This window comes from Rhinolophus sinicus, chromosome 3 (genome assembly GCF_057876585.1).
Source record: "Rhinolophus sinicus isolate RSI-liver-muscle chromosome 3, RSI-T2T, whole genome shotgun sequence".
In the NCBI taxonomy this organism is placed as follows: domain Eukaryota; kingdom Metazoa; phylum Chordata; class Mammalia; order Chiroptera; family Rhinolophidae; genus Rhinolophus; species Rhinolophus sinicus.
In genome coordinates, this window is record NC_142503.1 from 73778120 (window position 1) to 73922298 (window position 144179).

Genomic DNA, 144179 nt, shown 5'->3' on the forward strand with positions numbered 1-144179 from the left:
CTTATTCATTATTATCACCACCGCAGTGCCCTGCATATAGTAAGTGCTCAGTAATTACTCATTTATATTTCTTCTGCCTAAACACGTTCTCTGTGTTTAAAGATTCTGTTTTCCTTCTTTGTGGTATAGCTTGTAGAGGTGTGTGGGTGGGTGGGTGGGGGGGGGAGGGAGATAAAGAAGGGGACCTTCTCCTTAGCTTTTTTGGATTGAGGCAGTTCCCTTGGGGTCTGCTATGGTCTGAATGTTTGTGTGACCCTAACTTTCTGTGTTGAAATCCTAATGCCCCATGTGACGGTATTAGGAGGTGATACTGAGAGGTGATCAGGGCATGAGGGTGGGGGCCTCAAGAATGGAATTAGTGCTCTTATAAAAGAGACCCCAGAGCGCTCCTAGCTTCTTCAAGCCTGTGAAGATGCAGCACAAAGTTAGCAGTCTGCAACCTGGAAGAGCCTTCCCCGGAACCCCGCCATGCTGGTGCCATGACCTTGGGCTCTCAGCCTTCAGAACTGAGAACTAAATATCTGTGGTTCATAAGCCACCCAGTCAGTCTATGGTAATTTTGTTATAGCAGCCTGAGTAAAGTGAGACAGGGTCTTTTCTCTCCATTCAGAAACTTGGTTCCCATTCCTCTGGTGACCCATGATGCAATGTGGTCTTTGTCCATACCCTCAGGGTCTTATAGTAGCATAAGATAATTCACTGTTTCTGGCATGATGTGTGTCACACAAAGGCAGGCAGCTTCCAGTTCTCTGACATAAGTGGCTGTGGATAGACCACATTTTGATAAAATCATCAATAACCTTCACCAAAATGCAAACCAAAGCAATTATTTACATACACAAGATTCAGCCAAGTGCTTTCCAAACTAAAGACTGGCAGAATGCTTTAAGAAACTTTGGAAAGATTCTTGCAATAGGTGTCAGTCTAGTGACAGATCAAACCTGAAGTATCTACTTTATGAGTCCCGTCCACTTTTAATACAGTAAAATGTCCTCCTTTACTGACCTATATCATATTAGAATCCACAAAGCAACCTGACCCAGCTTTGACATTATACCTATAAAAACACGGTGTTCTGGAAAGACTTATAAATGCTTCACTGAGCTTTAGTAGGAAAGTCTTCTCTTGAAAAACAGAAATCAATGTCTAGTATAACATGTAGCTCTTTAAAAATAAGGCAGATTGTATACAAGTGACAGAATTGCACTTGAAACAACAGGCGTGAGTGCATTCAATCCAGCCATTACCGTCACCAATAACACCTGAAGCAGGTTCACAACAGAAAGGACTGGGGATGATAGATCCATCGGTGCAATGAGAATGGTATGTGACATCCTGTCGCACGGGCATCACCATCTAGCAGGTTCTCATGTTAATGTCCAGTGTATTGTCACTAAGGAATTATTGGTAACACTTGGTCTTCTGTGACTGGCAACTTGCACCACTTCTGTTCTGATCTGAGAGTCTCTCTTTTGTTTTCTTTTATTTTAAACTTTTATTTATTTTAAGTGTGTTTTTCCAGGACCCATCAGCTCCACGTCAAGTAGCTTTTTCAATCTAGTTGTGGAGGGTGCAGCTCACAGTGGCCCATGCGGGGATTGAACCAGCAACCCTCGTGTTATGAGCACAGTGCTCTAACCAACTGAGCTAACCGGCCTCCCTACTGGGAGTCTCTTTTAATGTTGTCAAATTCTGCTGCTATTCATCTGTGTGTCACGAATGCTCTTATTATCTACTTCATTCTCAGACTCTACTCATTTGCAGAAAATTCTCAGCTTCTGTGTATGAGTTGTTCAATGTTCACTTTACTACAGAGTCTTTACTTGATTGATTAGAACATGCCACTTTCCATCACTGTACCTGACAACTTGTGGCCACTGGTTACTCACAACCTGATCGGCATCTCTCTATTGCACAGTGGGACCAATGCACTCTGTGTCTGCATGTCCCCATGCAGCTACCAGTGCTGCCGTCACCACAGGGCGCTTTTATTATGCATGCTAGCTTTCAGGTGGGGGGTAAGGAGCATCCAAAGACTACAAAATTTTAAAAATGTATGGGAATCTGAATTCCAAGATGAATTATACCTAGTTCCAGTTTGGAGGATTCAGAATGATTATTTCCCACCTGCGTTTTTCTCTTTGAAAATTAAACCATTGCTTTTTGACACAACTAAATGGTAATGCTGACCAGTATATCCCTTTGGTTCTGTTTTCATAGGTCGGAGCTCAGCTCTCTCAAAAACACACAGAGCTCTGAATTTGGGTCAAATTAATTTATGTCTCTGTAAATGTCTTGCTTGGAGATGACATTTGTTTTTAAAACAATTAAAGGCAGAGCAGATGCAATAGATCTTTAGAGGAAAAAAAAAAGTTCCCAGGATAATGAAAATCAATTGGATAATGTTAATATGGAAATGGCTTTCAGAAAGATTTAGAGTGGTTTATCATATTAGTCACAGACCTCAGAGGACATTAAGAAAATGTTACACATGTATTACCGCACAGGGACTCTTCTCTCAATCGTGTAACTTTAGATGCAGATGACCTGTCCTTTCTCTTGGATTTGTTTAATGGCTCCCGCGCTCAAGAGCCTACTTAATGGTGAGGCTGAAGTTTTTTGAATGTGACAGGGCAGCCAGAATCATTTCCCTGAACTTGTTTTCTGGGTCCCAGCAATAGGTCAAAGGCCAGGCCAGAATCATTTATCATCTCGTATTCAAACCCCAGGCAGGTTCAGGGCCTTGGGCTACTGATGGTTCCCTTCCTCTCCCGAATCACCAACATGTTCCTTGCAACTGGCTCCTTTCCATGAACATTTATCATTCAAACATGACTGAGGCTCTTCTGTCTCCAAATTAAAAGCCTCCTACTGAGCCCTTCTTTGCAGTTGGATTTCTTCCACTTGCTGGTTTTAGTTCCTTGCCTTTCATTCACCCCTCAACCCAAATGCAGCCTGACACGCCACCCCATAAACACTGCTCTTGCCCAGATCACAAATGGCCTCCTTGGCATGGAATCCCGTGGACACCTTTCAGTCTAAATCTCCCTTGATCTCTTGGCCACTTTCGGTGGTGTTGACCTCCACAGGATTCCACTAGGACGGAGCAGAAACTGGCAGGTCGAGGAGGCAGCTACTTGTGATGCTGAGTGAGATTATAAGAGGTAGGGGTTTGCACAGGAAGTGGGAACTAGGAAGATATAAGGGTTCAGAGTCATGGGACACACATCACCCCCTTTACAAATCCGCCCACACTATGTTAGAAATATGATACAGCACCCTGTGCTATTTGCTGTGGGAAGGAGTAACCAAAATTGGTTTTGTATCCTTTATTCACCCCCTCTGCCCCCCCGTCTGCTCCTTAAAAATCCACCCATGAAAGTAAGGATAAAATAACAGTTTCCCAGCAACACATGAAAATAAGGGCCTCATCCTTCTCTGAATTTCTGGTAAGTTTATCAAGCGTAATACGCTAAGCAAACATTGTTTTTTCTAACTGATGGAACGAGGCAAGTTAGCTATCATCTGTGTTTTCCCCTCCTTCTATCCTTAGTCATATGTCATTTCTCCATGTCACCTCACTATCAGCTTCAGGATTTCTGTGAATAGCCATAACTTCTTGATTTACAGACTACGTCTTCAACCTTGTCAACGTATTGGTTTCCACCATGATACTGCAGCCATGACTTTTATCCAAGTAGCTTTCTGTGGTGCCTAGAATGGCAGGCATGAATTTGTTTTCTTTACAGTTTGCTTTTTTTATTTCCTAGATGGAGCTTTCAGCACAGAGATACATGAAGCCACAAATGCTCTTCTTCGTGACCCCCTTCCCATATCCTCCTCAGCACTTAGGTAGCCATTTTACGATTGTACCTTTTTCTGTCTGATGCCTATTGTCAAACAGCTCTCTCTGCTTGAAAGCCCTTCTTCCACAGAGGGGTGCTTAATAAACGTTTTGTTTGAATCCCAAACCTCTCCCCACCTCCAACAACTTTCATTCTTCTTTCCTGGGTCTGCCCTCTGGGGTTACCTAAGAACACCTGTGTGTTTGGCTAGAGCACAGTGTGTTTGCAGTATTGATTTTTCTACATGACAGTCTTTAAAGTGAGTGAAGACGGATGTCATGTGTTCAGTTAGGGCAGGCCACCTCAAAGCACTCCTTATCTATTACAGCAGTGGAAACTGTTTTTTCACTCTGACAAAACAAAAATAATCTCCAAGTCTTTACAACAGCTTATAAGGCAGTATTTCCATGATCACTGGCAGACTCCCTCTTCCTCTCTCCCTCTCACTGCTCTCCAGCCACACGGCCTTCCTGCTGGTCCTCAAACACCCAGGGACTTTCCCGCCTGAGGACTTGGCTCTCTGTTCCTTCTGCTTGCATTGCTCTTCCTGCCCAGTGACTACTGCACTCACGCTTCACCTCCACCAAATTTGCTCAAATATCATCTGAGCCACCGTGACCTGCATACTCTGTCGCAGACGTCCCAATGCCCCCAGTTCTTGGTCTATTCTTTTGTCCATAGCACACGATATAATTTACTTATTTACTATGTTTATTTTTTATTGTCTGCCTCCCCCACACCTTGTCACGAGGGCAGGGATGTTTGTCTCTTCCTGTCTCCTCACTGTGTATCTCACGTGCTGAGAAAATGTCAGTTACATAGTAGGTCCTCAATTTTTTCATTAGTGTAGGAACAATTTAATGCAAAGGAGGTGAATATAAAAAAGTAAAAATGCAGATTTCAATTGGTGGCGTTTTCTTTTCCCAATAAAATATCTCCAGCTCTATTTTACTATCTTGATGCTGTTTCACAGCTCAGTGGAAATTGGCCCTTGGAAAAGGGATTAAAGATGTTCAATTGCCAGAAACCATAATTTCGGTAAAGGATCATATGGGGGTGGGTTTTGAAAGGCATTGGTGGCACCCCAGGTGAATGAGTTAGAGGGGTACCGATTCAGGACATAGTGGAACAGGGGGAAAGCAGCAGAACTGCACACAGATCTACTGATGGCTGCACAAAGGGAGCGACCAATTCAAAATGAACCCATGCTTTCTTGCTGGAAAGGATCCCAAACAGGGAAGTTTGCCATTGCTGCTGCTGCTTCATTTCCTTTGAGTTGTGATGGCCTTTCATCATGCTAGTAGAGCTAGGTCAAGAAGGCCTAGAGACCTTGTGTGCTGTTTAGGTCCAGAGAACCGCCACCTCAGGGAAGATGAGCCTTTCCTAAGGAAACAATAGGAGTGTGTTTGTGATTGCATCAAGGTTGTGTGGCTGCTGACAAATGGGCGCCTCCTGGAGGTGAGCTTCTGTTATAGCATTGACAGTGAACTCATCTAAATAAGAGCAGTCCTCACCCCCTAGCTCTCCCTGGGATAAAACTCCTTATTAGCAAATTCCCCAAACTGGGAACGAGAGCTTTATGAAGACAGCAGACTGAGCCAACCATTCTGGAGCAACTGCTCTGTGCCTGGCCTGTGCCCTGTGGTGTAAGACATGAGGGAATAAGAGTTGCGGTAACTGCCCTCAAGATACTTCTCATCTAGGGAGAAGACAGGTGTGGATCTAGATAAGCAATACAATTTCCATTGAAGATGCTGACACAAAGCCTTTATTGAACCTGAGAGCTGAGACATTGTTTCTATTTGGAAGCATCAGGGAAGCTTTTATAGAGGAGGTAGAGGCTACACCGAAATAGGAGAATATGTAAGATGTTAAGTGAGCACGGGAAGTTCATTCTTGCCAGAGGGGACTGCACGGGAAAAGACGGAGATGTCATGAAGGGAAAATATGGTATATTTCCTATTTAATGAAATATATAGCACACTTCAGGAGCAGTATAGGGACAGAGTGGAAAGTCATGTTCAAACTGGGGAGAACCACAAAGTGCAGTCTCAGGGATGAACTTTATTCTGGCAGCCATGACAAGTCATTGGCTGTTTTTAAATAAGTATTGAAATGGGTCAGAGTGCTGCTTCCCCTTAGATGTTGAGAAGTGAAGACTAAAGGGAACCCATTTGGAAGGAGGCTTCACAGTCTAAATTATTCTCAGGCCCAGCTACCATGATAGACGTTGGACCTCAGAAGGCGAAGTGGAATATCACAGAAGCCCAGAAGTCTGCTCCTTCTGCTCCAAGCTCTGGGTCGTGACGTCCAGGTTTCTCTCTGGACCTCCCTAAGGCAGGTGGCCACAGGCCATAGAGATGAAGAAAGTATATCCAGGTCCAGGAGAAACAGCAGTCATGTATCTGCCATAGAGGCTATCTGAATGGGCTTTCTACCACAAATGATTTCTACCAGCTTGCCAATTTCTTTTTCTGATTTTACATTAAGTGAAAAGACATTTTTAAAATATAGCCTTTAAAAGGCAACACAACAGACAAAATAGACATAGGAACAATGAGCAGAAGGGAGCTGTAAATCCTATTTCTAAAAGTAGTAAAATGAAATAATCACTTCCATTTGAGAATTGTGGTCATAAAGGCATCATCTAATGTCTGATTAGATAGTCCTCTTCAAGGAATAAATATAGACGTTGACAATTTTGTTGCTGCCTATGTATGTCATCATAGCCCTGGCGTCTTCAGAGGTTACAAGGCATGAGCACAAAAATTGCTTTAAAAATAATCCTCTGCCATTTTTCAATTTCCAAACAAAATTGGTTACTTGGCTCCGAAAGTACTGCACAAGAGATAAATCACTTTTAAGAAACACTGAACTGCTATTAAATTTTTTTCTTTATGTGGTAGACATTCTTACTTTAAAAAATAAATATATAGTTTACAAATTTAAGTATAGCAGGGGCATTTGTTCCACCAAAGTTGACAGGAAAACACATTCAAAGGAGCATGCCACCTGTTTCCCTGCCTTATGGTGACATGTCCCTGTTCCTTAATATGTACCTACACACCTCAACGTACATCACGTATTAATAAGAGTGCGACAGCTGCTCCCATTTCTGCTGCTTTTGGAAACATGTCACAGATTACATTTAGTTATTCTATGATTATATGCTGAACAACCACTGTAGACTTACGCTGTCCTGTAAGTAGCCAAAGCAAAGCACCAACCTGTGTCTTTTTATATTACCTGAGGGCACTGGCTACGGAGCTGTATTTTAAAACCAGGTTATTTTAGTCTGTTTGGGCTGCTATAACAACACCATAGACTGGGTGGCTTCTAAACAGTGGAACTTTATTTCTCACAGTTCTGAAACGTGGGAAGTCTGAGATCAGGGCACTGGCAGATTCAGTGTCTAGTTGCAGAGACAGCTATGTGGTTGCTGTGTCCTCACGTGGCAGAAGGAGAAGGGGGGGCTCTGTGGGGTCTTATATAAAAGCACTAATGCCCTCCTGAGGGCTTCAACCTCATGACCTCAGCACCAAATGTCTCCCCTCCAAGTACCATCACACTGAAAATTAGGTTTCAACATATGAATTTGGAGGTGGGGGGTGTACAACCATTCAGTCTATACAAAGGTGTAGCAGCCTGTCTGGCCTCTTCAGATCTCTTTGTTCTCTCTTCTGTAACAGGCAGCACTGCGCTTAATAGTTATCCTGGTTTTTACAATTTCTATATAACTAGATTAACTGCCATGTGTGCAGAAATACTTCCTTCTTAATCTAAAACAAGATAGCGTGTGTGTGTGTGTGTGTGCGCGCGCGCGCGCATGCTGACACACGTGCACACATACTGGGATGTTGAGACCGCATTTTTCCTTAACGTTATTTAGCCCAAGTCCATAGAACCATCCAGTACTTGCGATAAAATCCAGTTTGAGTGTGCCTTCCATCAATCTCCATTTGTCTCAATAACTCAACTCAGTTCTACATACATCTCTGTCTCTCCACCATACACCTTTGGACTGTTCCCACTTAGTTAAAAAGCAATGCTAATCAGCTTTATTATGTTAGTACAGTTACCAGCTAGAAGTAGCATGTATCTGTTGGTGAAAACTTATAAACCTGGTCTGACAACTCTGTCCCTTCACAATGTGTAGGAGATATTTTATAATGTGCTGTTGGATTCAGGCATATGATCCAGCATGAATGCATTCATTAGCTTACATTGAGGGTTCTCTGTCTACATGCCATCATAATTTTATTTTCCCTTTAGTATAAACACCTCTGGTGAACATATTGTGTGCCACAGTTAAGTGTGACATTTCCCTGCTTCTCTTTGACCTTATCTGGCCTTTCACACATTTGCTGAATGCTTTTCTGTTATAGTACTTGACTCCCCTTTCCCATGGCACAATAAATCTAATCAAATGTGTGTCCTGGAGAAGGTGGGACTATTGGTGCTGATGTTCAAAGAGGAACAGTGTGGTTCCAGAAGCTGGAGGGGAGAAGAAGGAATTAAGGAACACAGGCCATCCGGAGGTGAGGCTGTAACTAGGATTATTACCCAAGTAACTTATCTTACAGTCCCAACCCACAAACATGGCCTCCAGGGAACCATACTTCAAACACTTTAACCATCCTGGGCAATGTCCAGAAACTCTACCACATAAAAATGAGGAAACTGCTGAGAAGCTTTCTCTCCTCCCTCCCTCCAGCCACAAACAGAAATGACTAAGGGAAAAAGATGGAGGAAATTGGTCCTGTGTTGCTCCTGAGGACAGACTTAAGATCAAAGTGGGGAAGTCCAAAGGGACCGATTTTAGCATTCTAATAATGGGATGTAACTGTACCTGCACTTGCCACTACTGGAATGAATGGCCTTGGGAACTCAGTGGCACTGCTGTGTCCACAGGGAACCACAGAGGCTCTTTTCTACTGGACAATGAAGTTGGCCCAGATGAGTGGTGCTTGGAGCTGGCTGAACTTTAGAACCACTTGACGAATTTCTTTAAACTAAAGATTCCTGGGCCCTACACCAGACTTACTAACCAGAATATCCAAGGGGAGGCCCTCAATATGTTCTTTTCTGAACTCCCCGGATGGAACCACTTGTAACATATAACTCTAAGAGGCCCTACCAAATCAAACTTCTACTCAAATGTCCACAACAATTGTGAGAGCAATAACAATGATAATACCTTTGTCATCGGGTATCTGTTTCTCTTTCCTGATGAGAAACGCCTAAGCATCGCTTTCCTAGGACTTGGCTTCACTTTTAGCCAGGATCTTTCTAATGGGCGGTAAACTGACAACTAGCACATAGTCCCTTCAGAATAACACTCATTTGCCAATATCTTATATTTCCCATGCTATGAATAGAGGTATGAAACAAAGCAGGAAGGAACTTTTAAGGGCTTTTGTATTGCTAACCTAAAGTGCTATAAAAGTTGATTTGCTTACAGAAGCTGAACAGCTGGTCTCAATTTCTCCAGAGAATTGTACAAGACAAAACAAGTTTGGTTTAGACACAAGGACAAGCACCTTGCCAGTGAAGGTCATCACATCGGCAATATGTTACTGGGGGTACATGCAAACATTCCTTTCCAGGAATTTCTGGAAACTACTTGGGTTCCTACGTACCTGAGAGGACCCAGTTCTGTCTATAGATCAGAGGCTCTTGCCGACCTAAATTCTTTTCTTCTTTGGACATGTCAATGTTGCAAGTGAAAAATATTTTAGTGCTGTTTTCTATAGAAAAAAAGAACTTACCTTGGCCATTTCTAAGATTGTATTTGACAGAGAAAATCTTGTCTTCATGAGAATCTGTTGCAAGAGTAATGAAGATGGTGGCCTGAGAGCCAGGAGAGAGATGGTCTGGGGACACCATTCCACAGGTAACCTGTTCTCCCTGGAACCTACCAAATGGCCTTGACTGTGCCAATTCAGATTATTTTTGGATCCAACATTCTACAACTCACACTTAAACAGGAGACAACGGAGTGAATGCCTTGAATATTTTTTCCCTAGAATTTCTTTTGCCATCCACCAGCTAAACTGACAGACCAAACCTTCTGAATAGTTTTCAATACCCACAGCTGGCAACTCAGAGTAGGAAAAAAACACATGCACAATGTACGCTTAAAATATTTTTAGTTTCTTTCATGAAGTGACATTTTATTTTACTCTTCTTAAAAACATTTAACTGTCAGCAATAGTTCATGTCTGCTAAGTTCTGCAAGCTCTATGAACAAGTTGCTAAGTTCTTCAAGACAATGGACAGCTTTATCCTAATTTGTTTGCCCAAGTCATAGCAAGCTCAAAGCAACTTGGCACACTTGTAAAACAATGGAAATTTACTAAGAGAAGTGGTGGAAACTGTTCTCTAGAACAAATAATGAGTCCAAGTCCTAATCTATAGGAAGATGCATTTTGATCTACCTGACATGATATATAAGTGATGTAGGTATGCTCTTGGAAGGAAATGGCAGATCCAAACTGGGTAAATTGAGGTGAGTTTTAAAAGTGAATAAATGAGCAAATAAAATAGAAATAGACTCAGAGATATAGAAAAAAAACCTGTTGGTTGCTAGATGGGATGGGTGAGGGGATGGGGGAGAAAGGGAAGGGGTTAGAAAGTGCAAATTAGTAAACACAATATAGTCATGGGGATATGAAATACAGAACGTGGAATATAATTAACAGTGTTGTAAAAATTATGTAGGGTGCCAGATGGGCACTGCACTTTTCAAGGGGATCAATTCATAGACTGTATAGATGCCTGACCAATGTGCTGTACAACTGAAGCTGAAGTAGAATAATATTGTATGTCAACAATAATTACATATATGTATTATGTAGTCACGGGATGCAGAGTACAGCATAGGAGATACAGTCAACGGTATTGTAACAGTTATATAAGATGTCAGAGGGGTCGTAGCTTGGGGAAGGGAGGTTACCACTGTGTGAGGGGTGTAAATGTCTATCTTTTACGTTGCTTTGTACACCTGAAACAAACAAACAAACAAACAAACTAATTACAGTGGAGTGGGAAGAGTGTTGGGAATTAGTAAGGAAATTCCCAGGGCTAGCAACAGCAGGGAGTCACCACCTCTAGGCCTTAGCGGGATGGAGCAGTTATAGAAACCCAGAAAGGGCAGCTGTATACAGAGCACGTCCTAGCCCAGACCTCATTGTCTGCCCACCCTCCATTCTCCTGCCAGTGCCTCTCATTGGCCAAATTTGTCAAAAGCCAGATGGCAAGGGAGCCCCCTGATTTAGCCTTTCAGAGCAGAGCAGGATGGAGAAGGGTGGACAATGGATTCCAGGGCAAATGGAAGACATGCAGTAAATGGGATATAGGGAGACAGAGGTGATCAACTAAATGCTCTTCATGTCTTTGTTCATTCTGTCATTCATCAAGCGTGTATTTGTTACACACCTTCACTAAATGAAATTACCTTGGAAAAAACAGATGAAGAATGGTAAGTGGTCCCTTTTCTCAAGGAGTTCTTAACTGAATGGAAGAAACAATACTCAACCACATGGAATGTCCTGAAACAAAAGCTCGCTGAGAGCAGTCGCCGGGCAGAGAGTGTCAGAGTTGGGGGCAGTCCATGTGGGCCCTGAGGGGAAGGTGGGCTCATGGGGAACCATGAGACGATTTTAACAGGCCTTTGGGTTGTGGGGTAGAGATTAGGGGAAGTCCCGAAGCCTTCAGTCCCTACCTCAGCACTTCTATGGAGCGATGGACCAGCCTAATGATTTTTCAATGAATTCTAGGATTGTACAAAAACTAAATATATATCACTTTTTATTGAGTACTTACAACGTGTTAGGAATTTTACATATATATGTAATATCTCACTGAAGCCTTATGATAACATTGCTGAGATGGATGTTATTTTCTGCATTTTATGGATGAGGATAAATGAAACTCCAAGAGGTGGGATGTCTTATCTAAGGTCAGACATCTAGAGGTAAAGGAGCTGGGATTCAAAGCTATGCGTTTCTGACATCAATTTCCAAGCTACTGACCTCCTAAAATAAAGACGATAAAAGACTTAGCAATGGGGCCTGCCTTGGGTTTAAACATTTCTCCTGGTAGTGCCGCATGTGTTCTCAGATGACTGGTAGATAGAACCATTCTTCTATTTTAAGAAGCTACTTGACTTGGAAAATTGGTTATGTTTTCACATGAGCTGCCTACATTTAGGTAAAGCACTGGCATCTGAGGAGGTGTGTACTGGCGTTCTAACTTTGTATAATCCCTACTTAAAACCCTCCAAAGACTTCTCACTGGGCTTAGAATTAATTCCAGGAACTACATGGACACATGATCTGACCTCTTCTACCTCTGATTTGATCTCTTACTATCCTCCATTTGTCTCACTCTACTCCAGCCACACTGGCTTTCTTTCCAGTATGAATAAGTTACGCTCTTCTCACCATGGTTCTTTGCCCTAAGTGTTCCCTCCATCCAGAATCCTCTCCCCACAAATCTTCACACACTGGTTCATGTTGCCATTAAATCTCAACAGAAATGTCAGAGCGTTCTCTCCTGACCATGTCCCACAATGGCTCCCCACTCAATCTCTAAACCATCACCTTATTGCATATTCACTGTAATGTGCATCACTACAGAGTATTTCTTGTTGGTCTTGTGACTCTCTGTCCACGTGAGGACTGGAGACTTTCAGTACCTCATGTTATGCTAGAGATAACCCAGGCCTTCAATAGTGCCCGGTTCCTGAAATGTTTGCAAACGAATAAATGAGTTCCTGGAGATGAACTCTGGTTCAGAAAGAAAAGTAATAACAGCATGGTGTATGTGTTTATTATTTAATAGTCACCTATCATTTCTACTTTTATTTCAAGATGAGAAAAGTGCAGTTCAGAGATGCCCACGGACATGCAAGCAGCAGAGCAGAACTAGAACATACACCTTTTGACTCTAAGTCTATTGAGCTTTCTAATCCCCCATTGCTGCCTGTATGAGTTATGTCTGTGGTTATGAGGTCCCCAAGTACAGGGGCTTAAATAAGATAAACTGATTTTTCTCTCATGAGTTACTACAGAAGTGTCTCTGTCAGGCGGTAGGTGTACCTTCTCTCTGTGGATCCAGGCTGCCTGTTCCAGTTGTTGCCATTTCCAAGCCAGTAGAAATGGGGTGGGGGAAGGGGGGCAGCTTCCATGTGAAGACATCATCAGAAGGTACGTACATCACCGTTACCAGAGCTACAAGAGAAGCTGCTAGGTACAATGGCTACTTTGGAGAATACGTGCCCAGTTAAAACGTGGAGGATTCATTTTCTTGTTTTTTCATTTCCATTAGAATGTTAGTGTCTTGGTTACTGGTTTCTAAGAGCTCATATATGACTAAAGATGTTAGCAATTTGTCATGCAAATAAATGCCACATTTTTTGCAAAAAGCAAACAAACAAACAAACAAAAAACAACCTGAAGAATTCTATTACTAAAAAAGAAGGGAAGACTAGATGCAGTGAACAATAAGCAGGCTTTCAGGCCTTATAACAACCACAATTAGGTAGAGATTAGTATCATCTCCGTTTTATATATGCAGAACTGGGGTTCGAAGAGGTTAAAGATCACACCGTTAGTGAAAGGACAGAACTCAGGACAAGAGTTCATTGTAATTCCCCATTTTGTCATCTCTCGCTCTCTCTCCCTCTCTCTCTCTCTCTCTCTCTCACACACACACACACACACACACACACACACACACACACTCTGGTGTTTCGTGCTTAAATGGGATTTACCCCATTTTCATCCTTGGAATGTCATTCAGCCTTGACCTCTTAAAGAGAATTCAACCAACAAGGACAAGGAAGTAAGTAGACGTTAGTGTCCTGAGGGCTAGGACCCGTCTGACCCTCTAACAGCAGAGTTTGCTTCCTCCTGGGTGTGCTGGCCTCCTGGGAAAGCTGCCTTCAGATGGACAGTGTGCTGATGAGTCAGAAACTAGATCTCAGGTGGAGGGGTTTGAATGTGCACTGGGGACTTTGTAAATAATGAGAGGCAGGGTCCCTAACTCCTGAGCAACAATAACGAACAGGCCATCAGTACGTGCAGTGGCCATACGTTCTTATGTACTGGAATAATCGCTGTTTACAACTGTTGTCCCGGTGTACTTACTAAAAGTATCCTTGTCAACACTGCCCCACTTTGGATGATAAAGTATATGGTCACCCTACCAATGGCCCTATGTTACCATTGTTACTGAGCTTTAAAAATGTTGGGGCAAAAACTGAAGATGTTAAACAGCTAGCTAAGCAAGAGAGATGCCTAAAAATGCGTCCCTGAATTTGACTGTCATTATAAAAGTCCCAATAAGAAATTGATCAACAGTTCAAATTAACAGTAATTCCATTCTGCTGTATAAACCCAAGCAATCTAGTTATAAAGGTTAATTTTATAATTCACTCTTAGATTGCCAAACAGAATAAAAATGTCTTGGAGGATGTTTTACACTGTAGTGTCAATAATGATTAAAATGTCTGAGAACAAAAGCATACATAGTTACAAATTATTCAAACCACATAAAACTTTACAAAATTCTATCTATGAGAGGCATTCAATAAATAACCCAGAATTCATCTATTTCACGTCCTCGCCGGTTGGTTTCAATGACACTCTCGTTTTTCATAACAATATTGAGTTACACTGCACATAGAATTTCAGAAAAGTTCTTCCCAGTTAATCAAAATTTGCTTAATTTGTAGCACAACAATTTTATTCCCCAGATGTCATCATTGACACTCCATATCTGTGAACCTGATTCAAAAAATCCTGGAGGGAAATTTGCAAAATAGCAGTCCTCAGGAACTTTATGATTTCGAATCAGAAAGATGTAATTAAAGATCAACACATAAAAGAAGTCTGTCCTTATTGAAGCTAGAATGAACTACAGGACATAGTCATTATCTAAAGATAATGGGTAAAAGAAAAAGGCAGCAATTTAAAATGAGCTTACTTAAAACAGAAACCAAAATTTTATAGTAAATGATAAAAACAAAAGCTCCATAGGAGTTCATGAAATTAAAAACCGCAAATTTTGGTGTAACTTTCCAAAAAAATTGTACTTTAGCGTATACCATATTTCATTTGATGCTTGATTTTTCACAACATGGCCATAAAAAGGATCATTCAGCAACAATGGTCTCCCCAGGGGATCCTTTTAAACCTTTTCATATTCAAATGTTCTCTTTTGGGGTGCTTAGCCAGGCAGCCTCCACGTCCTTTTCTCCCCGCAGCTGTCAGTTAGCTTAACTCCACTCTAGTGCCTCCTTTATCAAAGGCTTAGCATGTGCAATTTTGAGCAATTCTCTGACATCACTGTAATCAACCTCATGAAATCCTGCATCCTTCATAAGATTTTCATTTTCACTTTGCAGTCAATGTGCATTGTATTAACTGTGCATTCTTGGATATTCTAAACAACCGATAATGCTTGAGTCCAAAAAACAAAGACATTGATGTATTATAATTGATAGAAGCTCCACTAACTGGAGAAGAATATTTGAATGGGGAATAACTTTATGACGGTTTGGTCCATTAGATGATATATTCTCTTTAAGCACCCCCAAACTGTGCATAGCAGCAGGGCCTTACATAATAAACTCGGGGGTAGCCAGGACCCCCTTATACTTCAGGCTTAAACTCTAACTCCATCAACTGTTCTATGGTCTTGAGTAAGTCACTTTATCTCAGTGACCCTCCAAGGCCAAGATTCCTTTCTGGGGATTAGAGGAGTTCTGCATATGTTTTAATGTGCACATTCTCAGGGAGTACGCTCATAAATTTCCTTAAATTTTCAGAAGAATCCAAACCACCAATCATGAAGTATCTCACATGATCTCTAAAACTGTTTCAAGCACTCATGTTCTCTGATTTCTGATAGACCCTGGGTCAAATTACCTAGGGAATGAAACTGGAGGATTGGATTAGGCTGGGGGAATAAACCTATGAACAGTTACCTGTGATCAGTGTTGAAATGTTGGTAGTGACCCATCTATTCTAATTATCAATCTATCTCCCAGAAACCCCTTGAAACATGTTTTGAAAGACTAAATTAAATATTTTCAACTTTGTTGTTTCAGGGGAGGCAGAATGCTACATAGAAGATTTAATGATGCATGCGCAAATTGTCAGAGAAACACTGGGCACTGAGCTGAAACTATTTCTAAGGATTTAAAACATCACTAAATACCTACAATTCTGTATTAGTAATTAATTGTGACTAAAATCATTGCAAATATTTAAACTAGAAAGATAGAAAATGGCACATAGTATCTGATGTGGGCAAGGAGGTTTTCTGAAAACAGTAGTAACTGGGTAACAATTAGTAGTAACAATGGTCAGCAAACCTACATAGGTTTCAAGTGTACAATTCTGTAATACATCATCTATATACTGCATTGTGTTCACCACCCAGAGTCAGTTCTCCTTCCATCACCATATATTTGACCCTCTTTACCTTCTTCTACTGTACCCACTCCCCGCTTACCCTCTGGTAACCACTAAACTGTTGTCTGTGTCTGTAAGTTTTTGTTTATTTGCTTATCTTGTTCCTTTGTTGCCTTCAGTTTTATATCCCACATATGAATGAAGTCATATGGTTCTTCACGTTTTCTGTCTGACTTATTTCATTTAGCATAATAATCTCAAGATCTATCCATGTTGTCGCAAATGGCAGTATTTCATCTTTTCTTATGGCAGTGTAGTATTCCATTGTATAGCTATACCACATCTTCCTTATCCAATAAGCTATCGAAGACACTTTGGTTGATTCATGTCTTGGCCACCAAAAATAATGCTGCAATGAACATTGAAGTCCATATATCTTTACAGATAAATGTTTTCAGATTTTTGGGGTAGATACCCAGGAGAGGAATTGCTGGGTCACATGGTAATTCTATTCTTAATTTTTTGAGGGCTCTCCATACTGTTTTTCATAGCAGCTCTACCAATTTACATCTCCACCAACAGTGCATGAAGGTTCCTTTTTCTCCACAGCCTCTCCAACACTTGTTATTATTTGTCTTATTGGTGATAACCATTTTAACAGGTGTAAGGTGATATCTCATTGTGATTTTGATCTTCATTTCCCTAATAGCTAGTGATGTTGAGTATGTTTTCATAAATCCATTGGACATTTGTATGTCTTGTTGGGAGAAGTTTCTATTTATGTCCTCTGCCTATTTCTGTCTTATTGTTGTTGAGGTGTATGAGTTCTTTATATATTTTGGATATTAGCCCTTTATCGGAGGCATTGTTTGCAAATATCTACTCTCATCTAGTTAGTTGCTTCTTTGTTTTGTTGATGGTTTCTTTTGTTATGCAGAAGCATTTTAGTTTAATATAGTCCCATTGATTTATGTTAGCTTTTACTTCCCTTGCCTTTGAGGTCAAATTCATAAAATCCTCTTTGAACCCAAGGTCCATAAGTTTAGTACTTATGCTTTCTTCTATGCAGTTTATTGTTTCAGGTCTTATGTTTGGGTCTTTGATCCATTTTGAGTTAATTTTGGTACATGATGACAGTTCTATCTCCATTTTTATGTTTCCTATCTCTTTGTTGAAGTTCTCCCTGAGATCATTGAGCATCCTTACAAACAATGTTTGGAACTCTGTGTCTAGTAAATTGCTTGTCTCCATTTTGTTTAGTTCTTTTTCTAGAGCTTTGTTGTGTTCTTTCATTTGGCCCACATTTATTTGTCTCCTCATTTTGGTTGTCTCTTTATATTTGTTTCTATGTATTAGGTACAGCTGCTATGTCTCCTGGTCTTTGTAGACTGGCCTTATGTAGTAGGTGTCCTGCGGGTCCCAATGGTGCAGGCTCCCTGGTCACCTGAGCTGAGTACTCCAGGTGTGTCCCTTTTGTGTGTTTTGTGTGCACTCCTATTGTAGTTGAGCCTTGATTGCTGTTGGCTCATCAATAGGAGGGACTGACCCACAGCTAATTGGTTGTGAGGACTGGCGATGACTCCATACTGTTTTTCATAGCAGCTCTACAGCGGAGGAGGTGTTGCACAGGGGCTGACCCTATGGAGCAGGATTCACTTTAGTGGGACTCTGGTGCCTGTTGAGTCTGCCCTTTGCGTGTGTCATTTGTGGAGGTGGTTGGGTAGTACTCTGGTGTGGTCTGTAGCTGCCACTGGATGTGTAATTCTCAGTCCTCTTGGGAGGTTCTCTGGTGCAGGCCAAGGTCAGCTGTTGCCAGTGCCCTGCCCAGGGTCACTTGGTACGAGCTACAATGATCAGCAGATGGTTGCCACTTCTGTTGGGCTTGGAGGTGCCTGATAGAGGCTAAGCTTCAAACTAAGCTATCACTAGTGCCTAATCACTTGGGGCTGCTTAGCAAGAGATATGGGATATACTGTGGCCAGATGCTGCTTGTTAGGGGTTTGTGAGCCTTTTAGGAAAGTTGGAAGCATGAGACAAGGCTGGCTATTTGTATGGAAAACCAGTAGAAGTGCTTTGGATGGGTCTACAAACCATCCAGACCCATGAGGTGGAGTCTCCGGGAATCACCAAGGCATGGTGACCTGTGTTAGCCAGGTTGATGAAGACTCAAATATGGTGGCTGCCTGCACGTACACGCTGGGTGGGGATAGGGCTTAACTAACTAACAATGGCTTTTGCCAGCACTTCTATCTGGGAAAAAGCTGTCCCTCCAGACTTCCCCATGATGCCAGATAATTCATCTATTTACCAGAAATGAGAGGGAGTGGGGATGGGGAAATCTGGTATGACATTATTGCATTACCATGTTTCCCCGAAAATAAGACCTAGCCAGACTATCAGCTCAAATGCGTCTTTTGGAGCAAAAATTAATATAAGACCCAGTCTTATATTAGAGTGGGTATAATATAATATAATACAATATAATGTAATATAATACCTGGTCTTATATAATACATAAGACCAGGTCTTATATTAATTTTTGCTCCAAAAGATGCATTAAAGCTGATGGTCCAACTAGGTCTTATTTTGGGGGAAACATGGTAGTGTAGGCCTGAACTCATGAAATCTTGAACGACAATATTCAACAGTGAATAGACTAAAGCCCCAGACTTTAGGAAAATAGTTTATATTTTTTATTAAGCATTCATAGGCAAATAGAGTCTATCCCTCTATCAGTGTAGGGTTTGAGAAATTTATGGGGAAACTTGAAGCGGGCTATAGAGACTGAGTTAATTCAAATATAATCAGAGGCTACGATACTGATTAAAGTGATTTACTGATGGTCTTACTCAACCATAGAGACTTTTTGATTTTCTAAGGGCTCTGAGAGACCAAACTGGTTGGACTCCTGATCAGACCAGGCTTCCTTGCAGACATGAAAAGTCATATGAACAACAGGATTGAACTCGTTTGGGAAAACCAAGGGTATATCTTACTAATTCAAGACTAAGCCAGGATTTAGATTCAAATTGGATAGAAATGTTGAGAAACTGACAATAGAAGGAATTATTTTCTATTGCCAAATGGCCATGAGCTTATTAAAATCACAGATTTTACAAAGCTGTACCATGGTGAAAGATAATTCATAGTTTCAGAAGTTTTATAGGTTTTTAGGACCATCTAGCAGTGGACATACATTTGAGGACATTTGCCTTCCCAGCATTCATTTCCTCTTCTTTCTTGTAGTAACCCCTATTGTTCACTGGGACCTACCCCTTCCCCACTCTCAGTGCACAGGTCTGTGGGACTCCATCCAAGGCTGTAGGAGTAGGCATTGTGCTCAAATATGTGACTCAGGCCTGACCAAAAACAGCACCACTTCTTTTTGGTCACAGTGACTGGAAGATTGATTGGTATAACCAAAGTGGTTGTAATAATATTGAATCTCTGGACTGTCAGGGAAGTGACTCATTTTTGAGACTCAAACCTCGCAGGGTATGTAAGGATGTAGCTGCTGTGGCAACTTTGTCAGGCACCCTCTTGAGAAGCCCGAGAATGATCTATTACTGTCATCAAAGCCTCAGACCTCACTGTAGTTTAGGCAAAAAGGTCCAGTTCTGAATCATGCATTGCATTTAATTATCATATCTCTGAGGTCCCCTTTAGTCTGGAACAGTTTCTTAGTTTTTCTCTGACTTTCCTGCCCGTGAATCTTGTGATGATTACAGATGACTTACCTTTGGAGTGTTCCTTAACTTTGGGTCTTCTGATGTTTATTCATAGTTAGGTTCATGTTATGTGTCTTTGGTGAGAATATCACAGAATTTCTTCTAAAGGCCTCCTATCAGGTGGCACAGAATTTCAATTTGTCTCATTATTGATGATGTTTGCTCAATTTGGCAACTTGAATAAGGTGATGTCTGCCAGAATGCAATGTTACCATTTCCCCCTTTGCAATTAATAAGTTTTTGTGGAAAAGTACTTTGAAATTATGTAAATGTATCGTTTTTATCAAACTTTCATTTATTTATTTATATCTGAATGAATTCCTCATTTCGTATTTAATGGGTTATAGTTTTTCTTGATTATTATTTATTTTGACACACAAATTGATCCCATTTTGGCCAGTGAGAGCCCCTTCCGGCCTGCTTTTCGAATCTGTGTGACCAGGCTCTATAATTCTCTGATCACTTTTGTTTTGGGCTCAAGGTATACGAGGTGTGACAATTAACTTCGTGAACTTGTTGCAATGAAGTTGCTAAACTTTTTTGATATCAGAGGGTTATTCATTATGAATTTGTACCAACTGAACAAACAGTTAACCAAGTTTACTATTTGGAAGTGCTGAAAACACTGTGTGAAAAAGTTAGACAACCTGAACTTTTCACCAACAATTCATGGCTCCTGCATCACGACAATGCACCAGCTCACAGGGAACTGTCTATGAAGGAGTTTTTAGCCAGTAAACAAATAACTGTATAGGAACACCCTCCCTACTCACCTGATCTGGCCCCCAATGACTTCTTTCTTTACCCGAAGATAAAGGAAATATTGAAAGGAAGACATTTTGATGACATTCAGGACATCAAGGGTAATACAATGACAGCTCTGATGGCCATTCCAGAAAAAAAGTTGCAAAATTGCTTTGAAGGGTGGACTAGGTGCTGACATCAGTGCATGGCTTCCCAAGGGGATTACTTCAAAGGTGACCATAGGGATAGTTAGCAATGAGCTATGTAGCACTTTTTCTAGGATGAGTTTGCAAAACTTAATTGTCCGATCTCGTATAAGGCTCATCTTGTACTTTTCCCTCCCTGGAATCAGACGTCTCACCAGTTGAGTATGGTTCCTATTAGTGGAAGATGGGTTTTAGAGACCAAGATCTGGGTATTAGGATTATCACTACTCCTCAGCATCTCAATGTACAGAGTTAGGCAATGTGTGTTTGTAAACACATCCACACCCACACACATTTATATCTATATTTCTCTAACTATGGACACTGAAAACCATGACTTCACACTGACATATCCAATTCCAATCAACACCACAGGGTTTATTCTCGTTTTCTTTTCCACATTTCTAACTCCCTTTGCTGACACTGACAAATCTGGATGCCAATCATTAATGTATTTATTTATTTGATTAGTCTCCCTGGATGTAACTGATCTCCTGTCTCTACCACCACTATGAACACTCCTGTACTCATCTCACTCAGGTTGTGGTTCTCTGCACTGGGTGGTCCTTACCTGGATGCCATCCTTACCCAGCTTGGATTTGATGCTTTCCATTAGACAGCCCCACACATGTCCCCATCCCCAGCACATGAATACCTTCATCTTGGGATCTGATCACCCTGCTGACCATTCTCTGCAGGGACACTCTCTACGCTTGTTGGGTTCCAGTACCCCCTCCATGGGACCTGAACATGCCATTCAGAGCAGCCTCTCTATGGAGATGCCTCCTCAGCCTGCTCAGACGCTGATACCCACTCTGAGCCTTGTGGTTTCCTTTGCCCCAGCACCCATACCTTCTTCACGCTGCCTTACCTAATGGTTTCAGCTCTGAACTATTTAGGAAGGGAAGAGGAACAGGTAGGCTTTGGGATTTTTTTACATAAATGTTTAGTGTTTTAAAAAAACAGCTTTGGTGCTTAAAATGAATCATTCTTTTGATTGGAAAGAAAGAAAGAGAAGGAAATTTTGAGAGTTTCCAGGCAGTGGTCTGGTCCCCTCTTATGCTTGCTGGTCAAGGCAATGGATGAAAGGATTATGGATATCTTTAAAGGAGCAGTTCCCAGCATAGTGGAAGTGTTTTTCCCTTTAGTGGGCAAGGGAGACAATAGGCCTGGGAAATGACCACTGCTGGCCTAGCCTTAGGAGTTCATCAACTTGATTTCTCAATACCAGTTGCATCCTATAGTGGATAACTGCACACATACTGCAGAGGGACTACAGGCTCATGGGTCTTGCCTCCTAGGCTGCTACCAAAAATTCAAGGTAGAATTAATACCATTCCTTCTCAAATTCTTCCAAAAAATAGAAGAGAAGGGAACACTTCAAAACTCATTTTAAGAGGATAGCATTACTCTGATACCAAAACCAGATGAGAACACCACAGAAAAAAAGAAAAATTACAGGCCACTATCACTGATAAACATAGATGCAAAAATGCTCAACAAAATATTAGTAAACCAGATTCAATAATACAAAAATGGAACTTATACCATGTTCAAGTGGGACATATTTCAGGGATGCAGGGATGATTCAACATTAACAAATAGATCAACATGATACAGCATATTAACAATATGCAAGGTAAAAATCATATAATTATAGATTCCAAAAATTTTACAAAATTCAACACCCGTTTATGATTTTTAAAAAAGCTTTCAATGAAAAGGGCATAGAGGAAACATACCTCAACATAATAAGGGTCATATATGAAAAACCCACTGCTAACATCATACTCAACTGTGAAAATCTGAACGCTTTTTCTCTAAGATCAGGAACAAGACACTTTTATTCAATGCAATATTGGAAGTCCTAGCCACAGCAATTAAGCAAGACAAAGAAATAAAAGACATCCCAATTGGAAAGGAAGAAGTAAAACTGTTACTCTTTGCAGATGACCTTATATGATACACTGAAAACCCTAAAGACTCTATCAGTAAACTGTTAGAATTAATCAATGAATTCAGTAAAGTTGCAGGATATAAAATCAACATGCAATAAACTGTTGTGTTTCTATACATTAACAAACTTCCATATTTCCCTGAAAATGAGACCTAGCTGGACAATCAGCTCTAATGCGTCTTTTGGAGCAAAAATTAATGTAAGACGTGGTATTATATTATATGGTATATGATATTATATTATATTTTACCTAGTCTTATAGTATAGTAAAATAAGACCAGGTGTTGTATTAATTTTTGCTCCAAAAGGCGCATTAGAGCTGATTGTCCCACTACGTCTTATTTTCAAGGAAACATGGTATCAGAAAAAGAATTTAAGACAACAATCCCATTTATATTTGCATCAAAAACAATAAAATACCTAGGAATAAATTTAACCAAGGAGTTGAAAGACCTGTACACTGAAAACTATATAACAATGCCAAAATAGAAAAAGACAAAAAACTGGAAAGATATTCCATGCTCACTGATTAGAATTAATATTGTTAAAATGCCCATAATACCCAAAGCAATCTATAGATTCAATGCAATCCCTATCAAAACTCCAATGGCATTTTTGACAAAAGTGAACAAACAATCCTAAAATTTATATGGAACCACAAAACACCCCAAGTAGCCACAGCAATCTTGAGAAAGAAGAACAAAGTGGGAGGCATCATGCACCCTGATTTCAAACTATGTTACAAAGCTCTTATAATCAAAAAAGTATGGTACTGACATAAAAAGAGACACACAGCTCAATGGTGATACTAGAGCCCAGGCAAAATAAACACACACACAGAGGGTGCCAAAAAAGATACACATTTTAAGAAAGGAAAAGACTATTAAAATTGTAACACTCAATATATACCGATAACAAAAGATGAACGCAAGTCATGTTTGACTTCTGCAATTACAAGAGGTACTCAAAATGGTTACCATCAGCATCCAGACACTTCTGATTATGGTGAACTGCTGCTTGAGCAACGTTGACCAAAGTGTCCACTTGCATAAATTTTTTTGGCACCCCTGGTATATCAACAACTCAACAACAAGCAATCCAATTAAAAAATGGGCAGAGGATCTGAATGATCATTTTTAGAAAGAAGACATGGACAACCAACAGGTACATGAAATGATACTCAACATCACTAATCATCAGGGAAATGCAAATCAAAACCTTGAGATATCAACTCGCACCTGTTAGAATGGCTATTATCAAAAAGACAAGACATGACAAGTGTTGTTGAGGATGTGGAGAAAAGAACACTTGTGCAAGTTAGGTGAGAATGTAAATTGGTGCAGCCACTATGGAAAACAATGTGGAGATTACTCAAAAAATTAAAAACAGAACTACTATATGATCCAGCAATTCCACTTCTGGGTATTTAACTGAAGAAAATGAAAATGTTAATTCAGAAAGATATATGCATCCCCATGTTCATTGTAGCATTATTTATAATAGCCATGATATGGAAACAACCTAAGTGTCCCTTGATGGATGAATGAAGAAATTGTGGTAGATACATAACATGGAATACTATTGAGCCATAAAAAAGAAGGAAATCTTGCCATTTGTGACAAGATAGGTGGACTTTGAGGAACTATGCTAAGTGAAATAAATCAAGAGAAAGACAAATACTGTATGATCTCACTGATGTGTGGAATCTAAACAAATAACCAAGCTCACAGATACGGAGAACAGATTGGTAGTTGCCACAGCGGGGGGTGGGGTGGTGGTAGGCAAAATGGGAGAAGGTAGTCAAAACGTACAAACTTTCAGTTATAAAATAAGTAAGTCCTGGAGATGTAATGTACAACATGGTGACTATAGTTAATACTGTATCATATAGTTGCTAAGAGAGTAGATCTTAGAGAGTCCTCATCACAAGGAAAAAAAAACGTAACTATGTATGGTAATAGATATTAAGTGGATTCAATGTGGTGATTATTTCCCAGTATATACAAATATTGATTCATTATGTCGTACATCTGAAACTAATATGTCAATTATATCTCAATTTAAAAAATGCAACCTGAGTGCTTAAAAATTGATAATAGCTAACTTTTGCTGAGTGCTCACTACTAGGGACTTTGAGAAGGTTTGAATAAATAGCACTTCTCTTTCCTGATTAAATTCCAAACAAACTGAGGAATAAGACAAAAGAGTGGCAGATAGTGACCAAAATACAGAAACTGCCGTACACCAGAAGCAATGTGTGAAACAGAGCGTTGTCATGATGGAGGATGATTTACGGCACACTTTAAAACACACCTTCTCTCAACCGTAGCTGACTGACTGCATCGAACAAGTTGAAACTTGTCACACACTACTGCTAAGATTCAACGCGCCGCTTCCCATATTGAAGATCCCTGGAGGGCACTTGGCAGCAGTATTCACCATATTTTGTGATCAAAACAGAAAGGCTCCGTGTCACACATTGCCTCTGGCATGGCAATTTCTGTCAAATAGAAACATTACAGTGTGTCCTCAACTACCTTTCTCATCGGATCTGGCACCGTGAGACTTCTGGCTCTTCTCCAAAGTCAAAATGACCATGAAAGGTAAACGTTTTAAATCGATTCAGGACGTTGAGGCAGCCAGGGCAGCGTAACTAAAGATACTCATGAAAGAGGAGTTCCAGAACTGCTTCAGAAAGTGGCAAGAGTAATGGGATACATATGTTGGAAGTGAGGGGGAGTATTTTGAGGGGCATTAATGGCAATGTGTCTTTTACTGTACTATTTTTTTTATTATTTAAACATTCACTGTATCTTTTGATCACACCTCGTAGCACCTTTGTTACTGATAAAAGCTGAGATGAGGGAAATTTCTATGGGTAAATGCTTTTCTTCAGGGACACCCCTGTGCAAGGGTGTGCAAGGCTCTGGGAAATATTTCTGTTGGGCCCTTGTCTATATAAACAATTTGATTTAAAATATATTATAAAACTCATGGGCCCATGTGAGGTATTGTGATTTATCAATCAAGATTTAGAACAAATAATGAGTAAAGAAGATATACTTACATATTTGTTTATGGCTCCATCAGTGCATGTGAAGATTTTTCATACCATCCAGGCAGCATTTCTTCCTGTCCAGGTCCAGGAACCTTTATTCATGTTCCTTATTGGCACATAGTAGACGACGGTCCTGGGTAATTTCCTGTCTCCCACAGTGAGGACATGACAGCAACAGCATTATTATTCATGATGCCACGGCCCTTCAGAACCTGTTTGTACTGAAAGAACACAGGTCTTCTTGCCTCTGCAGTTCTGTAACTCCATTTATTTAATGCTGGCTACAGCATCACTCCTGAGGAGACATCACTCGAAGTATGGCCTGAGTACCGGCTTCCAATGACCCTACCAAAGACTGTTATTGTGCTTCATTGATGATGACCACATATGCAAGTCTCATCCGGAGTATGCAAGAAAACACAAACACTCAATCGTTTTCTAGATGTTAAGTATAGGGTTCTGAATGTTATCGCATAAGCAGAACAGTATGTCTTCCAACTACATCCTCTTTTGAACTTCTTAGGCTGTAATCACTGCATTCCTAGAATGTGATCTCAATCCACTGGAACAGAGCCCCTGCCTTCCACAGACCATCCGCAGGGAGGAAGGGGGTTGAGTGAAGGGAGGACAGTTCCTTTTGCACAAGAAATGCCATTCCCTTATCCAACACAGTTTAAAACCCACCTGTGAGAGCATGATGTCACCACAACCGGAGGCAGCAGAGGACAAGGATGGAAAGGGCCTGCTGGTGCTGTGGAGCGATGGTCTCAAGTGTCTCAGAGGAGATGGCATAGCCATCCTGGAGGCCGCCTGCTGGGGGTGGGCCAGTGCCCTGGGTACTAATGGTGGGGGTCGAACAGGGAAAAGAACACACACCTGCTGGCCCCCACCTTGAGTGCCACAGATGAGGTGGCACTTCAGTGACATGTCCAGCCAGTCCCAGGCTCTGGAGGGGAGCTTGGAACTGCAAGGTGCAGGACCTCTGCTTGAGGGGAAGGGCTCGGGCAGGTACAAGGGCTGTGCTGCTTTTCTTAATAGTGAACTCGGAATTAGCCTGACCACGCTGTCGTTACAGCACTGGGCCAGAGCCGGTCTCATAGGAGGCTACCCTTGGAAAAGCAGAGGCAACTGCTCACTTTGAAGAGAGGAAAAGAAATGGAGACAAGCATGCGCCGGTTTACTCACCCTAATTCTAAGGGATCAAGCCACTCCCACGAATGAGGGTGGAGAGAGGCCAGGAGTGTCTCAGCAGTGGAGTTCCCTCTACCTGGAAGGAAACATGGTGAATGGGGAAAAAATGTTCCCACTTACACCTTACTACGAGCCGGAGAGGATTCTAAGAACTTCATGTGTATTAACTCACTCAATCCTCATAATAACCCTATAAGAGAAATACCACCTGTCCATGTTTTATGGATGAGGCAGCATGGAGTTCAAATCAGCTGCTCAAGATTTCACAGTGGTACATGGTCAGATTTAGGATTTAAACTCAGCCAGTCTGGTTGATGAAGGAAAGAACGAGCAAAGGAAGGAAGGAAAGGCTGTAGGCGAGGAGGGAATAAGAGACAGAGAAGCATAAGAAAAGGTTAGTGCCTGTCACCTCTGGGGTAACTAGCAGGATTGAGGGTTTTTTCTTCCCTTATAACTTGGAGTGTGTCAAGATTGCCTCAGCTTCCCTCTTTCCAGGCTCAAGACAGTCTGCACATAACAACCCTAAATTTATATTTTCATTTGAAAAGAAAAAAGATTCTTGTTGGGTGCAAAGAAGCTTATCTCCACTTTTGTAGACATTATCTCTGATACTGCAGATCACCAGGGAACGCTGTTTATTCAATTTACAAGACAAACGGTTTCTCTCTCTCTCTCTCTTTTAACTCAGCTTTCCTACTTCAGGAGCTTGAAGCAATCACCGGCTCCTAGGGATTATTAATTAGTGTTGTCATTCTTACAAAGTTCAAAATTTCATCCGTATTTTCATTTTAATAAAGGGCCTGCTGCAAAGGAATCTCTCAGAAATTCAAAGCCAGGCTAGACTCCAGTCTAGAAAACATGAAATGCTCCTAAACTCCAAGCCCAGAGCTAAAGAAGCACTGCTTCCCATGAGGTCTTCTGCAGTTTCCAGGGCAAGCTAGAGTGCCAAACAGGCCAGAGGTTAGACAATTGGAATTTTCTGCAGAGTCCAACCAGAGAAGAACTAATTCTTTTCAGACGTGAATTACAGGTGAAGAACACAGTGTGACAAATTTTAGTGACTTGGTAACATGGCATTACAACAATGCATTCTCTTGAAGCCTGCAGGGGAAGTTCATCTGGCCCCTGGGCTGAACAACTGAGATACATCCCACAGCAAACAGAAAGGTGGTGGGGGATGTAGTGAAGGCGGGCTGTGAGCAGGGACAACTTCAGACCCCAACCCTCCCCCTTGCCCCTCAGGTGGACGTGCCTCCCAGTCATGGGACTCTGCTTCTGAGCCTGCGTACTCCCTGCAGCCAACTGATCAAAGACTATGTACATCCTTAACCATAGGAGACCCACATGGTTTTAGGAAGACCTCTCAGAATGAGTCAGGGAATGGAGGCTGAAATAAAAACCATTTTCCTAGGGGACAATGACCTTTTTTGAGGAAAAGGAATAATTACGTACACAAAAATAACTATATACAGGCATTTTTTTTCCAATATAGTAAAATGTTAATAATTCTTAAATTATCCACTGCAAATAGATGATGAGTATATAGAGTTTTTTTAAATATGTTCTTTTAATGCCTTAAACATTTTTGTAATGTTATTAAAATGTTTTCTAAAATATTGACATATCTATTTTAAAATCTCTTAGAAGTTTAATAATTGTGCTCTGCCAGATACGTCTTGAGAAATTCTCAGTTGCTGGAAGCTAAAGAACCACTGACACTGCTTTTATTTTTTATCTCATTCTAGTTCTCCTGCTGTACCACTCTATTCTTCCTCTTTCCTCCTCCCTCCCCACTCCAAGCTCTTCCTAACTGAAAAGTGACCCAAAACGGAAGCAGAAAAATAGGATCAAGGATCTTGATCTGCTAATTTGTCATTATTCCCCCACTTTGCCTGCGGGCAGCTCAGAACCTATGCACAGAGTAGGTTTGTAGGGAAATACAACCTAGTTCTAATCTAAACTAGGCTTCTGCCCAGACTCACCAGAGATTTAGATTGGGCAAGAAAGCAGGAGCATAGCTTTTGGCTTAATGAAAAGAACTGTATAGTCTGAAGACCGGAATTCAAGTCCTAGTTCCCACACTTTCTGGCTGTGTGATCAAGAGCTAGCCGCTGCCTCCTCCTTAAGTGAGGTAGTTCATTGGTGATTTGTTAATTTTTCATAATGCTAAGTACAAAGCAGTCTATGGACAGACATGCATCCTCTGCCAAGCTGCTTTGGCAATGCTCTCCCCGCCTCCTGTGGTATCTGTTCCTGGAGATGAGGCCATGGGTATTTATTAACCGAAAGGATTCGCCGCCTGGGACAGGGGCTAATTAGAAGAGAACAGGACCATGTAGAGCGGATTTAGTGTAATAGTGGGGATTTGACATTCCCTCCTATTCAGTCTCGACCTGCTTCCTGCCCAGGCCTTACCAGTCTGTAGAAAACAACGGGCTCTCTTTGACCACATTGTTGTTCTTGCTTATTTGGAGACGTGGATAGTGGTCATTTGCACTGTGGGTACCACAGGGACTCACAAGAGAAACATGGGAGACAGAATTCTCTCTGTAGTGGATTTGAAAATAACATAAATGTCTGCATCTGCTGAGATCAAATGTTTCAGGTAGGACAATAAATCAAATATATTTAGGTTTCTCTCCTTAGCCTCTTTGGGCTTATTCTCTGATTATTAATACAGGTAATTGCCAACTTCTGAGTAGTTTTTGGTCCAAATGTTGTGTTTTCATCTCCACTGAAACATTATAAAGGGCTATTGAATGTGCAGGTTAGTCTGCAAGAACTATTAGTACTGTAGCTGAAATATACTTCATTTATACATACCTTGAGTGTTGACTCATTCACCTACGCAGGAGGCAACATAACAAAGCAGTTAGGAGCGCTGGCTTGGAATCTCGACTCCCTTATTTACTATTTATGTGATCCTTGGCAATTACTTAACCTTTTGATGCCTTTTGGAGATTTGAATAGTCTAGTTCTAGGAACTTTTGTTAGGATTAACTAAAATAATGCATATAAAACTACCTATAAAAGTTCCCGGCATACAGTATGCACTCAATAAATGTTAGCTAATTTTCTCTATTTTACAGTATCTTTCGGCACCTCTTCTGTTCTTTATAACCAGAGTTAACTAAAAGACTCACTCAAATTTTCTGCAGGAATGGCTTGTGTATGTGCTGCGGTAAAGGAAGGCCATCTTTGCCGTGTGTAGCAGATGGGGATGAAAAGTAAGAAGACGCCTCAGGAAAGGAAGAAGCTGTGTGACTGCTTTATGTTCTGGTGCTCCACCAGCTTCCTTCTCTCCGCCACAGGTGGCATCCTCTTCAACCCAGTCTCATTTTCCACTCGCAGTTTTAAGTTGTTCTCATTTTCTGCTTCATGACATGGCTACTCACAACTTTTTAACATCCTTCCTCATGCAATCCTTTTGCTTCAGCTTCCATTTCCTGTGGGGAATTCTCTATTTCCCAGCATGCATTAGCGAGAGAACCTGGCTGACATGCCTTCCCTCTCACACCTGGACACTAGCTGATCTCTGAATAGATGAGCCTTGAGTCTGCCCATCACCAGTCTCATCAGCTCTGGCTAGGAGTGGAATTCTGTGACCTGCATTGTGCCCCATCCCATTAGCAGGGTTCTGGGTGTTGGGAGACAATTCATGGGTTTCTTGTGTTTCTCATGTCTTCTGAGCAAGAGGCATCGACAGCTGTACTGTCTTTCCAGAGTCTGTAGAAGACAGATGTATTATCCTTCTCTATCCCCAGGTCAGACGACAGGTGTATTTCCTGACCAAGATAACAGATAATACCTAACTCTGGGCCAAAGGTTATGCAGGCCTGCCAGCAGCCCCCTAAGACTGGGTGTCACGTGGGTATCATGCGGGTCTCTGCTCCCGCTCCCCACACAAGAATGCAGGACAGGGTGAGGCCAAAAAGGAACAGCCATGGAGCCACGGATAGGGGAGTCACACCACCATATTCTCGCTGGCGGCTGTGCTGGAGACACAGGAAGCAGGAGTCACACTATCTGCAACCTGCCGTCCCACCTCACTTGCTAACTGCAGGCAAAGTGGGGGAATAATGACAAATTAGCAGATCAAGACATTGCTACTTGTCTTGATTAGCAGATCAAGACATGGCACTTCTCTCTGCCAACCCACCTCACTTGCTAACTGCAATCCGCTCTTGCTAGCTCAGCCACCATCTTCTTGCTAGCCCCCATTTTCTGCTAGCGTAGCCACGGCAGTTATATTAGTGGCCAATGGCTCACTGGTTACAGCTGACGGCCAACTAGCCACAGCTGATGGCCATCCAATCAGTTGATGGCATTTACTACCTGAGCCAGCACCTTTCCACATGAGGCCGAGAGCCTGGAAACTGCACTGCTGGCTCTGTCCCTACACTGGGGTTTCCTAAGCTCAAATTTCAAGAACTGTCATAGCAAGCTCTGTGGTGAAGGCATCTAATGCAGCCTTCTACTCCGCTTCCTCTTTATCAAGTTTCACCTATGTGTGGATCAAGTAAACTCTCAGGGGTTCTCCAGGGCCTTATTCTGGGGAGAAAAATGCATTCTACAGCAGGAGGAGTGGGGAGAGAGACAAGAACCCAAAGGATTGTGCAACACTTCTGCGCTCCCAGCTGTGGCACTTTGCATACCATGGCGCTGCTGCTACGTCAGGCAGGGACTAAGCTAATACCGCTGCTTCTGGGTAGCTTCTGCTGGAAACAGTGTTTTCACATTTGACTCACTCAGCTGCTGTGAGAGTCACAATGTGGCAAATCTGACCATTTGACAGTGGCCCTTACTCTTCGTCAAGCCCTTAATGAGACAATTTTCAGGTTATGTTAGCCCTGGTTCACCAGCACGTTACCAAAACCGTTACAATATTTTGCACCAGAGGCTACATATCCAGGAGCAAAACAATGCTTGGGAATTGCCTGGTTCATTTTCTGGGTGAAAACACACTAGATGCTTACATGTAAATTAGAGTAAAGGGAGTAGAGCACAAGACATAAGGTAAAATATAGCACAAGAGATAAGGTGAAATACTTTTCAGTTTTGCTTCTGTCCATTCTTCTCAGCCCCATTTCTGGAAAATACTCTTTAAACTTTGCTGGTTGTGAGACATCAGTACCTGCTGGGCGTCACAGGTTATGCAACGTCCTAAGAGATCTTTAACATGGAAACAGAGCAACATAGCTACAGACCTGGAAATAGAGCAACATAGCTACAGACCTTTCGGGCTTGCGGGTAGTTGCAGGGAGTCAGTCACCTTGGGGGGCTCAGCACTTGTTACTCCTCCTCCCGGCTTTGGTGGTTTCTAGCTTGGATAACCACAGAAGCGCTCCGAAGGTCCTAGGATCCATGTGTTCCCCAGGCCAAGATGAAACCCTTCCCAGTGAATCCAGCTACTTCGGGGGGAAAACATGCAATAGTTTCCTCACTACAGTAGAGGCTCCAGGAGGCCAAGGAGTTTGGCTTTCTTGTTTACAGTTGTGCCGAAGTAGGCACTTGATAAACATTTGGTAAATGGATAGATTTACTCAGGATATGCAAACAGTTCATTTGTTGGGGTTGATGAGATCCCCCCTCCCCCCGCAGGAGATTCAGGGAGCATGCCAGGCCCGTATGTCCTAATATATGATTTTCACAAGCTCACTCATTTTTACTTAACAAATGTAAACATCTACTTTCATGTGCTACTCATTTAGATATGGGTGTAACCACGGTGTTCAGTGGTGATTCATCACCATCCTGCCTAGGCTAGGGCTTGCTTGCCAGACAAGGGTGATTTTGTAAGCTCCCCAACCCTAGGCTCATCTGCCTTAAGTGTGAATTTAAATTAAATGAAAACTCTGACATTCTGCAATGGCATCAAACCTAGAGTACTTCAATACCAGAGCTGAAGAACCCTGGCTCCAAGCCAAGAGGAGGAATTATTCAGTGAGGTCAAAGGCCCGTCAGTATGTTATGTAGTGAAGCCCGTTGGAACAGTTTGTCTATAATACTTCGGTTCTTTTAACAAGAAAATGGGAATAAAATAGACAAACAGAACTAAGGCATGGCTTCAATGTCTGGAAAGAGTTTAAAATAGCATTTAAGGATTGAAATCAAAAGGAAACCCTGTCAAATGTCTATTCCTATTGATGAAACAATGTGGGGATAGGTTCTCTCCTCTTTGGAGTGATTGCAATTGTGAAGGTAAATGTCCCTGGATTCTGAAGAAAGAAATCCAGGTATTTTTGAAAAGGGTAATGTCACTTATAGACAGGTGTCTGCATTAGTTAGGTCTCCCCTGGCCCCCAACCATTTTTAAAACTCAGACTGTATCTCAAGCAACTTACTCAAATATGAACATCGATTAGATAGGTTGCTCCTGCCTAGGAAGGTGGCATGAACTAGGAAGGACACTCAGGCTCTTGCTTAAGAACCAGGACTCAATCTTTTTATTTGTAAGTTGGGACAATATAACCTAGCTTGCAGATTCATTATGAGTATTAGCTAAAACAGCCTAACACAATGGCTAGTATTTAGCACTTCGTAAATGGGAAACATTATTCTAATGTAAAAATGCATTTTTTCAATGAATCTTATTAAGAAGAAATGCTGTGTTATAATCAAAAGAAATCACAGTGGGTTGCAGAGTTTCTTCTTGACAGTGAATGGATAAGAAGTGGTATCTTTCTAAAAAGATAAAGATCTCTCCCCCCCAGTTTCCACTATAAAAATTGCATCCTAATTATAAACTAGGAATCCAAAAAGAAATAAGGTGCCATATCTAGGCATGTAGCCTTTTAATAAAATTAATGTTAATTAAATTGTACTTATTTTTATTTAATAAAGTTCCCCTGTCAAATTCCTTCATCTCCTGAGAAGTGATTAAGATGCTTTTAAGGTTTTCATCTGAAATGTTCATCAACCCTAAAAAGCCATGCTAAAATTAAACAGTGATGGAAAGCAACCATATTTCCCCATGACTCTGTATTATCAACAAAGAACATTTTTTTCAAACCTTTATCCAACAGTGGATAAACCTGTAATTTAGATTTGTTAGCTTACAGACAAAACAGAAGCAGGAAAATTAAGTGATTTGTCAAAGTCATGTCGCTTCAAAATGCCACATTTTTGAGAGGAAAAAAGCAGATTCCAAAAATCATAGAAATGAGCTTGACATTGATCACTTATCCAATTCTAGGGCAGTTTAATAAACAAATGGCATGTGAACAGTTGGAAAAAAGGAGGTAGTATGGTTTCACTAAGAATGAGGCATTTCCTGCTAACTTCATTTCCTTTCTTGATTTAATATACTAGCAGATTAGACTATTTCCATAGACAGTATAATCTGCTTGTTGGCCAAATATAACGATTCTTATGGTGTCCTTTTAGGAAAGATGAAGAAACATGAGCACATAAATGACTGGTAGTTGCTTCACCAACTACACCCAAAATACTGATTGATGGACCAATCACCTGGAGGGCAGTCTCTAGTAGCATTCTGAAGAGGGTCTGTATTTCTTCCTGTTCTAGTCAATATTTATCAATAACTTGGGTAAAGCCCCTAAATACCAAAGGCATGATTCATTAAAATTGGAACTGACAAAGGCCAAGAGGAAGAATCAGAATTCATAAGGACCTTTACAAGTTCAATTTAGTAAGATGAACACCATCCTTCAATTAGGTTAAAAAGAAATTGTGTAAGTAATGAGGAGTGGACCTGACTTACCAGCAATGCCTGTAAAGTTCAGCAAGAGACAACGTGACATGTTTGCCTAATAATGGAAGGAATGATAATAATATCAACATATACCAGTAATGGGAATCACTCTGAAGTTGGCAAGTGTTTCTGGACCAGGCTCTAGTCAGACCACAGAAGAATTGTGTTTAGTTGAAGAGAGGGATTGAAAGAGCCAATGCCAGGCTGGTCGGGAACAGATATCACATAAGATCCAAGAGAAGTGTGAAGCCTGAAGATATGAAGACGTGGCCACACAGACGAGATGGGACTTTTCTATGTAGTTTCACATGTGTGCTGTTTATAGAAACATTTGGGTGACACTTCTAACAATGAAACCTGTCCCTTGTAGGGATGCTGAGTGGCTCCAACTTTGGAAGCAGTGGCTGGATAAAAATCAAATGACACAATTATAAGTTGATTTTACACTCCAGAAAAGGTGTAGTGTACCACTGCTGTTTCTAGCTCTAAGACTGTATTTTTTCGCACTTGTTTATTCTATGAAGGGAGAATCAGAATTCTAAACTTTGTAAAGCTTATACATAAAAGGATTATAGTTTTCTAACTTAATGTGGGCATAATCTATCATCACTGTTTATCCTTTTGAAATGGGTGAGATTTTTGAACACTTTGGAAACCATGAGGAATCTTCCTAACCAGGTAGATTTCATAACACTCTCCATACCTGATGTGGAGGAAGCCACTGAAGCGAGGCGGGAGTCCGTCCTGGACCTTCGAAGGTTTCTGCAGTCCTGAGTGAGTGTGGAAGGTGGACTCTGCTGGACCTACAGGATTGCTAAGAAGGAGAGAGCAGGGACTACTCCAGAGCCCTTCCAGCAGGAAGTCCTTCAACCACTTCTTAGAGCTGCTCTCTCTGCCCCGGCCTTCCAAGATCACGGTTCAATGACTATAAAACCATGTGTTCTGGAGCCTTTGCTAGACTTCCTTAACAGCTGTATTCTTTACCATTAATACCACGTCCTCCAGGAAGGATTATAGAAGTGATACGACTGCACAATTAAATATTAGAAATGACCACTGAGTATATCCTGTTTATTGTTTATGATTTACATGGAAAATGATGGACTAGGGTTGTGGAACAATAAACCAGTCATTACATTTAGACCTGGGCTTTTGAAAAACTTGCATTCCATTTTAACAGTTCATATATATTTAACAGCTTATATATAAATCCAGATCACAAATAATCTAAAGAGTTAGTAAGCTGAGAGATAAACAATTAAGAAACATAAAATAAAACCACATGAAACTATCTTTAAATACCAGCATTCATATTACACGAAAGAAAATGTATAAAAAAAATACAATTACTAGGCCAAGTCACTTAACATATAATAGAGAAATAAGGGAAACATTTTTATTAATATTTATACGTATTTCTAATTTATCCTCATATATTCTTAACTTTTTCAAAAGGATCCAAGATCTGATCAATACTTTGGTGTCTGAACTTGTTAACCTCAGCTTTCATCAGCTCATTACAATGAAAATCCTAGAACCTTAATTTTCTTTTTAAAAAATTGTATAAGCCAACTCTTATTCAACTTTTCTCCTTCATAGCAGCTGTTTATAGATAGTAGGGAGCCAAGAATGAAGGACAGAAACAGATGGAAAGCAAAAAGTACAACAGCTATCTTAAGTTCAGCTCTCTACACTGCTGGTTGAGTTTGGAACCAAAACCTCTTAACAACTGGCAGATAAGAGCTAAATCATAACAGGCAAAAAAGAAATATTTTCTTTGGGACAGCTGCTATCTAGGAGGAAAAAAAAAACACCAAGGTCCCTTAATACTGACTAAATATAATGTGTGGCTTATTACAGAGAAATCTGTAGCAATGTCAGTTTAACCAGGAAGTGTCACAACTGATCAATATTACTTAAAGGAAACAACAACAAAAAACACACTAGCCACAAATTTCTGGAAAACAAAAACAAAAACAAAAATCACACTAGCCACACATTTTCACAATATACACATGAGAATTAATTTTAATCTGATTTGACCTCTTGACACTAACTGATCATCAATGAAATATAGTATGGAAAGATCACAAAGTAGAAAACAAGCAAAGATTAGTTTATACAACCAAGACTATATACATCAGAAGGAAAACATGCTAGCTAATGCAACATTAAGGCCTGAATGTAAGCATTTCCAAAGTCACAGAAGCCCCAAAGAACCCCTAAGTTACAAATTCACCACATTACATGCATGCAATGTTCAGGTTGTTTTTTTTTTTTTTTTTTTTGCTTTTTTTTAACCCATAAAATGATACACAGTATTTTGCTGTAAATACCAGACACATTTACAATATATGCAAAAATCAGAATGCAAGTGTTATGTTCCTTATATTTAAGCCTCAAATGTGCCAACAGTGAAAATTCATTTAAGAATGAAGAAAGGAGATGGAATATAAATATTCAGAGAAATTACACAAATATAATGTAATTTTGCATTTGGGATGCCATATAAATATTCCTTTTACATGGCCAAATATTAAATTATCAATGTACTACTTGAATGGATGTACACTCACTATGTGCTTTACTATTTTACTTGCTCAAATGGGGTATTCTAACTTCATTCCCTGGTGTTGCTACCAAATCACATCCATAAGTTAAGTATTACCTCAATATCTGTACATAATTGCCAGCTGGGTGTGATCACATAAACAGAAAGCTGTGCAATCTTAACCTAGAGTGACATTATTACAAAGACGACCTTGAGGGTCAAATTTCCCATGAAATAGAATAAGGGAAGCTAATTTGCTCACTTTTGTAGGAGCTTTGGAATAGAACTCTTTTAGAGGGTAAATCTCAGGACAGGATCTTCTTTTCTCTTTTAAACAAAGGAAAATAAGAAAGAAACTGTGTACATATTTAGTTCTGTTCACACAGTCACTGAGCAATCATATAACCTACTTCCTTTTCACCCATGGCTTTGAAACTACCTATTTTCAGTTCCAGGTGAATAATTTTACCAAAATTAGTGCAAAGAAACAAATACTGATAACGTAATATGGATAATCATTGTTCAAGAATACTTTAAATAAATAAATTATAACACAGTAAGGTTTAGATATGTTATAAAAAGGTTATGGCCAAATCTGTCCTATGCCCCATCAATTTTATGCTTTATACAAGTTACACATTTAACCTTTTAGTTTTTTAAGGATTCAGATTTTCCTTTAGGATACAAAAGAATAAGTGTTAAAAACACTGTATGCATGTTTTCCGATTTTCCAAAATATTTCAGAACCAAAATTACCTTAAACTAACTACACCCAATATTTATTAAACAAATGTGCCATGAGTGTTCTGGACCTTCAAGTATAACTTTATCCAAGTAGAAAGGATTTCTGTAAGGCCTTCTAATTCATTTCATTGAACCAAGCACTGAGCACACTAGATTGTTCATATGCTTTACTAACCTTACTTTAAACACATCCAATATAAAATAATAATAATTTATTTTACTACCTTTCCAGGGGATTACATTTATGATTTAAAAATTGTGTGATGCCATAGCCAGAATTATATCCTTTGTTTGACATTCTAAAGAGTCCTAATTTTAAACAAAGATGGAAGAATAGACACCTTCCTAAAAAAAAAACCACTCAGTATCATGAACCAAGAGGTTCTGATGTAGCAAAAGCAAAGGGACCAATGAAAAAGCATGCTTTCGAATTCTTTTTATTTCCAATGAAACCAATTTTTACTACTGTTGTGATCACAGCCTTCACATCTGATGCAAATGGGAGATCTTACTCATAATCACTTAGTGGCAGTACTTCTGAGAAAACCAATAACGTATGCCACATAGATGATTATTTTTTCTGGAGAGAGTTAATTGATAAGCTTGACTTTACAATATCAACATATTCAACTAAAAAAAAAAAAATGGATGTACTGCGTCAACATTCAGCTTGAAAATGTTTAGTACTTCCAGCAAACCTAAATTTAGTTTAGAAAGGTTAATATTCTCTTTCTAAACTATGACATAGACTATATATAGTATTTTAATATATTTATATATAATTATTTGCACATCAGATTTAGAAGGAATTTGCAGATTTACTTTGATAGACTGATCTCATTCAAGTGTTAAGGTTTAGGGGGCTTCTGCAGTGCTGTCACTTGAAGGTGGGGCCTCGTGCTCAGGCTCAGAGGAAGCAGCTGCAGAGGCTTCAATAATTGCAGGTGGGAAATGACGGCGGCACACAGGGCATGTTCCCGACTAGAAGGAGAAAAACACAAGTTCATAGTCAATGGAAAGGTCTTAACTGTCACACAAGTATCTTAATAAAGAAAGAAACAGTATCTTTATCCTAAAAACAAAACAACTTAAAAACAAAAACCAAATGAATTTCAAACACATACAATATAGAGAGGCAAAATTTTGATACTATTAATATTTCCTCTTCATCCCAATCAGACACTAATTTATTTGAGGGTAAACAGTATCTCTTAATCATGTTTACATCTGTGAGATCACTCATCTTTCATTTAGTGAGTATTAATTGAGACTCTACTACACTCCCTGCTCATCATGGCTGCTGAGGGACAGAGTGAGCAAGGAGTCAGGCCATGTCCTCACCTGAACTGATTATTATATTTAATCTACGATGCATATATTAGAGAAACCAGACCTAATTCACTCACACATGTATTACACCAAATCACCCTCCTTAGGGACCTTCTATGTCTATATATTTAAACACACACACACTCACTCATGCATATACACTGAAGCCTGACTTTAGTGTACAGATGGACCACACAGACCTTCTTTATAGGCCATATAATTCCTTTTAAAAAAAGATATGGAGAGTTAGGTATTTTCTAAGTGATAAAATAAATCAACCATACACCTGGGAGGGCAGGTGGGATAGGGAAATAGTTATATTGGTAGTACAACATTTTATGAATGGCAGATTATAGAGATATGTCATCTAGTGACTTTGCAAATCCGGTCTTTTTTCCAAGGAGATCGCCCTGATAGAAAGCAGGATGCAGAAATTACACTGTTAAAGGTGACAAAGATTTGTATCTTGGGAACCTTCTCCTCAGAGGAAAGGCTTCACACTAAGCTGTTTCCTGACTGGAAAGAGACTACAGAGATTGCTACCTTGGGTTATAGCAAAGTCAATGACAATTCATGGTTGTACAACATATATCATGTTCACAATTCAAGACTTTAATTCTATAAACACTTATTGAGCACTTGCCATACAAACTGGGCCTAACAGCAACATTTTACCATCGGATAGATGCGTTCTCCATCAACCACATACTATCTGTGTAACCTTGTATGAGTATCAATTACTGGAAAATGAGAATAAGGATACCAATATGTCCCAGGGTTACTGTGGGGAATAAATGGGAAATTATACAGCAATCATCTAGTGGTGTCTGCAACACTGCAGGAACACAAAACATTAATACTGCTTAAAGATTTGATACTATTGTAGAAGTTTAGAAAAGGTGGAACTGAAGTTGGACGTACCTAGACCATCTAATCTTACAGGTACCGGGGGAGACCATAGCAGGCTAAGCAAACATAGCTATACAGGAGTAAATCTGAAGAGACAGTTTGGGAGCTCGCTCACAGAAGGCCTTAAAAGCCAAGACAGAAACTTTAGATTTTATAAAGGAATAGTGAACATTTCTGCATAGGATTTTAGAAATTTTAAGTAGAGTTTTGACAAAGATGAAGTGGAAAGAAGAGAGGAAGGAGGGAAGAAGGAAGAGGAAAAAACGAAGGGAGTAGTTATAGAGAAGAGAGGCACTATATTCATAAGTAAATAAGCTGGGAAGGTAATTTGGGGATTTATACTGAACTGCATGTAAATATCCTTTACACTAAAATAGAGTTCACAGAGATTCAAGTAAAACTCTTTTTTCTTAAGTAATGCAAATATACTTAAAATTTGGGGGTAAATATTTAAGGACAACATATAAAAATTTGAATAGGAGATACTTGTTAGATTATTAAACATTTCTCATACATTTGCAGAGATATTGATACAGATTAATAGAATATCTGTATATTTTTACAGTATTCTGAGTAGTATCAAAGACTTCTTTGCTTGAGCTATTTTTGAAAACGTCCAATTTCAGGGATGTGATTAAAGATGTTAAGTAGTTTGTGTTATCTATATTATTTTATAGACAATATTAGTAAAGTAAAATAGTCTGACACTATCATTAATCTGTAGTCATTAAAAGGTAACCAATTTTTAAATTAAACTGAATTAAAAAGTACTCCAACTATATAAATAAAATAGGCTTAAAAGACACCACTATCATCATTGACTTGTAGGAAGAACTATTAAAATATTAACTTAAAAAAAGTAATATAAAACTCACCTTCTGTAGCCAAATTGAGACACAAGGTTTGTGAAAGAAATGGTGACAGGGTAACTCTGTTGCTATATCATCCTTAATATACTCACTGCAACAGATTGGACAGCATAGCTCCTGACCAATAGCTGAAAACAACAAATAATTTGATATTTTAATCCCATAAAGTTCAATTTTAATAAAACTGAACACCAACATACAAACTCATAGATGATACCTCTGAAAGATAAAACAGAATTTGAGCAATAAATTGGCAAACATGTTTCTAATACGTGACAATTTGAAATTTAATAAACATTGCTTTTGTAGAAAAGTTGACTAGGAAACATTTGTCCCAGCCTATCACTTGATAAATTAAAAATATTCTTGTACTAGGTGAAAGTTTGTCAGAATCTTGTTTCATAGAAAATATAATGACAGTTAGTATTTTATATTTTCAGTTCATTGATTATATACTTAAACATGCAATGTGTCATTCAATGTTAGAGATCAGCTTTGCCCTTACCAGTGTGATCTTCAAGAACAAGGGTCTCTGGAAGACCATCAATGCTCTCCTTACTAGCTGGTGGATTGGCCACCTCAACATCTACTGCAAGAGACTCTAGATGTGCCAGGGCAGTCTGAAAAAAAAAAAAAAAGGTCATAGTTCTTTGTTAGAAAACATTTTAAGAGAGTAATGCTATCTTCAAAATTATATCCACTATTATTTCCTTCTTGCTAGTTTCTTTTGCTTCAGTCCACTGCCCTGTTTATCTTCCTCCAAAAGAAACCATCATCATTACCATCAAACTAAAACATCAAAAACACATCAAAAAAGCCTACTTTTCACAAGTATAACAAAAATCTATTTGTCTCAATAACCATCTACTTGCCCATTATTTAATATTTTCAGAAGAGTGGTTATCTCTTCCAACTTAAGAGTTCCTGTACGGGATCAATAATATGTGGTGTGTTAATCACTTTATTCAAGTATAAAGGTTAAAAAACAAGAGTATTAAAAATAACTGTAGCTATAATATTTGATAAAGAATATACAGTATAAAAATAGGTAATTTTTCACATCAAAAACATAAAAGAGGAAATAAAATGGTAGAGCTTTTGTATGCAATAGAAGTTAGGTTGTTATCATCGTAACATAGACTGTTAAGATGTTTGATGTACGGCCTACAAGAGAATCACATCAGCTTTAAGGACAGGCTCAAAGTGAAGGGATGGAAAAAGATATCCCAGGCAAGTGGAAACCAAAGGGAGCAGGAATAACTACACTAACATCAGACAAAACAAATTTTAAGCAAAAACAGTAACAAGAGCCAAAAAGGTTATTATATAATTACAAAGGGTGAACTTATCAAGAGGATATAACAATCATAAATAAACATGCACCCAACATCAGAGCACCTAAATATATTAAGCAAATAAAAACAGATCTGAAGTGAGATTAGACAATAATACAATAATACTAGCATAGTTTAATTCCTCACTTTCAACAATGAATAGATCATCCAGATAGAAAATCAAAAAGGAAACATTGGACTTAAACTATACTTTAGAAATAAATCTAACAGACATATAAGAACTTTCCATACAATGGCAGCAGAATACACGTTCTTCTCAAGTACATATGGAATATTCTCCAGGATAGATTATATAATAGGTCACAAAACAAGTCTTAGCAAATTTTGAAAGACTAAAATCTTATCAACACTCTTTTCTGGCCAAAATAGCAAGAAATGAAAAATCAGTAACAGGAAGAAAACTGGACAACTCCCAAATATGTGGAAATTAACCAACACACTCTTGAAAAACCAATGTGTCAAAGAAGAAATCAAAAGATATCTTGAAACAAACAAAAATGGAAACACAACATGCCAAAACTTATATGAGATATAAAGCAGTTCTGAGGAGAAGTTTATAGCAATAAATGCCTACATTAAGAAAAAAGATCTCAGATAAACAACTTAATGTTATATCTCAAGGACTGAAAAAAGGACAACCTAAGCCAAAAGTAAAAGAAAAAAGGAAATAACAAAGATCAGAGCAGAAATAAATGCAGTAGAAACCAGAAAAATAGAAAATATCAACAAAATTAAGAGCTGGGTTTTTTTGTTTTGTTTGTTTTTTTAAGAAAAAGATAAACAAAAATGACAACCTGTAGCTGGACTAAGAAAAAAAAGAGAGACGATTCAAATAAAGTAAAAAAAGAAAGAGGAAACATTACAACTGATACCACAGAAATACAAAGGATCTTAGGGGAGTTAGCATGAGTTATACACCAACAAATTGGACAACCTGAAAGAAATGGGTAAATTCCTAGAAATATACAACTTACCAAGAATGAAGAAATAAAAAATTTGAATGAGTCAGAAAATTGAACCTTAATAAATAAAAATTCTACCAACAAAGAAAAGCCCAGGATCTGAGGGTTTCCCTGGGAAATTCTACAAAACATTGAAAAATTAATGTCAATCCTTCCCAAACTCTTTCAAAAAAGTGAAGAGGAGGAAGATTCCCAAACACATTTTATGATGCTAGCATTACCCCGATACCCAAGGTCAGATTAGTACACTACAAGAAAATCATAGCCCAATAACCCTGACAAACATAAATGCAAAAATCTTAATATACTAGCAAACTGAATTCAACAGCACATTTAAAGTATCATACATTAAGATCAAGTGGGATTTATCCCTGGGATTCAAGGACAGTATAACACATGCGATTCAACATGTAATATACCATATTTACAGAATATTAAGCTAAAAATATTATGATCATCTCAATACTTGCAGAAAAAACATTTGACAAAATACAGCATTCTTTCATAATAAAAACTCCCAACAAATTGGGTATAAAAGGAACATACCTCAACATGATAAAGGCATACATACAAGTATATGACAAACCCACAGCTAACATCACAATCAAGAGTGAAAGGTTGAAAGCTTTCCCTCTAAGATAAAGAACACAAGGGTGCCTATTCTCATCACTCATATTCAACATAGCACTGGATGTCCGAGCCAAAGCAATCAGGCAAGCAAAAGAAAAAAAAGCATCTAAATAGGAATGGAAGAAATAAAATTGTTTTTGTTTGCAGATACCATCTTATATATAGAAAATATTAAACACTCCACCAAAAAACACACAAATAAGCAAACTACATTAGAACTAATCAGTAAATTCAGTAAAGTTACAGTATACAAAATCAACATATGGACATCAAATGTGTTTCTATACATTAACAATAAAATAGTTGAAAAAGAAATAAAGGAAATAATCCCATTCATAATAGTGTCAAAAACAATAAAGTACTAAATAAATACTAATAGAATTATAGTAATCAAAACAGTATGGTACTGGCATAAAAATAGACATATGGATCAATGGAACAGAATCAAGAGCCCAGAAATAAACCCTGGCATATACAGACAACTAATATTTGATAAAGGAGCCAGAAATACTCCATGGGGAAAAGATAATCTTTTCAATAAATGGTGCTGGGAAAAGTGGATAATCACATGAATTAAACTGAACCCCTACCTTATATCACTCACAAAGATTAGCTCAAAATGGATTAAAAACTAAGACCTGAAACAGTGAAACTCCTAGAAGAAAACACTGGAGAAAAGTTCCTTGACGTTGGTCTTGGTGATGATTTTTTGGCTACGACAACAGAAGCACAAGCAACAAAAGCAAAAATAAATGAGACTACATCAAACTAAAAAGCTTATGCATAGTAAAGGAAACAATCAACAAAATGAAAAACGAAATTATAGAAAATATTTGCAAATCATATATCTGATAAACGGTTAATATCCGAAATATATAAGGAACTGATATTACACAATAATAAAAACAAACAACCTAATTAAAAAACTGAGCGGAGGAAATGAATAGACATTTTGCTAAAGAAAAAAAACTGACAGGTACATGAAAAGATGCTGAACATCAGTAATCATCAGGAAAATGCAAATCAAAACCACAAATTGATATCACCTGAAACCTGCTATAATGCTATCACCTAAAAGACAATAACCTGAAACTTAAAAAAAAAAAAAAAAAAAAAAAAAAAAACAAGTAATAAACTTAAAAAAAAAAAAAAAAAAAAAAAGACAAGTAATAACAAGTGTTGGCAAAGCTGTGGGGATAAGGAGACCCTTATGCACTGCTGGTGGGAACGTAAATTGGTATAGCCACTTTGGAAAACAATAGGAAGTTCCTCAAAAAAAAAGAAGAAAAAAAAAGAATTACCATATGATCCAACAATTCCACTTCTGGGAATCTTATTTAAAGGAAATAAAATCAGGATCCTGAAGAGATAGCTGCACCCCTATGTTCACTGCAGCACTATTCACAATAGCGAACATACGGAAGCAACCTAAGTGTTCACCAATGGATGAACGGCTAAAGAGATGTATATATATATACACAATGAAACCTCATTCAACCATGAGAAAGAAGAAAATCCTGCCATTTGTGGCAACATGGATGGATCCTGAGGGCATTATGCCAAATGAAATCAGTTAGACAGAGAAACACAAATAATGTATAACTTATATGTGGAATCTAAAAGAGCTGAACTCATAAAAACAGAGAGTAGACTGGTTGTTACGGGATGAGGAGATGTTGATCAAAGGGTACAAACTTCCAGTTATAAGATGGTCAAGTTAAGAGGATCTATTGTACAGCATAGTGATTATACTTAACAATATTGTATTATATACTTGAAAGTTGCAAAGAGTCTTTGTTATTACCACAAGAAAGAAATGGTAATTACATGAGGTGATGGAGATATTAAGTAACTCTATTATGATAATGACTTCACAATATATAAGTTCATCAAATCAACACATTGCACACCTTAAACTTACACATTATATGAGGTCGGACAATTAAGTTCGCGAACTCATCCTAGAAAAAGTGCTACGTACCTCACTGCTGAATATCACTATGGTCACCTTCAAAGTCCTCCCCTTGGGAAGCTATGCACCGACTCCAGGGCCTACTTCACCTTTCAAAGCAATTCTGGAACTCTTTTTCTCGAATGGCCATCAAAGCTGTCATCGTATTACCCTTGATGTCCTGAATGTCATCAAAATGTCTTCCTTTCAATATTTCCTTTATTTTTGGGTAAAGAAAGAAGTCACTGGGGGCCAGATCAGGTGAGTAGAGAGGGTGTTCCAATACATTTGTTTGTTTACTGGCTAAAAACTCCCTCACAGACAGTGCCGTGTGAGCTGGTGCATTGTTGTGATACAAGAGTCACGAATTGTTGGTGGAAAGTTCAGGTCTAACTTTTTTCTTTTAATTGAAGTTTATTGGGGTGACAATTGTTAGTAAAGTTACATAGATTTCAGGTGTACAATTCTGTGATACATCATCTATATCTCACTTTATGTGTTCACCACCCAGAGTCAGTTCTCCTTCTGTTACCATGACCCCGTTTACCCTCTTCTAGAAAACCCTCCCTCCTTACTCTCGGTAACCACTAAACTATTGTTTATGTCTATGAGTTTTTGTTTCTTCATTTGTTTGTCTTGTTGTCTGTTTCCTGTAGCCTTTTCAGCACTTCCAAATAGTAAACTTGGTTAACTGTTTGTCCAGCTGGTACAAATTCATAATGAATAATCCCTCTGATATCAAAAAAGGTTAGCAACATCATTGTAACAAGTTCGCAAACTTAATTGTCACACCTCGTATGTAAACTGTATCTCAATAAAGCTGGAAAAAATGTGGTATATATTATACATAAAATGAAATATTATTCAGCCTTGAAAAAGAAGGAAATTCTGACATATGCTATAACATGAATGATCCTTACAGGCATTATACTAAGGGAAATAAGTCAGTCACAGAAAGATAAACGTCATATGATTCCACATCATTGAGGCACCTAAGGTAGCAAAAATCAGAGACAGAATGGTAGTTGCCATGGGTTGGGGAGAAAGGGAAGTGGGGAGTTATTGTTTACAATGTATTTAATTCCACTTAGCTATATACTTAAAAATGGGTAGAATGGTAAATTTTATGTGTACGTTACCACAATAAAAACTAAATAAACAAATTGGGCCTCCCAGGTAGGAGGAAGACTCTGCCTAATAGTTATTGTGTTCTCATGGATGGCAAACACAATCTTCTGTATACTTAGGATCTAACCTAGATACTTTATCAACAAATTATGTCTTTCCAAAAAGGATTTGAGATGGCTAACAATAGAGGATAGGGCCAAGGTCAAAGCAAAGTCAGGACTGAAAAATGAGAAAGCAAAAAATGGTTCATCAATGAGAGTTAATATAATTAAAAAAAACTGAACACCAAATTTGACTCTGAATTTGCAGAGATACTGCAATAAGAAAGACAGTGTACCAGTAATTGAATTATTGCCTCTCAGTTCCAAGTTCACCTTTCACTTCTGCTCTGTGAAAACAGATCTGGGACTTTTAAATAGTTTTTCTTTGCTGGTTTACGTGATCTTAGGCTTGAGAGACACATCACAGAAGGAAAAGGGCTCTGCTGCTTGGTTCCAGTGGACTTGCTGGACAGGCCCTTGCAGTGTGTGGCTTCCCTACTGCAGGCTTCTGCAGCACAGATGGCTTTTCCAGCACCAGGCTCCTCTAGTGAGAGCGGCTTCTCCAGCACCTGACAGCTGGAGTATAAGCTGGCCAGCAGCTTCCCCTGCCACCCATCTTGGGTGGTTGTGGTGCACAGTGCTTCTAAGTTAGTCACCTCCCTGTAAGCAGTTTTTCAGCACTCCAGAAGGCAGACTTTTGCCAAGTTCCAGAGGGCAGATTTCCTGGAAGGTGTGCCAGCTCAGCAGCACAAACACTTCTCTAAGAGCCATGGCTGTGTCCTCAGCAACACAGTCTGGATCTCAGTCCCAGAGGGTGGGGGGGTGGAATGTTCCATCTCAGTCTGGAGGTGACCGATTCCTTAAATCTGCTATTCCTGTATTCTTTAGTTCACTTTACTTCCTAGTAGCCAATTCCTCATAACTCTAGTGTCCTGCTATAGTTGATTTTTTATATTAAGCTTACCCTGTTCAAATTACTGTTTTCTCTCTTGAGACTGAGCCCAGACTGACACAGAATTGGTATCAGGCATTAGGCCTTTGGGCTTAAGCTCAGTGCCGAGCTCCTTGCCAACAGGAAAGGGATGCTATTAATCCATGGCCTATAGTGGCCTCACAATTAATCAAACTATCACTGTGGTTGACTGCAATGAAGCGCCAACTAAAGCACGTGTCTTGGGAGCCTAGGCGGCTTCTGCACTTGACCTTATGGCAGTAATGACGACTAGAAAAACTGTGATGTGAGATGGATCCTTTAAGTGCTCTTACACACTTACAAACAGAAAATGACAAATTCAGGCTCATTAATTCTAAGAATGAACCCACAGTAAAATAAACAGTGTTTGTGAAGACCTAAGAAAACCCTCTTATTTCTAAAAATCATATATAAAATTTAGTTGGCAAATTGCTGAATTAAAATGAGAATTTAATTTTCAGTCTTGTTAAGTTTTTCAAAGGTTTTATCATTGATTGGTTAAAACATTCTGAAACTTAGAATGGGGACATCTGGTTGTAGTAAGATGAAACTGATTACAGCTGACCCTTGAAGAACGCAGGGGCTGACCCCTGTGCAATTGAAAATCCATGTATAACTTTTGTCTCTTCCAAAAGTACACTACTGTTAGTCTACTGTTAACAGGAACCTTACCGGTAACATAAATAGTCGATTAACACATATTTTGTATGTTATATGAATTATATACTGTATTCTTTCAATAAACCTAAAGAAAATGTTAATATCATAAGGAAAATACTGTATTGTATTTATCAATACATAAGTTTATGCCATCTGTTTACAAGATGAAAAATTTGTGCACATAGGTGGACATACAGTTCAAACCCGTGTTGTTTAAGGGTCAACCGTATTTTGAATCCCCAAGTCATTGAGCATCCTTTTACAAGTAGAAGTAGCTTAACCTCCAAAGACCAGCCTTCCTCTATTTGCAAATTCTATGATAATCTCAACTTATAATGTATACCTCAGTACTTCTGTGCCCCCCAGTAAAATTACCAGAAAACTACAGCAGCCAAAAAAGACTAGACAATTGAGGACACACACTCTTCAGGAATGTAGGTTTGGCTCACTCCACCAAGTAAAGAATCCTAACCAGCTAAGATTTTCGCTGAAGGCAGGAAAAATGTAGAATGGATTATGAAAGAAGGAAACCATAGCTATCAGTTACAGCCCGTGACCAAATACAGAAACAAGGCCAGGTAGCTTTGCATACTTTCTATTTGCTTGTTACATATATTTGCACGTGCTATTTTCTTTTTTCTCTCCTTCCCATTTTTATTTCACATAGAAATTTTATAATTTAATCTTTATATAAAAGAATATTTAGTGTGACTGACTGAATTTGTGGAGTAATTAATATAGCCAGCGATGGATACAACGACTCTTGGGACTATTCATTCTGGGGAAAGGCTGAAAACTTCATTTGTAAAAATAGCTATATCTTGTATTGTAGCAATATAATTGTACTGTTGTTGGACGGGAGTCGAAATGTACATAGAAAGGTGTATATGGTATCCAAGTAGTCAAAGGGATGACTGTTTCAGTTATCCATTATTGCTTCTCAGGTCCAAATTCACCATTTTTGTCAGCTCTGTGAAAAATGGATTTGGGTCATTTAAATATTTTCCCTTCTGACTTGTCATGTTATTTAGGTTTTGTTCATAGAGGATACTAAAGAGGCACTGCAGGAGGAAAAGGGCTTTGCTTCTGATCCCTGTGTGACTACTAGACAGGCTTGTGTGGTACACATGGCTTTCACCAGTACCAAATTCCTGCAATGTGCACGGCTTCCCCAGCACAGAGCTCTTGTAATGAACGCAGCCACAAGCACCTAGTGCCAGGAGCTTCCCCAGAAGCCCCTTGGACAGCTCTGTGGAGAGTGCTTCCAGTTCGACGTCTCCCTAGGAACCATTCGCCCTAGCACCCATCAGGGCTCCTGTCCACCAAGTTCTGCCAAGGCAGCACCACAGTGACTTCTCTGCCATATTATGCCATGACTGTGTCATCTCCATCAAGGTGAGGACACCAGCCCTGGAGGGGAACGGTGACTTCCTTAGGTGATCTTAGCCCTACAGGTGGTGGTTGTTCCCTTCATGTACTTTTTCTATATTCTTTAGAATTATCTTTATTCCTTCCTAAGCAAGACCCCCTTACCCTAATCCCGTTATAGTTAATAATTCTTTATATTAAACATTCCTATCAAGAGAGAAAATGGAAAGTAAGAGCCTGGTATGTGTCCCTTCTTTCTCACGTAACTATAAACATGAATAAACATGAATCTCCTCCAATTCCTTATATACTTCTCAAGACAGACAGACTCTGCAAGAACTCATCTGTGTTACACATAAAACGAAGGGATGCTATTTATAGTAAGTTCCATTTGGGCGGTTATTCCAGGCTAACTATACTTTGATACATGTTTGTCTCAGTGGGCTTACTATTCCTTTCTGATGATTATCTGCACATTTGCAGGGCTAATAAATACCTGGAATTTCATACATGTAAAGTAAAAATAATTTCTTGCCTTGGTACTGACATATACTTAAGGTGACTTGGGATCACTTATAAGCAACAAGAGCAAGAGAGACTATTTTATAGCCATTGCTATGAAAATCTATAAAGATGTAATAATCCATCCATACCTTAGGAAGGACAAAAGATTTTCAAAAGTTAGTCCAAGTGTTAGAAAGAAAACTAAATAGCCTAAATAGCCTAATTGGAAGATATCTAGGTTTAAAGTAACATAATCCTTTGTCAGAACAAAATTTAGCTTCTAAAGAATAAAGAATTGCATTTTTAAAGAATGAAGATTTATAACAAATTATTTAATATTGATTTTGAATGACCACTGAATCCAGATTTACTAGATGATTACCAGTTGATTGACTGCTGATTTGAATATCTTTGAATATAGCCATTTACTGAGAGCTTGCCACTGCATCAACTTTTTGTTAAGTACTTAAACAAAATCTCACAATAATCCATGAAGTAAACTGTACTATTCCCATTTTGTAGACAAGGACCTGAAGCTTAAAGAGGTTAAGGAAACTGTCCAAGGTCACACAGATTAACTCGAAAGCCCATCTCTTACCCGTGTACTACCTTCCTAAGGCCTACAGTCAGTATACAAGGTGCTCTGTAAGCATGTAACGACTTCCCAAGGAGTCCAAAGGCAAGGTGAGTCATAAGAGACTCAATTTCAATTAACTTTATTATGTAATCTTTCTTCAAACTGATGTCCTAAGACTGCATCTGCAGTCAAAGTATCATGCTGGTTCTCTGTTCCCACATTCCTCTTTATATTTTCTCTACTTTATAAATAAAAGCATACTTCTTACCAATTCAAGGGAGCAATCTGAAATACTTGGGTCAAACTGAACTCTAATGACAGAAAAACAAATCTTTGTAGATGGTTTCCAATACTCTGCTTTTAAGAAAATTGAAGGAGGATCTAAAAAAGTTGAGTTGATGTAATGTTGGCAAATATCTCAGAAGAACTGAGTGACAATAAACTTTCATCCCTATCAATTTATTTGTGTGAACCAGGTTTCTCTAGCTTGTATTCATAAAAATGAAAAACAGAAATAAAATTGATGCTGAACTGCATCTCATTCTAGGAATAAATAAAATTAATTAGTAAGGAAAAAGGCTTCCATCTCATTAAGAGATGCATTTTACCAGTAAAATTTTATTTTGCTTAAATAATTATTTGTCAAAATGTATAACAGTTTATACTACTAACAATTTTAACTCAATCTGAACCTATTTTTTTACATTTAAATTCTTGAACATACTTTTATTGTAGAGATGCAGTATTACTTAGAATATATGCTTAAAATTTTTAGATATCAACATAAACATGTGCAAAGGAATACCTTTTTTCCCCAAAAAATTTGGGAGTAACAATCTTTAACACACTGTTTAAAAAAGTTAAAAATCTTAAATATTTTGCCCTATTCTCACCAACAGCCACTACATGAAAAGAAAGATCAATCTAATATTGGAAAAATAACAGAAATTAAAACAACTATTGCTTAAAATGAGTGAGGGTAACTTGAGGGAAAAAACAAGTAAAAGCACTGTTTGTCTTATTATTTGTTTTTGTGTGAGTTAAAGAATGCTGGTGTTAAATCTAAAAGGAAAAATCACAAATCATAAATTATTTCAGCTTCATTTTTCAAAATGATTAAATAGATGCGTACTAGACAGAAAAATAAACATTTCTAGAGAGTGATATGAAGATGAAACTATATCAATTCTCCAGGGGTCAAACATGTCTCAAATTCAAATAAAATAAAGCAGAAAACTAAATTTGAGGAAACTTAAGCTGTAGGGAAGGGAGACTCTTAACACCATTAATCAGATGTATAACAATAACTGAAAGCGGCAGTGCTATTGGGTTCCCTATGAGCAGAAGCCAATAATGTGGGAACTGTACGTTCCCTGGACAAACTACGTTCTTTCAGCCTCGTCTTTGTCCATTCTGCTAGTGCGTGTACCTAGCACGACCTCCATGACCAATCTCTCTGGCTCTTCTTTCAAGATGCCAATCAAAATGTCACATTTCTCATTAGTAACAAATAGTAAAACTTTTAATTCTCCAAACTTGTTTTTTAAGATCTCATTGTTGATCATAAACCACTAGTATAAGAATGGAAAAGACTGAGCACTGTGAAACCAGACTCTAGAACAGATGTATTCCATTGTGGCCCCTTAAAATTTATCTAGCTCAAGGAAGTTAGTGATCCTAAATCTTTATATATTATATCGCTGATGTAAGTTAGCATGCTGTACACTATTTCACACATGTCAGAATCTGGCAAGTTAATCTGGGGAAAGTCCCAAGTGGATCGTGTCTCATGATGTTCTTTCTGAGTTTTCTCCTAGTATGGCATTTTGAGAACACACACCATGACACATAACTGAGAGCACTGATCTCCATAGAAGATTGTACACACACATAAAAAGGTGATGCCAAAGGAGAACTAACTTAAATGCGTGTACATGCCGTGTGTGTGTGTGTGTGTGTGTGTGTGTGTGTGTGTCGGTGTGTGTGTGTATACATAGATAGGTCAGTTTGTCTCTATCTACTTACCTATTATCTAATTTATGAATCTAAACTGGACTTTCTAATCTCAGAAAATTTCAAGACAAAATGCTATTAAATGCTATTAAAGGAAGTGATTTGCAATAAATCCTTAGAGGTCTTCAATTTCATCTCACAAATATACCTGTGCACGTGTGTATAAAATATTCAGATTCACAGACCCACGTCATTCAATAGAGGAAAAGTATAGTTCTAAAGGAAAAACATTTTCCATTTTGGAGTAAAAACTGTGAAATATTGCAATTTTAGGCAAATCGGCAGGATGTCAAGTGTAATGTATATACACATACTGGTGCCAATCACTATTCAGTAATTGTTATTAAATTAATGAGAAAATTATTCACCTTTTCTTAAGAGTAATTAAAAAAATACCTTTGATTTTTATCATTTTGCATCCCACCAATTTATACATGTGCATCAGAGTCACTAAAATACCTCCATAGCCTGGGCTAAGCGTTCTTCCAGAGCCATGTAGGTGAGGAACTGAGGATCCACGTAAGAAATGGCTTCAGCAACTCCTAGTCCATCCGCAAAGCCATCAAACAGACTGAAAAACAAACACAACCATGACTGGGGAAATCTTTACGGTGAAGACATAATTACATTCACATACTGATAAGCCACTAAACATGCAAGTAGAACACCTTAAAATATTTTAATACAAATCTTGTGGACTGAGGGGCAGAAGAACCCAACATAAAAACAGTTTAAGGCTAAACATAAGGAATTAAGATACCACTACCTCTCCCATAGGCTGCCACACTCACGGCACAGAGTTCATAGGAAAATTCTCTTTTTATGTTTCTAGTTCCAAGTCTGGCAACTGCTTACAGCTGGAATAAAGGTAGTAGTACTTTTTCCCTCCTAATTCTTTCCCATATATTTCCCCTTCCGTTTACTTTAGTTTCCAATCTGAATTAGGTGAGAACGTAATAAAGAGAATTGCTGCATTTATTTTAATTCTGTCATTAGTTAAAGCCTTTTTTCTTCTCTTACTTGTACTGTTCAATCACTTTGGACTTAAAAATATTTGATTTTCTTAAGTGCTTCTCATTAATCTCTCTTCTTCCAAGAACTAGGCTTCCTCAATTATTCAGCTTGAAAGATAACTAGCTCCTAACTGCTCCTTTTTATTTATTTTTTCTAAAGGATTCCAAGCCTCTTAAAGAGAAATATTACGTCTTCATGTGGTACGAGTCTCCTCTTCCACACCGAGACATACACAGACTCTTCCTTTTCCTCTAGTCTTTCAAAATTTGGACACTGTTAAGTATCTCCTCAGTCCTCTTCTTTCTGATCCTGCTCCCTGGGAAATTACATTCAAGTCCATTTCTTCAGTCGTCTTCTCTGCAGGTAATTCCTAAACCTCCACCTAATGCCAAACCCCCTCTTGATCTCTTGACCTACATTTTTAGTTTTCTGTGGGGGCACCTTACCTCACATCCAAGATCTCCAAAACTAGCTTATTTTGTTTACGTAAAGGCAAACTTCTGTTGACTTTCATGTTCCTATCAGATATCATAGAAACATCCGTAGTTACACAAACTAGCTCACAATAGTTTTGATGTCAACCTTTGTGCCATCATTAGAATTACAAATCTATTGCTAAGAGAAATAGAAGTATTCTTATGAAGACTATACTATAGTTTAGTAGTACCTAGAAATCAACAGATTATCATATGGTACAAAGGAACAGACTTCTCATACAACCACAGATTTTAGAATTAGAATGAAAATTAGAATTAGCGACTTCAAACTCCCTTACAATACTAGACCTACTTTGTCTAGCAGTGAGATGTAGTGCAAAGAGGAAGAGCCCTGGACTGAGTAAGATAGGAATTTAACTTCACATTTAACTAAGTCATAGTTAAACATGTGAAAAATTTAACTGTTATTCTATATCCTCACCTATGAAATAAAAGAGTGGATGCACTCCTGTGCCTAGCACAGAGATGGCACCAGAGTAGGCATTCAGGAAACAGTAGACCCATTCCCTCCATATGGAAAACACGTTGCTTTCTAAGGTGGTACATGCCAGTGGTTTGAAACTTATGTACAGTAAGTGCTCTAGTTCTGCCTGGTGTTGCAACACAAGTATGTCCACTTCCCCTTTGCAGAAAACTCCTTCAAATGGTTAAGAGTCAACTACTTCCCAATAATTCTTTTCTTCTCCAGGCTAAAGAAATCCAGACACTCAAAGCATGATATCTGGTTGTAATTTGTTCACTGCACAATAATCAACTAATATTAAAAATTCTGGTATCATTAATTTTGGCAATCACCATTTGGTAATAACTATTTCAGACAAGAATCGCTTTGGACTTAAATGATGCTAAAAATAGTGGATGGAAGTTTGATAGTTTGAGGAGAAACAGGCTATTTATATAGTCTCAAAGTATGTTCCTACTTGACACCTATTAACTATAAAGGGGAAAATGTCGACTGCACAGTGAAGCAATCTGAAAGACAGTACCTTAACCAAGGGATCAGAATTAACATTACCAGCAATGAGATATTTCATACCATGTGCCTTCTGATATGAACTGAGATGAACAAAACATAACTTCTATGATGCTCCTACTAAAAATTTGTAACTCAAATCTAATGACATCAGACAAATCCATCTTAAGAAACATTCTACAAATTAAGTGGCCTGTACTTTTCAAAAATGTCAAGGAGGAAATGTTCAAGATTAAAAGAAACTAAAGAAACATGGTGTAAACAAATGCAATGGGTAGTCCTGCATTGAACTACAAAAAATTTTCTCTAATGGCATCAGTGGAGCAACTACAGACATTTGAATAAGGTCTGTAGATGAAATACTACTACTGTATCAGTGTTAATCTCCTGGTTTGGACAATTTTACTGTGTTACATAAGAAAATTTTCTTGATTTTAGGAAATTCACTCTAGAGTATTTGTTGGTAAAGTGGCATCATGTCTGCAACTTACTCATAAATGGGTCAGAAAATAATACCACAAATACAGAGAATACAGATATAGAGAAATAAAGGACAAAGAGAATGATAACACAAAAGTGGTAAATGTTAACATTTACAGAATCTTAGTAAAGAATACATGGCAATTCTGTGCATTATTTTTGCAACTTTTCTGTAAGTCTGAAATAATTTCAAACTAGTTTTACATTTTTTATTATCAAACCATGGTTATATTCATACAGAATTAATTTCTCGCAACTTTATTAGGTTAATAATAATAACTCCAATTTCTTACAGGAAGACAGAGTGATTAAGTAGTTATCAAAGAAGAAATAAATGGTACAGTTAGGATTAGTCTAAATCCAAAACCCACGTATTCTCCACATCAATTCCTACCACACCAATCTATGAGATATTCTCTGGGTATTCTACAACACTTCTGTGACTTCACCAAAACAAATAAACTTTAGATGGAGGACTGTTTTCTATTTTCTTTAATCTAAAATAAAGAAACAAAAGCTTAATTTTTTTTCTAAGTAGTTGTGAAACTGGAAAAAAAAAGTCAAATTTTGGTTTTAATGGTAAGAACTGCTGCTGCTTGCCATGGCTTTCCTTTTTAGATGTTATTTTAATATGAAATATGACATGCTATTTTAATATGAAAATCAAACCTTTAGCTATCACCACATAATACATTACCATATGAGCAATTAATGAGATGTTGCCATATCTACATAAAATTTAAAAATTCTGTCTTAAAATCAATGCTAAAATGCTTTCCATATGAAAAAAAAAACTACTTTAAAGTTCCCCCAATTTTTGGACACTTAGCAATGTCTCTAAAATCACAACAGCCATATTCAGAAAGATAGTCAATGAATTAGATAGAACCTAAAATAAATTTTTCAATTTAAATAAATTTTTCGAATTTAAGTTATATTTAATAAAGACCTCAATTATTCCTTCAAATTTTTATGTGGGACAATCCTTTTTGAAAGTTATTTAGAAATATATACCAAGATCTTTAAAAACATATTTCTTAGTAATGTCACCTCTATATATCTGTCCTAAAGAAATAACCTGAAGTACAGAACCTGTTTTATGGGGGGAAATTTCATGCTCTATGCCAATGGGGAAATGATCAATTAAATTTTAGCACATCCATAGGATGGAGCATCTACATAATGGAGTTGTAAAAAATTATTTTTACAAAATTTTGGAAACGTACAATAGAAAAGAATGTCCTCCTATGAAACCATAATTGCCTCCTAACATAAACAGATGATGCTAAATAGATAATTCTGTCATCTGCTGAGTTCTCTGAGGAATGACTTTGTACAACGGAGAGATAAAACATCAGAATAGACAAGGAGTTCAGTAAGAGAGTAATGGGCAGACATAAGGAGAGGGGAAGTGAGGGGAGCATCAAGATCAACAAGACTAGGACTAGGTGAAGCCACCGATTTTCCATAATGTTTGGGAGCCAGAAAATGGGTTTTGGAGAGTGGGAATGTTTAAGATAGAATTACAAATTGTTTGTGCAGCTGTGATAAAACCCCACTTCTACTTCCACAAACTGGTCAATAAAAATCTGCTCTGCACATGTAATTTTTTTTTTCTACCCTAGGAACTGAGAATAGGAAACGGTAAGGAGGATGTATTTCAAGATGTTGAGTTTCTTGTCTGGAACAATTTAGAGAAGCACAAGAAGTAGTCAGACACAAAGAGAAACTAAAGACAAAAGGACGACTTAAAAACAAGAAATCTGCAGAGTTATCAGGGGATATAAATGAGTTTTTCTTAATTTTTCTAAATTTCCTATAATGAAATTTTAACTGGAAAACAAGACAAATTCTTAAAAACATATCTGTGCAGAAATGGAAACAAGGGTTGTACCAACCCATATTTTTTCCAGAAAAAGTAACAAAACAGGATCACTTGGAACAAACGTTCTTTCTTCATCTCATTAATTAGCTACAACAAAACAGTTAAATTCTAACCATTATATCATGAGACCTAACAATTGTATAATCCACTGAATTTATATGCTTTTACTTGAAGGTATTCTTTGTCAGCATAAATTTAATACTTTCAACATCTCTCTGACAGTAAAATTATATATTCTATATTTTGCATATAAGATATATAGAAAAGGAAATCTATATTCTTATGAGTCTTCTGATTCAATCACAGGTTTTGAAACTCTTCCCATAGGATTCAGGACTTTTTCTTTTTTAAAGGATTATACTAAGTGCTGTATTTAACATATAAAGCTAAATTTAAAAGTCGGAAACCTCAATCCATGAGTGTATAATTCACTAGGATGTAAGGTGAGCTTCAAGAGAGCAAAAGATCAAAGAAGGAAGAGGTCACTGACTAGCATAAGTAGGAAGGAGTCCATGGAGGAAGTGACCTCTGAAACGAGCTTTGAAGGAGAGGAAGACTGACAGGCGGGAAAAGCAGAATCCTCCTTAGCTATCAGAGACTCAGTGTTCACAGTTCGGCATCAGAAACCAGTTGTACTCAGTGCACAGTTATGCGTGGCAATGACACTGCTACACACCTCCAGTCCACATCTAAGTCCTCACTCACACTGGAGTCATCCTCAAGGTTATTGTTACCGTCCAACATGAAAGCTTCTGGCTGTGCAAACTCGTTGGCAGGCTCATTGCCCTCATCACTGCTGCTTTCATTGACTTCACTGTACTGTAGCCAAGGAATTTCTCCCTCTTCCAAGGATGTCTGTTCCCTATACAAACATTTTGAGAGAAGAAAAAACATTATTCTAAAACACATCATAAAATTGTGCTTTGAAGAGTTCTATTTAGTCCAAGCAGATTCTTTATCCTTTGAGTTCTAAACTCTTGGTACTTACACGATTTTAAAAATCTGTTTCTTCAACTATAGAATTACTTAAAAGGGAAACAAATTTGTTACAGGGTTACATGTATGCAAAACTAGCTCCTAATTGCATAACCACCTATTTATTTGATACACAAATTATCTAATCTCTTACATTTCCTTTCTTTGCAGGAGAAAAATAAGAAAAATTCATTCTAGACCATTTGAATTTTTAAACACTGCTCTTGAATAGTTTCCCTTCACAGTTAAAATAAAATCCAAATTCCTCAGCCTAGTCTACAAATACCTACATAATACATGCCTTCTCCTCGGCCTCTTCCCCAGCTGTTACCTCTCACCACTCTTCCCCCATTTACTATACTCCTCCCCTTCTTCCTAGTCTTGGAACACTTGAAAATCATCTCCACCTTGGGGCCATTTCCTCCATCTGAAATAGTCTTCCACCAGATGTTCACACAGCTACCCTGCCCTTGACATTCGGGTCCCATAAGGACATGACACCTCCTCAGAAAGGCTTGCCTTGACCACTCATTTTCAGTAACTCTCTAGTCACTGGCTACCAAATCATTCTGTGTCTTTTCATTACAGAACTTACTTCTACTTATCGTGTTCTTATTTATTTATTGTCAATCTTTCTCCCATCAGAAAATAAGCTCACAGGGACAGGGACAGACATATCAATGGTACAGATAGAGAAAATAAGGAAGAGATAAAAGAAGAATCTCAAAACCATAGGGAAAAGGATTATTCAATAAATGATATTGGCACAACTGGGTATCCACTGAGAGGGAGGGAAATGAAATCTCTATGTCATTATTTACCCTTAAATAAATTCCAGATGTACTTTTTAAAAATTCATGTGCACCCCACCATTAAAACAATAAAAGTACTAAAAGAATCATTTAGAGCACTTTTTATAAAAATATGTGTCATTCTAAGCATGATGCAAAACCTTGAAGCCATAGACAGATTGTCAAATTTAACATACACATTAAACAAACAAAGAAAAAAACAAAACAACAACAAACTCAAGGAAAAGTCAAAACACCAAAAATTTGGACACAAAGATCAAATTGAGAAAAATTACTTATAATACATGAGGAAACAAAAAGGATTTCGAAACTGCAATAAACTGAACAAAAGGTATTTCATGAATATATAAATAAGAAAAGCATACTGGTAGGATTTTCTTATTCATTTTATTTAGCAGAAAATCCTTTTAGTATAACTAAAGGAGGTAAAACATTAGAGCATAGCCTTGGCAAAGCTGAATTTCATTTTGGGATTTAAGATGAGAAATAATGCTAAACAACAACCTATATATTTCAACTGTAAGAACAGCTATAATTAGAATTTTATTCACTGTAATGTGAAAATTCAAACTTTGGGGGTAAAAACATTTATGAAAAGTGATGCAGATAATGATCACATACAAAAATCAACACATTCTAAATATACCGAAAGACTATCTCTTTACATACCTAAACTCATAAATGTTTCTTTAATTTCAGATCCTATATTATACTTCAAAATAACAGGTTTATAAGATTCAATCTATTATAATCAGTCTAGAAAAATCAGAGAAATTAGCATAACAAAATATGCTTGTTGTATTAAAGGTTTAATGTCAAATATATAAAGACAATAAATGTTTTCCTTTTGTGCATACTTAGGTCCATTTAAAAATTTTAACCCAAAATGGATTTAAAATACACAATCAAACTGAAAATTCTTAAGCAACAGATCTGTGTTCACAATTTATGATAGTACTCGCCACACTCCACTGTAACCTTACTGGTGACTCTCTTGTCTCCTCCTAGACTGGGAGTTTCTCAAGGGCATACAGTATGGTTTGCCATCATTGTATTCACCTCCTGTAACAAGTGCTTGGCACTTATAGGTACATTATCTCTACATGTGTTGCAAATGTAATAATAAAGCCTTGAAAAACAATCTTTTGAAAAAAACAAATAATTTTAAGAGTAAGCCTGGAATAGAGGTTGGAAATTTTTGTTATTTCTAATGTATTCCCACAAAAAGTACATTTCTTTTTACTAATTATACAGACATCAAAATGACTCAGTTACTCTGTAATTCAGATACATAATATAGTACTCAAACATGTTGGTGAAAATGATTCAGTATAAGAAACATTAATTTATGGGTTTTTTTAATTCAAAGAACAAGAAAACTAAAATAAGAAAGCATTTGAATCTAAACAATTTTTTTTTCTTTAAATTAAAATTTATTGGGGTGACAATTGTTAGTAAATTTACATAGATTTCAGGCGTACAATTCTGTAATACATTATCTATATCTCACATTGTGTGTTCACTACCCAGAGTCAGTTCTCCTTCCATTACTATATATTTGACCCCATTTTACATAGCTGCATGGCTTCCTTTAGCTACTAAATCAGCAAAAGAGTATTCATTATTTGCAGCACAGAATTTTAAATCTTTGGGTTAAAACCACATCATCTTTAAGGGCTAAGGCTTTCATAAAATAATCTAGCTACATTATAAGAAGTATATTTTATAAAATCCTGGAGAGCATAAAAAACATTCCTAATTACCTGGTATTTAACCAAGTGGTTTTTATTTTATAACTCAAGACACATGTAAATTATTGCCAAGCTTTAGGTACAAGCTCTCTTTTAATAATTCTAATTGATTAGCAAATTTTTAATATTTCAAATCCCTATCTTGGAGGTAAAGTACAAAGGAAAGTAACTGAAATTTGAATTAAGAGTCAAAAAAGCCTAAAAGGGAATTACACCTTACAAAATCAAGGGTACCCTGTTCCGTGTCAGCCAGTTGCAAAGATGGAATCCCAGGACTTAAACAATTGTCTTTATTCTCATATATTTAGAACTGATTAATAGGAAAGGCAAAATATGAATACTCAATACTGTCCAGCAATTACTCAACGTTTACCTAATAAGTTTGCTGCCCAGCTCTCTGGAAGCCTATTTCCCACCTTTTCTTCTTTCCTTAAATTTCACAGCCTTCCTGTCCTCCCCAGCTGTCAACATCTAGTAACAATGAGAAGACTGATATCACCAGAGACTCATCTTTTCTTGTCACTGCGCATCTGCAGACTCACCTACACTTGTACCTTCACAGTTACAGGAGAAGTCTCTGCTCCTAAAGGCCCTCTCCTTGAAATCTCAATCTCAGCCCTTCTCATCTTCTCAAGGACTTCACTTTATCGTTCCAATAATTTATCTTCACTTTATCTTTCCGATAATTATCAGTTACTCTCTTCTGGAACATTCTAAAAGCAAACAATCACGCTTATTTTTTGGGGGTGGGGACAACACTTTCTAGGCCCAACATCCAATTGTGGACCCTTTACTTTTGTAAAGAATTGGGTACAGTGACTGCCTGCACTTTCTCACCTTCAATTCCCTTCATTTTTTAATTCATTTTTTCCAATGCAGAATATATGCAATCTATTTACATTATAAAGCATATTATATTGAATATCCATAAACCCGCCACCCAAACCAGGAAATTAGAATATTACCTCTGAAGAGCATACACCTTGTACTCTACACCTATCCTATGCTGTGGGCCTCACCACTGCCCCCTGCATCCCCCCCCGCCCCCGGAAGATAAATACTGACTTGATGCTGCTGTTGTCATTCCATTGCCTTCTGAAAAAAGTTTTTACTATTTTTGTATACTTAAACAAGACATTTACTTCTGTTTGTTTTTAAGCTTTATGAAATAGATTCCAGGAATGGATTTCACTCAGTGTTCTATCTAGATTCATCCACATTTTTGCATATTAACTGTGGCTCATTCATTTCCACTGCTGTATAATACTCCATGTATGAGTATACCACTAACTTTTCTACTATTAATTAACACTTGAGTAATATCCAGTTTTATAGTTTTCAGGAAAAGTACTGCAATGAACATTCTTGTACACACTCCTGGGCCATATGGGAAAGTTTCTCCAGAGCATATACCTAAAAGTTGGAATACTGGGTAGTCTACCTCGCAAATGTTAAAATTACTACATAATTTCAGTGAATGTGATCTACTTCGTACCTCACAAGCAGTGTGTAAGAACTGATTCATATCCTCTGGAACACCTGACATTGTCAAATTTCCTATTTTTTGCTAATCTAATGGATGGGTAAAAAATGGTACTTCCTTGTGATCTTAATGTACACTTATAACTCAAAAACATTCCCAAACCTGTTTCCTTTCCTTCATTCTCACTATCATCTCCTAGTGCAAAAACTAACTCATCTCCCCCCATTTAACTTTAGTCTCTTTCCAATTCAATCTCCAGAAATCGACTAGAGTGGTCTTTTTAAAATATGTGTCAAACCAATTACTTCTCACTGATCGCTGAATAAATTCCAGACGCTATATGTCCTGCATAGTCTGGTTCCTGCACACTTCATCTTTTATCACTCTTCAGTCATTCGCTTCTGCCCCGCTACCTTCATACACGCCAGGCTTTCCTTTTCAATACCTCTGCTCTTAACTTTCCTTTTGCCTAGAAAGCTCTTCCTCAACTGCAATTCTCTTTCAGATCCAAGCTCAAAGTCAAATCCTAAGAAAAGTCCACCCTGCCGGTTCTGATTAATGTAGTTGCTTTCTATCACATCAGTGTTTTATTTCCTTCACAGTAATCATCACAGTTTGTCACTTACCATGTTTGTATCTTGCTATAACCTGCCTCTTGCACCACAATGTGAGCTTCACAAGGAAATCTTATTTATTCTGTTCACTGATATAATCCCAGGATCCAGCACAATGTTTGGCACATATTAAATGCTCAATAAATATTGGTTGAATAAATAAATAATTACTATCACAAATTACATAATAACACTTACTACTAAAATATTACTTAATAAACTAAGTAATAGTGATTAAAGACAATTGAACATAAAATCAGGAAGAGCACAAAACTCCACCTCAACCTACCACTGTCAAAACCAATTATGTTTGTAAATTTCTTTCTTTACAGATTTTCTAATATGTTTTACTCCCAGATTTTCTTACAGAATTAATCTCAAGCTGTAAATGTATATCTTTTGAGAAGTACAAAATGTAATGTTAGTTCAAGGTAAAATACATTTTTTCCTAAGAAAATATATTCACCAAAATAAATCTCATGAGAAGACTAAAAATTAGAATCAACCAATTACCATATAAAAAAATTAAAATTATTAAAGAGCTACTCCCTCACAATAAAACACAAAGTATAAAAGGTTTCACAAACAAATACTAACAACTTTTAAAGAATAAGCTATTTAAACACCAAAGAAATCAAAACCAAAAAAAAGATACATATTGTTTTAGTAAAGCAAGTATCAAACTGTTATTGAGACAGAAAACTAGACAACTCACACTGTGGGTCTCAATATAAAAATGCTATGTAAAATGTTAGCAGACAGAATCCTGCAGCTCACTAAGACAAGAATAAACCATGACTATGTGATCATGTTGGGTTTATTTTAAGAAGCAAGGGCAGTTAAATATTAGGAAATCTACTAACATAATTATTCCTTATGATCATTAGTTAAAAAGTGAAAAATCATTATGATCATTTCCACTGATGCTAAAAAGACTAATAAAATTCATCAAACATTCAGACAATAGTTTAGTGGTTACCAGAGGGTAAGGGGGGTGGGGTGTGGGAGATGAGGGTAAGGGGGATCAAATATATGGTGATGGAAGGAGAACTGACTCTGGGTGGTGAACACACAATGGGATTTATAGATGATGTAATACAGAATTGCACACCTGAAATCTATGTAATTTTACTAACAATTGTCACCCCAATAAATTAAAAAAAAACAAAAAACATTCTTACTAGAAATCTATAAACAAATAATGGGAATATTTCCTTGGTGCGATTTTAAAATGTGTGTGTGTGTGTGTGTGTGTGTGTATGTATGAAATCAACCTAAAAGACAGAATCATTCTTACTGGGGAAATACTAGAGCAAAGGTTTTCCTAGGCTCATAGGTCATTTGTAGCCCGCCACCTGTTTTACTAAATAAAATTTTACTGGAAGACAGCCACACACATTCACTTACATATCTGTCTATGGCTGGCTACTTTTATACTACAATGGCAGAATTGAGTAGCTGCAACAGAGACTAGCACACAAGGCTGAAAATATTTACTATCTGGCCCTTCACAGTATAAATCTGACAACCTCTGAACTAGAGCATTCCCATTAAAATCAGGAAAAGATAAAGATGTTTACCATCAATCACTGACTTCTGGAGATATCATCTAATGTAATTAGACATTCAACTAACATTCAATTTTTGCAAATGCCTCCATTTCTGTGAATATATCACTGATTTCCCGAAAGCTGCCGCTTCTCTCCTGCTGTTATCTCTACTCTACAGCAATGGTAGGTCTAATTCACTCATACCTAACTCAACCAAGGTGATCTTTTAAACGACCATGTTTTCCTTAATAAAGCAAAGTGAAACACATACTGTATTTCAATAGACAATGCTGAAATTACCACTATTTTTATTCTTTGTAAAATACAGAAACATAACAAAAAAATTAGTAAGACCTACTGGTCCTACACAGGGCTTGTAAATGCAATTAGTAGCATCCCCAACATTTACATGTGATACATAGTATTCTGGTACAATACACACAAAAATAATAAATCTCACTGCTACACATACCCTTCCTGAAGAGATAATTCTTGGTTTTCTTCAGGACCACTGCTATCACTCCGTAGTTCAGGTTCATTCTCATCTTTTCCTGGCAGAGTCTCCCAGCTTTCATCACTTGAGGACTGATCTTTTTCTGTACCAGAAAATCGATGAGGCAAAGAAGCAGACCATTCTCCATCACTACATTCTGAACTGAAAATTTAGAACACAAATAAAATAAGCCCTCATTACATGTGCATGTATCATTTGGAGTGTTAACCAGGCATCAGGATACAGAGTGGATTACTGATGTCACGTGTCATCAGGTGTCAATTCAATTTTTTAAACATTTAAAAAATAAACACAGAAATAAATATATTCAGTAGAACATAACTTTTTCAAATGGATATAGCATATGGCAAATAACAAAATTATCAATTTATTGTTTTTTTCACTAAATAATTCCATGGTGTTTATATATAGGTTCTTCACATTTTAGACATTTCTAAATAAAGTTTTCAATATAACTTGGTAATTATAAATTAAACGCTATCTAGAATAAATAATAATAGACTTATTACTCATCTAGCCTGGCAAAAACAACATTCTGATTACAGACAGCTGATGAAATGTCCTATATGAATAAATTTCCACTATTACCATATTTTAAAAATTTAACTATTTATTTTTCTTCCTTTTTCACAAAAGACTTTAAAATAGAGAGAGATTCAAAATCACACAAAGCAGCACTGACAAATCTTTAGAGGAGTCCTTAGTTAGGACTGTGAACACAAAATAAATTTCATTTCAAGAGACTATTTAGATAAGAAAGCAAAAGGTACGATAAAACGGTTTATAAAGAACCTCAGAAAATTACTTTTGGTTATATTTAACTTGATTAATTTGGTTACATTGAACTACTCTTAAAACACTAGTCATCTTATACTACCAAAGTCAAAAATATTACTGGTCAGTGTTGAAAATAAATCTTAAATGCCCCTTTCAACCATATCAACTATTCTGGTCAAGAATCCTGTAACAATTTCCCTTTGTGAATTGATTTTTGAGAAACCAAAAAAAAATAACAAATTTTAGGTTATGTTTTTTAAAGGAAATGAAAATTGATTAGGAAAATTTATTTTCTTTATAATGATGATACATTATTAATATCTAGACTAGTTAGTGAGTTCTTGTTTCTATAGGTAGATGAACCCAAGAGATCAAGATGCTACTAGCAATGAACTCTGAGATGCTAGAAGAAGTAAAAAAACTCCTAAAACTCCCTCTTTCAAGTGCTTTTTTCCAAACCTAGACTTAGCTTGTTAATTGGTGTCCTTAAATTTAATCCCACTCCCTGGACTCACTTAAAAAAAAATGTATTCTGAGTAATCACTATCACTTCAATTTATATCAAATAGTACATTTACAATATTACTTCAGAAATATTACTTCCACAGTTCTTTCCTCCTAAAGCAGTATTTCACAAGCTTAAGGCATGTGCCTGCAGCCTTCACAATTTTTGCTACAACTGTGCATTAATATTGTGTCCTAAGGTGCACAGTAGTTGGGAACACAGGTTCTGGAGTCAGTTTGCCTGCACTTGAATCCAGCAATTGTTAACTGTGAAAAAGTTACTGAACTTCTCTATGCCTTTATCGCTTTACATATCACGTGAATATAATAATAGTATTTAATAGCTCACTGAGTTCATGCTATGAGCAAATTAGTTACTATATACAAAACACTATAAATATTAAAACATAATATTTGCTACATAACTATTTGTAAATATTTTTAACATTTTTTTCACTCAAATGCATTTAGTTATCTCCTAAGCAATAGCCATAAAATTCCAAATTGAAGAGTTAGCTATATTTTTTTCTGATCCCAATAAAAATAAATATATAATGATAAAAATTAATAACACCTGTCTATGCACCACTTACTACTATTTCACCCACTTCGGAAAATTCTGGTCTATAAGAAAAAGTTTAAACTTGAATGGCATTTATGATTTAATACAATCTGATTGCAGTGACTAATACACTTTTACATCCTTTTCTGTTACATGAATACTCTATTCCAAATACGGTCCCAAAAATGTGAACTGTCACCACAACCATTCTTCCCATCATCATCAAAAATGTCTTCACAATCATTTCACCTTTATCCCCTTCCGGCCCAGATCATTACTTTAAGACCCTCACCTAATAAAATTTCTCCTTTTATTTTTCAATTAAGTCATAGATGAGACTTCTTGTTTATTTTGTCAAACTCACTATGGCGCAGCTGCTTAACAGTGCATTTAAAAATACTTTTCGTAAGTGCAAAATCAGTTTCTTTAATAATTACCAGAAAACTGTCCTAGGAGATCAGCCTGAATAGTGAAAAGTACTTGTAAGCTTTTGGAATTTAACTAAGACTGTGCAGTAGCATGACTTTAAATAGAGAACTTTTAGTGATATGATTTTATTTGAAAGGGGCCAACAATTAATCCTCTTTAAAATATGTTCCAAAAATTAATACACATTTATTTGTGATATAAGTGATATAAAGTAATATATGAACAATTTCCTATTAATTTTTCATTCTGAACATTTTCTGTGACAAATTTCCAACAATGTCTATACTAATTTACAGCTCTAAAAGTCCAAATTGACTCACAGGGCTAGTCAGAGGAGAGTATACAACACTGATTAAAATTTTTTACTATAAAAAACAAAAAACCTACCACAGGCAATGTCCTTACTGAAGAAACAAAGTACTGCTTTTATGTATATAACATCAGATGAAAGGTCCATCTATGACAGCCTCTTTTTCACCCCTGGTGTTTAAATGCCACATTGGTAAGAGCAAGCTTTGAAGTCAGTTATATTTGGGTTAGGATCCTGGCTTGGTACTTACTAGTGAATTAAGCCTGGGCATTTAACTTCCCTAAGCTCATTTTTCCTCATCTGTAAAATGAGAATTTTAACATTTACTTTTAGGTCTACAATGATGTTTAAATGAATAATGCAGATAAAATCTTTAGCACAATTTTTTGAAAAACCATTCAATAAAAGAATTACTTCTTTCATTATATAAGCTGTCTGTTTAGACACTTCAATCGGATTTCCTACCAACACAGCACCATTTTCCTCTTCTTTCTACCAAAGAAAATCCAGTCTACTTCCTCTGGTTTGTCTTACTGAATGGCAACATCAGCCATCGGGTTATCTAATTGGCTTTAAAAGTCTTAGTTTCTCTTTATGCCAGAGGTCAGCAAATTATGCCCTGGAGCCAAATTATGTCCAGGAGCCAAAATTGGTCATCAGTCCATTTTTTACAAGCTAGAAGCTAAGAATTTTTTTTTTTAAATGGTTGCATAAGTAGCTACAGAATATCTTCGATTTTATCTTTTATCTTTTGGTCCACAAAGCGTAAAATATTTACTACCTGGTTACCCCTTTAAAAAGTTTGCAGACCCCTGGGGTCCAGTAAGACTTAGCAAAGAAGAAACCAAAATGGGTCAATGGAAGAGAAACTGACACAGGAAAGGGTGAGCAAACAGCTCAATAGTAGCAATGAAGTCAAAGAAAATAGGTACTGAGAAAAGTCAACTGGCTGTGGAAATTAGGTCACTGTTAACATTCAACAATAGACAAATAATACTGAGAATTAGATTTGGAGCCATTTAAGAAAAGTGGATAGTGATAGAAGCAGTGGGTATGTAACATTTATTCTGAAAATTCAACAGTGAAAGAGAAAACATAAACAGGCAAACAGTTAATAGAGGGAGCAAGATCAAGTGAGGCTTCTCCCCAGGATTTAGAAAACTTAGACAATGAGAGGTAGAGGGAAGCAACCTAGGAATAAGGATAATTGATAAAGTAAGGTGTCAGATATGACGGTAGGCACAGACTGAGAAGTTACCTCTCTTTCCTAAAGAAGAAATCAAAAATAGGCACAGATACTAAGATATTCTAAGATGGAGAAAAGGAAAATAAAAAAGTTCACGTTTATCTATTTCAGTATCTCCAGGAAAGCAAGAGACAATGTTATCTACTAAGAGTGGTAAGAGTGCATGAAACTAAAAGCAAAAAGAAAAAGGATTTAAAAACAACTTCTTCAAGAAGAGCAAGCAACAGAACAAATAGGGCACAAAAGAATAGTGGAAAAGAGGACCCATTTGTTCTTGATTATAAAAGTACAGGAGTTAAACATGTTAAATTTCTCAAAGTAAAAACTAAATTGAGTACCACTTTGATTTTCTATGGCCTATCATTAGTATTGTCTCCCACTAGCATTTACAGCTATATTCAAAAGTGACAACTGTAACTTACTCATGCTACTCTCTTTACACATTCAACTGTGCACCAAGAAAACCTTTTTTCATCTATGGAATGAAATTACACGTGATTTCTAGACAATTACGTACAAATCCTAGGTAGAAATGATATCTAGAAGTAATACCAGCCCAAAGCAACCCCTTCTTGACTAAATTCCTTAAAGAACTGGTTTGTCTTCCCTGGTATTTTTCACATCCATAAATACTCAACTATGTAGGAGCCTAGGGGAAAGTGAAATTTTAGGTAATTGTTACCTGACTAGCAGAGGATCAAAATCACTTTTTGAATTTTACTGAAAATACTAGGGATGGAAATTGTGTTACAACATATAATTCTCTCCATTTTCAAAGACAGCACATGAAGATAATCTCAGCAGTGTTGGACATTTCACCACTGAACTTCGTTGTCATACAGTGATACAAATGGAAGTAGTTCAAATCTACAAGCGAGTAAGTCCCAAATGGTTGTTCTTTTTCAATTGTGCCTGCCTTTTACAACTTGCTGGTTCTTTCTCTTAACATCAGAATATTGTAATCTGTAACTCCCAGCATGCCTGAGGAACAAACCAATTTATCCATAATTCATTCCTTGTAAACTTCTATGAACTTGTAAACAAGGTAAAAAAAAGGTTTACTAAAATGTTGGAGCATGTGCTTTAACATCTTTGTTTTGACTGCTCATAGATGTTTTATTTGTTGGGATACAGGGTGATCAGAGGAGCTCTTTCTTCATGGCTCTCAGTTAACATATAGAAGGGGACAGGAGCTTAATTTGGCCTCAAGATAATTATCTGTACATTTTGTCTTCCTCACAAACCTAGTAAACACCAAGGGAACAGGGATCGTTATTATTAGCATTTACCAAGTAACTGAGAACAAAATATGACACTTAGGAGGATTTCAATGAATCTTTTTCCAATACATCAAATTGAAATCAACTAAATGGCTAATATTCTTCTTATTTTGCCAACATCATCAACAACAAAAAGCTCCCCCGACATTTTAGGTAAGGTTTTAAGCAAGGTTAAGGCCTTGGGACAGTAAAACTGAAAGGAACCTCAAGTGCTATAAGAAGTGGTCACGAGATGGCATGCCTCTCTTCAAAACAGTTAGGCCCAAGGTTAAAATGTGCTGGCATGGCTAAAAGGTCCTTTTAAACTCAAGATCTTGTTCTCAAACAGTTATTAAAGTTCTCAGGGAATATTTTGAAAGAGGAGGGTGTTAACCTTAGCTCTTTGGTCTAATTCCAAGTCTGGTAATTATATGCTCCCTATTAAAATTCCACTTGCAGTTCTAATTTAATAAGGTGGTGCTCAGTTCCTGTCAAACAGCTCAGAGCAATGCTACCAGCTGCAAAGCTTATCCCGTAGACTGTAATGTTTCAGATGTGATGAAGTGATCATTTAGAATCTTTCAGGGAAGAAATGGGCCATGCAGTCATTAAAATACTTTTCCACTTACAAAGAATGCATAAACTATGTATTTTTTAAATGGTCAAAATTCCTGTATCTACAAATGACGCAGTACATTTTAGTTATGTTCTTGACAAGGGAGTTCTATTTGTAGCGATTATAATACAAACATGACAAGAAAACTTTTCAAGTATATCATCTTTAAGTTTCACAAAGCAACGAAAACTCAAAAAAAAAAAAAATCGCACAGACTCAAAGCAGAAGTTATTTATACTTTCCTTCTCAGGGTACTTATGGTAAGTAGAGTCACCGTGTTTCCCCAACCTGCTAATATCAGAACCGAGCAGGACTATAGTAAAACAACAGGCAGATGAACAAGTGGCAAGATGAAACTGTATGTGTATGACTACTAAATGACAACCTTTATCTGGCACCATATTAAAAGGCATCTGGAAACTGTGATTCTTTGTAGGGAGTAAAGGTAGGGGAACTAACAACAGTAATATAGAAATAGAAAACCTCCTCAAAATTGTAGAGACTACTGAAATGAGGTCCTAAAATATATTTATGGCTTATAAATGCAAACATAAGTGGAATCTTAGGTAGAAAGATTATCCTTGAGAACTTATTTTGTGAGAAGTCTTTAAAAAAATCCTGAGTGTTTCTGGCATTTCAGTGTGTTTTAAAGAATGCTACAAAATTAGTTTCATCATTTAAGCACACCCACTTACAGGTTCTGTAAGTCAATATATTACTAAAAAGTATAAAGAAAAAAGTTTCTATTACCTATAAGTGCTTTTCTCATCTGTATATTCTGTTTGTACAAAATCTATCATTGTTCAGAATACAGACATTTCACTTAAGGACAAACAATTATAAATAAATATACTACTAAGACAACGTCCTATAACCATTGAAAGTCCAGTCATTCTAGTCACAAGAAAACACTTCTAATATTGACAAAAAGAACTGACTTAAAAACTAAGACACAAAAACTGCCCTTTCTCTTGAGGTTGGCAAACAGTGTAAAGATTTCATCAACTTTATTCGATATTAGGCTTGACTATAAAAAGCAAACAAAGAGGTTTTTATTTTTGATTAGTGTGTCCACAAAAGAAAAGGCACAGTCAAATTAAATGATTTTCTTCAAAACAAGCAAAACTAACTGGAGGAAAATATGCAACAACATTATACTTTCAAAAAGATAAGTTACCTAAGACTATATATATATATATAAATAGTAACCTAGAGGTAGAACAATCCAACCCAAAAATCTTATGATTGAATATGTTCTGGAATTTAGACTTTCCCCCCACCAAGATTTAGAAATACTACCTAACAATGCCCAGTGGGGTCTAAGCCAGAGCCCAGTAATCAAACACTCATATTACTGCAGCAAAATGTATGAATACTTGAAAGAAAAGCCCTCATTTTAGTGCCAATTTCCGTTTTTAGAACTTCATGGATTTTGGATAAAAGATTGTGGACCTAAACTGAAAAAACAGAAATTAAGTCAGGCAAAAGTTCTTAACTATTTTTACCCTTCCTTAACTTCAAAAACAACAGGTTACATAAATATTGTCTGCTAACCCTGAAAGTTTACAAATTTCCAAGATAGCAGTAGAAATTATATTTCAATTGTTTCTACAAGTTACTTATACTATATTATAGAACCTTAATTCATGTCCAAAGAAAACAACATATTTTATTGATTTCATGATATGAAATAAAATACATAAAATTCATTCATATTTTAAAGTATAAATTTCTCCCTTTGTAGTACTTTTTAGTTTTAAAAAAATAACAATTATTTCCACAAGTTAATAAAATCTTGAAAATGCACTGTAATTGAGCATAGTTGGGATTACAACCAGTTTAAAAGAATATCTGAACATTTGGACTCTGGGGTAATGTAAAGTCAGTAGCTAGACAAAGAAATTCTCCACTTCTCTCTTCTTTCCGTTGTCTTACAGTTTGAGAAAAAAATAAATTTATGCTTGTAAGAGGAATCAGAATGCTCATTATAAGAAAAGTTATGTATTCTCTTGAAAACAGTAAATTGTCGTGGTGAAGAAGAGAGTATGGAGTTAGGTAATAAGTAGATATTCAAATTCCACCTCCACCACTTACTAGCTCTGTCACCTTAGAAGTCAGTTAACTCTGTTGTGCCTTAGTTTCCTTATCTATAAATGGGAAATAATAGTACACACCACAAGGAGCTGTTAATGAAAATTAAATGCTAAATTAAAATAAGTAAAAAATAAACTTAGAGATAGGAAAAGCAACATGAAGAATAAAGAAACAGGTGACGTTAATAAATATTGACAAAGTTAACACAATACTATCAATAAAAAATTTATGATTTTAATTACTTTTTAAACCAGACTGGCTTAACAAAGAATTTTTTAAAATACAAAACTGTTTACCTTGCATTTCATTAACTGAAATACCAAGAATTAAAATAATTAGTATCTTTATCCTTTTATAATAATTAATAATCATTATCTGAAGTTATAATTTCTGTAAACTGCTGAAACACCTCAAAGGTTTCTGTAAAACAACAGTAGTTTGCATGTATGATTAACACTTGGTAAATAAGAATATTTGATAAGTTAAAATATCTAATTCCCTGACCACATCAGAGAGTCTATCCATTGAACATCTTGTTACCAGAAATAAACCACTTCGCTCACTACACAATCTGGCAAAGCACTGAATGAAACCTTACCTATCTTCATCTTTATCATACAGCTGGTAATAATCTCCACAGCCGTTCCAAAAGGTGTTATCCACAACTTCTTGCCTTCCTGCTGTGGCTCCACTTTCCGATGTTATCTGGTTATTCTCTGTCTCCCTCTGTGTAACTCTTGAGTAAGGTGGATCCAAGAACATACAGTCATGTTCTCCATCGTAGTCATCACATTTTATTAAGAGGTCATCTGGGCCATTTTCCTCGACTTCCAAAGCTTCCCTCCACCTCTGAACACTTCTTTGTTTAGCCTCATGCCTATTAAATCCTGTTTCTTGGTCCACTTGACTTGAACTTACCAGTTTTCTAACTTTGGGCCTTACTACCTGTTCAGGAGAACATCCCTGGTTGGTGTCCCTACCCCTGGTATTTTGTTCACTGCAAATATGCTCTGGAGCACAGGCTGATTCTTCAGTTGAATTTTCTGTCTGTGACTCCTGGCTAGTATTTTGCTCTTTCTTTCTAATAACTTCATCTTTAGAAGAGGACCTCTGAAATTCCTGATTGTTCTCTTTGACAAACTCAATGTCACCAAGAGGACTTTTCACTAAAGGCGCTGAATCTAACTCTTCAAGCTCATCTCTTATTTCACAGTTAAAAGAGGGAACTGGTGGAGAAAGACCAGTATAAGCCTCCACCTCTCCATTTGCCAACTCAAACATTGTATTGCCCAATGCTTCCTGATATCTACCACCTTCTACAACTTCTGGAGAAAGCTGAAGACGGTCATTATCCTCTCCATGCCTGCCATCTGGATCATAAGAGTCAGTATGAACCAGTGCAATTCCATTTTGGACACTTGAAGCGTTACAAGCTCCTGGAGTATATTCTCCCTCAGAGTGATTATGAAGATTCGTACTGCTTCCTAAGGTCTCCCTGCCTTCCCCACTATGATGTACTGCAGCAAAGGAGGGACTGCTCTCAATGGTTTCATTCAATGCTGTATCACAAATGGGAATTTCTGTTTCACTTTTTTCAAATAAAGGATCGCTGGGTAAAGAAGACTGAGCTTGATCCAATGGACTGGAACCTTCATAGAGAACAAAAGGGAACACATTTGGAAGGATTAATTTAGATAGAATTTGATTTAATAATGATTATTTAAATAGAAATCATACCAACGATGACCTACTTGAGAATGTAAGTGAATTTCTCTGACAGGTGCTTCTATGCTCCCTAAGTTAATTGGGAGGCCAGAACAGTTACCCTCTGAGTTCATTATGCCCTTTCAGTATCATCTCCCTCATATGCCTTTTACATGTTTTTCACCTAAATCCTAATACTTAAAACATTCTGCGAAAGACATTAAAAGGAGAGGCCGTTGAAAGACTACATGATAAGAGGCATAAGTGAAGTCATAGGGTAACCAATCTGCCCCCAGTTATTGGGATGTGCAATTCAAACTTAACTTTTTTTATTACATGCAGGTGAAAAAAACTTCAAAAGTTTTTTATGATAGATATAAGAACAGGTTATAGATCTAACAGAAATGACTATTGTATTTGACGTCAATTCAGATTATCTGCCAGTCTTTAGATTTATAATATTAGATTTCTATCTCCAAAATGGATTGTTGTAATACATCTATAATAATGAGTTAACTTTAGATATGTTACAGCTATGAACGAAAAACAATGAAAAAGTCAATGTTGATTCTCTTTGCAAATTTGTCAGAATCTCAAGGCAAGAGAAAATCCTATCTAGTCTATAAATTACTTTAGCATGCCTATGTTTTATCACTACTAATGTAATAATAAAAATGAAGACATTTGAGATTTCTTGGAACAAAAATTTATAAATTATAAATAACTGAAGAGAAGTCTTCTCATATTACAAAAAGGATCTTTTAACAGAATGACCTTAGCTAATAATTCAGATTCTTATATATAAATGACAGTAAAAGTAAACTAGAATTATCCAGTTTACTCAGGATTAAGAGGAAGATGATATTCTAGTACAAAAATGCATCATTATAATACATGGGTATCTGAAAAATACTTTTTCAAACCACTGAATAATTAAGAAACTTTAATTGAATAAGTATTAATTGACATTTATACTTTATAAAATGATTTTTAAAAATCAAATTAGCCAAGCCAAATTATTTAGAGATACAATTAAAACAACAAGCTATTTAAAAACATAAAGCTATTTAAGCATAATATGCAGGGTAAAATATATTCAGTTCATATTCAAAATGTTTTTTGATTGAAAGATAGAGATTTCCTTTAGCTAAAGGATGTGACGATATAATCACAGTTACTTGTTACCATTGACAGGTATGTATGCCATGCCAGTGTAGTTATATTTTAATGATTGGTCACATTCTATTTTCTTCTATGTTTAAATGTGTATACTATTAAATTCAGTAACAGTTTCAAAATAGAATTTTTTGATAAGAAGTGTAGAGTATTTATACTCACAGACACATATAACCTAACTCACAATTTCAAATACTACACGACCAATTCCTACATGCTTATTACTATATTTCCCCGAAAATAAGACCTAACCAGAAAATAAGCCCTAGCATGATTTTTTTCAGGAAGCTCGTAATATAAGCCTTACCCCAAAAATAAGCCCCAGTTAAGTTCATCAGCCATATGGATGCACTTAGTACATCCATTGCAACACACAATGGACGTATTGAATTATAAAATAATAATATTAACATATAAATATAAATATTATTGATATTGATACTTAAAATAAATGATAATATAAATTATAATTAAGTATTTGTAAATACCCAAGCAGGTGCCTTTGGACAAGAGGTAAACGCCATGTAAACAGAAGAACTCGAGACTTATTGCTGAATGACCAATCAGAGTACAGACACAACGCTTGAATAATGTGCACACATGATAACGAACGGACGTGGTAGTGTCTAATATGAATATTCACAATTCAATACATCATGTGTATGATGGACATACTTAATGCACTCCTGTGAAACAAAGAAATGTTTTCTAAATTTTGGTGCCTGCAATTTTTCTTCTCTTTTGTGTGGGCCATCATTCTTAACTGTCATCATTTTTGTTGCCACTCCCATCTCCTAAGTCTTCAATTAACACTTGATTTAATGGTAGACTCAAAGGGAATAATATTTTAACCCCCAGACAAGATGAGTGCAAAAAGAAAGAGCTATTCCATCAAGTACAAGAAAGGAATTGCGGAGGGCTTCCAGGGCAAGAATCTTACGGCTTTCTTCAACGAGAAGAAGTTGGATCTCCGAATGGTCCAAAAATGGTGAGCAGAGTACCATAACCTCTGTCAACAGGTGGACGAGGGAAATGCTACAAAGCGCTAGTGTGAATCAGGTCAGCAACCATTATTTCCTGAGCAGAAAAACATCATCTGTGAATGGATTGCTGACAGGAGAACAAAGTCTTTGGTTGTGCACAGAGCTGACAGTCAAGCATTTGCCCTTGCAATGTCACCATAGTTAGAAATATCCCCAGAAAAATTCAAAGCATCACAACACTGGTTGGATGGCTTCCTTCAGCAATATGAATTGTCTCTAAGATCGACAACACTGTTCAAGCTGGAAGATACTGAAGTTATTAAACATGCACTTGCATTCAAGTTCTTAGTTGATGGCATCGACTTTTCTAAATACCAACTCTCCAACATGATTGCTGTGGATGAAACTGCAGTGTTTATCGGCCAAGGATCTCAAATGACAATTGGTCAGAGGGGTGCCTCGTCAATCTATGCTCCCTGCACTGGTTATAAAAGTGCACATGTTACCTGTATTTTGGCAATTTGTCTAGATGGAAAGAAAGCTCCACCTCTAATCATCACTAAGGGCAAGAAAGATAAGGTTGAAGGTGTTTTAGGCATTTATGTTCTTGAAACCGAAAAAGCCTGGTGCACACAAGCAGTTATATGGAAGTGGGTCGATTTAATGCTGCCACTTGTTTTGCGAGGTGGCCAAAGACGTCTGCTAGTCTGGGATTCAGCCAGCACTCACAGTGCTAAAGACATGAAGAACTTCCTTGCAGAGAGAAGAATAGATCAAATGACGATTCATGCAGGAATGACTGCCTATCTCCAGACTCTTGATACTGCAATAAACAAGCCATTCAAAGACCATTTGCACATGGAAATCAATGACTACATGGAAAATAGAATGTAGAGAAATCAGGGTGGAAACTTTGTGAAGCCTAGCCTGCAAGAGGTTGTGACTTGGGTGAAGAACTCATGGGATAAAATCACCGACAGCTGTGTTGCCAGTGCACTACGAGCAGGCTACATGGACAAGAAATGCTCATTTAAGGAGAGCTCTATTGCTGGAAATCAGCGATTGTGGCCAATGGTTCTACAGGAAATGGACTCGCAAGGAATTCAAGCCGGAATTTGGGGTTTAGAGAATTGTGACGATGTTCCAGAAGAAGATGACATGACTCTATTGGAATAAATGTAGATTTTTGTACATGAATAAATGAATAAATGTAGATTGCTGTACATGAATAAATGTAGATTGTTCTACATGAAAAAATATGACATCCCCTGAAAATATGCCCTAATGCGTCTTTGGAGCAAAAACTAATATAAGACCGGTCTTATTTTCAGGGAAATACGGTAATACCTCTTAAATAATTCCATGTTGCATACCTGAGGAATTTTCCTTTAGAACATCATCTAGTTCCAACACCTCATAGTCATCACCAGCCCGACCTAAACTTCTTTCATGCCTGGTCATACACGGTTTAAAACTGACATACGCATGTCTTCTTCCATATCTCCTGCCTGTGATTGTCTGATATCCTCCTGCTGGTTTGGGCCAGCCAGCCTTGCTGGATTCTTGATCCATTGCTGAAAAACAGAATTAAAAATAAAAGAGGTATAGTAATGACATTTATTCTGGCAACTAGTGGGGGTAATGTTTCAATATATTTGGTAGTGTTTGCCAAATCACATGCTACTGAACATCAAGTGTACTTTACTAGTACTATAAAATATACTTGAAAAGTAAACATGAAACACTATGTTATGAGTTATGTGGTCTCTTTACTCCAAAAAACATCTTTTGAAGCTTGGTTCCTTTAAGGTGTTTAAGATTTTTATAATGTAACCTACCAAAAAGAGATTTTTCATATGACAAATTACTATAGAGCAAAGTTTATTAAGGATATTTGGAGAATGATCCTCCAAATTATCTAAGTACCTTACGTATAAGTGCTAAATTGTTGAGTGATTTACTAGCACATGATACAATGATGGTTTCAATTACATTAAGAGTGAATACATACTTGTCAAAGGTAACAGGTAACTTCTTTAAATGCTATCTGTACTATCAAAGAATCAACTGAACCACAATAAATACATCCCAAAGATTAGGGTCAGACAAAAATTCTCTGAAAGAGAACAGTGATGAGCTGAGTCAAATGCATGCTACCCCACCTTTCAAAATTACCAATGGTATACATTATGGCAAGAAAAGTCATCAACATTTGAAGAACTCGAACCCTAAGTTCTGATGACTGAGAAATATATAATAGTAAACAGTAGCATCTTTTACTATATATGACATTATTTTACATATATATACATTAGGTATAAGTTTACTTAGTCAATTATATTTTACATATATAATGCAGGAGCTAAACAAAATATTATCTCAGTATATGGCACAGTCACAAAATAGAAAAGTTACATATTTTTATTTTATTGCATTAAAATCAGAAATTGCTTCCAAGCATGAAAGAAAAACAACATGTATTTGTAAGATGTAATATCAAGTGTTATATGATGTTACGTAATCCCTTCAACGACCTAGTGATATAGACACTGTATTTTATTTTAGAGATCAAAATATTAAGATTAAAGTTTTTAAGTAATCTTTCCAATAATCTAATAATATGATTCCAGAATCACTGCCCTTACCAACTCCTCCAAAGAAAGAGTCTCCAAAGTGGAAAGCACAATAGAAGCCAAGGGCATGTGGAAAGAAAATGTAAGATTTCTATTTATACTTATTTTCATATTAAAAATTAGAAATGAAGCTTTATAAATATTCAATATATGGATTGAAACTGGCCTTAAGTAAGACCATGATCAAATGTCACATATGGTATCCGGAGGGAAAAATACAAAGTCCTTATTGTACAGGACTGATAGCAACACCTTGCTTACCTGCTGGCTCTTTTTCAATATACTGTGACATATATGGTAGTTTTCGTGTGCCCAGTTCAGTGGAATTATGGATGTGATTTACTTTTTACTCACACAATCGATAGGCAGCAGGAGATTCCTACAAAGAAACCATGGATTAAACAAAATATTAATACAAGCAAAAAACAAAAAAGGCAAAACTAATGCCTCTCCTTCTAGTGAAATCTTTGTTAGCCACATAATACATAAAAAAATACAATCAAAAACCTCATAACTATAAGATGGCTATTTAAAAACAGATATACATCTCTTGAAAAACCTTACCATAGTATATTTCATCCTTAAGACTGACAATGAGACAATTACTTATAATTTATATTTGAATAAGCAAATATATTTGGAGAAGTGCGATTGGGGTACGTGACCAAACTATTTGGGAGTCTACTACCCTATGCTATCTTCACTTCTCCATTAAACACTATAACCCTGGGATTGTTAAAAGAAGTTCACCCTAACACTCTGGCTACTGTATTGAATAGACTGAAGGGAAATAAGGTCAAAAGTAGGAAACATGGTTACAAAGCTATCTAAATAAGAAAGGCAAGAGATCACAGTGGTTTAGAACAGGGTAAAAACAGGGGTGGTGAGAAATGGTCGTATTATGAAAGCAGAGCCAACAAAATTTCCTGACACAGAAGGTAAAGAGTCAAGTTTTATAGCCTGGACAACTAGAAAAATAGAATTGCCGTTAACTGATGTAGGTAGATTTGTGGAAGAGGCAGGTTTGGAGAACACATCTGGAGTTTGTTTGGGATGTGTTAAACTTGAGATACCTATTAGACATTCAATTAGAAATGGTAAATACGAGCCTGGAGTTGACTGGAGCTGCCAGTATAACTTGGGAGTTATGAACAATGAATATATAGACAACATTAAAAAAGACATGAGCCTATGAACTTGGACAAGATGTCAAAGTGTACTTGGAGAAGGGAAGAAGTTCAAGCAAGGATTGAGCCATGGATGATCCAATATTAAGAGGCCAGGGAAAAAGAAGTATCAGAAAAATGGACAGAGAGGCCAGTGAGAGAAAAGAAAGACCCAGGATTATGGACGTCAAACGAAGCAAGTGCTTCAGACAGAAGAAATGATGCACTGTGCCAAATGTTCCTGACAGGTAAAGTCTGATGAGGATCTACAGCCGGCCACTGCATTTAGCAACATGGAGGACACAAGAGATCCTGACAAGTGCACATTTGGTAGAATGGTGGGTGTAGAGACTGATCAGAATGCTGTTAAAATAGAGTGAGAGGGAAGAACTGGAGAGCAACAGACATCAGGAAAATCACCGTTTTTCAACCATACTTTTCTTTAATGTGATTCCAGTTTCTGCTGATCTAAGTTTAGTTTACTTGTTTTCAAGTTCTGTTACCCACTTACTCTCGGCATGGCTGCCATGCTGTGCTTGACAATATCAAAAGGAATGATACTGGTCTTTTGCTTGTTCAATGTCAGAACAGCTCCTTAGCACATACACTCCACCTATCACCCAGTAGATATTCATTATGTAGCTACTGAATCCGGGAAACTTACTTTTAGAATTTAAATGTAACTAATTTAAATGAAACTTTAGGCACAAGGAGAGAGAAATCAGTTGAACTTCCAGATGAGTTTCAACTAAAAGCTTGGATCTATACTCTGTAACTCATCTGGTGGGAGCCAGAAATAACTCACTTTAAAAAGAAAAAAAAAAAAAAATTGAGGTATGATTGACATATAACATTGTATTAGTTTCAGGTGTACATGATTCAATATTTGTATGTGCAGTCTTTAATTTGTATGTGCAATTAAATTCGCGAACCTGCCACTGTGTGCTTACACTGGCAGCACTGTACAAACAGCTCGGTAAGGTTTCATAACCTTGGTACATCAGTGTCTCGCAGCTGTGTTTGTGTCATTGTGTGGGGATGTCTTGCTGAGTGGTATTCATCGTCATTGCATGTTTTTCTGTGCCATTGCGAGAATGTCTGAGCTTGCATCAGAGCAATGAACATTAAATTTCTTGTTCAACTTGGCAAAAGGGGAAGTGAAATCAGGGCCATGTTAGTTCAAGTTTATGGGACAATGCCATAAAGAAAACAGTGTACAAATGGATTAAACCTTTTTCTGAGGGGAGAGTCACTGATGAAGAGAGGTTAGGGTGGCCAGTAAGGAGCAGAACTGACGAAGACATTGCAAAAATTCATTGAATTGTGCGTCAAAATCGTCAGCTGTCTGTGAGAAGCACAGCAGACCAAGTAAACATCCATGAGAAAGGTGTTTGTAAAAATGGTCCCTAAGAAGCTCTTGCATCACGACAATGTACCACCTCACACAGCACTGTCTGTATTAACCCCTTATCACATATATGATTTGCAAATATTTCTCCCATTCAGTACATTGCCTAGAAATAACTTACTAGAAATAGTGTCTTATCTAGAAATACAAAAGTTAGCTGAGAAACAAATACAATTTGACCTAACTATTCAAAGGGGGAAGTCTTCATTACTCTCCCAAGCCCATTGGAATATTTATTTTATATTCTTCTATATTTAACTTTGCATACATGTCTCCAAAATGCCCAAAAAATATTTCTTAAAATTCCTTTTAAAATAAACTTCTATAATTATCTAGCCTATATTTCCTTTAAAAAAATTATGTAGTCAAAAAAATTTTGGTTAACTGAGCTATAAATTCAGAAATACAAACTTCATGACAAGATGAGTTTATGACAATGACATGCTACAGAAAACTGTTACATATGTTTGAACCAATCATATTTTAACTTAGTTTACTAACATTATTTCATCTATTTTCAGCTGCTAAGGCAAAGTAAATATTCCAAGATTAATAAAGTATTTATTTTAAATAAGAATAAGGTTGTACTTAAATTATTCTCACACTTACATATTCTTTTTAATCTACCTCTAAAATTTTCAAATATTCTATCCATAAGCACAAATGATTGCTTATACATATGTATACACAGCTGCAAAATATTCCAGTAGCTCTAACTAGTAGATACACAATAAAGGACTGAGGTGATACTATTCCTACATATCACTGTAAACAACTAGACACATTACTAAAACTAATTGCAGGAAATCAAGTAACCTACTCTCAACCACTAGATTTTGAAGTTATAGGATGCTACACAAGAAAACTTCCAGGATATGACTACCAAATTCTGCAGATGGACAACTACGGAAATTATAATAATAGCTAAAGCAGAGAGAAAATTTTAAAGTACAAATTAAAATGTAAACTTCTAAGATGAAATGGGTTTGCTATCCCTGGCAATATCCAGAGGTAATCTGATGAAAGGCTAAACTTGCTTAAAAACTACTCTTCTCTGAAAACTTATATAAATTACTGTAAAAGAGTAACAATAAAACTGAGCATTGATATAGTGAAAATTACATTAAAAATATCAAACGTAAGATATATGTAATCAGAGACAGATCTTTGGATAATATCCAAATTGTATATTTAAGTAATCAAAAAATGTATTTCCAATTTGTTATGGTATAGCCTTTATCTCACCAAATATTTATAAATTGTTATTCTGTTTTTAAAAAGTGTTACAAAATACTGTTTTTAAAGACTATATAGAGAAATCTCTGAAGAAAAAAACCGAATGAGCATATATCCAACATACTAGAAAAATAGTTTCTATGGTTTAATGGAGGTACAATTGGCTAAAGAAGAAAAAAATTTAAAGGGGAGTCAAAGACAAACTGAGGTGAAAGAATAAAGTATCAATCCATTAAAAAAACAGGATGAATATTCCTAAAATTTATCTCCTTAGCAGGAACATCTCTGATTCAGATGTGTCACAAATTAAGACGAGTTCTGCTCAACCCACCCTCCATTTGAGACCAGTTCAGAATAAAGCAACAGCAGAGATTTATTTTCGCATTGAAGCCAGGAAAACAATAAATAAGGCTACAGGAAAAAACAAAAATAGAAAATTCAATGTTATGCATACCAAAATGCAGCAAATTTCATTTGATGATAAAAGTCACAATATGTGCTCAGAATACATTACTATATCTGATATTTAGACACTTAGATGCATGCTAACAACAAATAAAGAGCATATGTGAGTGGGGATGGGAATAAAAAAAATAAGCAAGGTAAAATGTTGAAACAAGATGATGTATATTGGGGGTTCCTTGTAACTATAGAAATTTGTCTGGAAACTTTCATGGTAAAAACTTTTAAAGTATTTTCCTTTTCTCTGCAAACATCTGTTGAAGAATTGTTTACATGTAATAAAGTACAAACTCAGGCACACATTGTAGTTCAATGAATTTTTATATATGTATACATCTGAGTAACACCCACCTAGACCAGGATAGAAAACATTACCATAACTTCAGGAAGTTCTCACTTGCACCGTCCAAGTCATTAACTGCTCCCAACCCAGAGGCAACCACTTTCCTGACTTCTATTACCCTAAATTAATTTTTCCTGTTTTAAACTTCATACGAGTGAAATCATACAGTATAAATTCTTTTATGTGTTTACTTTTGCTCAACAAAATAGTTCTGAGATTCATTCATGTTGTAAACATCCTTGTACATGTTTTGTTTTGTTTTACCTTTCTTCATACATATGACCTAGAATCACAGTAGAGGGCTGTTTAACTGTAACAAGTAACTGTCAGTTTTCGAAAGCAGCTGAAACAATTTGCATTCCCACCAGCAATATAGAAGAATGTCAGTTGTTTCATATCCTTGGCAACGCCCGTATTGTCAGTCTCTGATTTCGGCCATTCTGGCCGGAGAGTGATGGTGCCCGTGTGACACTTCCTGATGAGTGACAACTTCCAGCACCTTCACCTATCCATACTGACCTTTTGGGTATCTTCTTTTGTAAACAACCTGCTCACTTTTTTGCATATTTTAAAAACTGGATTGTTTGCCTTTTCCTTTTTGATTTGTAAGATTTACTTATATTTTCTGGATACAAGTCCTTCACCAGATTTATTTAATGTGGATATTTTTCTGCAGTATATAGCTTGACTTTTTTCTATGTGAATGATAGCCTGATAAATAGAAATTCTTAATTTTCTGTAGTCTTTTAACTTATCAATTTTATGTTCTAAGAAATTTTTGCCTACACTAAGGTGATGAAGATACTCTCCTAGGTTTTCTTCTAGAAGTTTCACAATTTTAGCTTTTACACCTAGATCTATTATCCAACTCAAATGAACTTTTGAACAGAGTATCAGGTAAAAGTCAAGCTTCTTTTTTATTCACGTAGATATCCAGTTTACCTAACACAGTTTATTAAAAATAGATGCTTTCTTGTAACTTCAGCAGAGGTTTTGTTATAAACCAAGAATGCACATGTGAAGGTCTACATTTCCTAGGTACTCTATTCTTCCATCAGTCTTTTTGTCTACCTTATTCTAATACCAACTGTCTTAATTACTGTAACTTCCTACCAAGTCTTGACATTTGAGACATTTACATTTTGATAGAAATTCTGGAATCCATTTGACCAAAAATAAAAAATAAAATTCTGGGATTTTTATTGAACCTATAGCTCAACTGGGGAAAAACTGGTATTTTAACAATATTGAGTTTCCTACTGCATAAAGATGGAATGTTTCTCCATTTCCTTAAGTATTTTAAAATGTTTCTTAACACTGTTTTGTAATTTTCAGTGTAAAGATTTTACCCAAGTTTCATTAGATTTAGTCTTCGGTATCTTACATACTTTGATGCTATTCTAAATATACTTTTCCAATTTTATTTTATACTTTTTTGGTTGTGTTCAAGTCAAAACCAAACAGAGACCAGACCTGAAAATTCCCTGAACAGACAAAAACCAGTCTAGTCATATGAACAAAGCTTAAGTTAGCTTATTTTACAAGGCTAAATTGACCCGGATCATTTCTTGCTTATGTCTCTAAAAATCATAAGCGAAACTTGAACTGATTCCCAAGATTCATATGAGGTAACTACTGACCAATTCCCTATCATTTAAGAAAATTCTAATACAAATGGTCCCTGACTTATAACGGTTTGACTTACAATTTATCGACTTTATGATGGGGTGAAAGCAATATGCATACAGTAGAAACCATACTTCAAATTTTGAACTTTTCTCAGGCTAATATGTGGTACGATACTCTGGTGGTGCTGGGTAGCAGCAGTGAGGTGCAGCTCCCAGTCAGGCACAAGATCATGAGGATAAACCACCTATATACTCTCCAGTGTACTGTGTTGTGTTTTTTGGATATTGTGTTCAATAAATTACATGAGATATTCAACATTTGATTAATAAGTAGTCTTTATATTAGAAGATTTCGTCCAACTGTAGGTTAATGTAAGTGTTCTGAATGTGTTTAAGATAGGCTAGGCTAAGCTATGATGTTCAATAGATTAGGTGTATTAAATGCTTTTTCGACTTACATTTTCAACTCATGATGGGTTTATCACGACATAACCTAATTGTAAGTCAAGGACCATCTGTATAGCAACCAGAAACTGTGAATAATAAAGTCACTGCTTTCTCACTACATAAAGTGCCTTTTAACAATATAGCCCTGAGCCTCATTCCGTATTTTGTTTTGAGTGCTCCTGGTTTACTAATTTTGTTTTGGTGTGTACACAAGGAACTTTCACTAATTACTACTTCAGTGAGTCACTGGTTTTACTTCTGTTATTTTTGAACCTTTGACAGTTCATGGCATCAGAAGTGGGCCCCAAGAAAACCCCCCATTCCCCCTGACTCCAAGGCCAGTGAGCAAACAGGTGCTGGTACCCACAGACCTCCCTGAGCTCACTACTTTCTCACCAACCGTGGAGTCCGAGACTGTCTTTCTTGGATCCAAGCTCCATTCTCTGCATTTTGAAGTCTCCAACTTTATTGTGAATACCTGTATTTTGTTTGTTGAAGCTTCTTGGTAAGTCACCCCATTGTGTTCAGAAGGAGAGAAAACATGATTCCCTGTGTTTTGGAACAGGTATTGGAAAACAGGGTCCTTCATAGTACAGACATCTTAGGAAATCTAAAGGCAAAAATGGGTTACACCTGGTCAATGCACCAAGCTCTTGTGCCTTTTGGAAAAACAGGTGAATTTTTGGAATTGTGGCCACTTTGGGAAACAACTTAGGTAAGTCCACCTTAAGGTGCAATCTTAAAAGAGTGGATTCCAAACTACTCTGAAACAATGAAATACATTCTTTGATTACAAGCTGCTGAAAGACAAAATGACTCTAAAAACAGCTCTAAAAGGATACCTGACAGCATGCAAACAAAAAATCTTTAGCAAAATAACTGGTCATCTGAGCAGGTAACTAACTTAGTCCATCTACCAGAAACACAATTTGTATCCAACCACTCTTTTGAGTTTTATACAAGACATGGCTAAATTTTTTTAAACAAAAGCTGTAAGATCTGTTTATGTCTTTCTGTATGTTTGTGTGTGTCCATATGTTATAGATATGTGGTATTTTTCTACCTCCAAATGATATTGCCAAAATGAATTTGTAAAAAGCTCTCTTTGTCTTTAAAAATTTAAGTATTTATATAATCACGTACGTATAGTCTAAGAAATGTAGAAATTTACCTAAATGTTTTTTAAGTTCACATGATCTAGGACAATAGTTCAAGTTTGTTGGTTTAATAAAAGCAAGAATATCTTCAAAATCTATCAATGAGAAAAATAATTTAAGATAGTGGTTAGTTGTTTAATGTCTAATTCAAGCACATTACTAAAAGCAAGCAATTTAAATAAAAACATAAGTTCATACTGAGTTAAACTAAATAATGGATATTCATTTAAAATCTAAATAATTTCCAAATAAGATAAACATCAAACGCTAAACATAAGTTTACCTTTTGTTTTTTTTAATTTTTTACAGAGAGACAAAAGATATTTGGGTCTATTAACATGTTTTGTGCCAATCTGAAAATACTATGAGGAAGAATATACTCCTAGAAATTATAAAATGTATTTATAAATTTGCTAGCCTACATAATTGCTTACTTCTTAATTTTCAGTAGGAATTAAAGACTCTCAAAAGTTAAGAATTCTAATTAGTATATGTAATTAAAACTACCAGAAATAATAATGGTGAAAGAAAATAACTGTAAATGAAAACTAAGTAAAGAAAATATGGTTTTTGGGATAAGGAAAGATATGAAGGACATGTTTTTTGTTAGTTTTGTTTTGTAAAGGAAAAAAGTAATTTTGTCCTAAAGCAAAATGACTGTTACAGTTTGGAAAAAAACAAAAAAAGATACGATAACAGCTAAATGGATACAGAAACTTGCAGAAGGTTTGTAGAAAATGAATATTGAAAAAGAATTCCATGTGTATTCATGCTAAGACTGGAATGAATTTATTTAAAGAAAAGAGAGTTTTAATATCCAAAGTATCCTGGTGCAAAATTAGAATTTGGTTTTCTCTTTCTTGAAAGAACAGGGTTTTTTAGATTATTGGCCTGCTCTTAGTAAGAAATCATAAACAAAGGTTTTTTTTCTTAACCTTTAATGTAATCTGCATAGGAAACAAAGATTCTGTGTCTTATGAAAATATTTCCTGTGCTTCACGTTATCATGATCAAGTATTTGATTACTTAAAAAAACAACTGAGTCTTCTCTACTAAAAGAGCTAAAGTTCTTTTATAACTGTGTAACTTTCTGTATTTGCCTTTTAAATGCTGTCACTTTGGTTGAATGGATAAGTCAATTGCACGGAGAGCTCGCGTGTGCGTGTGTGTGTGTGTGTGTGTGTGACCAACCATGGTCATTTTCGAGTCTTTTGTCATTTACAATTACTGTTTTTACTCTGATGCTTTTGTAAAAGTGTTCCTGTAATAGTCCTTCATCTTCAAAGAAATTCATGGAAAAGACCCTGATAAGTACTCTAAAATGCAGATTTCTGGTAACTTTAAGATCAAAATATTGAACTGAGGTTATATATAATTTTAAAACTTTAATGGAAAATTGATTGATTCATAAAGCTGCTAACCCAAGATGAAGCAAAACAATTATATAACAGCGAATAAACAATAAAGATGATTATAATTTTTATGACTTCATTTAAAACATTGTTAGTTCTTTAATGTTTTGCTTGCAGATTTAAAGGATCCCCTTTCTCCTATTATGCCATCTATAAGTTAGAGGAATATGATAAAGTGTATCTTTTGCAACAAAGGTTTAAAAAATTATATTTTTCTCTCTACCTGATCCCTCCAGAATTCAGAAACTACTATTACACATCTACTTTTATGACAATGTATGTCTTTACATAAGTTCAGTAACAATCTGTTCTCCTTGTAACAGGGCACAATTGAAGAAGTCCTTAGCTTGGCTTCTAGCCTGGAGAAGCTTTTGTAAGCCCAATTTGATATTCCTTATGAAAAGTTCCAGCAAAGCAGACTTAAAAGAGCCTATATGGTCAATCACTCTTCTTTCTGCATGTGTAAATAATTAGACCAAATTTATTGAAACTAGACTTAATCTGCACACAACTAATGTCTTAATGTAGTTATCTTTGATAGAAAGGGGGATGATAATAGAGATAAAAATGATATTTCAGCAATACACCTTTGTGGATATCAGATTCTGCTGCTGTTATCTTTGAGGTTGTTTTATACCTGTACCTGGACTGGATCCTGAATTCTTCTAGTTTCGTCCAGTATTTGGCTAGAACTTTCACTCACTGAGTATGGTATTAGCTGTGGGTTTTTCTGTTTATACTTTTTACAAAATTAATGTTTCCTTCTCCTAGTTTGATGAGAATTTTTAACAAAACAGATGTTGAATTTTGTCAAATAACTTCTCTATCTACAGAAATGATCCTATGGTTATTCTACATTGTTCTGTTAAAGAAGTAGATTACACTGATTGACTTAAAAACATTAAAACCAACCTCGCTTTCCTGGAACAAATCTGGGACATACTATCCTTTTTATTATACATATCACTGGATTATTTCCATTATCTATGTTCAAGAGAAATCTTGACCTAAAATTTCTTTCCTTTGTAACGGTCTTATCAGGTTTCACTATCAGGATTTTGCTAAAATTATAAAATACCCTGGGAGTTTCCTCCCTCCTACCTTCCCTCCTTTTCTTTCTTTTTGTTAACTCTCAGAAGAGTCCATGTAAAACTGACATCAGACCTTACTTAAATGTTTGGAAGATTTACCAGTTGTAGCCATCTAGGCCTAGGGTTTTCTCGTAGGAAAGTTTTTGATAAATTCAATTTGTTTAATAGACGTTGGACAACTGTATTTTTCATTTCTTCACATGTCAATTTTGATTGTGTTTTTCAAGGATTAAGAGCTTTCATTCAAGTTATCAAATGTATTAATATAAAGTTGTTCATATTGCTCTTTATTAACAATTTAATATCTATAGAATCTGTAGTGGTGCCTCCTCTTTCATTCCTGGTATTGGTAATTTGTGTTTTCTCCCATTTTTTTGTTGACCACTTCATCACACATTTATTATTTTTAAAAAGTCCTCTCAACAAACTGACTGTAAAACTTTTCTGTCACTGGATTCTACTTTTATATTTATTATTTCCTTCTTTCGATTTTATTTGGGTTTGATATTTTTCTCCCTTTAGTTGCGAGATTATACTACTGACTTTTAACCTTTCGCCTGTATTCACATATGCATATAAAAATATAAAGTTCTCTCAAAGCACTTCTTCAGTTGTATTAAACAAGTCTATTGAATTTTATTGTATTTCAGATCAAAATGTTCCCCAATTTCCATTATGACTTTGTTTCTGATTATTGTACAACTTAGAAATGTCTTGTTTAATTTCTAACATTTGGAGATTTTCTAGTTATTTTTCTGTTATTGAGTTGTAATAATTCCCCAGTGGTCAAAAAAAATGCACTGTACAATTTCAATCCTTTGAAATCTGATGATACTTTAAAGACCAGAATATTTTGGCAAATGTTCCATGTGCATTTTAAAAAATGTGTAGTCTTCAGTTGTTAAATACAATATTCTACAAATGTCAATTATGTCAAGTTGAATAATCATGTCAAATTTTCTATTCCCTTACTGATAGTTTTGTATAAATGTTCTATCAGTTACTTTAAATGTATATTTAATATCTCTAGCTACAAATGCTTATCTATAATTCCTGTTAGTTATATTAACTTTTATATTCAGACACTACGAGATGTGATCAAAAAATACGGTCTTTAGATGAAAAAATGTATTACAATAAAAGACACATTGGCATTAATATCCCTCAAAATATGCCCCCCTCTCTCCGAACACACTTATCTTATCATTCTTGCCACTTTCTGAAGCATTCCTGGAATGCTTTTAATTGCGCTGTTGTGGCTGCCTCAGTGTCCTGAATCAATTCAAAATGTTTACCTGAAAGTAAAGGTCATTTTTGACTTTGGGGAAGAGTCAGAAGTCACACGGTGCCAGATCCAGTGAATAAAGTGGATGAGGACACACCATAATGTTTATTTGATAGAAACTGCCGTAGGAGAAGCGATGTGTGACAAAAAGCCTTTCCCTTGTGATCAGAAAACATGGCGAATGCAGCTGCTGAGTGCCATCCAAAGGAAAGGCAGGGATCTTCAATACAGGAAGCGGCACATCAAACCTTAGTAACAGTGTGTGACAAGTTTCAACTTGTTTGGTGCAGTCAGTCGGGTGTGAGCTCCGAGAGAAGGTGTATTTGAAAGTGTGCCGTAAACCAACCTCCATCATGACAACGCTCCGTGTCACACATCACTTCTGGTCAAGCAATTTCTGTCAAACAAAAACATTACGGTGTGTCCTCATCCACCTTATTCACTGGATATGACACCGTGTGACTTCTAGCTCTTCCCCAAAGTCACAATGATTCAGGACATGGAGGCAGCCATGACAGCACAATTAAAGACACTCAAGAAAGAGGACTTCTAGAATTGCTTCAGAAAGTGGCAAGAGCGATGGGATAAGTGTGTTCGAAGTGAGGGGGAGTATTTTGAGGGAGATTAATGGCAATGTGTCCTTTACTGTAATAGATTCTTTTTCATTTAAACATTTACCATATTGTTTGATCACACCTTATATATTATTAGGTGAATACACACTGGGGATTATTATGTCTTCTTGATGAACTGATCCACTTATATTTTTGTCCTCATCCCTTAAAAAGGTCTTGCCTTAAGCCTATTTTGTACATTGTTAATATAGCCACATCAGCTTTCTTTTGGTGAGTGTTTACAGACAATACTTCTTCCTCCTTTTTACTTTATTCTATCTGAGCCTTTACACGGAAATTTTTTGCACAGAATATAGTTGGGTCATGCTTATTTATAAAGCCTAACAATATCTGTATTTCCACTTAAGTGTTTTATCCATTTAAATTTAACAATAAATTACCACTATAGACGGGTTTAAGTAACATTTTGCTATTCTTTTCATTTTCCTCATTTGTTGTTTCTCTATTCTTCCTTCCTTGACTTCTTTGGTACTGATCTTTGTTGTTTTTTTTTTCACTATTCCATTTTATGTCAAGAACTAGCTTATTTGATATTCCTGTCAGTATCGTTCTTTTAATAGTTCCCCTAGAAATTACAAAATACATCCTTCCTGTATGTTGAATGTTGTTTTCTAGGGTTTCTGGATAACTCACTTCCCTCTAAAGAGAGTTTAAGTTTCCTTCCTTGGGTAATTATGTCGCAGGTAAAGACAAAGTGTAGGTTTGACAGAGAGTACAGAATCTATGAGAATTGTAGAAACAAAGAAATTTGGCAGTCACTCACAGGCCCTTATTCCTGGATCTGTACTGGGTACTGAAAAGGCTAGAAACAGGCTGAGAGATTAAAGAGGCCATTTTTCAGTGGTGGAAGAAAGGGAGCAACTGCCAAGGAAGGGAAGGAAGGAAACCCTACCTAAACCCCAACCCCTAGAGAACAAAGACTCAAACTACTGGGACGAGGATAGCAATCACTGGGGATGGGCGAGGGATGGGTAACAGAAAAGGCCTTTACTCCTGGGGTAGGATTAGGAAACAAACTAAGGATTTTAGGAATGAAAATGCAAGAAATAAAAAACACATTAACAGAGATGAAGAATGTATTTTATGGGCTCAGAAAAAGACTAGTTGGGGAAAGTATAAACGAGCTTCAAGACAGGTCAGGAGAAATTATCCAAAATGAGATAAAAAGTAATTTTTTTAAAATGCAGGGGATGGAAACATAACAGAGCCTCCAAGAATGCTGGGACTCTATCAAATGAACTACTGGAATCCCACAAAGAAGAAAGTGAGTGGTACAGAAGAACTATTAGAAGAAAAATGCTGAGAAGTATCCAAATATGATTTAAGAGATCAAACCATAAACCTAGACTCAGTGGACCACAAAAATCAGGATAAATACAAAACATACACACACACCAAAGACAAATCTTATTCAACCAACTATAAAACCCAACAATAAAGGAAACATTTTTGATGCAGATAGAGGAATGAAGAATTACAACTAACTTCTTGTCAGAACCTATGCAAGCCAAAAGAATATATAAAGGCAACCTTAAAGTGATACAAGAAAAACACGAAACAAGAATTCTGTACCCAGCAAAATATCTTTCAAAAGGTAAAACACAGTATGTTTAAGCCAATCCAAGAGATATTGTTACCAGTAGATGTGGACTGCAAGAAATGTGAAATGAAGTTCTTCAGGCAGAAAGAATATAAGAAAGACACTTGATTCTACAAAGTATAGAACTCTGAAAATAATTAAAGGAAAATGTAAAATATTTTTTTCTTATTTTTTAGTCACTTCAAAAGAGAACTATGAGAAGTAGCACTGTGTGATAGAACTTTGTGATATGACAGAAATATCTTACACAGTTCAATGTTAAAGCTAAAAGCTACACGTGGCTACTAAATACTTGAAAAATAGCTAGCAAAGGAGAGAAAATTAATTACAACCTAATTAAATACTAACTACTCTAAATTCAAAGTTAGATAGTAACACTGGCCAGCGAATAACATACTGGGTAATGCAGGTCTGAAAAAAAAAAAAAATAGGAAGATATTATGAATTTGTGGCATAAGTAAAAGTAAAATGTATGACAACAATAGTGCAAAAGATAGTAAGGAGAAAGTGAAAATATATTATTGTAGGGCTGACACTATATAAATAGTGGTTTTATAGTGCTTGAATATAGGCTGAAATTAAAGATGTGTAAGGTAAATCATAGAGAAACCAGTATAACTTTTTTAAAGAGGCAAACTAAGTGTAAGTAGCAAGCCAATAGGGATAAAACAGACTCAAAAGTAGGGAATATAGAACAGATGGGTTAAACAGAAAACAACTGGTAGATTTAAATCCAATTGCATCAATAATTACATTAAAAATAAATTATGTAAATCATCTAATTAAAAAGCTAGATTGCCAGTTAAAAAGCAGGTTGTCTACAGCAAACTCCCTTTAAATATTAAGGCATAAATTCAAAGTAAAAGAACATAACGTGCAAATACTAATTAAAAGAAACATGTAGTGGCGATATTAATATCAGATAAAGTAGACCGTAGAGAAGAAACACTACCCAAGATAAAGAGGAATATTATACAATGATAAAGGAGTCAATTTACCAAGACAACAATCCTAACTGTATATGAACCTAACAATAGAAGTTCAAAATACACGAAGCAAAACTTGTAAGAACAAAAAGGAGAAATAGACAAATCTATAATTATACTTGGAGACTTCAACTCTTCTTGCAGTGATCAGCAAAATAAGTAGACAGAAGATCAGTAAGAAAATAGAAAACCTAAGAAGCACCATCAATCAGCTTGACCTGACAATTAGACTATTCAATATAAAATATAGACATTAATATTTACTATAGAATATAGAACTTACACAATACTCCAACCAAAAGCAGAATACCTATTATTTGGAAATGCACATGGAACATTTACCAAGTCTGACCATATTCTGGGCCAAAAAAAAAAAACCTTCAAAGAGCTTAAAAGAAATTATACAATGTATGTTATCCATCTACAACAATATTAAACATAGAAATCAATTACAGAAAAAGTTAGGCAAAATCACCACATATCTGGAAATTAAACAACATACTTCTAAAAAACCCATGGGTCAAAGTAAAAGTCACATAAGTACTTATAATACAAAACATCATTATAACAAAATCTGTGGGAACATTTTACACCTTAGGAAATCAGAATAGAGTGGATTTAAACCCAAGACATACAGAAAAAAAAAAAAATGAAAGGAAAAAAAGAGCAGAAGTCAATGAAATTGAAAACATATATTAAAAAGCAATAAAATAAAAGGCTGGATCTTTGGAAAAATAAAAATTTGGATAAACCTGGAAACAAACAAAGGCAAAAAAGAGGACACACTGACAATATCAGTAATGAAAGGAAAAAAAAAAAGAAGACATCACTACAGATGCAACAGACATTACAAGGACAATAAATAAACAACTTTATGGCAATGAATAAATGAAATAGACAAATTCCTTGAAAGACACAAACTACTAAAGCTCACATACTGAGTAAAGGTGACTCAAATAGTCAAAGACTGAAAGTTTTTAAGGAGAAATAACCATAATCATCCTATACCTATTTAAGTGATTAAATTTATCCTTTCAAACCTTTCAACAAAGAAAATTCTAGTCCCAGATGGGTTAGCTTGCAAACTCTAACAAACATTAATTCTATCTAGATTTGTTTTTCAGAAAACATAAAAAGAAACACTTTCCAACCCTATGAGGCCAGCATTACTCTGATTAAAAAACTATATATGTATATATGTGTATATGTATATACACATATATACATATATATGTATATATACATATATATATGAAAAAGCATCCTTCATGAACATAGATACAAAAAATTACCCAATAAAAAAGTACTCAAAAAAAGTATACAAATCTAATTCACGAATGTATGGAAACGATAATACACCACATCCAAGGGAGTATATCTAGAGAATGCAAGGTTGATTCAACATCTGAAAATAAATCAATGTAATTCATCTTATTAACAGACCAAAGATAAACCATATGTTCATCTCAATAAATATAGCAAGAAAATTTGAAAGAACTCAATCTCAACTCATGATAAATATTCTCAGCAATCTAGGAACAGAATAGGAACAATATAGAAAGCTTTCCTTTTAAGATTAGGAATAAGACAAGGATATCCTCTCTCATCACTCCTGTTCAGTAGCATGCAAGAGGGTAATAGGCAGTGAAATAAGGGGGAAAAAAGGGAGGAGGTTGTACACACAAATTGAAAACAAAGAAATAAAACTGTTCTACAAGTGTATATTGCAAATTACATAATTATTTACATAGGAAAATGCCAAAGACTCTACAAAAAAAAAAAATTTGCTAGATTAAGTGAATTTAACAAGATTGCTGGATTCACGGTATATGAAAACAAACCATTTCTACATGCTATCAATGAACAATTGCATACTACATTTTAAAAAAACTATCATTTACAATGAAAGCAGAAGTGATAAAATACTTTGATATAAGTCTAACAAAACATGAGCAATATCTGTATGCTGAAATTACAAAATGCTGATGAAAGAAATTAAAAAAGATTTAAATAAATGGAGATACCCTGTGTTCACTGATTGGAAAACTCAATAAGATGTCAATTCTTCCCAAATTGATCAATTGCATTGTATTGAATTACATTCAATACAATCTAAATAAATATCCCCTCAGTACTTCTTGTAAAAATCAACAAATCACTTCTAAAAACATTTATAGAAAAGCAAAGAAACTAGAATAGCCAGAATGATTTCGAAAAAGAATAAAGTTGGAGGACTCACACTACCTGATTTCAAGACTTATTAGAAAGCAACAATAACCATGAGAATGTGGTACCGGCAAAATGCCATGTACAAAGATAAAAAGGATAGCCCAGAAACAGATTCACATATACGGTCAATTCAGTTTTGACTAAGTTAACACAATGAGGGAAGTGTTTCCAACAAATGGTGCTAGAATTGGGAAACTGAGCTTATCCTTATCTCACACCACATAAAATATTAACTCAAATGGATGATACACCTTGACATAAAAGCTGAAACTATAAAACTGGTACAAGAAAACGTAAGAGGAACTCTGCACAACTTTGCACTGAGCAAACTTAAGATTGACAAACTGAATTTAATCAAAATTAAAAGTGCCTCTTTTAAAAAGTTAGAAAAATGAAAATGTAAGCTTCAGACTGCAATGTGTATGTGTCTGTGTGGGTCAAAGGACTTGTATAATAAATGTGTAAAGAACTCTTACAACTCAGTAAGACAAACACACGAATGTTTAAACATGGTGAAATATTTGAACAGATACTGTGCAAAGGAAGACATACAAATGACCCATAAACACATGAGTAAATTCTCGATATCACTTATCATCTGATAAGTGTAAGTTAAAGTTATAATGTGATACTACCACATACCCACTAGAGGGGCAAAAAATTAAAAAAACTGAAATCACTAAGTGTTGATGAGGACATAGAGGAACTGGAACTGTAAAGTGGGAAACAGTTTGGCAGGTTCTTATATTTAAACATTTACTTACCATGCAACCCAACAATTCAATGTTAAGGTATTTACCCAAGAGAAATGAAAACATATGTTCACATAAAAACTTATGAATGAATGTTCACAACAGTTTTATTAATAATAGCCCCAAACTGGAAATATTCCAAATATCCACAAATAGGTAAAATGGTCAACAAATTGTGGTAAATACCGTATGGATTCAGCAATAAAATGTTGTGAACCAGTTAAGCACAAAAACATGGATGATCCTCGAAGACATCATGTCGAGAGAAAAGGTCAGATGCAAAAGAGTACGTATTACATAATTCCATTTATATGAAATTCTAGAACAAACGAAACCAATTTATAGTGAGAAAAAGAAGACAGATGGTTTCCTGGGGACAATGGTGAAGGTGTGACTTACTACAAAAGAGAAGGGAACTTTTGGGGATGATAGAAATATTCTATATCTTGATTGTAGTAATGAAAATATTCTGCTCTTGATTGTGGTGGTGGTGACAGGGGTGTAAACATTTGTGAAAACACACAGAGCTGTACATTTTAAATATACACATTTTATAGTATGTAAATTAACGTAAATAAATTTTATTCTTTACAAAGGAGCTCTCTTGGGAAAATATTAACCAAAGAATATTAATATTGGTGAAGCCCATACCTAACCACTCAAAAGATACCAAAATATCAAAAAACTTCAATACCCGTTTATGGTTTTTTAAAAATGTCATCAGAAATAAAAAACAATAAAATCATCTTAGAAAGCCAAGAATAGAAGAAAATATTTTAACTTAATATTCTCTATCAGAAAGCTTCAGCAAACATCATAATTGATGCTAAAACATCAGAAGCATTCCCCTTAAAGTCACAAACAACACCAAGTTTTTAACTATTATTGCTATTAGTCAACATTATATAGGACATATAATAGCCAAAGAGCAATGAGGAAAACATATAAATTATAAAAATTTTAAAAAAGCCACAAAACTGAATATTTTCAGGTAATCATCAACTCAATAAAGTGATCAGATACATAATAAACAGGGAAAAAAATTCAAAAGCTTTCCTATTATTAGAGAAAAAGAGAAAATGTTATTGAAAATTTTCACCTACTAGAGCAATCAAATGAAAAGATAGCTAGAAACATTAAGAAGGAATCTCATACACATGGAAAAATAACTAGAACTTTCCCTCAAAATATAAAGCAAGATGTGAATAAAACAGAAAGATACCATACATACATATATTTCTGAGGGGAGAGACTCAATATCATAAAGTTCAGTTCACTCCAAATTAATCTAAAATTTCAATATAACCTTATTCAAAATGCCGAAGGATTTTCTATTTAATTTACAAGTTGAGTCTAAAGTTCAGCTGAGGAAAAAACAAAACACAGTAAAGAATAACTTTGAAAAGAGTAATAAGGAGAAAGAAATGGTTATCAAAATGTAAAATATGCATACCCTTTAACCCAGCAATTCTATTTCTAAGAACCCATGCTCCAGAAACAATCACATACGAGGAAGTTTCGTGAACAGTTGACTCTCAAGATGAAGGCAGGACTAGAAGTGGGAAAAGAATCCTGTTCTTCCATACTGTGTGAATTTTTAAAATTTAGAAAGGCTTACAGTTTGTAATTAAAAACCAATCAATAAATTAAAATGTTGGTTTTAAAGAAAGCATTATTTGTGATGGCAAAAGAAACGAATTCATTTAAACGTCTTTCAGTAAGGAAATGGTTAAATTATAGCCTATTCAAACTAATGAAATATCACTTAACCTTTTAAAAAGTATTAGGGAAACTTATATATAACATGTAAAGATGCCCAAGATATATAATTAAGTAAAAAAAAAAAAAAAAGCAAGTGATATACCAATGTGTTTGGTAACCACCACCCCCCCCCCCAAAACAACTTTACATGTATGTGTTTAAGATGCACAGTAAACTGTTAACTCTCAATACTGAAATGGGACTGGGGGATGAAAAGACATGTTCACATTTTACCTAATAGTCCTTTTTCTATATTGTTGAAATTTACATCAAGCTTGCATGTCTGTATTTAAAAATTAGTTACTGCACACAAAAAAGACATGAGTTCTGTAATAATTAAAAATTGAACAAAATAGTTTAAACGTTTATTTGTGACATCTTAATGTTTACGTACATACTCTTCAAATGATCTGTAATCTTCAGCAGAGGTGACTGCCATTTTAAAGAAATTTAACTGACCAAATAGTTCATGATAAAAATAATGTATAAAGCCTTTTTGAAAATCGTAAACTCTACAGAACCAGCAGATTCCCAGCAGTGTCTATGGGTATGTGTAAAAAAAAAAAAAAAAATTAATTAATGCCTGGAGAGGGAAATCTCCTAGATTATTCTTCCGTACCTCCTCCTCTTTTCTTTAACTTGGTCTGAGCGGCTTTAAACTCACCATTTTGAATGTGCGCAAAATGACTAAAAGCAGTAATCGTAGGGAGGCCACAAATGAAGGTACATCTGCCAGAGGCGTGCTCTGATCTGACATCGTTAGTGGGAAGTACCATTGATGGAATGGTGCTGATAGCAGGAGAAGAACGACTGTTATGGTTTGTACAGGGTGTCTGCGTGCCCGAGCCTCGGTGACAATCAGGAAAAACGCAAACACAGCCCTGAGAGCAACGGCAACTGAAGGTTTTTTGGGAGACGGGGGCTGCAGGCCTATGGCGTAAGATGGATCGGCTCTATGCGGGGTGACTGGGAATGAGCAGAGAAGGTGGGTGGGAGTGTTGTGGGGAGAAGAGTCATACAGTCGCGAGTGTGGGGAGAAGAACAGCGGGGTCCTTGGCCAAGGTACCAAGGACAGCAGAAGAAGCTGCAGGAAAAAGCGACGATGGACACCCCCGAAACCAACCGATGTCATCCGCCGGGGGCAACGGGCGCGGCAGCCACCGACAGGAATGCGGCCCGGGGTCCGGGCTAGACAGGGCCCAGGAGGCGAAGAAGGCCTCTTACAGCCACCAACCCCACCCACCATGGCCGGCGCAGCAGGCCAGGGACAGGCCCCGCTCCCTATCGAGGAGAGAAATTAAGAAACCGAGGAGGTGAAGGCAACAATTTCCTCTCCCCGACCCTCACATACAGGACATCAGAACAAGGCAAATTGTAAAAATCCCCTCACCGAGCTGTGCAGCGGCTCCGGAGCGAGAACGGCGCTCGATCCTCCACCCGCCACCACCGCCTTCTTCTCCGCCTCCGACTCCTCCCCCGCCGAACGCGCAGCGGCAGGTGGCCGCAGCGGCAGCAGCGACAGCGGCGGCGGAAGCAGAGAAGGCGGCGGCGGATCCCGCCCCTTGCGCCGCGGTGGAGGCGAGGGAGGAGGACACACAAGCCCCGCCCCCAAGGCAACAACGACCAATAGACTTTAAGGGTTTCTGCATGAGGGCAGGAGAAATCCACATATCCAATCGGAACCTGAGGAGTGGGCTAACGTCAATGGTTGGGACGTGGCAGAAAAAGAAAAAAAAAAAGACTGTCTCTGCACCCTGGTCTTCCCTTCTGGGTCAGGGAGACTTCACAGATTGGCGCAAGAGCGGAAGGACGAAGCCACACTCTTTCCCACCCTACCCCCTGTCTGGGCCCGCCCCCTTTCCCTGCAGCACTGCGACGTTTGGCGGCTGGGGAGTGGGCGGGGAGGGGGGCGGAGCACGGGGCTGGGCTGGAACTGCACGGCCTTTTGTGGTTTGGGCTGGGAGGAGAGGGCGGGGTCTCGGTCAAAGGGAAGGGGTTGTGCACAACTAAGGGAAACAGTGGCGCAGCTGGACTTTTTCAGGAATTACTACAACAAGCAGAATAGAGGCATTAAAATCAATCTTAATTCCACTGGAAAACTAACAAGGTTAAGATCTCTTGGCATAACGTTCAATCCGTTGCAGTTCAGATGTAAGCAGGACGAGAAAAAAATAGATGAAGGAAGGGCACGACTTCCCACCCTGACTCTGCGCACAGTATAATGCCTTTTCCCCTCCCATCCTGCAGTCATACCTTCACCCCCTCATTTCTGATTCTACTGGGGCGTGGACAGGGTATAAGAAAGGCTTGCGTACCTCTTTATAGCCATGGCCAAGCCAGAGCCTTCCAGTTTTCATCTTGAGGCTGATCAGTTGTCAAGCTGGGAAGTAACCGCTCCCATCATCACATGCAACTAAAATAACAGCTGTAGTCCCTAAACATCTTGCTTAATTTAAACCCGGGTAACAGTTTAGTTAATCATGTCAGTGATACTAAATTGTTTCTTCGTCCCTCACGTATCCTCTCTTTTCATCCTAAACAAGTGGACTTCTCTAATTATTGGCCCACTGTCCTCCCATCTTTGTCTCAACCCCCTTCACTCCCTCCACACACGCTCAGTGCCCAGCACAGATTTATCGCAGCCCCTCCCCCAACAATTAAGAGCCCTCCTTGTGCTGGCCCTGGAAACTGCAAAATCTCCTGCCAGTGAAACCAAACTTTTTTTTTTCAGTGTTGATGAAAATAAATTATCCAATATTTACTATAGAAATTTAAGTTATGAGAGTTTGCTAGACATCTTGTGAAACCAAATATAAGTCCCAGTCCACCCCTGTAGTACATTTCTTACCAAGAAACCATTTCCCACTGATATTTCCCTGCTTTACACATATTGCTCTATACCATATCTGTGTATACTACTCACAGTATTGTTTATAGTTTTCTTTAAATAAATGCTATTTTTTAAATTCCTTTAAGAGAGAAACTTTATAAAAGTACTGAAAATGGAAAACCTCCATCACTTATCCTAAGTTGAAAGTAACTGTAAGAAAATGAACAAAACCCCGTGTTTTTAAATTCTGGCTAGAAACTATTGTCTAATCTCTGAACCTAAAGCCCACTCCCTATAAAAGGGGAGCTTACCAAGCAATAGACACATATTAAAAACCAATCACACAAATGGCATTTTTATCATGTAATCAAAGAGTAGACAAATAGAACCGAAATAGGAATCACTTTTTCACCATGTGAGTCATTGTTTTTAATCCTGCATGCATGTCCCAACTAAAGTCATCTGAGGCATCAGAAATGATCATTGTTACTCTTCAGGATACACTGCTGTGGAGGCTTAAAGCATGTATTCTAGAATCAAACAGACCACATTTTTATACCAGCTCCTGGATTTGGAGTTGTGTACCTCTGGGCAATCTACTTACCTCTCTGGTGACAATTTAAATATGGGGAAAAGAATAATGCGTACCCATAGGAATCAGGATAGGTAGCCTAGGAAATTGACAACCCCCTCTAAGGTACAAGGTGAGGTGCCTCACTGGTTATACAAGTAACAAGTGACTGTATCCCATACCTGCAGCTGGAGAAAAACAACAACCATCAGTTTGGCTGATCCCTATGACTGGGACCTGACTTTTAGCTAATTATATTGTCATTATAATCTCATTTACATTGCGGTTACTATGACTCCCATCACACATCTGATGTCATCACAGTTCCAGTGGAACCAAATAAAGAAGAAAAGGAGGAAACGAGGATCCTGCTCAGGGGGAAGAGATAAATGAATCATGTCAATGGGACGTCACCAGTTCCTTGCCCTGGGAGGGTTAAGAACCCCTGATCAGTGACTTCCTCTTGCAACTCACTCTCTGAGTTCGCCTGCGTTTTCCTCTCAAGTGTGTACTTTCATTTCCAATAAATCACTTTTGCTTTCCTGCGCCTGACTCACTACTGAATTCTTTCTTGCGCGGAAACAAGAACCCAGTCACCGCTGCTCCAGGTTGGGTCCTCTCTTGGACATCCCTGTGAGCCTGCGACAACAATTGTACAGATTAAAATAACCTAATAAACGTGAAGTATATCATACTTAGCATGTAGTAAGTACTAACTACATATTAGCTTATTTGTTGTATTGTGTGTATAGAGAGATAACATGTGCTATTGATTTATATGTATTATTATTATTGTTGATTCTAGAGGTGAGACACACTCCCTAAGGCATTGGGTTTGTCGATGTAAGAAAAGTCCAAACCTGTGGAGAACTTTTTATTTGAGTTTATTTGAGCCAAACTGACGACAATTGCTGGGAAACGAAATCTGAATGGATTAAGAAAATGCTCCAGGAATGGCAGTTTTGCAGTTTATTTTATACATTAGAATCAAAGAGGAAGACATAAGAAGGATTACAGAAAATCCATTGGTGGTAGATTAAGGGAATGGGAGAAAGCAAAGCTAGTAAATCTCTGTGATTGGATAAAAAGTAAAATGGAGAGACTCATACTTCTTTTACATGGGTGGGTGCAGGATAATTAATAATTAACATTTTACAGCATATAGAGATGGTATTCAGGAACAAGATAATGAGGAGTTCTGTAGACTTGTGCTCTGGTGTGGTGGGTAGTGCCCTGAAGGTGTCTGGAAACAGGGATTTCTCAGAGATTCCAAGGGTATGTTATCTTAGATGCAAAAAAGACAATACACAAGCTCACTTAAGGTTAAAGATTGACTTTTGTCAAGGAAGCTGCAGGCCAAGGATGTGACTACAGGCCATGACCTGCTTTTAGTTAAGAATTTTTATATTCATAACATCCTTTGTGGTTAATTTCAGTCTCCGAGTTTGTAGGGCCTGCCATGCTGGTCTCCCCTGAGCTTGTCAGTTTTAGTATGTGACCCCTTTTCTGTCTACAGGTTGAAGATACCACATGGTGTAATGCAGTGGTTGTTAAAGAGTGGTCCCCCAGACCAATAGCACCAGCATTACCTGGAAACTTTTTTAAAAAGCAAATTCTCAGGTAGGTTCAAGCTCAAGCCTGAATTGGGAACTCCAAGTGTGGGGCCCAGCAATCTGTAGTTTAGCAAATCTTCCAGGTGCCTCTAATGCACATAAAGTTATAGATGCATTATAATAGAAGGAGGATTTGTCAAGAAGTGAGAGAACCTGAGCTCTAAATCATAGCCTTAGAATGACATCATCAATATTGGAGGCATACGTGCTTTTGAAAATTTTTTTCTCCACAAAAGCAATGAGAAAACTGGCAAAATTGTCAGAATCAACTTTTCAGAACTCTGGACATTAGCCAAAGGCTTGCAGCAGTCCGGGAAGGATTTATTCAAGAAAAACAGCTAAATCTCGGAGGGAACAGTGAGCTTTGTGATGTTTTGACTTGCTCTAATCCAATTCCCTTGTCTCCAGCTCTGCTATAGCATTGAAAAACAACCCACAATTATGGTGAAAACCAGCAGCCTGGCAGCCATCAGATGAGGCAGAATAAGGTTGGAACTCCTTCAAAGTCTAATTCCAAGAGAATAGTCATTATTTCACCTATCTGGTGGTTCTCTAGAAGATCTCACTTGCCAGGCTGTCTTCATTTGATTTGATTCAGAATCACTCCCAGAGCAAAAAATCCTTTTCCCTAGAAGCATTTGTCAAAAACAATGAGATGGAATTGATTAACTTTGCTGCAGCCTTAGGCAATGCAAACAGGTGGGGCAACAATCGATTAATCAAAAAGCTTAAACAGAAAAGCTGGAGAATGTCTGTCAAACTTTGAAAAGCTCCAACATATTCATGGGAATCCAGAAACCCACATATATACCCAGCGCTGTGCTAAACTGGGAAAGACCTGAGAAGGCCCTAAGCATTCACCTTAAGCTGACCTTGAGACTCGGTATAAGCAAGAAGTGAAGGCTAAGGGAGAGTTGGCAACTGTCTGGCTTAGTGTTAAAGTCATGTCCCAATACACACAGACCCTCAAAAAACACTGAGAGACATAGTAGTTCCAGGCGTTTAAGGAAATCTGTCTGACCATTAGGGAGCACTAAGCTAACCAAGCAGAATCTTCTTCCATGGAAGCACATGAAGAATACAGACTTTATAGAAGTAGCTCAGAAAAGTCACTGAACAAATAAAAAACAACTATAACAAACAACAACAACAAACTCTGGGAAGGTGAAGAATCTGATTTCCAGAGTTTTCACATATTTTTTAAGTGTCTGGTTTTCAACAAAACCAAAAGTTAGTTCTTTAAAAAGATCAACAAAATTGACAGACCTTTAGCTAGATTAAACAAGATAAAGAGAAGACTCAAATTACTAAAATCAGAAATGAAGGAGAAGATATTACTACTAACTTTACAGAAATAAAAAGTAATTATAAGGGGAAACTGAGAACATTCGTATGCTAATTTGTATGCTAACAGGTTAGAAAACCTAGGCAAAATGAACACATTTCTAGAAAGACACAAATCACAAAAACTGATTCAAGAAGAAACAGAAAACTTCATCTTAGCCTCGTCATTTATGAACTGAATGACCTTAGGTTGGTCATTTAATTTTCTTGAGCCTAAGATTCTTGAGGTAGAGAACAGAGATAATAAAATAATACCTATGTTATAGCATTTTAGTGACGTGATAAATATAAAGATTTATAGAGAATAAAACCCTTAAGTCTTAGTAGCACAATACAAGATTACTAAAAGCACATTCAGCAGGAAGGGTGGGGAGCTCTTCTTCACATTCAGAGACCTGAGCTCTATTATCTCCAATACATGGCTTTAGTTATAAGTTTGAGCACCAACATCCAGCCCGTAGAATGGAGGAAGCTTGGAGGGAAAGGATGTGAAGGATTCCTGAGGTTTCTATTGACCTAGCATAGAAATGGCCTCATCGTTAATGATCATGATCTGCCAGCAAGTCACCTTGAACCTATGGATGCTTGGTTCTAGGTTATGTTAGGACTAGTCTATTTCAGTTTTGCTCTTACTGTTAGGATGCAGCGCTTTTTTCTAGGGTGTGGTTCTGAGTCTTAGAGTATCTCCTTTCTGGGGTCTCAACTGAAAGCCTGGAAAACTTACCAAGATCCCTTTCTTGGCAGGACTTCAATTCCTATTTTTGACATCCAGACCAACCAAAAACCTGCTGAATAAAATCTCTACTCAGCAATTCATAATCTCAGTTGCTGTTTTCTGCTGGGTTGCTGGGTGTCTTGGTCTTTGCATGCATCATTTAAGAGTCAGCCAACAACTTAAAGGGAACTTATATGAAGGTTTCAATGTCCCTTCTTTGCAGTTCCCTCCTCTTGCAGATTTTTCTTTCCACTTGAGTTCAGCCATTTTGGCACCTCTGTGCTCTGACCAGCTGTATCCTTTGTGGATGAAGAATACCACATTCTGCTTTAACTCTGGTTCTTGGCACCACATGTTTTGTAAATGCTCTCAGGGCAGAAGCCAGGCTAACGTGAAGCTCACCTTGTGTTTCACTTCTCTCAGGAATCACTGGCTCTCAAGTCTGACCTGTATTGCAAACTCTTCAACGACTTCAAACATTCATTTTATATATTTTCCCAGTTTTCATACTTGCTTTCAACGGCAAGTGTAGTCCAATTGAAGTTAATCCATTGTGATTGCAACCAGAAGTCCACCAGATTGTTGTTTTAAAGTTTGAACAGGGAAATGCAGTTTTAGTCTAGACTCATGGTTCTTTACCCACAGAATTAATTCCTTCCAAATCTTGATAAACTTCTGATATGTTTTCTCCCCGGCAGTTTTTATGAGTCATTAGTCATATCCAGATTTCTTTCCCAGAATTAATTCTCAAGTCTGGTTTAATTCTTTGCTTCCTAACCTCCATGCCTTGCTTTCAATTTTTTAATGATTACTATCTTAAGTCCATCAGGACTTGGTGGGAAAGCCACTAAACTGATTTTTTTTCATAAAGATCAGTCTTAATTAAACCGCATTGATCAAAACCTTTCTCAGTCTTTTCTCTCATAGTTTAGGGTCGAGTGGAAGTCCACTTTTCTAGTCATTTGCAGCCCCAAACTTCTGGAATTTTTCCATTTCATTTCTATTTGCATAAAAACCATTTCTTGTGTGAGCTCATCTCTTTCATCTTATACGTTGCTAAACAGTCAGTAGCCACAATACACATTCAGCTTTCAAATCCTTTTCCTTGAAATTATAGACTCTGCAGGCACTTTATCTGCCTTCCAAATTACCACAGTCATAGCTATTATTTAACCGAATGCTTTGAGACTGCATAGCGTGGATCTCCATCTTTCCTAGCATCTGACATCGGTTGCTTCACCATCCACTGACCAACTGCTAAGTCAGTGCCATGTATTTACAATCTTTGGTTATAAGAAATCTTGTACTAATTAAGCCATATTAGATAATGTAAAACCTCAAATGTATGGAGTAATTTGATAGAAATGTATTTCCTGAAGAGATAGGATCCACATAGCGGTGGAAGTAAAAGGTAATGGGGGAGACACACTTTTTTATACCATAATTCTCTGACTCATGCTCGGAGACGCGAGCCATCTTCAAATATGAAGTCCAAGTTTGTTCTGAGAATCCTCCCCAAATAGTTAAAGAACTTTACCAGCTGAGTCCTGGTTGAGGGTCTCAAAGAGATGAACCTGCATAAGCAGCGTGAACATCACCTAGTAACTTGTAAATGCAAAATTTCAGGTTGTGTCCTAGACTTACTGAATCAGAAACATTGTGGGTGGGGCCCAGCGCTCTGTGTTTAAAGAGCCCACCAGACTCCAATCCTCCAGGCGAGGATTAGAGAACCACTGGATTTTAGGATGTCAACCTTGGGTTGAGAAGTGGGTGTGGTGAGTGATAAGACTTTGGGCCTCTCCTTTCCTGTGAAAGTTTAAGTATGAAAAGAAGAGGATGTGTGGGCTGACCTTTGATGGACAATATTGACTGTCTTCTTCAGGCTTCCATACAATCTTCTAACACATCTTACTATGCTGGAAACCTGGAAGACTAAGAATTCCACTTCTCAGACTCTACTGCTGCTAGGGTTCCAGATATGATTTAGGTTCTGCCAATTAGACGTACCCACATGAGATTGGTAAGGTCAAAGTGAATGTCATAAGTCAAGCACATTTCTAGTGTGTTGGTTATTTCTGCTGCAAGCCCTGGTTGGAGGAACTGGAATTACCTCTCTCAGCTGTGGCAGAGATTCTAGTGTCTGGTCTCTAAGTTCCGTGGCAGTTCAGAGTTAGGGGACAAGACATCCATTTTGTTAATGTGGATTGTGGTGGAGATGATGTGGTGCTGGATCATATACCCGGGTATGTCTTCAGCATTGCCTGGCACAGACCACTAAAAATAGTAGGGATTCATTTAATCTCTAATGAATCTCATCCTTGTCAGATGAAGAGACTATATAGTTATACTGAAAGTGATTCTGTTTCCTTATTGTGGGAACTGTATGAGTTATAGCTGTAATCAAGCAAAACAAATTAATTCCAGAGAAACAGGAAATTATTGAAAAGATATTAGGTAGCTCCCAGAAGTGTAGAAAAGACTGGAGAAGCAAGCTGTGGAAACTGGCAGAAACAAAAGAAGGCTGAGCATGCAGAATCATAGGTTAAGGGGTGCCACATCACCAGGCTGGTGAGGACACTGCTGCCATCCCACAGAGCACGATGATACAGCGTACACCAACACAGGATGGTACTCCTGGCAACTCTGCCACTCAAAATTGGCTACTGTTGTTGCCAAATGAATTCTTCCTTGACCATGCTTCCTTATCACTAGCTCCTGAGTCAAAGTCCCTGGAGGGGGCATTGGGTTACCAGAGCCTAAGTCCTATGCCAGTAAAGGACAGGAAAGTAGGTACTGGCATTTTCTGCTACTATAATGGGAAGTTCTGCCTCCTCTAGAGAATTGTACAGTAGAGAATTCCTCAAGTAGGAAAGAGGTTTAGATTCCAGGCAGCCAAAAAAAATGACAAATGTCCATTGCAGAGCACATAGCCAATTTTCAGAACCAACATTCAGTATAACTTTTAGAAATGTGAATGTTTACATACCTTTAGAAAACATATTCTTCTAATTACAGTAATTGCAAAATGCAGAGATAAATGGCCTCTGAAATCCACAACTCTATATCAGATGGTTAGTGAAAAGATAAAAAATACGAAGATTTAGAAGAAAGTTAAAAGTTTTATTTTAACTGCTCGAGTCAGACCGATATTTGATTCCTGGCTTTGTTTCTTACTAGCTGGGTTACTTCTCTAATTCTGGTTTTCGAATTTAGAAAATGAACATTATGCCCTAAAGAGTTATTGTGAGGTATAAGGAGATAATTAAGTACTTGTATCAGTAACCCACACATAATGAGCATTCAATACATATCAGCGATGATAATGGTGATGATGATGATGATAACAGCATTTCTGAAATTGGAAGTCAGCTGCCATGGAATGATATGCAGAATGATATTGAAGAAAGTACACAGAACTGTTTTGCAATTTCATTTGTAATCTTGATTCTACCTGAATAATTTCATAATCAAAAAAACTTACCATACTATTCTTTTTGCAAAATGAAATATTTGGACTAAATTATAAATTATCCTAACAAGATCCCTTACAGCTCAAATTTCTTCTTCTTTTCTTTTTTTAAATTAAAATTTATTGGGGTGACAATGGTTAGTAAAGTTACAAGTGTACAATTCTATAATACATCATCTGTATATCACATTGTGTGTTTACCACCCAGAGTCAGTTTTCTTTCCATCACCATATATTTGACCCCATTTAGCCTCATCTACCACCCCCCTAACCACTAAACTATTGTCTGTGTCTATGAGTTTTTCTTCCTTTATTGCTTGTTCCTTTGTTGCTTTCAGTTTTATATCCCACATATCAATGAAATCATATCGTTCTCGACTTTTTCTGTGTGACTTATTTCGCTTAGCATAATAATCTCAAGATCCATCCATCTTGTCACAAATGGCACTATTTCATCTTTTCTTATGGTAGAGTAGTATTCCATTGTGTGTATATACCATAGCTTCTTTATCCAATCATCTATCAAAGGACAGCTCTAAATTTCTGAGACTTTACATACACCTTTGACAATTGGTTTTCATGCTGAACATTACCAGTTCGCTATACCTTACGGAACTTGATTAACAGACTCATCAAAGCCTCTGTTAACCTTTCCTCAGTAATGCTTGTCAGTAAGTACTCAGGCTACTTTATTTGTATGCTTGTTTCTTCAGATAACTGAAATTCTTAAAAAATTTCATATTTAAAAAATTGAAAATATAAAGCTGTTTATACAAAACACAACATACAAAGAAGAATATAAAACTGTATACAAAATACAGCAATGCAAAGCTATGAACCATATGGGTTGCATTAATTCTTTATAAAGAGAAAGTACTCTAATTAACAGAAGCAAAAATTATGTTTTATAATGTTTTAAATACAGGTTTCCTATTCCTAGAAATATATTCTACATTAGGTCTATATTTTTGATTTCACTTATCTACAAACTCTCTGAGGGTAAGATATATGTCTATTTTTCATCACTGTATCCCGGTGTTAGCAAAGTATACATACACATGCATACACACACACACATGCACACACGCACGCACGCATGCAGGTGTGCTCACAAAATTGAAAACCTACAACACTAGGGTAATCCTAATTCTGCTTCTAAGCATTACCTCTTCAAATGCTGACCTTTCTTGCTTTTGGGGAATTGTGTTATTTAGAATTTTGAATGGCACTTCAAAAAAAATATGGTGCTATATATTTTCCTAGATTAACTTAATCCAGTCTTTTCAGCCATTACCAAACCCTTGAAAATTCAGTGTTGCCTGGACTTTCTATTGCCAAAAGTTTGGAAATGTTGACTTAGAGGTGGGAATAAATAACCAGAAATTGCTTTTGTAGAATACCCCTTAATTTTGTTTTGAAGAGAGCCTAAGTGTAGATGAGGACACTGAGAAAGAGATTTTGGACAGTAGAACCATCATTATGCAGATAACATTCAGCTTTATTCAGCCACACATTTTCCTTTCCTCTAGCCCAGATGGTAAAATGGCTTATCTATTCCACTGGCTAGCAAAACAAGGGAGGCAGAAGAGAAGCTGTTATATTCTAGATAAAAATGGATGGTGTTTCAGAAGCAAGGGGAAAATATTTCTAGGCAATGGTGGGAGTACATTGATAGTACTTGTTAATACTTTACATTCCTTTTCAGATTCACAGCTTGAGTTTCACATGGCTTTTAGGATTCCCGAGGAGTAGTTCCCGACCAGGAATTCTTTTTATCTTTGTCATGTGCGTAAATTGCAAACATTTTTGACCTTCAAATATCTTACTTTAGTAACATGTCTTTGTGAAGCCGAAACATCAACCTCCAAATGTGTAACTTTTTGAAAATTACTTTCTTTGAAAATCACCTAGTAATTAAAAGTGGAGCATATTCTAGTTAGAAACTTAACTAGGATGAAGGTATAACTACATTCCTAAATAACTGGAAAAATGGCTACTGGATAGGAAGAACAGTGAGATAGATAGTTATGGGGTCTGGTAGAGAGTACGATAAAGATGGTTTTGTGTATGCTTGTTTCTGTGGTTGTCATTCTTGGAGGTTATGCTGAGTCTGTGTATGGGTGTTTTTAGCTATGTCATCACAGAAAAACTTGAATCTTATCTCCTTCCCTAAAGATCTGGAGAAATCATTGATTTCTAGGAAATTAGTCTAGTCTTTCACTAACCAGAAGTTCAGTTTCATATGCAAGAGTGTTTCGAATGAACTAGGTAAGATTTGTTCCTAGCTAGTAGTTCCTAGCATAACTGTATTTCTGAATCTAAACCTATTGCATACACTACCAAATCCATTAACCTTAGCTTCCTTAACTATAGTTCCAATCAGATTATCCTCCAATCTTAAAATATTTGATAGCTGCCTATTCCCTGTGACACTGGGTAAAACATTTCACTTGCATAATCAGGGATAGTTATAAACAACGGAGCCTACTTTCCCATTGTTTTCTTGTGAGGGCTATTTAATGCTTCATGCTAGTCAAACTAAGCTTACGTATAAAATATACAGTTTACTATGATTCCACTACAACGTAGCCAACTCTGTTATTATTACCCCAAATACTTTCCCTGACTACAGACGGAATCTCTTGTTTTACCTGCTTACCATCCATTTCTCCTTCTTCTGGTTTTAGTATCTAGATTTTCCATTGGGGAAGAACCTCCTCTCATTGCCTATGATCTCGAGGAGTTCATCAATCAAGGTATTCACCCAAATTCTGGCCAAGGAGTGGATACATTACTCAAGGCAAACCAGTCAGACTCTATCTCTTCCTGGAATTTGAATGTTGAGCAGCATAAGAATAAAACATAGTTGGAGCCGATTCATCAATATAGTGGTGTCTATTGAAAAGATTGTCAATTATCTCCTACTTTTTAGATATCCACATCTTTTCCAACACAAAATTATTCAGCTTTTCTGTAATTTTATGAGCTAAAACTTTATTGACCTAATAAGTTCCCTATCTGCTTAAGTTAGAGACAATTTCTATTGCTTGTAAACAAAGAATACTGATGGACCCTTTGGTTCCCAAAGGTATCCATGTCCTTATCCCTATCATCTGTGAATGTATTAGACTACATGGCGAGGGGATATTAAGATTGCAGATGAAATAAAATTGCTAATCAGCGGACTTTCAGATAAAGAGATTATCCCAGGTGAGCTCGATGTAATCACATAGTACTTAAGTGGGGAAGAGGGAAACAGAAGAGTCAGAAAGAGAGAGAGAAGCTGTCTTGAAAACGACATGACCCACCATAGCTAGCTTTAAAGATGGAAAATGGACCAGGAGCCAATGAATGTGGGCAGCCTCTAGAGTCTAGGAAGGGTAAGAAAGTGGATTCTCCCCCAGAGCCTCCAGAAGAACACAGCCCTGCTGACATCTTTGTTTTAGTCCAGTGATACCTGTTTTGGACTTCTGACCTTCAAATCTGTAAGGTGATGAATCTATGTTGTTTAAGCCACTACCTTTGTGGTAATTTGTTACAGAAACAATAAGAAACTAATACAGACTGATAAAATATGACTGTTCCTATATATCTGTCAAGGCAAACATCAGTTCTCCACGAAGGCTTTCATTTTTATTTTTCAGTTGTGAAATATTTCAAACATTTATAAAAATTTAGAGAAAATTATTATGAATATCCACGTTAACCACCCAGTTTTGCTAAATTATAAAATGTGCAGTATTTGCTTCAGTATACTTAAAAATAAATAAAATATAATAAAGTCCCTTGAGTGCAGTTTTCTTAATTTCACTTCCCTCCCAACTTCCCTAAATGTATCTCCTAACCTGAATGTATCATTCCTGTGTACACTTATAATTTTATTATTTACATATAGACAATATGTTATTTGCCTTTTCACCTGTTCACACTTATATAAACCTGTATAAATCATTGAACAACTCACATCTTTTCACTGAAAATTGTATTTTTGACTTTTATCCATGATAAAATATATAAACCTAATTAATTTCTTTTAATTTTGGTACCTGGTAAGATATATGCTAAAAATAGCAGTAACAAACCCCCTTAAAATAGAGTGCCTTAAAATTAGATAAAAGTATATTTCTTTCTCACATAATAGTCCAGAGATGGGTGACACAGCCTGTTCTGACATCCTCAACATGTAGTTTCCACCTGTGGGATGAAGATGGTTCTGCTCTGGGTCTTTCCATTTCCCAGACAAAGAGGGAAAGAAAGAGTAAGGTAGTTTCATTGTTTTTCTGGTACAACTAGGAAGTGGCATACATCACTTCAGCTAGCGTCCATTGCCAGAACTTAATCACACAAGTTCACACCCAGCTGTAAAGAAGGTAGAGAATGTCCTAGCTAGGCAGTAAAATGCCCACCTATGATTTGGAAGTTCCGTTACTAAAGGAAGGAGGAGAAACTTCAACACTCCCTACTCCATAAAATAGACCGAGTAGAAAGAAAATCAGCAAGGACAGAGAAAACCCAAATCCTATCAACTGACTGAATATATTTGACATTTATAAAGCATTCCACCCAACAACAGCAGAGTACACATTCTTTTCAAGTGCACATTTACCAAGACAGGTCATATCCTGGGTCATAAAACAACTTTAAACAACTATAAAATAATTGAAGTCATACAAAAAAACATTCTCTGACCATGATAAAATGAAACTAGAAATCAATAAAAGAAAAATGACAGGAAAATCTTTAAAAATATGGACTTTAAAACACTTTTCTAAATCCACCAGTTAAAGATAATCCTAGAAGGGAATGAAAAAAATGAAATTTTTTATTTAGACTAAATAAATAATTTTATTTAGATTAAATAAAATGAAAACACAATTTAGTAAAATCTGTGGGATGATGTTAACGTAGTGCTTAGAAAGAAATTAAATACTTACACAAGAACAGAAGTTTCAAATAATCAGAGCTTCCACCACAAGAAACTGGAAAAGGGAACAAAATAACCCAAAGTAAGCATGAGGAAATAAGTAATAAAGTTAAGACCACAACTTAGATTAAAGGCATGAAAACAAGAGAGAAAAATCAATGAAAATAAAAGCTGTTTCTTTGAAAAGATTAATAAAGTTGATAAATCTTTAGAAAGATTGACAAAGAAAAACAGAGACGATACCAATTACGGGTATCAGGAATTCAAGAGAGGACATTTAAGACTGCAAAAATTAAAAGGATAATAAAAGATCACTATCAAAAAAACCTCTACGCACATTAATAACTTGGACAAAATGAACAAATTTCATAAACCAAAAGATCAGATATATAATGAATAGTCTATAACCACTAAAGAAATTGAATTAGTAGTTTAACACCTTTCATAAATGAAATCTCCGTGTCCAATGGTTTCACTGGCCAAAGCTGGAACAATTTGAACAACAGAATAAAGTAGTATTGGATTATAGCCCAGAGTATATAATAAATATCCATGAGTCCATACTAATATAAATAAATGATTAAATAAAGTAATAAATGAAAGAGAAAAGCTAAATCCATGCAGAAAAATTCCAAGTAATTTATGTAGCTATTTCGCTCTCAAGGAGGGGGAACATGATTCCCCACTCTTTGGGAACCGGCGGTACATATGACTTCCTTTTAAAGAGCACTGTACGGAATGGGCGGAAAAGAGTAACTTTATAGTGGAGAAACCTGACAAACAACACTTCAGCCAGATAATCAAGGTCAACATCAATAGACATAAATAATTTGCTAATAATATGTACCCTTGATATGATGTGATGAAAATGACACTTTACCTCTGTGGTCTTCCTCGTCTGAACCCGTAACCCTAGTCTTATCATGAGCACAATGTAAGACGAGTTCCAATAGTGGGGCAGCCTACAAAATACCTGACCAGTACTTCTAAAATGATCAAGGTCATCCAAAGCAAGTAAAGTCTGAGAAACTGCACAGCCCAGAGGAACCTAAGGAATAGACCATTAAATGTTATGTTGTACCCTGGATGTGATCCTAGAACAGATAAAGGTCATTAGGTAAAAACTAAGGAAATCTACAAAAACTGTGGAGTAAGTTAATAATAACCTATCAGTATTGACTCATTAATTGTAAGAAATGTACCATAGTAATGTAAGATGTTAATAATAGAGAAAACTGGGTATAGGGTATATGGAACTCTCTGTACTATCTCCTCAAGTTTTCTAAAAGTGTTCTGAAACAAAGCCTACTTAAAGTAAGATGAAAAACAGAGAAGAGGATCAAAATCATTAGAAAAATGAGATAAGGAAAAACAAACTCACAAAAAATATATAAAAATTGCCCTTAAATATTTGAAAAGCTGTTCAATTTCACTCATATTTAGAGAAATGCAAATTAAAACATTTCTTGTTTTGTCTTTCTAGAATATCTTTCCCCCTTTTGGAGACTGCACCCCTTTTTGTCTTAAAAAAAGTGTTCTTCCACCCAATTTCATCCCTATGGTTCTAGGTAAAACTGTCAGTCATAACCACTTCATGCATACTAAGCACTCAGTCTTCATTAGCTAATAAATTATCTGGCTTGTGGCAAACCCACACTTGAGAAAATTTCTATTCATGGACGACTTGAAATTGAAAAATAGTCCCTGCCTGGGTCTGGAAGATTGGCAAGAGGGTAAAAGGGTAGCAGTCGCTATAAGTGGCATGCTGGAGGCAGCAGTGAAAGCAGGGAGTTCTAAACATATTGGGACATACATACTCTATTATACGTACTTCAGAATACTCTGTTGGGTCAGCTCCAAGATATAGGATATGCCGCTACACAGGAGGTACCCTGACTGCGCCCCTTTCCTACTCGCATGATCTATAGCTACTCATATCATATTGGCCACCACAATGAAAAGTTTGGGCTGCTATTAGTTTGATTTCTGGGCCAGCCATCAGGAAAATCTATTTAGAGAGTCTCTCTCTCTCTCTCTCTCTCTCTCTCTCTCTCTCTCTCTCTCTCTCTCACACACACACACACACAATTTGTCCACTGTAAAATTAAGAGAGACGCAGGGAAGACTATTCACTTCAAAGGCGGCTTGAGCCATATTCACCTCTGTCTCAGGCTCAGAGAAGTTGCTCACTTGTGGGTTTCAGACCCATCTACACAGAGGTGGGTGTTGAAATTCACCATGTGATGTCAGCCATCCTTGATTCTTTATTCTTTTCTCTTAGTAAACTGTGGTTTCTCCCTTTGTTTATGGACACTTTTTGTTGTTGTTGTTTGTTTGTAATATTGCAGACCCAATGGCCTAGTTTAGGATCCTAGCATAGAAATCCCCAGATAGATCAGCATTTTCAAGTGGGCTCTGGGAGAGGTCAATTTCTAGGAGCCCTGTGACACGGATTGAACCTAAATTGCCTAGGAGATATCAGAATGTGAAGACCCACAGTTAGAATGAAGAGTTTATTCTCTCCTTGTAATCAGGTACGTGTGATTAAAAGGTTATGTGGTGAACATAGAAATTTTAACAACAATCATTATGAAGGTAAAGTATTTGTTACTATCAGGGCTGCTCTGTCCATATCTCCATGGACATAGTCTTGCCACAAAGACCAGGGTACTCAAAATGCAATGCCTAAGAAGCCCTCTCATCAAGAATCTGTTGAGATGAACCCTGCCAGCATTCTCTTCTGTAACTCTCCTTTGTGTGTGCTGGCAAGGATGCCAAACCACTCTCCATGATTCTCCTTTTCTTGGTTTCCTTGACTGACCTCATGGGTGTATATGTAAATATCATCTTTATATTTTAGTTCTGAAGGCTGAGAATATTGTCGCTTTTTTACAGGAGAATTCGCCCATCAAAAATATGGTAATTATGCAATTTTTCAGCTTACGTCTCACAAGTCCATCTATTTTTTTCATTTCTAAGTTCTTTGGGGCCACTTCTAATATATAGCTTTCAGTACACCTCACACCTAGCTTCTACAAGCACAAAATTTTCCTTGCCATATGGAGAAAACCTTGTAAGCAACTGATGGATAATAGTTTTAGAAATTTATCTTTATATTATGAAAATGCAATAAACAGGTGCAAAAATGTTGAGTTGCCAAGTTAAATTAATTATAAAAGATATGTCCATAAAATAATCAAAGCAAAAATTTGTTCTTAGCCTAGATAATATGCAGTTCTTTTGGATCATTCATCATGTTTTCTGTAACTTAATTGGTTTTCAATATTTGATGCATTTTTATCTTAATAACTGTACAGTAAGTGATCAACATCAAATGAGGATAAATTTGTTTCTAGCATGAGTGAATAATGTCCTAAAACTCTTTTTGTGAAGACCATAGCCCCTGTTTGCGTGAAAGACCCAAACATGTTAATAATATCAAAGGAATTATGTTATCTACTAAAAACCATCCAGGTGCTGTGTGCACATTGTTTTTCTTTTCTTAAACTTTTCATGTAAGAAGTAGTGATAAATCTCAACTATTTTTCAATTAGGCAAAGCTTAAAATTATGAAATGTCATCAACTCATTTGCAATTTTGTATTTTGATTATTTGCCAAGTTAATTTCATTTCTCACATAGCCCTTATTTTAGAATTTTTTTTTTCAAAGCTCACAATATGTTAATTATAGGAAATAGCTTGTCTGCTGGGAGAATTCTTGAAAGGAAGACATCCTTCTATCTTGTTTGGTTTATACAGAACAGTATTCTGACTCTGAAGGCTGGAGTAAAACTATCCACTTGGGTCCAATATGGCAATTGGTTCTGTATTTAAGCCCATAATTCCTGGGCAGTCACTCTGGTGGGAGTGGAGGGTAGGGGTGCTCAGGGTGAGGAAGGAGAGAATTGATGCAATGAACTATCTCAAGCTTTTACATAGGAATTCAGTCTAGTGAGGAAACAAGTATGTGACCTAGATGCCTTCCCCAATCACTCTGTCATGTGAAACTTTGGGAAGTCGGCAACTCAAGGGAGGAAGGTCTGGGGTCCCTATTTGGCTGGTGAATATATTGACAAGATCTATAGCTTTTTTGGAGTGGTAGTGGTTGTGTGGTTGAGTTTCTGGACCTGGAGAGGCCTTGTTACCAGCAACATTGCAGCTCCTTAGCACCAGTGCAAACAAAGCACCCAGCATTGGTGGTGGCAGCATTAGTGGTAGTTTCTTTAGACCATGCTGGTTGAAAACTTGGCCCTGAGCATGGTTTTCCAGCCTTTACAACAGTTCTGCAGCCTATAAAGTAGTCTGTTATTCAGCTCCCTTTCTGCTTAACCCTCAGAATCTGTGGTTATATGTCAAATTCTGACTATAATGTAAAAATGTAGACATAAACCTGGAAATTTCATCTGCAGTGACATCAAGATAGTTTGTTTGCAAATGAAATTACAATAGAAGAAAGGATGGATGAGATATCAAGAGTTAGAGATAGATTTGATGAATAAGTTTTGATAAGTTCCTGGATCCAGCTTTGCCTGAAGCTAATGTAAAACAATTTATTTATTGGTTTACATGTCTAATATGTAAGATATATAAGCTGATAAATTTTTTTTTTGCACAAATCATTTTGGGTTGGATTATCTGTCATTGCAATTGAAGGCATTCTGATTCATATATATTATTGATTAATATCTATTTATATCTATATTTATAGCAGGAGTATCAAAGAATTTGTGGGTGTTTGAAAATGAGCACTGTCATAAAGCTGGTCAGTAACAGAGTTGGAATTCAAAAACAAAAGGTCTGAATCTTACCAACTACTCCAAAAGGCATCTATGAGTCAGAATATGATATGTATATGTGTGCCAAAAATTACAGACATTAAAAATGATACAGAGCAGTGATTTTCAACTTTTTCACGGAAGAAATTTTAAAGAAATGAATTTTTAAAAAGTAATGCACATTTTTTAAAAAGCTCCTATGGTTGAAGGTGGGATCTGGGATGGACCTCCATCTACGCAGCCACACTCCAAACCCTGAAAACCTCTCCAGCATCGCAGAGGAAGCTCTAGATCGCCTTATAGTGCTGGTTTAAAATCGATTGTTTATACAAGAAAATCCAGGGATGTGTGAACATGTTCAGTATATAATACTGGTAAGAAAAGCAAATTAAAAGGCAGTATGTGCACTGTGGTCCTATTTTTGTTAAAAAACCACCATCCCCACATATACAAGAAAAAGAATATAAAATAAAAACCACATGAATATATTAATGAACTGGTGGACTTGCAGACAATTTTAATTTAAATTTAATTTTAATTTTTTATCTGAATTTACTAAGATTACCTTTGTATAGAGAAAATTAGGCTTTTTTGTTAAGTTCAACCTTTCTGTGAGATGACTGTTCTATGACACTGAAACCCTAATCTCACGACCTTAAAATAATATGTTGACAAATCTTTGCTGAATCAAATTAAAAGTTATGAGTAAATTGAGAGACATAGTCAATGATGTCTGCGGTCACGCGCTTAGCATATATTTAGCCGCATGCTGACACTCGGGGGCATTTCAGTCCTAAACCAAAATTAGAACGCCTGGTTCTTGCCTTTTATTCTATCGAATAGAAACCCCAAAATTGCTTCATAGCTTTTAAACTAGCCAAGCAATATTTGCCCCTTCCAAAAACATGGTGTTTGCATAGATGCCATGGCTTTTAGATGCAAATAGATAATTTATTTGATACGGAGACTTCATCTCCTTTCTCATCAATGCCCTTTGCAATCTCACTGAGATACATGTCCAGGCATAGTCACTGGATCTGTTCTGGTTCAGTGGTGGACAAAACTAGCCTATATGCAGATAGCATCCTTCCACATTTACACGAAGAAGAGAAAATTGCTATCGGTTCTTTATGAGCACCACTAAAGATTTCGCCTTTCTGAAAAAAACAAACAAACACAACTATATATTTTTAAGTCATTGAAACAGACTTAGAAACTCAAACTCTATTTTATTCTCCAGCCTCCAAGATGTTACATCAGGATTTGTTTATTTAAAGATTGTTATAATGAGAAAAATCATGGTGTGTGGAGTGTTAAGGGATTTTAGAGATCACATAGACATGTTTTGCTGGTAAAGGACAGACACTGAGGTTGTGACTTGTCAGGGTTACATAGCACACAGTGGGGTTTCCAGACTAGACTCCAGCTCTCCTCACTTTGGGGCAGTTCATGTGTAATCATGCTGCACTACTTGTTACGGAGAGCTTCCGGAAAACTTCCAGATGGCCTTGAGCCCTCTGGGATGTCTATATAGAGATTTTTTTTTTTTTTTTTCCCTTATGGGACTATGGAATTATTAGCTCATGATCACTGTTCTTCAGTCAAGTATGCCAGGGTCACCAGACCGTTTTCTGAAAAAGATGCTGCATGTCTGTAGTGAGGCTATGAGGGTAATATCTGTGCATCTTCTGCAGTGAAGCGATAATTGAATTCCTCATTGAGGTCACGGTTTTGCCTTGTGGAAAAATAATAAAAGGTTCAGAATATACCCTTCTTTATGCGGGCGTCCCCCATAGAGACTTGGATAGAAAACTACAGAAAAATTTTTCTGTCATCTACTTCCCAGTTGCCAACTAAGAGACTTGGGGCTCAGACAGATGAAGATTCTCACCTTTAGGCAGAGACCTCGAAGTAATCTAGTTATTGATTGGGAATTCATAGGGAATGAAAGGAATATGAAATGCTCTGTCTATTCGTAGCCTGCTAATTCTTTCTCATTTCTATAAAAAGAAATTTAACCCAAACAGGCGGTAGTAATTCCAAGTTTAGGAGATCCTTACAACAACTGTATGATAGCGTTTTATGATTTAAAAAGCAATTTTATTTTATATAATTCTCTTATTGGTTCTGTGATGGCAGCACAGATGAGGACAATGAGAGAAATGAAGCCACAGGACTTCATCACAGTTCTGGCTTTGCTGGAGGAACCCTCGCACCCTTCCACCATTGTTGATGCAGCTATAGGACTCTTACAGACATGGAATTAATCAGTTCAGAAGAACATAAAGATTAAACGTCAGAAAGTATTCTGTGAAGGGCAAAAATCCTGTGGCCCAGATAATCAAAACACTGTCCTCACAGGGTCGGGATATTCTTCAGCTACATACATGAGGGTGGCTTCTTCTTCTGGCTTTTGGACATGAGTTTGTGACTTTGGCAGACTATTCTATTCTCTCAGCTGGTATAAGAAAACGAAAATGTTTAATTTTTAAATTGTATCCAAAAAAGGAGAAAATGCTTGTCATACCATTTAATGGGTCCTTGGGTGTACATTAGAAAACAACTAGGTTTTGACGTGATTTTATTATGGTTGATTTAAAAAGCAGTACAACTGGAGGCAGAAGTCTTCCACCCTGTGGTACAGTGTACTTTAAAATTCTGCTGCAAAATCTTTAATAGCATCTGGAGACAGGTTCACAGATTGTCAATCTGCAAAGCTGTCTAGATGACCTCCCCACACATTGAGGCGACCTACAGCAGAGTGCTATGTGGCAACAACAAACAGCCTGGGATGCTAGATTGTCAGTTAGGGCATCTGATAGTTTTGACTTCTATTCTACTTCAGATTACTCATAGACCCAGATCGTCGAGGTTTAGTTTAATCTCATTAAGTTTCCATACTTTGCACGGCTGATTTAGCAAAATAATACTTTTTTCCTGGTAAAAATTCCTTTGATATTAATTTTTCATTCATTATTCACAAGAAATATTTACTAAGTTAGACATCGAGCTGATCACTCATTGTGCAAATCTTGTCCCTCTTTTATCTGTCTGTGTGTACGTATACATATATATATGTATGCATATGTATATATATGTATACATACACACATGCACGCAAGTATATATATTCTCTTCCCTCCATCTAGAAATCTCCTTACCCTCTTTCTTTTCTACATAACTCTTGCTTATCCTGCAAACTTATATCTTCTGAAAAGACTTCCTTAGCCCACAAATTACTTCAATGACCATACCTTTACTTATACCCCAATGGGAATTGATGAGATGACTCAATAAGAATATGTCATGTGAAAACAGAAAAATTAGTTTATAAGGGACACACATAGGAAGCAATGTATGTAGGGGAGATGGAGAAGGAATGGCTAGAGAGGTAGGAGGAAAACCAGGAGGAAAGCCAAGGGATGACTGTTTCTATGAGTTGAGCATATTGAGCTCTCTTTACTGCTGCGAGGAAGACTAGTGAGCTAAGAAGTGAAAACCATCATTCGTCTATATTTGTATCTGCTCATATGCATATAGAGTAACTCTGGAATGGTTCATAAAACATCTAAGAACAGTGGTTATCTGCACGGGAGAGTAGGCCCTGGGCAGATGAGAAACATGGAAGGTTGACTTTTATATTTCGCATGCCTTCTAAAGTTTCTGAGTTTTGAATTATGTGAATGTCATACATATTTAATAAATTAAATTAATATTAATTATTAGACTAATTGTAACCCTTATTAATGTTCATATCAAATTAGCAAAATATAGAAATTTCCAAAATCTTTATATAACGTTAAGTTTAATGGGTCAAATGATTTAATCAGCACTTGCATGAAATTTGTGTAGTAAATTCTTGGTAAAAATAATTATTGCATTTGTTAATTACACTGCATTGGAAAACAGAGAATGTTTTCCAATCCATTTGGACTAGGAATCAAAATATTCTGAAATTGTATAAAGCATTTTCTTGATGCCACAAATTTTCCGGAATCCTTTTTATTTTTAAGTAGGTGAAGTGCACCAGAAATACAAGATTTACATATGCCTAATGAGGGATCAAATTTTTATGTTCATCATAGAGTTCATCTAAGAATTAAGAATGATAAAAAGATATCTTTCCATTTGAGGAAATGAAGTACAAGTGTAAATGATAGAATTATTCTGCTTTCCAAGGAATATTTGTCCAAGTGTTAGTGTCCAAAAGATCCCATCAGACAGGCTGAAGATCTCTTTTTCATATGTAGTATATTCTATCATTATGGGTTCTCAGTGCTGCCTATAGGCCTATAGAAATACTTTTCTTTTTTAATGAATTGGTTACATATGGCAATTTCTGTGTTTTAAAGCTTTCAAAATGCTTCTATCTCATTTGTTGTAATCTCTACCTCTCTCTGTATTAAAACTTACTTGTGGAAAAAACAACAACACCTCACTTGTGAGGTCTTGAGATGATACCCAATCTGTCAGATTCTCCTTTCTGGGCTTCTTTGTAGCTAAACAAGAGGTTTTTCATTAATTTTAGTTGAGAAGGCTGACATAAATTCTAATTTATTTTTATTTTTTGGTCAACATCTGGAGTTAGGAAATTCCCTGAAGTTCAGAAAAAGTGATAGTACCTGTTCTTTATATTCTCAAGAAGTATATAAAACGTTAGTTTTATATAATGATATTTCTAAAACTTCCAAAAGGGTTTTCTAAGAACTTAACTGTTTTTAACTTTTTAAAAAAATAATACTTTTTCCAATGGTTAAACTGCACACTTTTACCAAAGAGAAATCCTTAGGATATGTAAATGGATGTATATTTCCATTTAGTAATTTGAAAGAGTGATAAAGGGATATACTCCATTTTTAGAGTAGTTTTGTGAAGCCTAGTAGACATATATGAGTCTTTAGGAAAAAACCATGTCAAAAGCTCAACACTTGATTCATTCTCTATTTTAAGCATAATTACATTGCAATCTACATTTTATTAACTGTATAGTTGATTATTAAAAAATAATTAAAATTTTTTAATAATTTTGTTTTTCTTTTTAAGATAAATTCCCAATCAAATCATTTCCCGCCTCCACTATTTATATTGAAAAGTTGTTTCCCCGATTGGGTTAGGATGGGCTAGGTTATCATACAGTAAGGAAAGTAATCTTGAAATCTCTATGACTTAATACAACAAAGACTTATTTCTTGCTCATAAAAATTCTAATGCAAGAATGATACTGTCACCAATGTAGTGACTCAGGGATTCAGGCACCTTCCATCTTGTGGTTTTTCCATCTCAACAGGTGCCGAGGCTCCTTCAACTCCGTTTACTTACCATTGGCCAAAATTAGTTGCACAGCCACAACTTAACTATAAGGAAAATTGTGAAAAGCTTTATTTTTTTTTCTTGTGTGCAGGAAGAGAAAACAAAACAGGACTAGGTGAACACAAAGCATTGCCTTTTCCAGTTTTAAGTGTGAATCTTTTGAAAGTTCTTTTTTCTAGTACCAAATATCCTTGGAAAAGAAGAACTTCTATGACTGAAACCAAATTAGAGCTGTCACTCATTTCTGATTCCATCAGTTCATGATGGAAAAATGTTTCAACAAGCCATGTACTCACATACAATTGACCATCCAATCATGGGATTTGTGAACATCTCTGGTTTATTATCGCCTTTAAGATTTAATGTCATAATTTGTTTTGATTGGATGTTGCAAGTGAAGAGAGACTGGAGATGCGAGAATGTATTAGTTTATAGTATTGCCAAGCAGAGAGTCTCCTACCGTGATTTAACTTAGCTTTTTAAAATATTACCATATTACCAAATAGTTTGCACGTCTCTGATAATAAATATGGTCTTAAAACTTTTACTGCATTAAGCATTTGATGGAGATGAGAACTGGCGTTAACAGAAATGAAATTATATCCAATAAAAATGCTCAATAAATGTCACAGAGACAAATGAGGTGTTTTCATAACTTAAAATTCTCTTTCTATTGGGAGCATTTTTAACCTAAAATAAGAACCAAAAATTTCCCCAAAGTTTATAGTTTCAGGCTATTTTGAACTGTACCGGAATGAATATTGTTTTAAACAAAAGTTTCCCTTCTAAACTTTAAAGTGTAGTGATAGAACATTGAAATATTTGCTGTTGGTTTGTTTTATTAATGTGAAGACATCCTGGGTACAGAAGAGAATCAATGGCTATATATCTAAATACCTAGACTTTTCTTTGGCACAGAGGGCACTTGGAACGGATCATATAGCTGTCATTTGAGGTCTGTGGGTTGACCTACTGGGTACAACATAAGGGTTATATATGGTAGCTGGCCTGGCAGATATGAGCATTTGTACAATATTTATGAGTTCCAGCTTTGTTCCTGGACTTTTTATAGTCTCATATAAGTAACAGGTGAAATCCCGAAAACAAGAACTTTACTGTTGGAAGAGATGCAAAGTCTTACTTTAGCCGAAATAAATAAATAAACAAAGAAGCAAGAAAATAAAGCTTTTTAAAAAGTTCCGCTAAGAGATTTCTTATTTCACATTGCTATTAATAACATTGATGACAAAAGCTAACTAAGAAGGAATAAAAATGTAGTAAAAAGGACATTTTGAGGTCTTAGCTCCCAATGACTCAGAAATAGTGAGCTGAAAAGATTAAGATTTTTTGCTAATTCCTGCCGTCTTTAGTTGCAAAGTCATAACTGTGGATCAGGGTACCAAGAGCAATTTTTGCATGAAAAAGGAAAAGAGCTCAGAAAAAATAGGTCTCTTCTGTAAGCTATTCTTCCTAGTCTTTCTTCCCAGAAAACACATATCTTTGCCATGTCCTGAAACAGAAGCCACAAGAATCACTAAAACCAGTGCTCAGAGAAGCCAAGAGAGAGTTAGACGTGGGACACTGTGTGGCCAATACCAGTCATGCAACAACACTGGGTAAAGGCTTCCAGTGGCTTCGGTAGCCATTGGAGCCACGCTGGGCAGTATGATAAGAGAGATTTGGGAGAAGTCTGGAAGAGTCCTTAAGCTTAAGGCTTAAAGTGCTAATCATGGACTTTATAGCTGCTGGTCCAAGGTTGTGGACATGGATTTGAAAATCAGGTAGTAGTAGAAGACATACCAGTTTTTTATTTAAAAAAAAAAAGTAAAATGCGATTAAAGTTAATGAGACTTTACCTATAGTAAACATATTAGTTATTTTTATAAATACCCTAGGGAACATGATAATATTCCCTGCTATTACTGTGATATCCTGATAATATTCCATAGTCAGGGATTGTTCCATAATTGACACTCTTAGAGAGAAATGTTTCTCAGTGGTTTCTGAGCAGAGTTTAGGCTTGGCTTTGACTTCTGCAGAGTGTTGTACCTGCAAAGAATGCTTTGGCTGACCAATCTGTGGTGAGTAGGGTAACTGCCACCAGAGAAGGCCTTTTGAAAAGAATGTATTCACCCACCCACCCATTCTTTTACCCATTCAAGAATATCGCCCAAAAGCCTACACTGTATAGGCATTTGTATGAGTAAGAACCACTCCTTGCCTTTCAGACGTTTGCAGCTTAGAAGGAAGATAAATGATTAATGTAAGGCAAATGTGCAAGCAATTTGAAGGAATAAGCAAAGTCAAGATTCAGTTATTGAGAAAACTACAGGTATATTTTGAGAATTCAAGGAAGCAAGGATTGTGAGGTGGGAAGAGTTGTAAAGTCAAAGGGCCCTCTCAAAAAATCTTCAAGGGCTTATCTACCATAATTCCTTTAGTGAACTTTTCCTCCCCAACAGAACTGACCACTTCCAACTCGATCCCCTGTTGTACCATCAACAGCGTTCAGTACAAATACCTTTAATTTTGTTGTTTTATTTTACTTTGTCCTCAAAACTCTGTCTTATTCATCTTTGCATCACCATCACCTAGTGTAGAATCTGTTTTTAATAGGGATTTAGACGACAGATTATTTTATTTGTCCCAGTGGTTGATACTGGACTAGTGGTTATCTGGACTTGGAGAATGTATCAGCTGGGAAAGCAGCTGGAATAATCAGGTTGGTTCCACACAGATTAATGATTACTAGGATACATTTTTTTTTTTTTTGTCTAATTATAGTACTTTGTGCAAAGCTCTGCAAGGATATAGTTTTTGCTCAGTAAATACACAATTACTTCCTATTTAGACAAGCTAAGCCAAGTGCTAATGCTTTCTTTATTTGACAGCTGATGGTTGCTCTTTCAAGTGAATGAAAAAGATGTGAAAAAAGAGTAACAAGAAATATACCATTGGCTCTTAGGTATATAGAAAAATGCTCAATCTCTTTCATAATAAGAAATGTAAGTTAAAACCATACTGAGGTATCATTTTCACCCACCAATTGGCAAAGATCAGAAAACTTAATAACTATATTTTAAAGAACATTCAAGTGTAAAACTTGTACAAACTAGAATAGTAGTTTCTGGAAAGCAATTTGACAATATCTGTCAAAATTGCAAATGTATCTACTCTGTGACTCATTTCTAAGGATCAGTATTCTCATATGTGGAAAATGATAAGTCAGCAAAGTTATTCAGTGCAGCACTGTAAGAGCAAGATATTGAAAACAACCTAAATGTATAGTCAGTAGGTGTCTGTTCCAATAATGACCCTAGGTACTGTGGAATACGATGCAGCCATAAACATAATGGGGATGCTTTCTTTTTTTGTGTTGGTGGAATAATCACTAACATATGCTAAGGAAAGGCAAGAAAGCTACAGAACAGTGTTATAATTATGCTATCCTTTGTGTAAAAGAAGGGAAAAAAGAATGTGTGTGTATATATATATTCGTATATGCAGAAGATATCTCTGGAAGAAGACAGAAGAAATTAGTAACATTATTTGCCCTTGAGGAAGGGAACTGGCTAGTTGAGAGATGGGAATAGGAAGGAAGGTTTTCACTGTGTGTGTGCTCTTTTATATTTTTGAAATGTAAAACCTTATGACTATATGACCTGTACAAAAAATAAATAAAAATAAACACACTATAGCAGATGCTGTGGTTCCTGGCAGGAAGCTGCTGCCGCCATGGTCGCCTGGTGCAGCTGTTACACTGGCGTGGTCACCAATAGTGACATCTGCTGGTTCTTCCCAGCAGCTCTTTTAGGTCAGTGTTTTTCAAACTGTTAGTTTGAAAGTGGGCCATGAAATCAATTTGGTGGGTCCAACTGGCATTAAAAAGAAGAAAAAGAAGAAAGAGAGAGAGAGAGAGAGAGAGAGAGAGAGAGAGAGAGAGAGAGAGAGAGAGAGAGAGAGATAAAGGGAGGGAGGAAGGAAGGAAGGAAGGAAAAGGAAGAGTTTAGAAAAATTCAGAGTATATAACCAGTAGTGAAGTAAGTCCCGCTGTTTGAACTTTTGTTCGATTTTTTTATGTATATATGTTTTATGATATAACATAGCTTTCTTACTACGCTTACAAATGTTAAAAAGCCACCACCCTCAGTGGTGACCTTTCTCAGCCAATCTAGACTTCCACAATTCTCCCTGAGCAATCAATATATTAATAGGAAAGTCTTGACATGCCCATCCTGGTTGGGCTTGGCTTTCAGATCGTGGATGTGGGGTTTCCACCTTTGCAGGCTGGTCCCTCTGCTTATATCTCCATTACCACAGTACATAGTCTCTATTCATGCAGGCTCCAGCTTTGTGTCTCCTCACCTGAAAGCACATCCATTGTCCTTAGGAGAGTACATCCCATCCCATGGAATTCTGTGTAGTCAAGAGGGGCTGTTTGTAGTTTAGAGGCAGTGACAGAGACCAAGACCCAGTCTGGGGTCTTTCAAGACCCAGTCTGTCGGGTCTTTCACCGAGCTTCAGTGACCCTTCTCATACTGACCCAATGCCTTGGATCATGCGGCCACACCATCAGCAATGCCCTTCTCTCCATCTCTGCTTACTCCAGTCTAGCTTCCTTCAAGATCCTGCCCAGTATTACTTCTTCCATGGAACCTTTCCTAATTCCCTCAGCCTAAAGTGATTTCTCATGTAGTTGTCATGCTCTCTTGATGGCAATTGAATGAAACTCAACTCAAACTGGGCTTAACAAAAGAGGTTTGGAATTAGCTCAACTAATTGAGAAATTCAAGGACAGGTTGGATCCAAAGGCTAAAAATATCATCAAGGCTGTCTCCCCCACTCTTTCTTCTCTCTCTCTCTCTCTCTCCCTCTTTCCTCTATACCCTGCTCCCATCCCCTTGCTTTCCTCTGTTTTGGCTTAATTTTTTAATTTACCCTTCTTTCATGGTGGCAAGATATCTTCAGGGAGCTCAATCCAACAATTTGAATTCCAACAGCAAGAGAAGCCTTCAAGGCTTGGAACCTACCAAGGTTCCAAGAATGTGTCTCACTGGACTAACTTGGGACATGTGCCCAACACTAAGTCAATCATTGTAGTCATAAGGACGTTAGAACCCACTGATTGGCCAATCTCAGATCACATACTAACCCCTGGAGACCAGCCAGCCCAGATGTACAGGACAGTTACATGGAATGTGGAAAAGGGATGGTTCCTCAAATATATACTATAACTACTGTCACCTGAAGGAGCAGAATGAAAAAAACAAGCAAAACCCACCACAGTCCTTGTCAAATTGTAATCTGTACAGTGACAATGCCAACTACCTAAGAATGTTTTCTTGTGTTAATACCTTCCCTCTGTGAAAATGAATCATTTAAGATAAAAATGTCACATAGGAAAGTGAGATTAACATTTCAGCTCTTATTGAATTGAATAAGTAACCTGATTCAATTGTTCTACACATTTCAGGCTTTTCCATGATGTGTTCTCCCTCAGGATTCTAACCAGTTCTTATGGGGAACTGAGTAATTTATCAGTTTATGGAATTTATACCAATTATAAAAATAGTGAATTCACTGTTTTGCCCCATTGATTTGGGTCAAATATTTTCATCACAATCAAAATTTAAAATTTATGAAAGAAGACCAAAGTACACTTTGAGGAGCACCTCTCTCACTTCTGTTTTTGCTCATTCTTTCTCAGGAAACAAAAATGTTTTTCAAGAGAAACGTATTAACACATCTGGTGTGATTTTCTAGTTATCCAGTTTAAGCCAAGAAAAAGAAAAATGGGTGGTGGTGGGGGATCATCTGTTTTTCTTTTATACGTTTTGAAACATGAGTCTCCAAAAGCTAGTTCCTAACATATGTCAATGTAACATCTGGTAGTTCCTAACTGATAGCCAGAAACAGCCAAGTTGGCAGCCCCTGCAGTAGTGCCAAAGCATTTCCCATTAGAACTGTCTTCACTCTGGAGTTGTCAGTACTATTTTTACTCTAGGGGAAGGTAACCTATTTCCCCAACTTGAAGTAGACACATGAATTGGAAACACAGAGCAGGAGGAATAAATAGGATGATGTATTTACAGTTATGTGGAAGTATAGCAAAGAAAGGCTTCAAAAAGTAGTGCATTTGACCCTTGAACAACACTGGTTTGAACTGCGCAGGTCCAGTTATACGCGGAATATTTTCAATAAGTACTTAAATGTATTTTCTCTTCCCTATGATTTTTTAAACAACATTTTCTTTTTTCTAACTTACTTCGCTGTAAGAATACAGTATATAATACATAGCCTACAAAATATGAGTTAATTGATGTGTTATTGGTAAGGCTTCCTGTCAACAGCAGGCTATTAGTAGTTCAGTTTCTGAGGAGTCAAGTTAATGCAGATTTCAACTCAGTGGGGGTTGGCGCCCCTCACCTCCACATTGTTCAAAGGTCAACTGTATCAGATAACAACGTGCATGTCATAGGTCACAGATTAAACTGCTTCTCTTGGCAAAGCACGCTTTGCTGTACCACATCTTAATTTGTCATTGTTATTCAGAATCAAGAGTGTTTGCAAGCAGAATTAAGATGTATTAACCATATCTAAGGGTACCCAACCATGTCCAAAGCTTCTCTTACATGCTTCTCATTTTCGATCCTTCGATCGAATTTAAAGTGCATCAGTGAGCTTCAATTTCTATCTGGGAATTCATAACAGAATGATATTTTGACGTTTATTTTGAAAGAGGGAGCTAAAGTGTTGGTCTCGGAAGAGATCAATATTTTTATCTGTCCTAAAATAATCTGGTGTTAAATTTAGCAGTTCAACAACTTTCAGACCTACCAATTTGGGGTCTCTAAACGATTAGTGTCATTTGTTCCCTTTAATATGTTCTCTCTACCCCAATAATGTTATTGCCTTTTGTTTCATTGAACTGTAAAGAAGAGGTATCACTGTGGGCTCAAGGTAAAGGCTATCTGCATGTCTTTATCACTATATCCTCAATGTCAAACCCAGTGCTTGACACACAGTCAGTATGGAATGAGTGAATCAATCCTGTCCTGAATTTCTAAGATCTAAGATTTGCTCTTAGAGTCCTCAAATTTCGGTATCTTGACTAGTCTTACGTAAGTTATAAAACCATCAAATTGACTTTGATAGAGAAAAAAGAAGTAAGTTGTTTCTTGAAAATTGAACTTTTATTCGAAAAAATAAAAATAAAAGTTCTAGGGGTCGGATTTCCATAGGAGAATTTTAATGGTAGTTCGCTCTAAATAAATTTGGGAACTCACATATATTCTACAGCAAATTCCATTTATGGCAATGGCCACTCGGTAACTTTTCACTGAAGATGGTGGTTTTGAAGACAAGTGTAGAGGTTCTGGAAAGAGAAGGAGTTTTGGAGACTGATGATCTGGAGTTGAAACCCTGGATCCTTACAAAGTTATTTAACCTCTACTTCCTTATTTTCAAAACAGGCATCACAATACCACCATACAGGGCTGTTGTCATAGCTGAGTACAATAATAAAAAGAAGCTTAGCCAAGTCCCTGGTACTTGTGGTTACTCACCAAGTGGTAGTTATTACGATCCTTATTATAACCACTCCTGATATCAGCTGTTCTGATATTATGCAGCACAAAGAAAAGACTCAGTTACACACACTCAAACCCTTATAAATTAAAGCCAAACTACCGTGCTGTGTTAGTCACTGTAGCAGAATGGCAGACAGTGTTCCTTTTTCGTTACATCTTAAGCAGCAGATTTAGCAAGAGCTAGATTTTTGGCACGCTATTAGGAGGTGGCCCTAATAAAAGTCATGCCAAGGGGCCTGTGAGGCAGACCCAGAGAGCATTAATGATAGTGAGAGATGAGACACCCTTAGTATTTCAATCCAGGTTCCCCCTATTGGAATGACATCCTTCCAATCTATGAGCTATTACGCCACAGATACAAGTGCATATCACAGCCAGAGGCTGAACAGAAGAATCTCACGTTAATTCTTAATGTGATGGAAAAGCAGGTTTTTAGGGGAGTCCTCCCTGCCTCCCTCCCTTCGTCCGTCCTTTTTTCCTAAGGTGTGCCAGGTACTGTGCATACAAAGAATATTTACAGTTGATGGGATAGCAGATGAAAAGGATTCCAATATTTTTTTCTATTTTGACCTATTCTGAAAAAGGTGAAAGCCATTCCTTGAAAAGTGAAGTGCTGTTAAAATACATTGACTCTTGGTTCACTAGAGAAATGCTTTGAGTTATGTCCTTTAAAACTTTTTGACACATGAAAAGATTAAATATAAATAATTCCAGTTTCAACTTTAGAGTCTATTGACTGAAATCTTTAAAAAAAAAATAAAAATAGTTGCCATAATCCTCCTTAACAAAGTGGATGGAGTGCAAAACGTAAACCTTCCATACTAAATACGGGCTGATGAAAGTCGTTTCTTGGAAATTATTTGACAGAATGAGCTATAAGTAAGGGTGAAAGTTAGAGTTCTACCCAGCTATTTAGCTTCATGTTTTTCCAGCAATTGCTTATCTCCAAAGTTATTGATTAAAGTGACAAATTACTTAGGAGTTCACCTACTTTTAGAGTTCACCTACTTTTAGAGGGAAAGAAAGAGGCCTGCAGTTTTCATATGGCTACTTCTTGTGACCAAGCAGAGCATTTAAATGCAATGTACTTGTCGGCATAATTCCAGCCAACACCTTTCAATGTATCTCGCTTATTTATAGACAATATATATTGATTTCTCTGAAATATAAGAATCCTCTCTTGAGACTCATTTTTGGGATTATACATTCTCCTAAAAAGGACCTCCGCAGGACACTGTTTAGATTGTACAAAATCTGAAAGCCCCTTCACACCTACCAGAGATGAAGAGAAAGCTAAAGCAGTTTTGAATGTTTCTATTTCATGAATTTTCAGATAATTTGTTTTCCAGGAAGAAGTGAAGACCAGTATTGATCTGATTCATTATCTGCACAATTCACATCCTATAAAAGCTAATTATAATATATTATCCAGTCAAATTACTTAATAATGTTCTATTATTATTTTCTTAAAATCTTCCTCTTCCTGTCATGTATTTTTTTTAAATAAACTTGCAGTTCTTTCTAGATTTAACTGGATTTTATAGAGGTAGTAGTGATACCATGGCTAATAAAATGAAATCCAAATTATAATTTTCAATGGTCCCCAGCAGTACCCTTTATACACCCAAGTTTTCCCACACTATTCTAATCAAATGTTCTATCTTCATCCCTTTTCTTTGCTATCTCTCCTGGAAAAAGTATTATCCTCCTGTTTATCCAGGCTTGAAACATCAAATTAGTTTTTCTTTTCTGCCTTTCTCCCCTTTCCAGGTAGCTACTGCTGCATAACAAGTTGCCCTAAAACTTGTTAGCTCAAAACAACAAACAATCATTTACTAATATTTTATTAATTGCTCAAAAATCTGCAATTTGGGTGGGCCCAGCAGGGACAGCTTTTCTCTGCTCTACCTGGTATCATCTGATATGGCTCAAGATGGTTCATTCCCATCTGGCAAGATGGTGCTGGTTGTCAACTGAGAGTTTTGCTGGCTGTCAGTTGGGGGGCCTCTGTTCCTCTCCACATGGACCTCCCCACAGGGTTTCTTGGGCTTCTTCACAGCACAGAGCTGAGTAACATAAACAAGTGTTCCAAGAGGCCCAAGAGGAAGCTGCAAGCGTTCTTATAACCTAGCCTCACAAGGCTCAGCATGCAAACTTTGCCCCACTGATCAAGCAAGTCACTAAGATCACTGAGGAGTCTGTAGATGGAAGACGTAGCAAAGAATTTAAAGACATTTTTAATCTATCAGATCCTGTCTTTATTGAAGTTCTGCTGAATAATACTATATCATCATGATATCTCTCAAATCCATTCCTCATGTTTTCATCCACCCATTCATTTCTTGTGCAGAGCAGGCAAAGAAAACTGCATTGGGCAATGACAACCGATCAGTGAAGGAAATGATTAAGACTCCGGTAGCAATGTGCTCGTTGACCCCAGAACAGCCACAGAGACAGCTTTTAATGAGTTGAGGCACTGGGAGAGCTTAAAGGGAAAAGATACTTTAAACTGAGTTCCCACTTGTCATTATCATCTTTTTTTTCTGATGATCATCTTTAAAATCACCCACTAAACTCTCTTTTCTATTCTGCAGAGGGATTTTGGTGACTGTATACAGATGTTTATAAAGAAAAGAAAAAGAGGAGATGCATTTGTGGATTTCTTGGGTTCATTTCAAAAATCATCTGGGCCAACAAAAACAAGGTAGCCTCCCATTTGAAATTCTAAAAAGGAACAAAAAATTAATGCTGATTGAACTTATTAAATTCATTCATGGTCAATATATTATATCTGAATTTGATATTTTTTGTGCTATAGATTCATTTGCCTATCGTGTATCAATGTAGATGGAAACCCCATGCCCACTTTATAAGATGCAGAATATGATTTTTACCATTTAAGTTATTATAGATGTATCTCATTATAGGATCTTTGTTTTTATGGCAAGTTAGCCAGAAAGAGCTATAGTACATTTGTTTTTGTGTGTCTTATTTAGGACTATGATCCTCAGTTAAGACATTAGTTTTAAGGGGGATCTATGTTACTACAGATCCCTATGAGACGTGATTTCCAGGAATGCATTGTGGATGTAAACAAGGATGACCTGTGCTATTCCAGGAAGGGGAAAGTATACAAATCAGCATTTGAGTGAACACTGAAATGCACGTTGTAACCAACCACTGGATCAGGTACAAAACGAGTAATGATTTTAATGGAACTTGGGGAAAACACTAAATGGAATTTAATATATTGCTCCCTAACTTATCTTTGTTTCTGACTCTATAGGGGGCTAATTGTTTTCCTCAATCCTATGACAAAAAAAAAAAAAAAAGGGGCAGGAAGGGCTCTCAGTGAATTCTCAAGAAATGATTGTTGAACTGCGTTGAGACCAATTTAATAGTTTAAAACTTAATACAATGTTATTTAGACAAATTATTTTTGAGGAGTATTTTCAAACCTGAATTGGGTAGATAATTCCTCAAACTGATCAACCTATACCCAACTATTCCAGTAAAGCATGACTGGAGCATGCTTATTCACTTTATTTAAAATTTTATTTTGGGGGTATATTTTTCAAATATGAAAACTTTAACTTTTATTTAATATGCTGTGTCTATAAAACAATGCTAAGTGAAAACATTATAACTATGTTTTCCAAATTTTCTATAACAACCAGAAAAATATTTAATTTTATTTAGGTTAACATTTTCCCATAATGATGTTTTCCACCAAGTCTCTATTTTCTGATTTTGGGGATACCATGATTGGTTTTTTTTGTTCCTTGGATTTATATTTTGTTTCATTGGGCAAGTAAGGTGAGTTACCCCCCTATTGTTTTTCTTTAAATTGAACAGACTATTTTAAGTCGTGTTATTATATCTAGATTTAGTATCAGCTTGTTATTAGTTTGTTAACTTACAGAAAAAAATTGTATTGTTTGATTGGAATTGTATCTAATATGTAATCTGGAAAAACTGACATCTTCATATTATTTAGTGTTTCCATCCATGAACATTGTATATGTCTTCATTTTTCCCCCAAGACTTTTTAATGCTATTTAATAATGCTTGACTGACAATTTTCTGTATAAAGGCTTTGTACATTTTTTGTTAGTTATTCTTGAGTACTTTATTCTTTTTTATACCTATTGTGAATAGGATTTACTCATATATTATGCTTTCCAATTGGTTATTGTGAGTACACATATAGCAAGGCTATTTGTTTTTGTATGTTCATCTTGAGAAGAAAGCTTTTAATGCCAATTTGCAATATTTACTAACACAAATTTTTATTAAAGAAAGAAATTTAATATTCATTCTAATTCAGTTAAAGTCATGATTGTCTACAGATGAGTTAATAATTACCTGCATAGGCATGTTGACTAAAACATAGATTTTTTGCTTTCAGATCATTACATTATATTGGACCCAGTTTGGTGAAGACTTAATGACCCCATCTAGTGGCAATTTAAAGTTCTAAGTGAATTCGAAAATGCACTTCCAGGTTTTATTGAATAGCTATTTGTGTTTAAAAAAATCATGATAGCAATCAATATCCATGTTGGAAGTGTCAAGAAACAAAAGGATTAATTTGATACATCAAAATTAATTATGCTAGTAGTCTTAAGTGTTGCTGATTTCAAGATTAGAACAAGGTATGCTTACAGAGAAAATTATGTACAACTCCCATGCTGGAGCCAAATTGTGTATGTGGAGATTTAATTTTCAGGATTGTTATTCAGGGAGTTATTATAGGTCATGTTCACCTAATGTTTTAAAAATAACTACCAACAGCTGGCCAGAATCAATCCATATGACCTTTATAATAACATAATCCTCACAGTCTACCCCATGAGGACTAGTTTATAGTTAAAGATCCTTTAAAATGAGCCTTACTTTTATATTTTACTAATTGGAATTTTTTTCTTTGTGTAGGAAGAACAAAATTTTATGCATAATTGTACTCAATTTCAAAAAACATTGGGACAACTTGCTAATTATTTGAAAAAAAGTATATTTAACTCTAAAATAAACTTAAGATATATTTAAATGTATACGTACACAATAAGTTTTAAAAGTGTAAAATTAAAATACATGTGAAAGCTTATTTAATTTTGAAGTGGGAAAGAACCTTTCTAATGATAGAAAAAACCTCCAAGAGTAAAGGTTGATTAAAACCTTCTATAGAATAATAAATAATCAAATTAAAATAAGTATCATATCTTTGGTAAAAACTTTAAAATGATGATGCCCTGTGTTAACATAGGTTTAGGGTACATTGCTAGTTGAGAATATATTTGGAGTAAACTTTCTCAAGGGAAATCAGGCAATGCTATCAAAAGCCTTGAAACCTATGTAATTTTACTAACCATTGTCACCTCAATAAATTTAATAACAAAATAATCTTAGAAAAAGAAAAAATATATACATAGCCTTTACCCCAGAAATTCCACTACTCAGAATGATTATGGTCATGCAATAAAGATATGATTACAAGAATATTCTTCACAGCACTATTTAAAATATTTAAAAGTTATAAAAAATATAAATGGCCATCAATCGGTGAATTGGGAAACTAATTAGAGTATATACTTAATAGAATTCTATGTTGTTAACCCTAACGTTACAGAATATTTGAAGACATTTAAAATAGTATTATATACTCAGTTGTATAATGACACAATTAAGTGGAAAGATATTCTCAGAATAGTGTTAGATGAACAGCAGAGAATATGTCACAAATCAGTATGTTTTCATTTTTACAAAATTTGGCTTTGTTCTTATGCCACTCCCCGACCCCAGAATTGAAATGTTCAAGTGGGGTGATATTCTGAATTGTGATGTCATGGGCTGAAGGTTTGTGTCTTCCCAAATTTTATATGTTGAAGCCATAACCTCCAATGGGATAGATGAGGTCAAGACCTAATGATGCGATTAGTGCCTGTATAAGAAAAGACACCAAAAAACTTTCCCTCCCTCCCTCCCTCCCTCCCTCCCTCCCTCCCTCCCTCCCGCCCTCCCTCCCTCCCTCCCTCCCTCCCTCCCTCCCTCCCTCTCTCTCTCTCTCTCTCTCCAGCATGTGAGGACACAGTGAGAAGGTAATCATCTACCAGCCAGGAAAAGAGGTCTCACCAGGAACTAAATTGGCCAACACCTTGATCTGGGACTATCAGCCTCCAGAACTGTGAGACAATAAATGCCTGTTGTTTAAGCCACTCAGTCAATGGTATTTTGTTATGGCAGCCTGAACAAACTAATACATACTTGGTGGTAAGATTTCTTTTCTTCCTTTTTTCTGTTTATCTATATTTCTAAATGTTTTCCAGTAAACACATTTTATTTTTAATTAAAAAATATATTATAAGATATTTTAAATAATATTAGAGAAAAACTTCCAATGAATACAGATGATTCAGTGAGAAACTCATCATTAGTAAAATCACTTATTCAAACCTAGTTTGTGATTACCTGGACATGTCTTCATTATTTCATTCCACACACTAATTATTTGGCCTACAATTAGATTTAACAAAAACAGATTGAATCCTTTTAACTGTGAATGTCAAAGATTAATAAAGTTTCTAAATACACCATTGAAGAACAGGTTTATTTTCTTCCCATCTAACTACTTGACAAGTTATTATTTGGGAACATTAACCATTTTAATCATTGTATTTCCAGTTAGAGTGAGTAATTAGCATTCTGCCTAAGGATCACTTCCCTAATAATGGTGAAATTATATAGCTTTTTGCATTACTAGACATTTTCTAATTATCTTACCTATCCATCCTATGTCCCTTTTATGCCATCAAATTTCTAAGAAACAATTTACTCCCTTTATTTTTGTTATAATTATATCTATAAACCAGAGGTGAGATCATGAGTTCCTCCATGGCAATATGTGATGTCTAGTACATCTAACACATACACACACAGTTTTATCAGTTTTATTTCCATGATCTCAATATCCCATGCTAATATTGAGTATGCTGGTGAGGGGAGGAATGGAGGAAGCAGGGCTTCCTGTTGTATGCATGTCAAGTTTTCTTTGTGGCAACAAAGGGTTTGAACAATCCTGGGATCTGAGGAATGCTGAGAAGCACTTGGCAGTAACAAATTTCTCCTCAGGGACATAAACCCACAGCTAGTGTATACGGAACTCAGAATGACTAACCCTGTAACGTACATTCATTACCTGAGCTACCTGATATCTTTGAGCTCTCTTCTTACACTGTGATAATTTCCCGCATTTTTATGTCTTTCCTTCCCAAAGAGGAAGCCAGACAACTTGCAATCCCAGACTTCTTGCATTTGAGGGCAGGCATGTGACGTAGCTTCCTCTACTCAGAACATCCTTGGGAAACAGATCTGGAAGGAACACATGAGGAAGCAGGCGCACCCAGGCGCAGTGGCCTTTCAGAGGCCAGGTGGTGGGGGAAGGGAGTGGCAGTGACCCTGGAATTTAGTCCTGAGCATCGTAAGTGCCAAGTGGTAGTGTCAATGGTGTTTCTACTAGAAAAGGAGTAGCTGGCCATTGCTTATGGATATTCAGATTCATCGCTGGATCCTTTTGCCCTACCAAATATTCTGTGAACTGTCCTTTCATTAATTCCTCTTTCTAAGTTTGTCAAATTTGCAAAAGTGTATTCTGTGGATTGCAAGTAAGCACTCTGCCCAATCGAAACATTCCCTTCCTCCTCACAGCAAAACAAAACAAAACAACACGAAATCAAACAGCCCAACCCCAGTAAAATTTCATTGCTCGTTGTTTAATTACCATCAAGACCAACTGTACTTACAGCTATCAATAAGAAAATATTAAATGTAAAATGCTGTTTGAGAACTCCAGTCGTTAAAAAAAAGAGAGAGAACTTTCTGTTCAAAGTGCCTCCTTTCTCTCTGCAGTGATCAGCAGAAATCATTTTCCTGTTTCCTTGGTTTCACAAATAATCCAAGAATTCAAACAGAACCTGTGAACTTCCTCATTAACACATATTTAATCTCTGCAAAGCAGCTCCTCATTTACTGAGTGTTTAACCACTTATTTCCCAGTTACGCAAACATCCTGCAATTCTACTTTATATTGTCTGCAATGATGTCTATCCCAGAAAAACCTGGGGAGCAACCCATGAATATCTTTGATGTAAACATAAACACCAGCAGGTAAACATTTTTATAACGTTAGTGTGTACCCAGGATAAGAAAAGGAAAGGACACAGGAATACTTTCCCACATGAAAGGACTGTAATTACAGAGGCCATGGCAGTCAGAGACAAGAGATGAGCTTCAAGTGTCTGAAATTGCAATTCTTTTCCAGTTTTATTGAGATATATTTGACGTAAAACATTGTGCAAGTTTAAGGTGCATGATGTGATGTCTTGATATACATTTATACTGCGAAAAGTGAAATTGGAATTTAAAAAGATTGTGGGTGCATAGTAAGCATTCCATCCGATGTTAGAGTGGTTATGTTTTTAAAAATAACTTTTATTTTCTACTTGGAATGCCATACCACGTAAACATTTATATTTTATGAAGGTTATTTTTAGCTAAAATTTATTGGACATTTAGTATAGGCCAACATTAGGACTTTGCATCCTGCGGGTAATTTATTAACCCTGAAAGCATGCAGTAGATATTGTTCACCCTACTTTAGAGACAAAGTGATTCCCAGAGAGGTTAATTAATTATCCAAGGTCATACAACTATTAAATGACAGAAGTTGGATCTGTCCCCAGTTTGTTAGACACCAAAACTCCCTATGCTGAATTATGAAGGCTATGCAGCAACACTGAAATATTGCTGATGGTGGCATGTTGAATGCTAAGAGAAAACTAGAAAATTGTATGCCCAGTATGATGCAACTGTGTGAAACTTTATACATCTATGGACAAAGGCTTGAAAGGAGCACATGTCATGTGCCACTGGCTTTTGTGTCCAAAAAATATTGAGCAAATATATATATGTATGTGTGTGCATAATGGTTTTAATGGGACAAGGAAATGTAATTAGGAAACTTGAACTTGTTTACTAGGCACATAGAATACATAGGTTCAGAATCCAGACTCTGGTTTTTATGCAGTTGTCTATGGGGAATTTTATTTATCCAGTTTTTTTTTTTTTTTTTTTTTTTAATGTTCTTGAAAGCTGCCACGTTTTATTTATAATGAAAATAAGGCATGCACAGAAGCAGAAAGCTTCAGAATTTCAGTCCCTGAGAAGCGCTGAGCTAGTAAAGGCTAAGGAAACCTGGGTCAGTCCCACCCCATTGTCTCCAGGGCACCTGCTACCAAAGCAAAATTTGGACTGGGAGTCCAGGAGGTCACTGAACAAGCAGCTCTAAAAGGTCATGCTGTCTCATTGACAGTCAGGGACATACTGGAAGGTAAACATCCCCTCATTCCAAAAAGAGAAGCATGTTATCTTAAGATCCTAAGGAGAAACCTTCCTAGACCATTAGAAACTTATTTTTTTTTTTAAATCAGCGATTTGCAATCCTTTCCTCTGTGTGTTTCCTCACCATGCCTCACCATCTAACAGACTGGCTTCCAGTACAATCTCTTTACAAAGTTCTATCACGTGACCAGCAGCCTGTACCCTCTTACTCTCTAAAATGTAAACAATGGAAAGAAAGACAAAGGAAACGTAAACATAGCTTTAAAGGAGACAGAGGAATGAAGGATCAGAGGAAACTCCCTGAGGGAGCTGTCACTGAAGTTAGGCCTCAGGAAAGAATATGAATTCTGGGGGGAAAAGATTAGAAAGCTATTCTAAATGCACAGAGGATGAAGAGAGAGCAAAGACCCGGAGAAAAGACAGTTCAAGGCAAGCATTCCTCTGAAGCTTCATTTATTGATGATAATCATAATTATTTTTAATGTCTCAAAAATGAGGCTAACGTGCTAGGTGCAGATATGTGATCCTTGAGTTCTGGGAACTAATGCTCCGCAATGAACACATTCAGATTCACTTGGAAGAACACAGAGATAAAAGCCTTAGTATTTATATGTAATAACGTAAATGTTCTCGCTTGTGCTTTGAGAAAGGAAAACGTAAGCATCATTCAGTAGGTTACAATAGTTTAGCTTGGAAGGAACAGAAAAATAGAGACAAACTGGATCACAGTCATTAACAGGGTAAACATGTGCGAGTGGCCAGGGCTGAGGAATAGTTACCCACAAGGGGGTACAGCAGTCAGCCTCCTCGGGCTCCCTGCCATCCTGCTAGTCACCTTGCCACATTGTCCCTGGGTTGGTCTGTGTGATCCATAGAACACTATAAAGTAACACTATGTCACTTCTGAGGTTAGTTTATAGAAGACACTGCAGCTTCTGCCTTGGTTTCTCTCTTTCTTGGATTGCTTGTTCTGGGGACAACCAGTTGACACACCATGAGAAGTCCTATGAAAGACCCACATGGGGAGGAACTGAACTCTGCTTACGGCCACATGAGTGAACTGGGAAACAATCTTGCTCCCCTGACCGACAGCTTGATGTTGCATAGACCTCATGAGAAACCTTGAGCCAGAACCACATAGCTAAGCTACTCCTGGATTCCTGAACCTCAGAAATGGTGTGATAATAAATGTTTGTAGTTTTAAGGTGCGAAGTTTTGGGATAATTTGTTATGTAGCAGTACTTAACTAAAAACAGGGGGATGGTGGGTGCTGTGGGCTTCCCCAGGGAGTATGTTCATGGAAGCCATCTAAACAAGCAAGGCCACACAGGAAAGCTATGATTTAGGGAGTCAGTAAGAACAGGGAGGAAGCAGCGGGACTGGGGAATCGGATTCAATAAACTCAGTAATTGCTGGTTAAATGGATGAGCTCATGTACCTTAACTTCCCTTCAGGAACCTCTTAACAAAAGACCTACTCTGGATCTTCTACCAGATTTTCAGGAGTGTCAGTATTCTCTTATTTTAGACACTTGATTACAAACCAAAAATCATGTGACCCCTTGAATGCCCGGACTTTGCACCCCTGGAGGGGGTGCTCTGAAGTGAATCCTGGGATTCACTGGGCTTTGACAAATCTGGACGTCTTCACTGGTGGTTCTGGAGCTCCCACGCACTCAGACCTCCTCGTCCTACCTAATATTTAGAATAGCTAACATTCTAAATGGCTGTGCTACTGACCCTGTGTTAAACATTTCATAGGTATTTTGTGATTTA

General features: G+C 36.8%; 1 protein-coding gene across 2 annotated transcripts; it reads right to left on the minus strand.

The window, feature by feature from the left end:
- Positions 1 to 37130: 37130 nt before the first annotated feature.
- Positions 37131 to 101397, minus strand: PJA2 (praja ring finger ubiquitin ligase 2). 2 transcript variants are annotated; one of them, XM_019727988.3, is made up of 10 exons: positions 101259 to 101397; positions 80532 to 80649; positions 79011 to 79211; positions 74373 to 75423; positions 65936 to 66118; positions 58955 to 59140; positions 53889 to 54000; positions 41773 to 41887; positions 41274 to 41395; positions 37131 to 39141 (listed from the first exon to the last, which is right to left on the minus strand). In XM_019727988.3, exons 2-10 carry the CDS (start codon positions 80560 to 80562, stop codon positions 39016 to 39018), a joined length of 2127 nt encoding a protein of 708 aa, XP_019583547.3. In that variant the 5' UTR covers positions 80563 to 80649; positions 101259 to 101397; the 3' UTR covers positions 37131 to 39015. The 2 variants fall into 2 exon arrangements, with proteins under 2 accessions (XP_019583547.3, XP_019583548.3); XM_019727989.3 differs by having other exon boundaries at positions 101220 to 101343.
- Positions 101398 to 144179: the final 42782 nt, after the last annotated feature.

What these genes read in the sequence shown, in the direction of transcription:
- PJA2 (XM_019727988.3), bottom strand. Translation starts at nt 80,562, where the DNA reads ATGTCACAGTATATTGAAAAAGAGCCAGCAG. An exon ending in TATTGAAAAAGAGCCAGCAG is followed by an intron (nt 79,212 to 80,531) that starts GTAAGCAAGGTG and finishes TCTGTTTTTCAG; the next exon opens with CAATGGATCAAGAATCCAGC. An exon ending in TCTCAATTTGGCTACAGAAG is followed by an intron (nt 39,142 to 41,273) that starts GTGAGTTTTATA and finishes TTCTCCTTCTAG; the next exon opens with TCGGGAACATGCCCTGTGTG.